Source organism: Haemaphysalis longicornis, unplaced genomic scaffold (assembly GCF_048455015.1).
Source record: "Haemaphysalis longicornis isolate Haplotype H1 unplaced genomic scaffold, Haemaphysalis longicornis Haplotype H1 scaffold_10, whole genome shotgun sequence".
In the NCBI taxonomy this organism is placed as follows: Eukaryota; Metazoa; Arthropoda; class Arachnida; order Ixodida; family Ixodidae; genus Haemaphysalis; species Haemaphysalis longicornis.
This window is the reverse complement of record NW_027526204.1, coordinates 19,873,967-19,994,021: the sequence shown is the minus strand read 5'-3', so window position 1 is coordinate 19,994,021 and position 120,055 is coordinate 19,873,967. Positions and strand designations below refer to the sequence as shown.

Here is a 120,055-nt window from a genome sequence, read left to right as displayed (position 1 = left end):
CTCTAGCGGCCAGATGTCTGTATGTGGTCTCTACATTTTGTTTTCCCGCCCTACAAACCTATCCTTGGGATGTTTTTGCCGTACGAGCACTTAATTACGTCGCGTCCGGGTTACCTAGGAGGTTCTGTTGCACAAGTTCATCAAGCCATGCGAAGGAAGCGCACAATGGACGCGAAGCTGTGCCTAAACAGGCTCAAGACAACCTGTCCCTAAAGCAGACGACGAAGCCGTCTCGCCGACGCGCCCGCCGGCGTGAGCAGGCGCCTGAGCGCGAAGAATGCGGTGTAACAGCGCCCATTAGCGCACCATCTACACTGTGCTCCGTGAGTGAAAACCGCCATCCCTCTGCCCAGCCGCATTCGGAGTTTCTTGTCGCGCACGCCACGAAGGAACCGTTAGCTGGCAGAGGTAGAAAGGTTTGCTTTAAAAACAAGGAAGAAGTGCGAGGCCATTATGCACGTGCGATTGTTAGTTAACTAAAGTGGCAAACAGTTTTTACCGGATAATTCCCGACCTGCTAGCTGCAGCCTTTAAGGACCTAGTAGAGGCGACCAGAAATTGCCAAATGGCATTGAATCGTCTTCACGGTTCATGAAAGTGGGACTTCATAACGAGTGACGGGACGAGTAATTACTTAATCGAAGGGTTGCTTACATCTGCAGCAGTGGTAGAAGTGGGTGTAAAAGAAATTAACAGGCGGCCTGGTCAGTACACAACGCTTCGTATGGTGTTTGTAGCAGCATTCTCAAATGGAAGATGGCGCTAAAAATGGCAGCAATGCAGCTGAAATTACACCTAGGTGGAAAGTGAACCCAGTACTCCATTAATGCCATTCGAGTGAGAATGGCTGATGTAGCTTGGGATCCGTCGAACCCAGAATGACGAAAGGAGGACGAACAATGGCGCAGCAAGTCTTCCACAACATCGGCTACTAATTGGCGACCGCGGTCACTAATAATCATGTGGGGAGCACTATGTCTGAGGGTGACACAGTGAAGCCGGGACAACGAAACATTCACAGCCGTCGAAGCTGCTACAGAAGCCGTTTCTGCGTAGCGCGTGAGATGGTCGGCGAGACGATGACAAAGCGATGGAGGTCGCTGATGTGGACGTGTACCGATTAGATCAATAGTGTTCCTGCGCTGCCCAGGCGGTGCTGCGCAACCGACTTTCAAGCAGTACTTCTGGGTTGTAGAAAGCTGCTGGGTCCCACAGGATCCCATGTCGACAGAAGCAAAATGAGCTCGATACTCCCGATTGTTTTCGACATGGTATCCAGCTCATCCCCAACGCGTTCGATAGCCTTCGACAGCCTCGCCTTCTGGGAGCAATCTTGCGTTTTGAAATTTACGCTAGAGAAAGGCAGGCTCACTGTAAACAGACAAAAGCCCACGTTGCAAATATAAATTCCCACGCCGAGGTCCTAATGAAAACTAAATATGGCAATGTCTAAACCCGCTCGAAGGCGTTGCAAACTCGCGTTCATACCATTCATACATTTTTGACAAGTGGTCGTGAAAAGTAAACATATCAGCCGTGCAGAACACAAGCTACGGCAGTGGTCATTTATCAAATCCAGCCATAACTAAGAAAAACATTGTAGGGGAAATAGGCGCTGCTTAAGGCAAACTGCACATCAGAGTGGCAGATGCTTCAAAAAGCATGTACGGCGAAGCAATCCGATCAGCATCTCACGTAGTCATTCATTTACCAGGCCATGCGAGCAGTACGCGCGGGGAGATCACAAGTGTGCGATGCGTTTCCGTCTCCATTACAAGGTGTTTCCTTGCACACGCAGTCTCGTACATGTCACGTCACAAGTATTTCATATTGAATTTACAGCGCAATTTTCTTTACATCAGTTGCATCGTCCTTGGCGTTAGCTGGCTGCGAACGAGCTGTGGGTCGCGGTACTACCTAAAAGCGGTGGTGTCGCCGGGAAAAAGCAAGTCGCTGATTGCTCGCCCGATTTTTGAGTCTGCAGACCACTATTTTGGGTAATTTGCATCAAATTCACAAGGAGGGGAAGACGCTGGCGACAAATAAAAAAAAAGAAAACACGCGGTCGCATACGCACAGGAAATGTGTTGTAGCACACGACAACCCGACCCGGCGTCCAACAAGTGACGTCATTCGTAGGTGGTGCCACAGTATGTCCTCGAGGCCAATATGGGGCGCGAGTAGAAGAGCGCGGGAAAATTGAATCGATTGAAGCAAACCCCCTCCGCGTTTCTCGCGAGAGGAGCGAGAGGGGAAGGGAAAAGCCTCACAGGTGGGTCCAAGAAGAGACGGTTACGTGGAAGCGGCGGCAGAAGAATATGGTCTCGCGACGACACTTGCAGCAAACTGAGCAGATACGCGGCTTATTCTTTTTTCTGTTAGGGACGTTGGACGACAGTTTTCTCGCTTCGCTAGCCATATAGGACTCTTTCCTCAAAACACAACTATTGCCCTTCTGATTTTCTGCGGATGTTGAAATTAGCAGGTTGCGGAAATCGGGATAATCAAACAAACAATCATTAGCTTGTGATACTACTTTCTCCAGGGTCGTAATTACATACGTTTTAATGCCACGCGTTTTCTGCCTACATTTAGTGTAAAATGTAAACACCACGCCATCCTGATTCGATGTTCTTGTGACATTTTAACAAACAATTATTTGCTTGTGATACTACTTTCGCCAGGGTCGTCACTACATACTCTTCAGTGGCACGCGTTTTTTGCCTACTTTTAGTGTAAAATGTAAGCACCGCGCCATCCTGATTCGATGTGTTTGTGAAATTTTAACAAACAATCATTAGCTTGTAATACTACTTTTGCCAGGGACGTAACTACATACTCTTCAGTGGCACGCGTTTTTTGTCTACTTTTAGTGTAAAATGTACACACCACGCCGTACTGATTCCATGTTTTTGTGACATTCTAACAAGCAAACAATCATTAGCTTGTGATATAACTTTCGCCAGGGTCGTAACTACATACTCCTCAGTGGCAGGCGTTTTTTGCCTAATTTTAGTCTAAAATGTAAGCACCACGCCATCCGCATTCGATGTTTTTGTGCCATTTTACCCCTTCTCTTATGATTGCAACACATTGTTGTTGTGTGTGACTCGTTGTTTCAGCAATACCACCCCTCGTTAGAACCAAATCAAGCATCGCGCCATGCCATTCACGACCTACCACGATATTGGTAGTTTGTGCGAGAACAAGGCACGACTCTGTCCGAATGACGCGAATGCATTCTATGCCAATCGTATTCACACGCAAACCATAGAATATTTTTTTCGCAGATGATTTGGAGGACGCGGTATTAACGAACTTTCTTGGTGACTTTTTGAAAGCGCATTTCTGTTTACTTCAACTATAGATTTGCAACAAACGCTTATGTTGTAACAGTGCTGAACGACACTCCCAATTTACTCTAAAAATGTTCCGATTGTTGGCTCTGGTGGCCGCCTTTCCCGTGTTAGCGGTGTTTTGCGGAAAGGAAATCGTGGGAATAGTAAACATCAGCACGTAGCGGAAAGTAGGAATGTTTTTATTTAAACATAAGCATTGCGTACGGTTAACTACATGTATAACATCCATCATGATAATGGGTCTACAATATCAATACACCTGACAACACGTTCCACGCAGAAGGATCGATATTTGGGTGAGTTGGTATTGGTTGAACACCTTCGAACAGCGGAAAAACACAGACACTAGGGCGAGAAATAGACAGGACGACGCTGTATTCACAACTAATGTTATTGAAACGGCAACTACAACCTTCAACCCACCTGCCCACACATCATGACGCACAGAAAATTATACAAATCTCAAATTGACCGATCCAAAAACAAAAATTCTTTCTTATGCAATGATATCGACGGTTCACTAAAGCACAAATAACCTCTTTTTCTAATGTGAAATTCCTCGATAATTTTCCTAGTTAGCTCATTGCCATGAACCAAAAGGATAGTGGTATCTCGAAACAGCGGAATGCACCCGTGTTCAGAACAATGCCTGGTGATAAGTGATTACGCCTTACGTTTTAGTGAGTTTTTTGTTCTAATAGTGTAATAATAATACAACGGCCGGTCTGACGGACATACAGTTGACAACAGACAAAAGAAATTTGATAGATAACCCCATTTTACACTCGACGAAGGAGGCCTGTGTTTAGCAGTACAGCTTAACTTATAAACTCCAAGGTGACACTGCGCCATTCATCTTTCTACGTGACCACAAATTTTTCAAAATGTTTGTGAAAAAATGCAATTACAAACGGACAATACAACTACCATAGGAGTGGCTTTGGCCTCAAGTTCACACGTGAAGTATCAACTAATAATCAGCTGAATGTTTTAAATGTGGCGCCTAAAGTGACTGCCATGCACGTGTGCTTGAGATTTTGCCCGAGATCACAAAAGCCGATACTAAATTTTATTTCCGCGCACTCATAGGTAGTAAAAAAAGGTGTTGCTTTCTCGTGCTTGCTATCAGCAATAAGTTGTGCTTTCAACAGGTTTCATATAGTTTATTGGACATCTGGCGCGGTTGAGAATGGCAAGCTTTCCTGAGTATGTTCTATGTGCGACAGAGCAGAGGTTTGTTAGACAAATAAAATAATTTGCATCCGAAGGACATATGGATCGTGAGCCTTGCGAAAAGAAAAAGGTACCCGCAATTCCGCATAAGCACACAGTTTCAGGAAGGTAGATTTTGATTTGATTGTGGGGTTTAACGCGCCGACGCAACGCAGGCGATGAGGCGCGCCATAGTGGAGGGCTCCGGATTAATTTTGACCACCTGGGGATGTTTAACGTGCGCCGAAATCTCGTACACACGGGAGTTTTTGCTTTTCGCCTCCATCAGAAAAGCGGCCGCCGCAGCCGGGAATCGAACCCGCGACCTCGTGCTCAGCAGCGCAACGCCTTAGCCACTAAGCCACCACGGTTCACGAAGGTAGCTGGATGTTTTGGAGTAAATGTTGTTCTTTGAGCCACCAATAAGATGGGAAAAATTTGTGGTCACGTTGAAAGAAGATTGGTACAATCTGATCTCGGAGTTAAAAAGAAAAAATTACTCCCACCTCCCCTCGCGGGAACCCCTGTGTAGATGCGACGCATAGGCGGTTCCGTTGTTATTTCCGTTAGGTTGATTCTGCCGTCGCGTGAAACGTGCCGTGAACCCCGTGCAGCGGCTATGACGTAACGTGGCGCGGCTATGACGCAACCCAATCCAACACAATCCACTTTAATCCAATCCAATTCAAATCCAAGCCAGCCAAGCCAAGCCAAGTTAAGCCAAGCAAATCGAATCCAATCCAATGCCCCTCGCGAGAGAGTGTTCGCTATCGGAGAGGAGAGGGGGTGAGCGACGGAGAGCGCAGCTCGCGCGGCGAGGAGAATGGGGGAGGGGTGCGGACGGTAACAACGTCGTATGGAGGGACAAGGCGAGTGAATGAGATGCAGTCGCATCTAAAAGCTGTACTGTTAAGCAAATGTCCCCGTTCGTCGTGTGTAAAATGGGGGTTATCTATTAAATGGCTTTTCACTGTGGTCACGTATATGTCGGTCAGACCGGTCGTTGTATTACTATTACATTATTAGAACAAAAAACTCACTAGAACGTAAAGCCTGTTCACATATCACTTGGCATTGTTATGATAACGGGTGAATTCCGCTGTTTCAAGATACGACCATCCTTTCAGTTCATGACAATAAGCTAGCTAGGGAAATCATCAAGGCATTCCACATCAGAAAGAGGTGATTTGTGCAGTAGTGAACCGCCCATAGCACGGCCTGAGAAAGATTTTGTAGCGTGAGCTACACTGGCCGAGGTTGAGCAGTTTCGCGTGGCTCCTGGAGAGCCGTGCTACGCATGCGCGAGGAGCAGTGACATCACACGGCGCACAGAACGTTGCTCGCTGCCCGGCATGTCTCTCACACACCCCACGCGCCCAGCGTCTTCGCGGACCTTCGTTTCGCACGTGGCGGCCCGGACCTCTTAATGATCCTGCGAGGGGTGGCCGGGTGTGGAACCGATGGCTCGTGCGTCGCAGCAACACCGGCGTGCGCCTGTGGAACCAGCTTAGCTCTGGGGCGATTGGTGACGCTGAGCTGGAGCCGTTGGATGAATATACTTGTGTCACATAATGCATATACCGTGCGTGTGTCATTGAAGCCGCAGTAAGCATGGTAACCAAGCTAATCGTAGACAACCAGGAAAGCTAAGAATAACCACCTGAACCTTCTCTCATGCTACGTATATCCTGCCATAGCCGAGCTAAGCCACTGCTAATATGTTTCTTTTTGAATTGGTCAATTTCAGATATATATATAATCTACTGTGCGTCATGATGTGTGGGCATGTGGGTTTAGTTTGTAGTACTTATGTGGTGTTGCGGTTTCAATGAAATTAGTTGTGAGTACACGTCATCCTGTCTTTTTCTTCCCTTAGTGTCTGTGTTTTTGCGCTATTGTTCGAAGATGTTTAAAACGTTCCACGTATGTGCTGGGCGTATCAGAAGGGCTCTGAGAGAAACACCTAGCTCTAACACCACCCACCGAGTCTAGCTAGAGAACACACGACAGAAGTCTTTACGTGGTGCTTGCTTGAGGCGCGCTTCTGGCCTTAGGTTGCACCTACGACGGGCTCGCCGAGGAGTGTGATGCAGAGGTCGATGGTTCCATTCACGGTGGTCCAGTCCCCCACGTGATACTTTTTGGAGTTCCTTCTCTTTGTTTATGCAGGATTCGGCGTAAGATGAGTCTTGTGTAAACAACACAAAAGTTTCACTTAACAATCAGCCCTCATAATTGGGGCACATAATCTAAGGAGTTTTTCAAAAATGTGTATGGCTTATTGGTGATGTTAGCCCTGCGCCGGAGATGCCAGCCTCTAGCGCCATTGTATAAAACACAGACGAAGGATCCGACAGCAGTGCTGGTACTGTGTCGAACTCTCGGACTCTGCCGTCTTCCAGGACGAGTATCCTGGAGTTGTGAAGAAAAAAAAAACTATTAGAGTGCGCCTAAAAGTTGGAGAAGCTGGCTTGCAGATACAATCTTGCTCTGGCTACAACACAAGTTCTCAACAGCACAAGTACAAGGGTCAACAGCACGACGAGTTTCAAGGCTGGGATGGATCCGTGTTTAGCTGTCTAGGTGACCGATTGTCGTCCTAGTGAGAGAAACATGACCGCCATAATTAGAAAGTTTAGAAAAGTTTAGAAAGCTTTGCCTCCATGAGCGTCTTGTTCGAGCATTCCTTTATTTTGCTGCGTGTCTGCTTGCCGCTTGCTCTCCTGCTGGCTAGGTTACGCCCTTTCCACATCGTCGGGCCCACGTTACCGCATTTCGTCACTGGAAACCCCGACCAAAGACAGGTTCGCTGTTTTAACAAGCGTCAGGGGTTCTCCTGCTCACTCAGCTCAGTTCAGTTCATTTTATTCACTAAAACATCTAGATAGATATACACAGATTCATGTGCGAAAATGTGCTCAAAACAACTTGACTAAGGCCCAGGTGATACACGGCGTGGCCTACATGGCACAGTAAAGAAATACTATGACCAATCTATAGTTTCCGAAGATGTGTAGTATGTAAACAACAACAAATTAAATTGCAGTAGATATCACAAAACAAACTATATAACAAGAAGGATACTGAAGTAACCTAAGTAGCGAACAACACCTGTCGTGCGCAAAAATATAGGAAGTTAAGGAGATATACATAACTTAGTACAATGCAATTGTGACGTATAATTCGTTGAATAAATGAAGGTATAAGCGGAGACAATTCAAACAAAATAGCGGGTTTTAACTGCATCATAACAGACAACTAGAAATACAAACTCAGACACTGTCAAAGAACTGAAACAAGTAAAAACGCCAGAAATAATTCAAATTTCATCAGTTAGTACCAAATCTACAAAATACCGATGGGTTTCCTTAAATGAAAAATGTTGAATTGCTTGAAACCTATTAAGAATATCAGGAAGGTTGTGCTGCGGAGACTGTAGCTTGTAGTTTGTACGAAAGCGGGGTATGTTTAGGTGTCAGTGTTACGCGTGTTTACTACGTTGTTTGCATGTGTTAGCAGTGCTGTAGATGATAAGAAGTTAGTTGACGCTAGAGATGAAACAAAATTCCTTCCTCTATCCTTGTGAACGTTAGTAGGTACGCGTCCTGAGCACTATAGGGGTAGGCAATTGCCAAATCGTTCTTACCGGTCGTAATCAAGCACAGTGTGCAGGCGATGCGCAATTGTGAACAGTGAACACTGCGCGAAGGCTTCCTTGAGGGCCATTTGGATGAGTCTGTCTGTGTCTCCATCCATCTGTGACGTGGCCTCGTCCAGGAGGATGATCTTGCTCTTCCTGAGAAGGGCTCGAGCGAGGCACATCAGCTGCCGCTGGCCCGCACTGCGTTTGGGATGCAATATGTTTTCAAGCAAGCGTCGAGAATATAACATATGGATTTATAAAAATAAGCTATTGCCGCGTTGTCGGATGCCTCGCTATGTTTTAGCTTTGCAGTACATTGCAAATTTTTTTTTCGGTAAAAAAAGAGTGCATGTTGAACCGGTGTGGTTTCATAGTTTTGTCATTTTTGCTATCTCTACAACACCAATAGGGGAACAGCGTTACTGATCTGGATATTCAAAACGGGCCGCAGCTATTATATTGCACAAAATCTTAAGTTTTTATACGATAAAATGTCTACTCGTGAATTTTGTACAAAACGCTTTAGCGATATAGTGTCACAAACTGCAGGCCAGACCCTCCATTTTTTATTTTCGGACGGCCTCCCGGACGGAGTCGGCCATTTTGCGCCGCGCGAGGGAATTCGGGGTACCCCCTTCAGCTTTGTGCGCACCCCCTTTGTTTCGTCCTGCCTGCTACCAGGACAATGCGAGCTGCCGCATTCCAGCGCTGTTGTCCGAGGGTGACGTCACGGTCGCTGGCGTGGACGCGCGTTTGCGATCGTAGCGAAGGAAGCAAGGGCCCCCAGGAGGGGGAAAAGAGGAACAATGGGAATACTTCGAAGTGGGGCTACGGGACGGCCGGCGGAGGTTATTTAAGCGGACGCAAGCGATTGCTTGGGGCAGTCGGCGAAGATTTCAGAACGTGCTACGCGGGGAAAGGCCCGGGGGTGACGCGCTTTAGCAGAAGCACATCGGTAGGCTCGCGACGGACCGGTCCACGCCTCGGCTCAGCGCTCGAGTTCGCCCGTCGCCGCGAGTCCCATGGCCGACCAGCTTCTGCACCCCGGAGCCCCGAAACACGTGAGCTGCTGCCCGGCGAGGCCATCTCCACCTCGTCGTGACTTTCTGCCGTTCAGCCGGCAGGTTCTACTTGCCTCATAGAGACTTTCTCTTCCCGCGCCCCCCCTCCTTCGTAATTGTTCGTCGTATCGGGTTAAAATATCCGCCTTCAGTTTTTTTTTCTAGCGTCACTCGTAACTAGCAATGTTTGTCCCCTAGAGGGTTTTGCGTGTTGTGTAAGTGTTAGTATTTTTTTTGGTAGTTACGTTGTTGAGGGTTAAACAAGTGTTTGCCTCTAGAGTGTTTTGCGTACTTGTTAGTACTTTTGTTGTAGTTGCGTTGTCGGGGTTAAAACCAGTGTTTGCCTCTAGAGTGTGTCGCGTACGGCTGTCTGAGTATGTTTTCGAGGTAGAAGGTTAAGTCGTAGGCCACGGCGGATTAGTTCATACGCGCACAGGCCGATGGCATTGTGAAGGTTTTTTTCTCTTCTTGTGTCGGGCGTTGCCCTGTAGTTGTTTTTTTTTGTTTGTTTGTACAGTAAACCTATATAGTTCAAAACGTAGCCGAGCCTCTCCGTTGTGATTTCCTTCACCCCAGCAATCTCGGCACACGTGAAAACTCACGGGCCGGCCACCCTGCTAAAATATAAATAACTGTTGTCTCGCGCCCCTCCTGTGGTATTTGCAAGCGGACGCAATTACTCGGGGGAGGAGTTTGTGACATATAGCAATACCTTAGAGCGGTCATCTATATGGCTATGCAAAGGAAAAAAAGTTGAGCTTTGTCAATTCATTAGGGCGTGATTTGCGTTAAGGCTACATTCCTTCTGCATGCACTTCATTGAGCAAGCCAGTGCATTACTAGCTCAAAGTGGCTGTCGTTCTCGGAGTTACCATTCCTGTTGAAGTGATACGTGAAGTCTGTAGAAAGATATACAAGGAAGGCGGTACAGCTCCACTTTGAAAGTTGGTTGGGATGTTGAGACATCTCGCACTCTGCCTTGTACAACTGTGTGTATTTTGTGTCTATGTGTTTGATTCCAAGTCGTGAATCTGAGCGCTGTTGTTGTGCACATTTCTCACCACTTCGAATACAGCTCTTTGGTGCAGCTTGGTATTCTTCATCGAGCAGAAACGGAAAGTATATAGTGAGTTCTCGCGTGACAAGAAGCGCTTCTAAGACAACTTTTTATAGCGGCACTTTTCGCATACATTTACAGAATATTATATATACTAATTTTTCAAACGCGGCCTTAGGAAAATGACAGAAGATGACAAGGAAAAGTTGGAATTCTGGAATTCTACATGATGACACTTGGCAGCCGATTATCTGATTATCTCTATTAGCAAGCGAGAAACTTTAGCTTACACACTCTTTTATTTGGGTGATTCTGGGAGAAATAAATATGTTCGTAAGGCGTATGCGAAGGTGCTTTGGAAATGAAGGATGAAAACCTAGTTTGCCTGTTCGCAATCTATGAAGCGAAACCTTAAACATCGGTATTTCTGCGGAAGTATTTCATAGCGTTGAAGTCACGGGTAATCGAACATTTGTGCTGCTCCCCACCATGGGCTGTTGGAGGACTGGAGGCTTATTCCAATTCGCATGACAGTGAGCAGCAATGCCCTAACGGTCCCCCACAATAAGTGAGGGAGAACGCCCTATTTTGCATTATGGCCGGCCCGAACACTCACAAACAGAACCTCGCTAGGACCGGGCGTGTATAATGTTATTATTTAGAAGTGTTGCTGATTACCGTAGCTGGGTTACCTACCCCTTGTGCTGAGCCAGTGTAAAAGGGTTTTATCACGGCCTCTGAGGTCGGTTTTCAGGCGGAGGCAAAACACTGAAAGGAGTGTGCGCCAACACTACCGTGCACGGTAAATGTAGCCAGGTGGTTAAAATTATTCCGGTTCCGTCTATAACGGCGTGCCTTCTAGGTGTCGCTACAGCAGATTCCCCCCAAAATTACAATTATTGTTCTGCACCCGGTGCACTCTACGCTTTTGTAAACAGCCATTATGATTTGTGCTCGAAACAGCGGAATCTAGGATACAATTTTCTATATGAAGACGCTTACCTTTTCCCAGAACGTTTTTGTTCTTGTCAATTTTTTAGGAAGTCATACATGCCTTGATTATGCGAGTGAATGACAGGTAATACCTTAATATTGTCGATTGCGTACTAAACGCCTGTGGTTTGTCGGCGTTCTCTAGCCATAATAAATATGGAGTCTGAGGCAATTTCACACCACGTAGGATAATTCCTGCTTCTCTTATTAGGTGCCCTTTGAAAAAATTCCGGACTGTACATGCCGCCAACTTGCTGCGAATGCTACAAAGGCCTGTGCAAGCCATTTTCCATTCAGTTTTTTTATCGGTGTTTCAGCTCAAAAATGAACATTGTTCTCAAATTTTAGTCGAACATTTCTTTTGGCGAGGAGCGCATAAGAAGCGGCAATGTTGAAAGGTGGTATGAGATTCTTTGGAGACGTAATTCGGACCACCGCTATCCTTTGCTAATGTCTGCGTAGCCGCGAGTTTCAGCTTCCTGGTGAACAAATCGTTCCTACTGGGCGACTTTTTTTGCCAAGAGTGCAAGCGTCGCTTTTTGTGATCTGCTGAGCCAAATTTACGAATGTTTGTAGAACGCTTCAAAGGGCAGGGCGCCGGAAAATAGTCACCGCCTACATAATTTATAGTATATAAGACAGTGCTATATCAAACGGCATTTGTTCCTATGACGGAACGGCAAATACGATAAACATTAACAAGTCATGGTGGCAGATATGAATGATCGGGACACTGCGGTATGCTCCGTGCTAATTATATTTGTACACTAGAGCAGCGCAAGTCTGCGCTAAGTGAAACCGCATAATCAGTTCAGTCAAGCATTCAGTTGGAATGCTACCAGGAAAACCGCGACTACAAACAACCCGTTTGAGGAACTCATTGAGTCAGTCTCCACGGCTGCGCGTACTCGGCGAGGATATCCGGTCGCAAACATCGTTGGATGCAGATATTCTATTTTTTCCTGCTGTGATCAGTGTTGCATGAACGTCTGCGACAATTCGAAAATTTCCGTTGCCGCCGGTAGCAGGGCAGGTTGTCTTATGGGTCGCAATATAGTCGGGAACGTTGCAATGGGTGGCATGAAGAACGCTTGTTCACTCCACGGCCGCCAACGCGGAATGGCGCATGGATACCGCGGTTGCATCAGGTTTACTTATGCGTACAACTGTGCTCGAATACAAGTTAACAGAAGACTTGGCTGATGTTCTACATCACTCCGCTGAAGGAACGGACTCAAGACGTTAATGCGCGCGCGTTTGGAAAGGATATTGTTCTAATGCCTGACATCGTCCACCTTTTCTCACCAATTCTGCCGTCGCTGCGGTAATTTACAAGCAGAACAACTATGAAAAAGTTACAAAAATTACTCGTGCACCTTTAACGTATAAGTAACGCGCTTTTGCTGCCGCGTGGAGCAACAGGCCGTTTCTGTGATGAGGCCTAGGGGATACATCCGTGATCGATTTCAAGTTGTGCACGAGGCACCTATCTTTTGCTCCGCGGGAGGCAGTAGTACTCCGACCATTGCAGGCCGATGCAATCTCTTGTTTTGTGCGGAATTGGTATTCACCTATAACCAATAATTTCTCCACTGTAGATCCTGTCACTTGAGGAAGCCTCTCCTTTTATACAGTTTACAACTTGCTTTCGCAACGAGTGACACGCAAGAGTGTGAAGGGCGCCGCTGATATACGACGGCCTGATGTTAGGTTCTAACATCATGCTCGAGGTGTAGTATTTGTTCAGCTGGTACCCGCAGTTCAACGTGCAATGCAGTTGCTTGCACGCCGCAAGGTTTGCAACTTCAATTTTACGCAAGTTTTATTCTTAGCTTAAGACATTCCGATTGACGTCAAGAATTGAGATCTGGCGTCAACAATCGGCTCCCATTGGGTAACGGTTATAGAAGTACGTGGTATTTTCAACGTTGCTACGAAACATTCGCGCCTACATGCGCGCCACAAACCGTTGCTTTCGAGACCGGAGTGGACGGAAATGTTTGATGAGTACCCTGCAGGTGCCGTGGGTGATAAACGGGGTGAAATCGCAAGTTTTTACCAAAAGTGGAGTGACGGATATGTTTTGCCACATGCACGAAACTGCTACGTTTGCACCAAAATTGCCCCAGATGAACTTGTTTGCATTTACCCTCTGCCACGGCAGTTTTTTGTGCAGAACACGCTGTACTACAATAGAAACTCGTAAAGAAAAGAATTTCTTATTGTGCCACCGAATGATAAGTATGCGGGGTTGAAGCAAATTTTTTGACGTCCGAACGTATGTCACAAGGCTGTGCGCCCTAGCTTACAGATTTTGCCAAGCACTTATTAGGTTCAGCGGCACACAGGTGTAGAAAATGCAGTTTTGTTAGGTTAGGTAAACATTAAGCAAGTTCAGCCACGATAGGGCGTCTTTCAGTTCGTCTTTGAGTATGGAAACTTCCGTCATACCCCCATGCCCCCAGAAAGTCATCAGGTAGAGGTAATAGGCGCTTTCCCGTGCCTAGCTTTCTTTGCTGCACTTGTACATTTTCGTACCTAATGGTGCATCTTAGTGCTCACAATTTTTGTTGCGCACAATTTCTTTCAGGGCGATATTTGCAGTTGCTTCAACGATTATGGGAATAAGTACAGGCGATGTAGTGAGTGCGTGAAACACTACCTAGCTGCCCATGATAACAACGGCAAACACTTTTGGGGGCGCAATGTAACTGAAGCTGCACTGAATACTCCGTCCAAAATGATCTGTTCGAAAACGAATTTGCAAGTTGCATGCCTTCCTCCTTTATACCAAGGTTCAGCAATTTCAGTATCTGCATGTAATAATAATAGTAGAATGTATTCAGCATGCTTCTACTAGTAGAAATGAACTCGTATTTTTAATAAAATAAAAAGGCGGTGTGCAATACTTGTTTGACGCTTTGCTTTCAATAGTTTTCTGCAACCGTGGTAAGACTGCATAGCATAGTAAACGCATTATTACACAAGTACACCAATGGCATTAGCATTAGTACAAGCATTATCACTAGCACGTTAGCACTTTAATGATCTGCACAGACCCTTAACGTGTGTGTGGAGCAAACAGTTTGCTGGCAGTATTACCCATATTGTATGGCTTGCACCAAAGTGATGGCTTGGGCCCTACCACCGAGCGAAGAGTGGTACCGCCAGACAAAGGTAGCTTACCTGAGATTGTCTCCTCCATCATCCGTCTGCATGAGCAACCCTCTGGGATCACTTGACACCAAGCTCACCAGGTTGACTCTCTGGAGACATTCCCAGATCTCCAAATCGGAATGCGAGTTCGTGGCATCCAAGTTCACACGAATGGTACCTCTTATCAAACTAGGGTCCTGCAAAGCAGAAACAAAGGTAACACTGGGGGCAAAAGTGTTTGTGCAAGGTAGTTACCTTCTATGTGGCTTCTGGCAATACCACAGATGTGAAAGCAAATTAGAAAACACCTTCTGTAATTGTTACACAAATTGGCGACTATCTGCTTTGATGTCTTGGCACCACAGTTGCATAAATTTCGTCAAACAGGCAGGAACATGCATAAAGCGTGAAGACAGCCTCCAAATGCATAATGTATTCCTTGAATACATACAACATACACACAAAGCTAAATGCATGCATATACATAGATATTTTCTTACATGCATGCATATCACAAACACACATACACACACATGGAACGTACACGCACGCATGCATGCATAGTGAGATACTGTTGCCTAATCTAGGGCTAATAAAACCTAACTTTTACCCAAGACATGAGAAGTTATGAAAGTCGTAACCAAATCATCGCAGTTAAATTGAAGTTGCTTTCAGATGTTTTGCCATACAAAACAGAGATTGCGTGTTCGAGCCGTAGCGCTCTCAAAACGGAATTTTTTTGAATTTTCACTTGGTTAACTACCTGAGTTTTATCTCTTGTACTATGCCACTTGACAGGACGGTTTGTGTGCAGCCGTCTACCATAGCGTAGTGACCGTATATGCGTAGCGATATAATGATGTGGGAGCACAATTGCATCTCATATTTAGTTGTAAGTGGCAGCTGCCAACAATGTCAACATGTAAAAGGAGCGTTTTAAATCCTTGAAGTACATTTTGAAGGTTTCTGACCTGTCATCTTACGTTAGTAGAACGACTGTATCTTTCTTTTATTACACGTGATCTCTACGCGACATCGATTCACTTATTATGAAAGTGTACTTATTGTCTTATTACTAACAAAAATATTACTAAACGTTTACTTGCCACAAAGCTCTCAATAACTTTGTTGTGTAAGCATTGTGCCAAATGAAAGGTGATGAAACTTGAACTCGGTAAACTAAGGTGACTCTACTACCTATGAAGATACGGTTGTGCTTTGCTGCACAGCAGACATGAAACACGTCGCGTACTGAGCGTACTTTGAGGTGGCTAGAGGTATAAATTATGTGAAACAACGAGCAACGAGGATGTAGAAAAGAGGTAAGCCAGTTTTGGCCACAAAGTGCCCTCTCACTCGATATCTGTCTCTAGTACGTACCTTGCGCAAGTCCAAGACAGAAATATAGGATATGATAAGGCTCTTTTAAGTGCAGAGCACTTTAGGTGCTCGCCTTGTCGTCCTAGCTCGCTCGCTGACATCAAGCATATTGTCACGGCGTTAGGCTGTAGCCTGTTAAGGTCCCTTCGCCATGGCGTAACCCACAGGATTCGAAAGCCAAGCGGTTTATATAGTCATAAGCGATCGAAACGCATGAAACGCTGGCGCTTATCAGTGGCTTAGATCGGCTATGCCACGGTATACGTAGCGTGAGCTAAGGCTCAGCTGGTTATTCTTAGCTTTCCTTGTTGTCTAGGATTAGCTCATTATCATGCTAACTGCTGCTTATCATACAATGCAAATCAAATCCAAATCCAATCCAAAGTAAGCCAACCAAATACAATCCAATCCAATGCAATTCAATCTAATCATCGTGCTTGCGCAAAATGTAGCAGTGCAACGCGGGAACGTGCGGGGAGAAAAACACAAAGTGAACAGGGCTCCCGCTGGGGCAGTTTCAGGCAGGGGGCGCGCGAGCACTGCGAAGGCGGGAAATTTTATTTGCATGGGGTGGTAGCAGTAGGCGGATAACAGCGGTACAGCCCATTAAGGCGAATCACTGCTCTGCACTTCCGACAGATTTCACAATGAGTGGAACGGCTTTAATTTGTTACACACTATTGAAAAAAGAACAGCAATAAAACCAATAAACTCGTCCAAATACCAGTGTAGAGCTTTCACAAAACCATGGTTTCTTTTAAAACGTACCTGTGGAATGACGGTTATGCGGCTTCGGAGGATTTTGAGTGGCACATCTGCAACGTCCAGGCCATCGATGAGGATTCGGCCCTCGGACGGCCTCAGCAACCGCAGCAGGGCGAGAACCAGCGACGACTTGCCCGCTCCAGTGCGTCCCACTATTCCAACCTGAAATACGTCCTTCTCAGTTTGCCGCTCGTCATCAACAGAAATGAGAAAAGCGATAGCGGGCGAACTCCGAGATGCTGAGAAGAAACGTTTGTAGCTTTCTTTTTTCTGAAAGTTCGGGACTCTTTCCGGAGATCTCGAAAAAAACCCACCAAAGTATAAAATCTACGCCTTCAATTACTTTTGTTTATTATTTTAAGGTCGTTATCTCAGCTAGTCCGTTGACGCTGGTACCAGTCATTAGGAGAACTCAGGGTCCTGGCTGTTTAATTTGTGTTTTTTTTATGCGCAGGTCTGTAATTTAACATATTTTTAATGTTTCCTTCAACAAAAGCTTGTTATGGGGAAGCGCTGTTATGTATGCTACTTTTTGTCTTTCCACTAAGCGCACAACTACAGACAAGCATGCATGAGCCCCATCTCACCCAGTCATTCATTCTGAGCCATTGTCCGCTGTATTGCCATATTCTTCGTATTTTGTTTTACTGCAGTAGCCGCCAAAGGCCCTTTCTCACACCTCGGTCAATTTTTTGGCTCAGTTTCCTTGATTTTTATTTTACTTGGTTATTTCTTGGCTCTTGATATTTCTTAAAATTCCTTTCTGAATACAGCTTAATATCCCAAATTTACAATTGTAAGTCACCATCATTAAATAACCGTTGCAGGGACATATCGGAAAGGAACGCTGATTGATTTCATTTATTGTAGATTTTAACGCGCTTACGCAACGCAAGCGATGAGGCGCGGCGTATGGGGGGGGGGGGGGGAGGGGGCTCACGATTAATTTTGACGACCTGAGACCTTTCACGTGCGCCGAAATCTCGCACACACGGGCTTTTTGCTTTTCACATCCATTAGAAAAGCGGCCGCCGTCGCCAGGAATCGAACTCTGTCCTCGCACTCAGCAGCACAATGCCTTAGCCACGGAGCCACCGCGGCGAGTAAAGCTAATTGTCTGGACATTTTAAACTGAAGGAGCTTTTTCTCCTTGTGACTTTCGATGTATTGTTGCAATGAAATCAATAAGGAGAAACGAGCCAATGGCTCTCAGCTTGCGTTGGCATGCGAACTTCCCTGTATGACGAGAACATCCATCACCTCAGTACGCATTTTCATGTTGATATTATATAGGTGGTCAAAATTAGGAGGGAATTTTAGTAACGCCTTGTGGGCGGCTAGTTGATTGAACATTGTTTTTAGGATTGCGCTGCGTAGAGCAGAAAACGGTCAGGAAAGGACCAACATATTTGACGTAAAGATTGCCCTTATGGCGTATGCAGGCCACTAAGCGCTCGTTAAGATGCAGTCAATGGGGAATATTTACGCGAATCCTGCGCGCTGCAAATCTTTAATTGCGAAGTGTTCGCTGACTGCGCTGGGAGTTACGCGGCAACCAACCTTTGTGGACACCAACCAAACTGCACTACAGGTTCCTAGAATTTAGCCGCGGTAAAAGAGCAGCACGTACTAAATGCCGTGCAGAAGTTATCAATAATCTGGCCGCACATCCGCTCCGCCACCGAAAACTCTCCCGCACCACCAGGACATCCATCTAGCGTAGGTCAACGGCAGGCAGGAATTTTGCAGTTTTCCACGTCATCGCATACCTGACGGTTCTTGCTTAATTTTTGCTGCATGAAATTTGAATTCTAGTTTCCAATTTCGGTGAAAATGTTCCTTTCGCATGGTGGCCTCGATCTCTGGTGACTAAGCAGTTTCGTAAGCGCGAAATGGGGCGCCAGACGTGCAGAAATCTCTAATCTTCTCGAACTCATTACCATCCTTTGTCTTTGCACGTTGTTCTTTCTCACTGGCTATGTCCCACATCCTGCGCCAATAGACACTTCGCAAAAAGGCAGGCAACACTGGCGGTTAACGTGACGCCACCGTGATGAAGGGTGCGTTCCAATTTCCTCTTTAGACGGCTTCGTTGCCGTTTTCGCGGACAGTCCGCCATGTCAAACCCCGTTGCAATTCGAACGACACAGTCAACGAAGACCGCTTCGAGGAGACAACATCGATGTCTGCAGCAATAGAGGCGATCTTCTTGTCTAAACTAACAAGTGCCACCAGCGGCACCTTTTTGCGTATTAATGTTCTAACAAAAGCGCTGGTTCATTTATTGAAATATTTAATATAGTTTACTAGTTGTGAAGATGATTTTGTTTATATTTTCAATTATGATTGTTAGAATTATTTATTAGTATTAATAAGGGTAATAATATTTACAAAACCTGCGGCTTGTGTGTTTCAACATGTCTGCTACGAGGTTGTCGTCTGCGTTGGTGTTGCATTCGGCATATAGGCTGCGTTCCAATTCGTGGACAGCTTAGTAGACAGGTTACAAAGCATTCAAATTAGACGTCTAAAGGAAGGAGAATTGGAACGGCGCAGCGGTCACCAGTGCAGACGACAACTTTGTAGCAGACATGTTGAGGGCCGCAAGCCGCCGGTTTGGTAAACAATATTAGCGTTATTATTACCGACATTATGTAATTTCAAAACTAAACAAAAGCACCTTCACCAGTAGAAACTATATTAAATATTTCAGCAAAATAAAAAGTATTTGTCGCAACAATAATGCACAAAAAGGTGGCGCTGGCGTCGCTCAGTAGTCTAGACAAGAAAGTAGTCTGCATCGTTGCTGACTTCGACGCTGTCTCATCCAGAGCTCTTCGATGTAGGCAGTTGCGAAACTCCGCCTCAAAAAACGGCCTGCGCCAGGACCCCCAAAACTTTGAATCATGCGTATGGTGGCGCCACCGCGGCCACCGCACGCACTATCTAAAAATTATAATTATTTAAACCGACAATTTAATTTGATTAAAGGTGCTAATTTTTTATTTTTGTGCTTTCATAGGTTATAATTGCTATCTTAACTCCGGTTTGTATGTTGCGATTGTTTCTGCGTCTGCGGAACCTGCCTCGAACAATTAGCGCTTGAGCGGGCACTCCGGAACAACGTAGGTCCGACCGGAAGTACGGAATTTCCAGTTATCGTTTGGCCTACACCACATTCTATGCCAAAACTAATGCAGTAGCCAATCAAGCGGTTCTAAATAATCCTTTTCAGCTTGCATAAAGTCGTCGAAGCGACTTTTTGTTTATTTTTTTGGCCGCCAGAAGACCGCAGGGGGCACGCAGCAGACGACAGTGCGGAAGCGATGGTTTTTTTACTACTCTTGCCTCGTATGTATATAAAACACTTGCGTAGGTGAACACATTGGGCTCCTTTGCCATAACAAATTTACGAAGCACTCAAATACTATTTTGCGCTTTCGTCGTCGAGCGGCGAAGCAAGTTGTACAGTTTATTTTATCACGAACAGATGGCGCCACTGTAAAACAAGATCCAAAAGAGCGGACCAATCGTAGGGCCACTTTTTGATGCATGCGGCCTATGGGGAGTTTTGCAACTCCTATGTCAAGTAACTCTGGTCTCTTCTAAGCAGTCTTCGTTGACTGCTTCATTCGAATTGGAATGGGGCTTAGCATGGCGGACTGTCCGCGAAGACGGCAACGAAGCCGTCTAAAGAGCAAATTGGAACGCACCCAGACTTTCACACAATAATAACTACAGTTGAAACTGGAGCTAGTGTCAACGCTAACACCGAGGCGGCGCTTACGCTTCGATGGGAATTATGGGTAGTTCTGGAACTGGATTGCGTAGGCTCGAAACGGGCCTATGGCGGCGCAAATTGTGGTTTTGAACAAAAAGCTCCAATTGCCTTGTTCACTGTTTACAAATTACATGGCAAACAAGCAAGTAAGTGACCAAAAACTGGTTTTCTACGTAATAAAAAGGCGCGTTCAAATAAGAAGCAGCCGCAGCCGATGAGGTTTGCGGAGTAGGTTTACCATTTGCCGCCAAATAAAGCACCACGCGGTCTATTTGTAAATTGTATTTGTAAAAACTATTTGTAACTGAAAGTTTCGTGTTCCTAAAAAAAAAGAAACCAATTACCTCTGAAGTTATTCTGGCTATTCATTCCTAGCAATGCTTTTTGCTACTCGTCTAAATTACAGTTCCGCAATTTCCCCATTAAAATTACTGATCTAGTGGATAACTAAGGTCTTTAACACACGAATTCAGTTGAAAGACCAGACCACAACGCATTTACTACGCCCCCTTTTGTTCAAGTAGACAAATCGACCTGTCATGGCGTTAGATACGTGCGTCAATCTTGCACTTCGGAGGCCCTGCTTGTGTTGTTTTTCATCCCGAACCAAACTTCCACAATTTTCTTTTCATCGGAACGAATTCACTTCTGTTGTTTTTTTGTTTTTTTTTTGTGGTCAGGGATAAAGTGGGCCACCAGCATTCTACGGGCTATATTTTTTTAGACCTAACAAGCCAGAAATGGTTTTGGCAAGAATAAGAGCCCACTGCACCTCACGTTTTCAATTGCACGACCGTCTATGCTGCCACCTTCCAGTGCAGCTTAGGAAAACGAGGTAGGAAGCATCGCCCGTATAAACAGTTCACTGTTTACAGTGTGGCTTTATAACTAACCCTGCATGCGCTTTTCATTTCGGTAAAGGCGCTTTGCTCGGCCCTGCTTCTACGCTCCCTCTCGCCACCGTAATGCCGTCTTTCACAAGTTTTATACAACTCTCCACCACCGATGCCTCCTTAACAAGTTTCGCAATCACCGATAACGGCGCAGCATCGTTATCAGCCATTGCAGTTTTAACTCGCTATAAGATGGAGGCGTGTGGTTCGCTCGGAGGACGAAGGGCTGGGATTGAATGAGTGTCAGCGCGTGGAAAATCGCGACCTGGCGCGAAATGAACAGGAAGCCGCGGCTACCGCCGAAAGTGCAGTCGCTGCCCTTGCCCCTCATGTTCCCAGTCGGCGAGTAGCTCCCAATGCCTGCCGGATGAAAAGCAGCTTGTCCGGGTTTGAACTCCTATCTAACCATATCATCGTCATGTCAAAAATGTCGCTGGCATTTTCGCCAGTGTACGTCTCACGTCTGAGCACGAGACCATCATCCGTTTAGGGTTTGTGCGTGCGTGGGTGGGGGAAGGGGGGAGCAGGGGGAACGCAAACGCAACTAGGCTTTAGGCCCTCACTCGTCGTACTCCTCCGAGGTTTAAACGTCGACTTCTCACTGCCCAATGAGACTTGAATACTGCACGGTTTGGGTTCATGTGTTGGGTTGGTCTGTGTGTAACTTGCCTAGCAGGTTTGACGCAAGAGGACTGCCCCTGTTGGTCGGTTAGAGTTAAGCTCGAGTACTTCCAAGTTTCATTCAGTAGAATGGCTAGGCAGAATGCTCGATCGAAGTACAAACAAACGTGCTTTCTTTCCTGCATTCCTTCGACTGCACCCAGCTTCGCTCGTCGTCCATTTTCCCAGAGTAGATGGACACAGAATTTTTAAGTGCAATGCACTTCTTAAGCAAACCTGAACCTGCGTCCACCGGCGATGTCCGCGCACGTGGAGATGGGCGCGCGCAGCCTGGCCGCTGACATAGCACATACCCAAGTGGGGGATTGGCCAGGAATCTCCTCATCTTCCTTGGCAACGGGGGGAGATGGGCGCGCGCTGCCTGGCCGCTTACATGGCACATACCCACGTGGGGGATTGGCCAAGAATCGGGCGTGAGAAGGGCTAATGCACATGCTTAAAGGAGTACTGACACGAAATTTCAAAGCTGAGATCCGCTCTAGCAATCAAGTACAACGACAACACAAATAGGTGTCTGTGAATAAATGCACCTTTCTTTCTTTGTAGTTTTGTGTGTGTGTGTGTGTGATCTCTCTTTCGCGAACATTACCGAACCGCGCAAATTCAACTCGTGCATTCGCACTTTCACATTCTTCCCCTCGGGGAAATGCGGGGAATTTTTTTAACAGAGAAGTTGAAGATCGAGTTGCGCCCGTTAATGGCGTCGATCGAAACTCAGCGCAGCAAACTGGAGAGGAGGAAAATACTAGCGCAACAGGTGATACGGAAAGTGGCGAGGAGGCAAAGGGCCGATAGCAGGTGTGGGGAGTGCGCGCGCGTCGCGGCGCACGTGTTCGCATGCGGAGGCGCGCGTTCGAATGAGTTGACCTTCGTGATGACGTCATCTCTGGCGCGCAGGTGCTCTTCTAGTTGAGAGGGCGGGCGAAATCAGTGCCCGATTTACAGAGAAGATGGGCCCAGCTAAGAAGAATCAACTTCAAGCTAGTAAAGACCACCGGCTGTGCTGTATCCTTAGTCATAGAATCTTAATTCCGAAGGTCGTCCGAAATTTTGTATACCTTCTTCCTGTGTTCAAGCATCTGCAAAGTTGCGGATTCGTGCACTGCTTACCTCTCCTTATGAGCAGGACGAGCTGTTGTTGATTTTTTAGAGCCTATGTTAGCATACATAAAGAAGTCATATTGCGAATTTCTACTCTCTCGTGCTACCATTGTTATAAGCAAGTGGTTCACGCAGTGGTTCCGCCATGCTCAGTATCGTTGGTTATGAATTTCGGTTGTATAAATATCATCTCCTGATCTTGTAAAATTTGTCCCTTGTGTCAGTCAGGTTACAGGACCTTCAGGTTGCCTTATTTAACGCCATTAAGAAGCACTTGATACCGCACTTACCTTTTCCATGGGCTTAACGACAAACGTGATGCCATGGAGAACATTTTCTTCCACACCGGGACGGTAAGACGCCGAGTAGTTGATGAATTCGACTTTTCCTTCACACGGCCACTTATCAAACGACTTGTTTGTCGGCATTATCGAGCACTTGGTTGAAGTTTTGGTGACATCACTCTGCAAAAAGTCCAAATACATAAGACAATTACCTCTTTGCACCCAGTGAAACAGTGGAGCTGTGGTTTTAATACGACAGTTTAAACTGTAACGGCCGGTCGGCCGAGAATGGCAGTCCCGTCGCCTCGCAAATTTTCCGGGTCGTGCAAAAGAATCGGTAGCTAAACGGCTGCCGCCGAAGGCTCCCGCCACTGAGACACCAGTGCACCGTCTATGAACAGGTCGGGGAACTGCCGGTGAGGCGGTTCCCAGAACCACCAGCAGGTTTGATGCACAACCTACATGCGTGACGCAGGACCTACAGCGGACGGACAAAAAGGCTCAACCTTCAACAGCTTCGCTGTTAGAAGCTTTCGGTTGAGATGTTCTAGGTTGTTTTTAGCTTGAAATTGTGGAACTCAATCAAATTGAAAACTGCGGTGCTATTTATGGAAGACCCTACGTGTAAATTTATTTTGGTTTCGGTTACTTCGGGCCATAGAGTTTGTCACTAGAAATTCTATGCTTCGGGCTAATATTTGGCTGAATTGTATTCGCCGAATCTAACCAGATATGGGGATTGCCATTTATAAACTAACAGGCGCAGTAAAAAATGCCTATAGGTAATAATCAAGGCCTATACATTATTCCTGTAATCCAAAACTTGGTAGCAGCTGCAGCAGTCGCGGTACACAACGCCATTAACAAACTTTCTGATGTGTGCTTTAGTCACAATAATTCCTAGCCCTCACCCACGATTGCTCAAAGCGCATTTGAAATCATTGTTCTGGACAGAATCAGGTGGTGTTACTGTGAGTGTTTTTCCACCATGATAGGAGCGGGCACGGTTCACTGGGAGATGCCGTTTTTCTGCCGTACACCTAATAAGCTGGTGCTGCTGCTGATGGTGATGACGATGTTTATGATGAACTTTGGAAAATGGTTTCGTATTACCGCGATAGTTTTTCGGCATTTAAGAATGAACCATAACGCACGTCAGTGGGATGGTTAGTGCAGGCTCACGTCATACCTCTGGCGGCAGTTCCGTGTACTGTACACATCGCTCGAAGGAGACGACCATCTGAAGTGCGCTGAAGAGCATCATGCACAGCGTCAGTAGTGACAGGGGCACCTGCGTGGATGATGCGAAGCAATATCAAAGGTAACGAAGAAAACCGAAAATCGCATTTCGCCGCGCTTTAGATTTATTTCTGAAAAACGCATCTCGCTGGCAAGGAGAGCGCTGGCCAACATTTGATAAAAGGGCGGGAACAACTTTACTCTGGGCGCGGTATGAGATGGAGGGAAAAAGAAGAGGGTGATGACCATATCCGATCTTCTTGGCCTTATAGGCGGCAGCAAGGAGTCCTTGGATCACGGCGGCGTCTTCAGCCATCCGGTCGATTTGGGCTCGCACTTCGGCTTGGGAGATGAGCTGCGCGCTTCTCCACTGCTCCACGGTTTAATGTCTAAAAGAGGGCGTCCTTTCTCCTGTACCTGTTTAGTGTTGAGGTACACGAGCAAACCATGTGCTGAAACCAATTCCAGGAGCGAATTCCATGCCACCGATTTTCACTTAGTTAAAGTTGTGTGTGATGCAAGGTATCTGGCACTTTCAAGACTCTAATGATATAGTATGCCCCGATAAGACACCAGCCTGTCCCGTCCCGAACGGCGAAACAAGTGCTCCTCGACGCGAACTCTAGCTACAAGTCACCAGTTTTCCGAGCATCATGTATGAGTGAATCGCAAGTATCGCACCTAAATAATCGACCTTGCAAAAAGTAGCGTTACAGTCTCAACAGTTGGGTATGCAGCATGAACAGATGAATGGTCCAAGTGGCCTAATGCTATCAACAGAACAGAAGAAAGCGACAGAGTAATTACTCACAGAAATAGCGGAGCTAAGGGCCAGGCCGAGGCCACTGGGGTCAGGTCCACCGGGGCTGGCGAATACTGTGTTGGCGACGAGCGTGTACAGAACCACGACGAAGCCCGCCGCAGCTGTGAGGCTGCGGGTGAAGCGGTACGAGATGCAGTAACTTGCGTATCCGCGGGTGACCTTGTCCGTGAGGCGGCAGAAGTAGCTCCAGAAACTGTGGGCAGCGCCGTACGCGCGGACACAGCTGAGAGCGTCCACGGTTTCTCCAGCATGCTGCAAAAGCTTCGACATGGCCAAGCTCTCGAAGTAGCGGGAGATGTGCGCCGCTTTTACAGCCAAGTTCTGTATGAGACAAAATGTAAGCCACTTTGAAATGCTTGAGAGCAATATATGTAAAAAAATAAGAACTACTCTGTAGGCCTCCAATATTTTGTTACGCTTAAGCTCTCGTGAGGGTTACTGGCTGATAAGGAAGGCTTTATAAAAGGCAGTTCAAATTTTTACGGAAATGACGACTAGAATATCTGCAGGTGACGTTCCTGCATTTAATTGAAGCAGATACAAATGGGCAAGCAGCGCGGACGACTTGGCTAAATCCCGAGGAGTGCTGCTGACCAGACACGCCGTCCCTACAACCTAGATGGTAGAACGACTAAATATGACGGAATCTCGTGGACTAAATATGGGAGGCGAGCTTCGAAAAAGAAAACCTGTTAGAAAAAGATCAGGTTTCTGAATGAAATCAAACCTGGCAAATACGTTGCTTACTGATTTCAATGTTTCAGTGATTTCATGTGGTTTCAATACTACGTATATGTTTTTCTTGATTAAAAATAGCAGCTGGTAGTCAGCGCTTGTGTGTTTCTTTTTTTTGGTGTTGGGATATGAACACACACCAACTCGCCCATTTCGCTCCCTTACTCGAGAAGCTAGCGCACCTGCCCCGTTTCTGGGGCTTCCACTTTATCGGCGGTGCTGTTGAGGAGGCCCCTCCGCTGTTGTCGTAAGCCATGCATCTTGCCGATACGACACTGTCTGAAGGCTGATTACAGATGTTGGTGACTAGGGTGGGGCTGATAATACCTGGATGTCAATCAGAGTTGGGATCTCCGGACAAGCTGTCGGTGCAGGGCATAGCCCCGCATGAAGGCTGGTTTGGGTTAGACTCAAACAATGTCCCGTCTGCCATGGAAATTCAGCGCTAATCGTTTGTGTCTGTCCCCAGGTGGGGGAAGCTGTAGGGTTGGAGTGCGGGCTCAAGGCCAATTTCCGCACCGAGTCTCCAAAAGCAAAAATGTACGAAGATGTCCGAAGCTCAGGTAACATGGCTAGTCGTGATATGCTGGTAGGGCACCGTGGGAGATGGAGCGAGTTAATATCAAGTTGGTTTGCCTGGTTGCAAAAAAGATAGGAAGTGCTAAGTAGCTTTATAATTTTTATTTATTTATTTATTTATTTATTATACCCTCAAGGCCATGGGCATTGAAGAGGGGAGTGGGTATAACAAGATGTGAAAATCATAAAAGCAGTGCATGTGTTCAAATACAAAAACATAGATTATCCTGATTATACAATACTAGCTAATGCTTGATGAAACAGATGATTATCGCGTATGGAAACAATACCGGCGGGAAGGTGGTTCCAGTCTCGGGATGTTTTGGGAATGAAAGACTCAGCAAAATATTTTGTGTTAGATGAAACAACTCCAACTTTATGATTATGGTCAATTCGACGTGATATGTACGGAGGCTGTGAAAGCAGTTCAGCATGGAGAGAAGCATGGTAATAAACTTTATGAAACAAAGTTAGGCGAAAAATGCGACGTCGTGACGCCAAAGATGGGAGGCCAATATTACTTTTCATTGTCGTTACACTTGCAGTCCTGTTATAATTTGATAGAATGAAACGGGCTGAATTATTCTGAACAAGTTCAAGTGCGGTAATTAAATTGTCATGACACGGATCCCATACTGGCGTGGCGTACTCTAGTTTTGATCTGATTAGTGTTTTGTATAGAAGAAGTTTTAAAGAAGACGGGGCTGAGGAAAAGTTCCGCCGCAAATAGCCTAGCATACGGTTTGCCTTGTTAATAATGTATTCGATGTGTTGCGTCCAAGTTAAATTGTTAGTAATATGAACACCTAGGTACTTATAAGAAGAAACGATTTCAAGTGGTATTTTGTTCAGGTAATATACAGGCATACAACTAGTAGTTCTTGAAACACGCATTACTTTACATTTAGTGACATTAAGTTCCATTAACCATTCTTTGCACCAGTTACTGACGCTAGTTAGATCTGATTGGAGACAGTAGGAGTCGTAGTCAGTAGTTATTTCCCGAAAAATAACGCAGTCGTCGGCAAACAAATGAACATTAGAGGATATAAGAGAAGGCAGGTCGTTAATGTAAATAAGGAACAAAAGAGGGCCAAGAACAGACCCTTGGGGGACCCCAGAGGAAACCTGGCTGAGTGAAGAGTTATGATTATTGGCTGAAACAAATTGCGAGCGATTATTGAGGAAAAATTCAATCCACTTCATCATGATGTCCTCAAGTTGCAGTTTGCTTAGTTTGTGCAGTAGCAGTTTGTGGCACACCTTGTCAAAGGCTTTGGAAAAGTCTAGATAAACACAGTCAGCTTTTGATGATTGGTCTAAAATGCGATGTAACTTGTGAGTAAATGATATTAACTGTGTTTCGCATGACAGTGATTTGCGAAAACCGTGCTGCGCTGATGTAAAAAACGAATTTGATTCAAGGAAACTGACTAAATTTGTGAAAATTATATGTTCCAGTAATTTACAGCAGGTACTAGTTAAAGAAATCGGGCGGTAATTGGCGGGTGATGTTTTTTGGCCAGATTTAAAGAGTGGAACCACCTTCCCTATTTTCCATTGTAGAGGTAGCGTAGATGTGTTAAGCGATTGCTGGAATATTTTTGTTAAAATAATAGAACTAAACGAAATTGTATTCTTCAAAAACTTAGAGTCTATTAAATCGTAACCTGGAGAAGAGTGGTATTTAAGTCCAGCAATTAACTTAGCCACACCTGGCGCTTCAATAACAATTGGGGACATTGCAGGAAAATTGTATGTTTGTGCACAAGGAGCATTAATTGTTGAAGCAACAGAAAAGTTTTTCGTGAATGTATCATTCAGCACAGCCGCACAATCACTCGAAGGAATGGAATTACCCGATGCGTCTTCTAAGTAGATACTGTTATCATGTGACGGATTAATTACTTTCCAAAACTTTCTAACGTTAGTATTAAGCATGGATGGCAAGGTTTGCGATACAAATGAAGATTTGGCAGCTTTTAGTGCAGATATGTAAGCGTTCGATGCTAATCTGTAAGCGTACCATCGTGAATCAGTTGGCGATTTCCTGGCAGAACGATAAAGGCGCTTCTTACGGTTAGACAGCCTTTTCAGGTGGGCGTTGTACCACGGGGCGCGTGGATTACACGTGATAGTGCGTTTCGGTATGAATTTTGCTGTTAGATCGTGAACTTTACAAGCAAACATGTCCCAGTTAGTTTGAACAGAACGATCATCGAAGTTTGTCAGAAAAGTATCAAGAAAGGTGGATAACTCGTGATTAATAGCCTGAACGTTCGCCTTTTTGTAGTCACGAAATACTTTTTTGTTGTTTGAAACTTTCTGGAATGATGCGTTAATAGAAAAACTGAGAAGAGAATGATCGCTAATGGCAGGCAAGTATGTTATATTGGAAGTAAGATCGGGCCGTGTAGTTAGAATTAAGTCAAGCGTGTTTGCTGCGTGGGAGGATATTCGAGTTTCTTGATCTACTAATTGCGTTAAAGAGAAGATGGAGCAAAAGGTAAAAAACTCTGAAGCTTGTGTCGAAAAAGGAGAAATGGAAGCTGGTTGTGAAGTCCAATTTATATTCGGAAAGTTAAAGTCGCCGAGCAAAAATAAGGGATGATTGGGAAAACGTGTTACGATGTGGTTCAAAACGTCGTGCAGTTCACTAACAAATGTTGGCGACGACGAAGGGGAACGATAGCATGCGCCTAGGACGATTTTCTGATGGCCAATAGTGAGCAAAGCCCAGATAGTTTCAAGGGTGGTGTTAATGTGTATGCAAGACGAAGATATGTTTTTCGATATCGCTAAGAGAACACCGCCTCCCCGATGCGCAGTTCGATCGCAACGATAAATTGTAAAATGACACGCATCATGAAAAAGTTCCGAGTCCTGGACATGTGCGCGGAGCCATGTTTCGGTCAACACAATTATCTGTGCATCGCAGGTATCTATTGCGGAAGACAATGAATCGTATTTGTTTAGAAGGCTTCTGATGTTAGTGAACAGAACAGAAATTCTTGTATTAGATCTAGGGCCACTACCCCTCGCGCGTTCCTAGGAAGGGACATGTGCCTGGTTGTTGTCATTTTCGAAAACTCGACCGGGCAGTTCGACTTCAATAACCTGCCCAGCGCTAGTGTCAAACATGTAGCATTTTTTGTTAACATATAGCTTATTGTAACGAAGGTTAAATTGTGGGGATTCTGGCAGATTTTTTGCGAAGTCAACAAGCTTTTTTCGGGTGATGCGCGTAGCGGGAGAGAAGTCTTCGCTAACGCCAATGTCTTTTTCTTTAAATTGGGAGCGTGCAGACAATATTTTATCCTTACTTTTGGTGTCACTAAACTTCACAATAATAGGACGGCATCGATTTGGCGAAAATGAGCCTAATCGGTGTGCGCGATGGATAGAGCTTGGTTAAAATGAAGCTATGACGGACTTAATTTCAGTGACCACCTTTGCTTCAGTTTCTTCCCATGTTTCTTTGACATCTGGAAGCCCGTGAAAAATTAAATTGTCACGTCGAGACCTATCTTCAAGCTCGTCCAGGCGGGCTTGTAACAAGCTATTTTGAGCAGTAGTTTCCAATACCAAATCGTGCATGCTTGATAGCTCGCTTTTGAGGTTTTCGGCTATTTGGGATTTGTTTTCTAGTTCCTCTAGTCTTTTTAGTATTCCGGTTACTTTCGTCTCGACATCTTTTTAGAGTGATGCTGGCGTGATGCGGGAGTCTACCACTAATCGGTGTCTCTTGGCGATGCAATAACAATAACACAAGCTGCATCTTCGCATGTACAAGGTGTTCGCTAGGCAAGCCGCTTATAGATGTATACGGCGCACCTCTCTGTGCTCAAAGAAGTGTCCTGAAATTCGCGGGCTCAGTTAGCGGTAGGCGTCATACGCCATGGGAATTCTACGCTAAGTTGTGGACTGACAGTCAGGAGCGTCGGAACTATTTTCTAACAAGGGGAGCGGAAAAATCCTAACATAGACGTCGTCATCATCATCATCTTCATCATACTTTACTTTCCTTGAGGATTCATGAATGCCCAGTGTTCCAGATGAGAAGGCTAAATAAATAAACCATGCCAAATCCAATCAACATCCAATCAAAATTTTATCCAACATCCCAGATGCTGAAGAGCAGTCAAAAAGACCGTTTCTGCTTTGATGGCTTCAACACCATGTACAAGGCGACGGTAGCACGCAAAATGCTATATAGTTTATGTATCGAGGTACAAAAAAGCACTGCACGCTCTCAAAACATATTAAAACAGTAACAGGGAACTTACAGGGGTTGTGGAAAATGCCAGATCATGATTTGATACACCTTTCGACTCGACCGTGTGGGAACAGCTCGTGGCACACCCTCCACGACAAACTGCCGGCTCACCGCTCCGACGTAAGAGTGTTGCTCGGTTTTCCTTCAGGTTGAGCCTGGGGAACTTGAGGCTACTTACTCATTTTGCCGGGCCACGCGTTATCATGGCCCACCGTTCAGTGATTCGCTCGGCCGGGGGGACCACCTCAAATATGTTGTCCGGCTACCCGCGGTAGGCGCGTGCCTACCGAGGGTTAAGCGCAGGTGGTGGACGGGGCGAAGGCCGCGATTTGAAGCGAATTTCGTCTGATCCTTAAGACCTTCTGGAAATAAAGGAACTTTCCCAGAACCGTCTGAGGCTCAGCGAAAGTCTATGGCTGCTCTTTGACTGGGAGAGCCGAGCTCCCCCATTTGTACAATAGGGGGAGCCGTCGCTTCCCCTGCTTTCCTTGTTCCGGCGCCCATGCTGACAGTGCTTGTACTCAGCAGGTGACAACGTAGTTTTGCGGGAGATTTGAGGGCTTGGTTTGATTAGCCTGCATCTAAGAAAGAAACATGGATCTAGCTTGACAGTCACTTCCGGGCAGGTATCCACGATAAAAGAGGATGTGCTAGTTTGTTCATCATAAAGAACCAGCTAGAGTGTTATGCATTATTACCACTATCAGCGTCTAGTGTCCCGACAAGTGTTCTTGTGCAGTGACAGGAGCAGTGTCGCTTCAGCAAAAGTGGCGTGGTGTAACTTTCGCCGTGCCATATTGACGATGAGAGGGAACAGTGGCATGAGAAAGAGCCAGCGCGTTGGAAGGTCGATGACATCGGCTACAAAGAAGGACAATGCCATATTACAAACTGCGCTTCTTCTGTTGTAATTCCTTCTACAGGACTTGACCGTGCGTGAATACCGTGCAGTGGGTTCCGCGTAAACGTCCGGGGACGTTTTACGGATGATACCATGAGAGAGTTCGGGAGCTATAGGGGGAACTGGGACCCAAGAATGTCTTGCCGCAAGTATACTGCACCGAAGATAGAGGGCAGGCGTTTGCAGAAAACAGCGCAAAGCGATCCTTTGTCAAGGGATTAATATTTATTTAGAGCTGATGAGTTCTGTTCCATTGATTGATGGATTTTATGGTTTAGCGCGCCGACGCAACGCAGACGATGAGGAGCGCCGTAGTGGAGGGCTCGCGATTAATTTTGACCACCTGGGGGTCTTTACCGCCCGCCTAAATCTCGTACACACGCGCGTTTTTGCCTTTTGCCTCCATCAGAAAAGCGGCCGCCGCGTCCGGGAATCGAACCCATGACCTCGTGCTCAGCAGCGCAATGCGTTAGCCACTGAGCCACCGCGGCGGCTTGAGTTGTGTTCCAGAAGCTGCAGTTGGCAGGGATTTAAAACTGCTTCTGGGATCGCAGAAGCTTCTGGGCGGAGCTTAAATGATTCCATCCAGTGTATTAAGCGTTCTCGTAAAGGTGTGCCAAACGGCAGTCACGGCGTGTGCAATGACCACTTCCCGAAGAACAGTCGCAATCTTGCGGGCACAGTGGACGCCTGAGCTGGCAGAATGTTTTGCCGGCGACAGGACCTAGGCAACAGATAGGTGCTTGTTTCCTGTGTGAGCCGAAGGATTGAGCCCAGCGGCCAGTACTGTAGCAACTATAACGAAAATGCGAAGACGCCGTCCTTTGTTTCGGTGGCCATTTAATCGCTGCCAACCACGGATACGGCTGCGGGCTGGCTACCTAACGCGCTACGGTCGTACTTAGTTATGTCAGAGCTACTTGGCCAGCTCGTATGTGCCCCAGAACACCCCATAAATACACCTGAGCAACCTTTCATATGGGTATTTGTGAACGCGGGGTAAAAGTAGCCACCACCATGCCTAGGCAGATTTATGGGACTAACGGGGCAGTGACCCTTCGTGACAAGAGAACGCCAACCTGTCTCATTCGGTTACTTCAACGCACTAAGGGGCACTGTGGTGCTCCTCATTATCGAAGCTGCTGCCACAGTCTAAACTACAAAGCTAACTTCAGATGGAAATTATTTTGTTTAGCAGTGAATGAGCATTGGTACATATAAAGGAATTAAAATATTTTAAAAGCCAGAATAAACAATAAAAATGACATCCGACGCTTTCCGGGAACGCGATCAAGCAGTATAGAAAACTTCTTATGTTAAGAAGGCATTCGCCAGCATGTCAATCAGAATTTATTTTACTTCAACAGTAATGGGGGCTTGAAGCCCAAGACGTAGGATGAAGAACCGCACAAACTTCAATTACAATCAAGTCATTGTTTTGTGAAAATACCAGAAACAATTATCAAGCTATCAAGATCACTAGAAAAAAACAGGAAAAACGTTAGACACCAGAAAAATACCGTTTTGAAACACTATTCTTGAGTGTGTGAGGGAAGGTACATTAAGAACAACGAAGACCCGCGCAAATGTTGCCCGGCAAGGAATGTAGATAGATTGCCGGCGTTATCAAGCAGTGTCTATTCTTTTTTGAAGAAATAAACGTGAGAGGAAATTTGCTGCAAAATGACGTTCTGTAGGACAATTTGGGATTCATCTGTGCAGCGCACTATAGCGTGAAGGTACACGATGACTAAGGAAGAGCACAGGACAAGCACTGTCCTACGCGCTTCATTAGTCTTCCTGTAAGTTCATTCTGTAGTGTGTTCTGTGATTTAAAAGCTGGTGCGGAGGGAGCCTTGGGTTGATGAAAGGCGCCAAAGGATGCTCCGTGCAAGGCTTTCGACATTGATATGGGGGGTGAACAATGAATTCGTGTCTATTGTAAAATATGACAAACTGTTCTGCATCTTCTTAGAGAACAAATCGAATATGACGGCGAAGAAAGCGCTGAAGCCATAAAGCAAAATGCTCAAGTCTAACGTTTTTGCAGTTCTTAGCTTGAGGGATTGGATGCACCACGTGGCCGCCGATCAACAAGAACGTGGAGCAGAAAACGGAATCAAAAGAAAATACTGGCTAATGAGACTCAACTCTGCGATTAGTGAATTTGTGGAAAACAAACAACAGGGGGATAAAAACTGAAGCTTGTGTACATGCAAAATAGAAGAACCACCGATCGCTTAAAGGGACAGACAACCGATTTTTGTCGCGTATATGTTCTCTAGCTCATACGAAAGCCAGTGTTTTATATAGCCCGATAACCACAAGCAATTTCGAAACAAACTGGCGGAAATAATTTTAATTTGGCAGCAAACTTCCTGAAATCGGAAGGGTGGCGGTTCGTAGTGTCAAAACTTGACACTACAATATGTGTCCCTGTCACGTGACCTGCAAACCTAGCAACTACTGTAACTGCTGAAACGTTTATTTACGTATTGAAAACCTTTTAACACAAGTATTTGTACGAGGTTCAATTGCGTATGTATTTCTAAACATCATTCTGAAATTTTTAAAGACACGCCGCCCGCCGTCGCTGGGTGCCTCTCAGCATGCCTCTCAGTGTGGCTAACTGAGCCTCCATGCCCAGAATCAACGGCAGCGTTCAGTAAACAGATCCAGCGAAGGAGCTTTGACGATTCTGGCTGAGTCAGGGGCGTTTGTTCTGCCAAAATATTTGATTTCAGTTTCCAAATACGCCAACGGCAGCTTAAAAAAAAAAAAAAAAACATCGCGCCCGGGGAGAATCGAACTTCCCGCCTCCACAACGTGAAGCCAGATTCTACCTATCGTCTATCCCAACAGATGGCGCATTCGTGCAAAATAGACCGTTGCATTATAAAAAACACATAAAGGAACAGGAAAGCCTGCAATTCAAACTTTTTTAGCTGGTAACAAGTTTTTAACTATCGTTTTTTATTTCGCATACAGACAAAAGTATGTTGCTGAGCTACTCTATGTTATGGTTGCCAGCATTAGTTTTGGGAGGGACACATACGGCTCGTAGATCAAAAAAGTCGATTTAAAAAGTTCTAGGGCGTTATCAGCAAAACGGTTTCTCGTCAAGGTGCTTTAAGTGATGCCCTTTCTTTTGGGATAGAGTATATATACTCGACAAAAATCGGTTGTCTGTCCCTTTAAGTTGTTCGCGCAGCGAAGTGTGTTGGGTCTACTCGCGTCTCATTCACATTACATAAAAGGGCTCTTGTGCCACCGTCTGTAGCACTGTAGGAACAAAGAAAGCTCGGCGAGTTCGTAAGGGTGCGCGGTGAAACAAAGCGCGAAGAAACAAGGACGACTAGGAGGAACACATAACACGAGACAGAGCGCTCCTTCCCGTTGTGTGTGTTTCCCTGAGTTGTCGCGGTTTATTCTCGCTTCTTTTCTCCACGTCTACACTGCCTTTCCTGTGAGATCACCTTCCCTGGAGCTCTTTCTAATTCCTGGCCACCTTCTTCGTTCTTCGTGGGAACCTCCGCTGTAACCAACGAGTTTAAAGGGTCTGCCTGATCAAGTAAATTTGGGAGCGAATCCCCGCCCCCTGTTTGTCAGCGTAGGCATCCCTCCTGCCAAGTATACCCTCAATCGAATTTTGTACATGCAGGTATTGCAGCGCATCTAGGTGAAAAAGACGCAGACAGCGTTACCAAAATGACGCGACAAAAACGGAAAAACTTGCACCATAAACAAGCCTCTTGTGTCACATCCAGATTGCCGAATAAGTCTATTTGACAATCTAAGGTTACCATGGTAAATGCACTAGGAGCCGAATTTCGACCTGTTGAGTTGCGTGCGCATTAAATTACGAGGAAAATTTTTTTGGCGTATATATAGAAATTATGGCGCTGAATTTTGCGGAATACTTATCTGAAACATGGCATGTGACGGGCTTACCGTTCCAAAGGCAGCCACTGCAGTCAGAATAGCCCCAAGAGCAAGCACGGCTGGTGATTGTGTCCCGACTACAGCAATCTTCGCAAACGTGATGAGGGCATTTTGGACGCTTTGCTTGACGCTCAGGAATATTCGGGAGTCCATCATCTCCATATCGGCCGAAAAGCGGTTCAGAATGCGGCCGCGGGGCGTTGCGTCAAAGAAAGACACGGGGCTCCGGAGCACACGACACAACATCTCGTTGTGCAGAGTCCTGGAGACTCGCATCGCAGACATAGCCAGGACGATGCTTCCGAGAACACGAAACACAACTGAAACATGAAGAAAGGGCAGGAGTGTAGAGAGGCACATTTACAAACTTTACTTTACCTGGATTTCTTGCGCATAAAAAACACCCAGAATAAGATATGCACAATAGAACCTTGAATTAATATTCAGGGGCAATGGACGCAAGTAGAAATTCTAGGTTTAGGAAAGACTTTCATGGTTTTCTTCAGATAATTACGACTCTGCAAATGTGCAGGTACAAATCGGGAGAACAAGCACTGCCATAGCATAAAACAGCACAATGAATATGATGTGCCGGTATTAGACCGCCCCCTCGCAATGGACACCAGAGGTGAACCATACGCCTTGTTTTTACTGCAACCGCATGAGTGATTGGTGTGTATACAAAAAGTCGACGACCGATTATTGCGACTCCTGAAGGGCTGCTGAAGAGGTTTGCAAAAAATTGTTGGGGCTGTCATTTATAGTTTCTTCACGCTGAATTCGGGAAAGAAGTCTATTTCACGTCTCAATCACCCAAACCGTTTTTTGTTCGACAAAACAAACGGTGCCTGCCCGAGGGTGCGATCCAAGCCCTGGGCTGTCTTTCGCGATTGGCCGGTGGTAGATGACGTAATATTCGGAAGTGCTGGCGCTGCGGTGGCCATTCGGCCTGGATGGCGTATTTTGTTCCCGTGCAGAAAAGGGCCAGACAGTGCTCTGGGGAATGGAAGATGCACACATACTTTCTCTAGGACAGCGGAGCTTGAAGGAGACAAACGCAATGAGTTCGCCCGCGGCTAGCTTTAAAAAGTGTTTCCCCACAACGACTCGCGGCCGACTTCGGCTTATCAGACTCCGTCGCTTACTTTTTACTCACTGGCAGCCAAAGTATGGGGTAGTTTAGAGCGACAAGACCCACAAAACAAAAAAAAAATCAAATACCAAAAACGAAATAATCAGCCGCGCATCGCAAAGCATCCCGTCAAAGCACTGACGCTGCAAAGAGAGCTAGACAAAAAAAGGCGACGTGCCACATGAGCAAAATCAGACACGAGCAAGACCCCCGAAAGAAGTAGCTACAAATGTGGGGAATTTTAGCTCTCCTGATCATATTATGTAAACAGTGGACTTGCTTGAAGTCTGTTTGTTGATATTCTCGGAAAATATTTTTTGGCGATTTATCCACACGCGGACATTCACTAAATTTTTTCCTGATGCCTATTTTTTAGTAAAATTTGGGACACATCTTACTCACATTATTGGGGGCGCAATGAACGTCAAAGAATAAAGCCAAGTTAAACGTTTTGATGTTGCCACCTTTTAGACCAAATCACACCAAATTAAAGCGTTCAGTTTTTTGGTCATTTCGTCACTATGCTTCGAAGATTTATCTTATCTTATTACTTTTGGTTCATTGGACAGGCCAAAGGCTCCCCTATACCACTACTAAAACTTGTGAGTCTTCATGGAGTTAAATTACAGTTATGAGTGTTGGGTGAGATTCCCATTTATGACAATTTTGAAATAAAAATATAAACAAACATAGGACATAGTTTATAAGGCTCTCATGGGAATAAAAAAGTGTGCTTTATGATATAGACCACAAATCAGCGCTGTTTATCTATTTTTCAAAAACTTTCTGTACCACTAGAGCGCGAAATGAGTAGTTCCAAGGCACGCAAGTAGAGAAATCAACCAGTTTTCTTCCATCTAATCTGAAATTACAAAGGTGGAGTAGTGCATGGCGCTGCCTGCACTACTGGTGAACTGAAGTAGCGTAGCGTGGTGAAAGGCTGGAAAAAACTGGCTTTTCTACGTTCTGGTACCTTTTGCTGGGCTATGCTAAATTTTGTTAGGTTTTGTGATGTTCTAGCTAGGCTTGGCTTGGCTAAGTGTTCTTGGATGTGGCCAAGTTTAGGCGGATTTTACTTGGCGTTTTTCATTTTTTGCTGCTGTTATGCGCGGCGACTTCGGTGTGATACTCGGGGTTGGGTCATTGCCATCTTATATTTCTCGCGCAGCGACACTACACAACTCTATGCTATAGGTATGAGCGGGTAAAAGAATTGCAGTTTTTAATCAGAAACTTACCGTCTGCTACACACAAGATCACAAGGAGTTGGGCCCAGGGATGCTGTGACACCACTGAGCCTTCGCTGGCGACTTCATTGGATGCATCAGTCAACTCCTTTATGACTAGTTGGCCGGCCGCGAAGGTGCTCGCAGAAGCCACGAAACAAAGCACTCCAACCATGGCAGGCCATTGAGACAAGCGGAGAATTCTGCGCAGCAGCTGCCAACCAGTCTGGGAAAAAAATTAGGCGTTCATCTTTGAACCCCGTCGTATTATATGCCACAGGAGGCTGCTTAAGGAGCAGTGTAATTATGCATCTGAGTGGGTGCTAATCTGATGAGAGCCGAAACGTCACAACTGCCAATGCCCAAGAAGAAATCAGGGAAGTGAACGCGTGCTAGCTACTGTTTTGTAAGATATAATAAGTTTCAAAACATAGTTTATATGAGTACAACTAAAAAGTCACTGAAAACACTTGGACGAATAGCAAACTCTATGAAGTATTTCTGTGCGAAAATGAGTTTTTTAACCAGGTATGCATAAATGCATCGCTGCCGTTGTTTCAGGTGTGGACATAAACGTAACATTGAGCGTGTGACACTTGCAATAGACTTCTTCTGGTGTCCACTTTGTCCGCAACGCAGTAATTAGAGAGCATGGTGTGGACGCCGAATGATCACAACGCGACTGTTGAAGTTTATAGCGTTAACGGGTGCCCCTAAAATGTTTTGTGTGCACAAGAAACTTTTTCTATTGAGGAGGGCTCCAAGCCCGCCATAGCAAATTGATCGTTTTCTGCATGTCTGGAAAAATCGGGCGGCAGCATAGCCTATCACGTAACAAACACTCGGAATGGCGGTTGACGGGAGGAGGGACGGTAAACAAGGCACGGGCCGCCATCACAACACCAAGTTTTCGGGATGATTCCCCAGCTGGGAAGTTTATTCCGAGAATTTAAAGCAGAGCAGTTCAAGCCTATAGTTCGGCTGTGAAGCATTAGCAGAAAAAGCCCAGATAAACCCACGTGAGCGTCGCCAGAAATACAAAAAGAAAAATACCGCGTGCACGTGATTGGTGTTTCCTGATGAGCGGGCAGCGCCGTCCGGCTGAACCTTTGAAAACCCTCTTTCCAGCGATCATGGCGTCATCTCTCGCGTATTGTTCTCCTCGCCAGTTCACGGGCGTTCGCGTCTGAAGTGAGGGGCACATACGCCGACTTCGCGCTACAGACGCCGAGCTCGCGAAGCCGGTTGCCTCGGTTTCTAACGCGTTATAACGCGGTACACTTTGGGAGGGATGTGAAAGGCTGCGGACAAAACTATGCGGGCTTGCCAGTTATAGGGAAATTTTATAGAGAAATATAGCGAAAATATAGGGAAATTTATAGGGAAAGCTCGGAAATTTATGTGAGATGCAACAGCCGTGCCGCCAACACGGGGATAGGAGGCGCCAGATCTGCTGTTTCTCCAGCCTCGCACCACCACTGCAAGCTGCGCAATTTGGTTTTTGTTTTTGGAAAGACAATCAGAGAACACATTAACAGCAGAGTTGCTTAGTTTTTTGTTGCGTCGTGGAGCATTCCCCGAACACTTAGCCCAGCGCCGAGCACGTGATCCTGCGTGACATGAGGAACGCCCAGTGTCGTCCAGCGTGGCGCGTGGGCTTGTGCCACGTGAGAAGCTCCGAAAACAGTTCACGAAAAAAATTCGTACGGCTGTTGGTTTATTGCCCTCGGTGATACAAAATCTCATAATTGTATCCGTAAAAGAGTCGAACTCGTGGTAGGCGAAGGAACCAGACCTATAAATTCGTACCTTTATCGCTACAATCATATCGTCAAGCATTCGCCAACAAGCCCAGCAAAAGTAGACCGCAGGTATATCACCCTTTGCTCACTTTTTCTGACTGTCCTGTTTCTTCTTCCGTTATTCGCCCAAATGCCTCATTCTCTTCCATTTTCTCGTATTTCGTGCTGCATGAGTGAGGGACAGGTGAAATAATCAGAAAGATCAGAACACACAGACAAATAAGATATCACGGGAAATTAGGAACCTTTAGGTTATATCAGATACGTCTGTAAGCGACGGTATAGGAGAATTGTGACCATAAAATGATACAGATGACCAGAAGTAGCTTTTATAGTTTCACCTTTGTCTCAGGGTGAAATTTAAAAACTGGCGAATTAATATTTCTGCAGTATTGTATAAGTAAACAAAGAAATAAACTACACAATTTGTAATTGATTTGTTTGCCCGCTTTCTGAAGAGCTGGAAGAGTTCAGCGCTCGGTCGCACAAAATAAAATTTCTATCTCAGCCTAAGGATGGTCCCTCAAGCATTTGATAAATTCTTATTGGATGGCCTCATTCCCTGCATTTTGCACTGGCGAGACAGTCTTACCATCAACAAACGTTAGCACTTAAAGGGCGCCCAAAACTGGCGAGCGTTTTCTACTGGGCCACTTCTGCTTCATTCGGATTTATAGGTAATCACATGATGTATATCACGTGATAAGTTTGAGCTGAAATAAAATATCGTGAAAGGAACTCTTCCCTTCACACGTAGAAACGATATTGGTTTAGAACAGAAATCATTTTCATCGTCATGACCAGCCTATTTCTGTCCACTGCAGGACAAACGCGTCTCCGAAAGGTTGGGACGGGTGACCCTTACACTACACCGAGGTGGCCAGAACCTTGTCAGGTAAAATAGTAGCCTGTGCGTCCCTGATATGTTACTTAGTTTAGGTGTACATTTCTAGTGTAGCCTGACTCCGAATCCAATTAAATTGCGTCTATTACACCAGAATCTTTTCAAAAGCTTGGAATATACTGATTGCGGTACCGCTACCAAGAAATTGAGTGATTCTGACCGTTGCATGTTTGCCACAACACGCCTGTTCTGTAGGTCACTTCTGTGTTTTGTTTCTATTTTGTGCGCGATCCTTGCTGTACCAAATGCCCCAGAGCAACAAGGTACTGTTTTTTGCTACGGAATGTCGATATGATATTGCTGTTGTCAGTTTAAAAATTGCAAGTTTACCCAGTTTTATTCAATCTCTTTGAAGATGGTTGGCAAAGGGCTTCTCGGAAGTTCTTTGGTGATTTTGGGTCTTGCAGAAGGGCTTGTAGGGTATCGTAGGTTCTTAGGGTTTTTCCATCCATGACAACTAACTTGTCCATATAGCTCAGGTATTTTGCCTGATTGCAAACCATAATACGGGTCTGAAACAATCGAATAAAATAATCGGATAAGTTCAGGAGTGTTATCAAACGAAACAAATACGACAGCCTTTGCATCGGAGCAACGGTTTGTAACTGCAGGCACAGACGAAAGCTTGGTCATAAGCATCATTGAGGATGCAAAAAGGTGAAGATCTACCCAATCCAATCTAGATAAGGCTTCAAGCAGCATTTAAGCACTTCCCCGACCGTTGTTTACGTTCTCCCGCAGACCGGCCAGTCGTATTAACCTTATGCAACTCATGTTTACGTATTCACTTCTGACTTCTGCGCTCTTGTTGTCTGCTTTTCTTATCAAGAGTTCCCCGTGGCTGAGACAAAGCCAGCACAATTTCTCAAAGTAAAAATACTCTCAGTGGTGATTTGGCACCACTAGAAATTCAACGATGGCTTTTTATTTCCGCAAAGCACCATTTATATGACGGAAATTATTACTGGATTGGGTGCTGTAAGGGCTAGTTTTCGTAACTCTGTACTACACGCTTCCATTCTGTGGGTGAATATAACAGCGGAAAGTTGAAAATATGCTTTACTTTTCGAAAAGAGGGGAATGCCAGGAGCAGTCACTGTGGATTGTAGTTGGAAACTTGCGTTTTGAAATTTAGACTTGCTGGTTCCGGAGTCATTTAAGAATGTCGTGAGAATGAATGCCTGGTTTCGGAACGTCTCTCAGGTGTTGAATAATGAACTAGCAAGAAGACTTTCCTGAATATAACAGCAAGGAGGTTGCCTTAGTATAGGTTATTTTTTCAGCAGAGTTTAGGTATTCTGAGGGCCAATTTTCCCGATAAAACTACATTTGAAACACCTCTAATTGAAGATGGCTGACGCAATAGCTACCGTTGTGACTGACAGAAAGACACATCACAACGAAACAATTGAAACTGCTCACAGGGAGCCAAAATATGAAAAAAATTATAAATGAAGACTGTTCTCCTGTGTGCATAAAAATTCTTGTATTGCAGATTATTTGGTGCGTGCGTGATTATGACACCTGTTTTTTTTTTTAAATTCCGACATTTTATTCAGTCGGCTTCTGCATATTGCCACCGTGGCTTTGGTTTGGGTACGGATATCCGAAGCGACCTTTTAAGGCTAAAAATAATACGCCAACAAACACGACTGTACAGTCGCATTACAATCTTCTGGTCCACGTGATTAGTGTTTGGGTACCCTGACTGTCCTTTAGCAAGGGTAAGTATTGAAGGCGTCATTCGATATACTTTTCAGCAAGGGCTGCCTTTTGTGAATATCGTTCCCTTCAAATGAACCTCCTGAACGTGTGTTCCAAAACTAACACGTATTTAAAACTCCCAGTGATTGCTACCGGCCGTTTAACAGCAATAGTTTTCCAACTATGTGCTCTATCCTTCTACCATAAACAGGCTGGAGGTATCGTGCTACTAATGTCTTCAGTAGTGGCCCGAATTCTCACACTTTATATTGTCACTGGTCGCTGCGGTCAATGCCCATCGTGCCATGGCCCACCATTAATGACACTGACGACGAAGAGGCAGATGTAGGGTGCGCAGCATGCGCGAGCTCTCTAATGGCCGCTACGTAAATAGTGTAAATAGATCACTTCACTCCACCTCAGCGTTCGTCTCATCTTTCTCTTGCCGCCACGTAGCAATATACAAACCCCGTACAAAACTGCGCTTGGGACTGAAGGGTTGTAACGGTCATCGAGCACAGTTTTACCTGATTTTACGGAAAGCTGCCGTTGATAAACGGCAATAGTTAACCCGATATGTGAAACGGGAACACACTTATATTTACCGTAAAGTTCCGAGATTCTGAGAGAACGCCCTCCCCCTAAAAAGTCGGCCATCCCTATTCAGGGGTGAAATGTTCAATGTACTAAAACACCCAAGACATCGCCCACCCCCAAATTCACGCTGGCTTCGACGCCTTCGAAATGCCCGGGAGGTCCCTCCGCGAATACATCCCACAGCCTCGAACACCGCCGAACCCTCGGTTTTGAACAAAAGAGACACAACCTTTATGGCTTGACTGGTAGGAACAGGAGTGAGGGGTAGCGGGTTGGAAGAATAGAAAAGCCAAGAGATACCATCTTGGCGTTCTTTAAGTGGTGCGGCATCTGGACAAGCCTTGACGGTTCTGAAGACGGCGAGTTCAACCAGCACCTCGCCTCTGCGAGCACAGAACTGGCAAGGGGACCCAAAGCACTTCAGCTTGCGTTAGACTCTGACAGTGACGCATTGTTCGATGCCCTTAGCAACGATGAGGGAATAAAATTAACCCGAATCATTAGTTCATGTGTCGATGCGCTCACGTATTTGTCCTTTCTGCACCTGACCCGAAAGTTCACCCGTCTTGTATTTTTTCTTGATATGTAGGCAGTTGTAGTCGGTGGTGCGGCCACTTTCTTGTAGTTTTTCGCACCTGAGCCTACCGTTCCCTCATCCTGCATTTTACGTTTGATATCCCTTTAGTTTAGGTGGGCTTTCTTTCGGAACTTAGCGATAGTTGGTGATTTTTGTATTTTTAGAATAAGATAATCGACATGACCACTAAAAACCTCAAAATGAGTGATTTACGCAGTCACTTAGGTAACAACAAAACACGGGAAGGTCAGAAAGCGGACACATTTTCATGTATAATGGGTGCTGGAGAAGGACACAAACGGTTGCTCACACAATAGGGCACCTAGATTAATAAAGTCGTTGACATTGGTCGAGTAATTCACTAGGAATGAAGACTGATGACAAGCAGCAGGGGTGTGACCAGCTGGGTAAAATGCAACAGTGTGTATTGAATAAACGAAGGTACTGCTTCCAGTGGAGTACTGGGGTTAGCTGTTTTGCTGTTACGTTCTCGTATATTTATGTAAATTAGCCACAAGAGCTTGATGTGGGCGAGTTGGTTAAGCATACTTCAGGCACAATAGCGCAAAGGACGGGACGAAGGAGCACTGCAAACAAACGGGCGCTAACTTCCAACTGAATTTTATTTGAAGAAACAAAGGTTTATAAACACATGGGAAAGGGAATTACACCGCATGCAGTGTGGACATGATTATTTCTCCTATCGCATAAGAAAGGCTACCTCCTTATCTGCAAGTGCCACAGACGGGGTACTAATGCACTTGTCGCCGGCGCTCGTGATATGAAAGGCTTCCAGTATCTCGCTCTCAAGCATTCCACTGGAACGTGCACGAAACTTCGTGTCATTTAGTAGCGGCTTGCACTTGCAGCGCTTGGAATAGTCCACCAAATGCCCCCCCAAAAACATTATTAATAGCCCAATTATGTTCCCGTGCCCTTTCATTGTAGCACCGACCAGTTTGCCCAATATAAGCACGTTTGCAGTCCAGTGGGATTTCATACACCACATTCCTCGTACATTTCGTGTACTGCATCGCGTGTTTTTTAGAGCAAGGGGTTGGCTTCGCGTTGGTCAACATCAGGAATATCTTGGCCAATTTGCAAGGTGCACTGAAAACTACGTTGACATTGTACCTTTGAGCAACCTTCTTAAGGTTGTGCGATACCCTGTGCCAATACGGAATCAGCAGGTTTTTCTATTTTTACGCCAACCTTTCTTAGTTTCTGCAGAAGCGTGTCACAAACTCTGGAAACCAAGTGCGACGGAAAACCTGCTTTGCTGAGCCTTGCTACTTGATTGTTGAAGCTGTTTTGCACTTCGTGATCACAGGACTTGCCTAAATCTTGCACGACAAAGCTACTCCTGTCTTGATTAATTTAGAATGGGCGCTGTCGTACGAAAGTAACTGCTTCCTCAAGCGTGGCCGGTACTTCCAAGTTCCAACGTACATGTGTGTTTGGCAACGTGAGCTTCAAGTCTACGAATTTTATGCTCTATCACTCGGCCGCTCGCAGGGGAATTTGATGGCGTCAGACACGGTTTTAAACGTATCGATGACCTTATCTACGATAGCCTCTATCCTCGACTGCGGCACATCGTTGACAACTACCAAGTAGTCATGGACGTATGTCATCACCGTGACAGCTCCTGTCTCATCCAGACTGCATTGAACACGTTTATCAAAGACACTAAGAAAAATATCTGACAGAACGGTGGCAAGCGCCGACCCAATGCAGATACCCCTACAGATACCCTTTCCCATGTGTTTGTAAACCAAGTTTCTTCAAATAAATTTCAGTTGGAAGTTAGGGCCCGTTTGTTTGCAGTGTTCCTTCGTCCCGTCCTTTGCGCTATTGTGTCTTAAGTAAATTAGCCGTTCGTCAGCGGTAGTTTCGCCTCTGTTATTGAGGACAGTGCAAAGTGCCTATAGCTACGTGCTCGCTATAGCATTTCTTAGAGTCGCGAGCGCATTACAAAAAAATGCCCTCGTATCTGCTCCTTTCGTTGCAAATGTCGACAAAAAGGCGATCGTCCGCTGGCGCCCCCGCCAAGTAAATGCCTTCCTTCTCTTTCCCGCTCAGCTCTCATGTTGTTCTTCTGCCGTCTTGTTCCTCGCAAGATAACATGCTTGAGGTTTGGTGAAGTAAATTTAATTTTACCGCGTTACACTGCTCTAAGTAGAGTGCCTCGACGCCAGCGCTGCCGTATGGCGGAGACGCGCATGAATCGAGGCACCCTACTACGACATTTATGGAACCACGTTTCCTTACTACACGAGCGTTTCCAGCGGAACGTGGAATTTATATAGTGGAACCTTTAGTTGCTGTTGCCGTTTGATTTCTTCAATGCCGCCAGGAGCGCGGGCAACAGCAGGCGACGGTTTCCTGCAGTTGATGTAGTACTTCATTTGCTACCACAAAAAGCAAGCATCCGTATTTTTTTTAATAAAGGAACACTGCGAACATCACTCATGTATTGATTTTCTGCCTTACATTTGCACAAAGTCTTGTTCTTGTTCAACAATGTTGAGAAGTATGAACATTAACACCGGACGTAGATGTTTAAATTTGGCTGTGAGTATTTAAGACTACTCCGTAGCATCTGTTTCACTTTGGCCGGCTGGCTGAATCGAGACACAGACAGACAGAGAGACAGATAGACAGACAAACCAAAATTGCTGTGTGTACGTAGCACAAGAAAGGCTATCATTTTTTAGAAAAATTATAGATGCGTTCGGCGCACGACATTCGCTTGATATATTCGTAGACCCTGTGACAAGGGGCTGCTACAAGTGTCCAGCATAGAACGTATTTTGCAAGCCATGCCCTTTATGGCAAGCAATAATACTCAGTCCGTTTTTAAACGATTCACCTTGTTTCCAAGAAGGCCGTGGTTTCCGATGACGTCTCTGAACACCCGCTCGGCCACTACGGGGTCTAGAGCGCTGAGCGGGTCGTCGAGCAGATAAATGTCGTTCTGACTGTAGGCAGCCCTGGCGAGCGAGATACGTTGCTTCTGGCCGCCACTCAGGTTTGTGCCCTGCGGTGATGTTGCAAAAGGGCGTCGGGGTGAACAGCACACGTAAAATGTAACCAGTAACCCCTTCTTGTTGTTTATTTTGAAGACACAAATCACTACGCACCGACAAAGACTGAAGGGTTGAGAAAGAAAACTAAACATTAATAAGTCATCACAACAACGAGCAAAACAGGCAAAATACCTGGACGATAGAACTGTTGAGCCTGAAAATACTGAGAAGTCATTGATCCAGCAATATTTATCAAACGGGCATGTCAGAGACAATCATGTTGATGTGTTTTCACCTTCTTGCCTCTACGATATCTCTCGTCGCTTTGGTATTACGTTTGTGACCATTTCATCAGTTGATCATGCCTAAACTGGACATTGAATTCTGTATAGCGTTTGTAGTAACGGGCGAGGCAACCAGTAGCTGAGCAAGGAATGACCAACGGATGTTGTATTCAGTCGGTTATATAGCTGCGCGGGCAGCGAGGGGAAGGGAGAGATGGGCAAGAAAGTGAAAACTGCTATCGGCGCACATGCGCGATAGCCCGATCTGATATAAATTACTCCATATGCACCGGTCATTTGCTTAATTAATGGTTGCTAGGGTTCGACCGAAATAGCGAAGTACTTCGCTATTAGAGACCGTATGATTGGCTCTTTAGACATACACGCTCAGACAACCGTGCAGTTCAACATTCCCGAAGGACACTCGGTTAAGAAACCCGTGGAGGCAACAAAAAAAAATTTCACAGCATATCCACGGGGTGAATGATGATGAGTGGGCGAAGCTCCTGAGGGGAAATCATCGGTAAAACCTTGAGTGTTCAGTGAAAGTTCGCCCACTACATCTGTGTCCGAACGTAACGTCTAGAAAGTCTCGCTTAAACCGCGCGTCGGCACCTTGGGGCTGAGCTCGCCTGATGCGTTTTGCAGACGCCTCACGAGCTCTCACTGCATCGGGGTGTGCCTGCCGATACGCGCGCTTTCTCGCCGCTTCCCGTTCTCTGACGTTTTGGAGATCCTCTTCGCGCCGCAGCCGTGCCGCTTCGCGTACGGCAGGGTCCTCGCGCCGTTGCCGTGACGCTTGGGCCTCTCGTTCTCGAACGCTGGGATCTTGGCGTCGTCGTCGCGCAGCCAGACGACACGCTTCGGCCTCCCGCTCTCGTACGGCAGGATCTTGGCGGCGGCGTCGCGCAGCTTCACAGAGCGCTTCTGCCTCGCGGGCTCGCACATCTGCAGCCTTATTCATCGGGCGACTCCGAGCGCGCGCCAACAGCGAACGGATTTTATTACAACGCTCCCCGCCATCTAGTAAACAATCCAATAACTAAACTAGAGGTAGCCACGCCATCTAGTAAACAATCCAAGCGCATCTTTTCATCATATGCAAGTACCGCCATCTAGTAAACAATCCAAGAACTAAACTAGAAGTAGCCACGCCATCTAGTAAACAATCCAAGAACTAAACTAGAGGTGGCTACATACATATGTCGAGGATGGACAGACCCACGCCCTAAGGAGCTTCGCCCCTAAAATATCGTGAATGAAAATGTGCAGCATACGATTTCCCTCAAAAGTTAGATCTGCACTGTATCATCGCGCATTCCAAGCCCGATGTTCCTCACATAGTAGCGTAGCGCAGATCTTATATTTCAGTAAAATATGGCTGTCACTGCAACTCATCGAAATAGCTCGCGCCAGTGGGTTTTCATTTGAGAGACTATCCCACTGAATTCTGATAATCAGACAGTCAGCCTCAAGCCACTCCCTCATGTCGCCGTGTGACTCTGGGCCACCGGAAAGCAGAACCGAAAACCCCCATTTCCACACGTATGAACTAGTCATCAATATGTACCAAGGGCAACACATTTATGAACACCTGCGATTACAGTAGTCGTGGGGCAAGGGAGGAAATGTTGAAAGACATTTTTCCGAATATTCGCGCAACATTGCAGACAAATTTCTTTAGACAGTGGTACAGTCTGCGCAGGAGTACAAAAAGTTAGCGGTCAAAGGTTAATGATACGCCTACCATCCCATGTTTAGGCTTGACATCAAGGAGCCCCCGAGTAAAGCTTTACACGTGCCAAGCAACGTTATTTTCAATGTCGGTCGAGTAATAGGTACCTTTTGACGAGCGTGGCCTTACATTGTGGCGTCACATTGGGCTTGATGTCAGCCATGTCGTTCCAACGTGTGCACCTTTCCTAGGCTGCAGACCAGCCCGAGTGCCAGTGAGTTACAAATTGGAAAACACCGTAGGCTATGAGAATGTGGTATCACAAAACAGGCTTCCTATGCCTAAATCCACGAAATGCCTTTCACAAGGCAAGGTTAACAAACAGGCTTCATGAGTTTCCGGCAAAACTGCCACTGGTTGTGTTGTCGGGATCTCCGAGTGAAAATTCCCCTTTGTGGAAGAAAAATACAAAAAAAGCTTGCATCACAATTGAAGAAATAGAAAATTTGGAGGCTTTTAAATATAAACCATTCGAGCTACGGCAGCGTTTTTGTGTCAAGGTTATGAAAGCAGCTAAATGATTTAACAGAATGCACCTAAATTAATGGGATGTTTTATATGCCACAAGCCTAATTTTTTCGTTATAAAAACCTCCTCACACTAAAATAGTTACAAAAGGCAATGTTTGCAGTATTGGAGCACGCGTGGTTAACTTCCTCTCTTTGATAAAGTAAGCATTTTCAAATATTACCCAGATGCTTCAAACTTACTAGGCTCGCAAAATTAGCAAAAAAAAAAACACAGCCGTGTGCACTCGCCCATTAAAATAGGGGTTCTTTATAAAGAAAGTACAATACCTGTATCTGTAACCGCCACCACAATATATTTTACTGATCATTCCCTTGCCGCTCCTTCTTGGTAACTTCCACCATATCTTTCCATTATTACGAACAATTCCTTCAGTTGGCCGTTATTGCAACAATGCGAGACTGCTTTTCTCCGTGATAGAGGAAAACGCTGTGCAAACTGCATAGGTAATGTATCAACTGGCAAGCCTTGAACTACTAGTTCACTCTCAGGCATTTCAGGGTGACGACGAGGTGTTCAATGACAATTGAATTAGCATTACGCGGAAACCTGCTCGGACAAAAACATGTGTAGTAAAAAAGCTTGTGACTTGCATAAGGTACCACTTGCGCATTGCGTGACCCCATTCCGCTATCTCTAGCAATTGCGCATGTTACTTATTCCCTAGCTAGGAGTGCTTCTGGCCAACCATATGCGGTAATATATGTTACTGGTAAGGTTGAGAAGGTTCGGTGCGACCATAATAGGTAGGTCATCTGGGACAAAAAACGTGCCCCAACAACAACATGATTTGGCCGCCGTGGTGTACCTTTTTGCTGAAACTTGTCGTATCAGGCGTGGACATAATCTTGCAGTGGACATATATAAGCTGCTAAAGCGTTGGATGGATGTATGAACAAACGAACGAACGAACGAATGAATGAATGAACCGAGTCAGGATATTTGCTATAAAAATCCTGAAGCACTTTTTATTTGTATTATATTTTGTTTGGTTTTCTTTCTTCTAAAATAATTCTCATTTACTTGCGCATAACATTTACGTGATTTGCTTCCGCTAATAACATATTACTGTACAAACAGAAGGTTTTATTCATATTTTATGGGGCTAGTCAGTAAAGAATCTTGAGGCAATAAAACTGAAGAATGTTATTGAAGAAAAAATTGAACGCGCATTACGATGGGCGTCTGCAACATCATTGAAACAACCAAATTTAACGGTAATTTTGATGGTAATTCATGTAATGTTTACAGGCAAAAGAGCAGCTTTACTGTTGCGTGCAATTTTCCTTTCTTTATGACGGTTTTCAAATTTTTCATCTCTTTTAATATTTTATCGTTTTATTTGTAACTGGAATATTTATTGTCTTTTTTCTGTTTTGTGTTTTTCTGTTTGGTTGCTTTATTTCATAAGCGTGGCAGGAGGAGGGAACCCTGTAGCCTTAAGCTGTGGGGCTCCTTTAGTACAAGCACATATTCATTTCATATGTGAGCATAATTTACTTTGTGTTACATTTTTGAAATTACATACTTTTCAAACGGGCTGACAAAGCGACCATCGTAAGTCTAAATACGATAGGTTTGATTATAAATGGTCGAGAAACAGGGAAGAACATTCTCCTTTTCAGGAAATCTAAATAGGGAATGAACATCATAATAATAATCACGAAATTAGTGGAAGGGTCAGTACAGCTATTGCTATTAGGACCGGTAGTCGCCAAGAGCATATTTTTGATCGAAATAAGGCGATTATGTTTGTAAGGGGTAAATGAGGCGACCAAGTGGTACCTTCTCTCCAATTTCAGTCGTGTCTCCGGACAGCAGCTTGTTGATGTCGTTCACAAGTTGACAGCTGCGTATCACTTGCTCGTACCTCACCGGATCCATCTGCTTTCCGTATATGATGTTGTCCCTCAGGGTCATGTTGTGAACATTTGGCAGCTGTGGCACGAATGCTATACTACCCTGAAAAGACAACATTTGCAAGTAAGCACCCCTTCCTCCACGCGGCGCACGAAGCGGAAATTATCGTTGCGTACACTCCGCATTTGATATGACGGGTTTCAGGATCAAAACGAATTCACCAGAGATACGTTCAGTTATTGATCTCATGCTGGTGTTTAGCATTTGAGACACGCCATTGAAAGAATTGAAAAGAAGATTGCGGTGCTAGTTACCAGGCAATTGTTATGGACTGTGGGGTTTTATAGAGGGGTAAAAGTAGGTTGTTTTACTTTTCCCTGCGATATCAAAACCGACAACGAGAGACGCTAATCAGACTTCGTCTTCTCGTTTCGGCCAGCTAGCAAGCAATCTCCCACCCCGCGTCTGCGCGCTGTACCGCGCTAGCCGCGGCGGGCCGTGGCTCGTCGGAACAAAGGAAGCGACAAGTGTTTTCACTCATTGACATTTATTACTTCATAATAAACATACAAAGACCATTCAGGCTAGCTGTTTGACGGCGAGGATCTGGTTGCTCGCCCGGGCAATTGAAGGGAATCGAGAGGTTCGACTCACCGCGACAACAGTCATCTCCGGGGCGCCTCAGTGCGCTCTCGTTTCCCTCGCTGGGACGCAGATGGCAGCCTTTGTCGCCCTCCTTTTTGCCCGATCCTCGAAGGAAGGAGGTCACCAGGCCCGTCCTGCCGCCTCGATTCCCGAGCTCCAACTTCCCGCTGATTGCATACCGCGCGCTCTCGCCGGCTAGAAGACACTCCTTCGGCGAGGAGGAAGATCCCCCTCGCCGGCGTCTCGCCAAGCACGTTCCCTTGAGGACCAAGCAGTGCGGCGAAGCCAAACGAAAGGGGACGCGCTAAGGTCGCGTTCCCACATCCTTCCAACCTTAAACTTTTCCGCACGGTGGCAAGTACAAACACAAAACGCGGGACATCTAGACGCAATGTTCGTAACACTAAACAAAACATGAAGGCTCGCCCCGCGTAGTAGCTGTCCTGGCAATCGCCGTCATCAAACAGGCATCGTTAGTCACATGAACAATCTAACGCCTATGCACAATCCAACGCTCAGGTGTCGCAGGTAACAATTCTGAGGTGACGGTGCACACGTTGACTCGAACAGGCATGCCAAGCACAGATGCAGTCTCGTCGTCGACAGTGGCGTCAGGGCTGCTTGCATCTCGTCCCATCGAGGAGGCACAAGCAATACCAATACACCCCGGGATGCAGAGTTCTCGGCCCAGTGTTCGACGTGGCGCAACCCAGGCCAACACGAGCAATCCTTGCTCGCGCTGGGGCTCCTCTCAGTCAGTGGTGATGATCAGCAAGTCCGCTCTGGCCCTGGCCAAAGACAGTAGGCGAGGGTCTCGAAGGGTAGGGCTGAGGCCAGCACGAGCAAGTGTAGCGACTGCGCTGACAGATGACCGCCGTACAGCCGCTGCTCTCATCCCGGATGTGCCGAGGACGTATCAGCAGGCCCAGGGGCCTCCCGATCGCAAATTGCGGCCCACCACCAAAGTGACGCCATCCAAGGCAGCACAGCACAGCGCCGTCCGCACCCACACGCCCTCCATCATGGAGGTAGACAGTAGCTGCAGGGAGCTCCCACGGAGCCGCAGCTAGGCCACCTCCAAGTAGCAGCCCCGCCAGGAGAGCCGCCACTGGTCCCCAGCTCTCGAACTCTCGCAGACCCGGATCAGCATGTGGCAGCACAGACATCGCGTAGGAAGCGAGCCTGAGTGACTCAACTCGCATTGCGTATCACATCAAGCATTCCCGCAAGCCCTGAACTCTAGCAATAAAGAAATGCTATTCCTCAGCATCGGCTGCGTGGCATGACGCTAAACAATTGTGGCTATCAAAACACGGTTTCCGACAACGTACAAAAAACTCACTTTCTTGAGGCGAAAGAGATTTTTTCCACGTGACGTGCAGAACCACTTAAAACAAGCATTCCGACGACACGCACCCCGCCATTAAGTGGAGAAGAGGGGCCATTTGCCGTCCTGTCGGCTGCTGAGCTACGTCCCCCTCGGTCGTGCCCTCTCCCACATGGTGCCGGCTCCAAAAAGCCTTCGGGCAACACGCATCTTTGGCAACGACCGGCTACCCAGAGGCTCGCTCTACTGCCTCGCTCGCATAGCCGTGAAGGAGACATCGGCTTTGTCATCGGCCCTACCCGCTCGCTGCAACACAAACAGCTTAATGAGTGGCGGCGCCCATCGCGTCTTGCAATGTCGGAACGCCCAGTGCCGAGCCGCAATACCAGACAGCGCTTACGGCACCCGTGGCCCCGCCCACACTGCTCTCAGAGCCCCGACTCCCGGAGTCGATAAAAGAGACAGCAGCGAAAGAGATAATCGGGCCAAACAACGCAGCTTCCGTAATCGCTCACTTCAGGCTTGCAATTACAGCGCGGGCCTTATGCCCTAGCGCTTCAAGGGCGCAGGACTTCAGTTTTCCGTACCTCAGCTTGCCGCAGCAGAAACGTCCCGCCTAAACGGCGCACTGAGAAAACTCGGCGCTAACATGTTCTAGCACGATGTAGCAACGTTCACTCCGCTGTGAAGAAAGTACGCCGGCCTCCGCTAGCGATCCTATTCACGCTAGCAGTAACACTTGTCAGGTTCGGAGAAGGAATTTTTCTCATACCGAACAAAGAGTTATATAAGCTCCATGTTCCGAGAGCCAGCCCCACGTTGGGCGCCAAGATGCAGGGTCCCCTTAGTCGCTCAGCCTGGCAAGCGGGCTTCGCCTAGCGGCTCCCGCGCGAGAAAAATGGCGATCCCAACCCGCGGCGCGCTGGACAGCGGCCGAGGCGGGTTCGGGCAAAAACGTAGATCCGGACTCTACCAAACACATTTAATGAATCACTAAAACGTACAAAAACACACTGGCAAGACCGCTAACATAAAAAATAGAAAGGTCGGTCAGGCTCAGGCATACCCGGGCTGGGGATGCTCCAACAAAGAACAAAGGGGCCCTGGTCGACGGAGCGGGGGTGTCCTACTTCTGCCTCCTTGGGTGGTCCGAACCCGAGAGAGCGTCCCCGCAGTTTTTTTGGCGGAAAAACAGAAGGCGACCCCCCCTCCACACTTCCTCCTCTCTCCCGACGGACGGCAGCGCGCCCCCGCATGCTATGCTTCGTGGAGACCCTGGAAGCGGCAGGAGCGGGTTCGAGTTTGAACTCCCGTGGCGCGCTTGTACCGGCCGTTCCAGGACCGGACCGTGTCTGATGCTGACCGCTGGGCCAACGGGGCGTGCCTCCCCCTCCCAGCAGGGACCGAGCTCTGCAAATGCGGGGCGGTGTTGCTCCAAGAGTCTCGCAAGGGGGGAGAACTTCATCTAGGCAGGATGCCGGAGGAGCCACAGCGGGCAGCGGCGGGACGCATCGAAGCGGCCAAACGAATGCTCTTCAGGGCCGAGCGCGAACCTGCCTATGCAGAGTAGCTGCTCTCAGCGGCCGGCAGTCAGGCCGCTGAGGAATCCGAGACTCCGCGCCGCCGAAGCCAGTGACGGTCCACCACCAGGGACGAATCGGGGGTCCCGAAAGGAGTCGCGGCCCGCTGCCGGAGTGGCAGTGCCAAGCAGAAACAAGCCCGGGTCGGCAGAAACTCCAAGACCACCGCTCTGGGCCCGATGCCGCCACCGCCACCACCACCGTTGCCGGCGCCACGCCGCACAACACTGTCCCCTTCGCCGCGGCCACCGTCTGCCAGCTCTCCTGCCCCGCTGGTCACCACTTCCGCCGCCGACGCCCCAGCAGGAACGCTGCTCGTCCAGGGCTCGGCGGACTCAAGCACTGCCGATCCGGAACCGGGGCTCTCCACGCAGCTGTGACGGAGCCGGCCGGGGTCTGTGTGTTGACGACGGGCGCCTCGACCAGCCTCCTCGAAGGTGCGGTGGGTGCTGTCGCCACGGACGCTGCCCTACGCGCCATGGACACCGGTGAGGAGCCACTGATCGTTGTGCTCGTCGATCAAGCGGCAGAGATAGCGGAACCTGTCGGTGCGGTAGTGAACTGTGATAGCAAGGCGCTCGCGCAGGACGTGCACGTTGAGATAGCCTGCTGGGAACTTGTGGGGGAATAGTTTTTTAGGTACTGAGCTGTAAACCCGGTTTATGGGAGGGCGTTAAGGGTGGAGGGGTGTGGGAATGCTCAATTATTTCCGCATTACTCCAAAGCGGTCCCGCTCTCGCGACGGGTGTCGCGGCGTGCATGAGCGGCGGGAGGTGAGACATGGCTGTTTCGTTTTCCCGTGCGCCGCGTAGCACGCGGGGGCGCGCTGCTGTCCGTCGGAAGAGTGGAGGAAGCGGGGGGTTGTGGTCGACTTCTATTTTTCCGCCAAAAAAACCCAGGGGACGCTCTCTCGGGTTCGAACCACCGAAGGAGGCAGAAGTAGGCCACCCCCCCAACCCCCTCCGCCGACCAAGGTCCCTTTGTTCTTTGTTGGAGCACCCCCAGCCCGGGTAAGCATGACCGACTATTCTATTTTTTATGTTAGCGGAATAAGATCTTGCCAGTGCATTTTGGTCCGTTTTAGAGATTCATTAAATGTGTTTGGTAGAGTCCGGGTCTACGTTTTCGCCCGAACCCGCCGTGGCCGCTGTCCAGCGCGCCGCGGGTTGGGATCGCTATCTTTCTCGTGCGGGAGCCGCGAGGCGAAGCCCGCTTGCCAATCTGAGCGAGTAAGGGGACCCCGTAGCACCTGAATGCACTTCGTCTTGCGTATGGAGTGTCTCCAGCCTTTCAGCAGATGTCCGCCGGAAGCGAACGTGTCTTCTCCAGCGCCACGTTCATTCAACAAGGGGGATTTCAAGTTTCACTCTTATCTTGTAGCGTCAAATGCTTCTTTGAAGCGAGGGCATCCCCACCGACGCACGTCCCACAAGTGCCGCGTACAACCCTTTGCATACAAAAATTATTTCGTTCCACAGGCAAAACCAGAGATTCCTAAAGGCCCCAATATTAACACGAGCATGGTTCGAAACCGGCCCGCGGAACAAACATTTGTGTTTTGCTTCTTCGGCTCCCCCTTTCACGGGGATGATCCATAGATGGATGTGGATGGCAATATTTTGGGAAAGTATTCTAGTGATGTGTAACGTTAATTCCAGTAAGCCTCTGTGCGTTGTCAATCACTTTTTCAGCGGATTGAGAAGTAGAGTATTGCCATGGGATGGTGTGGCGTGATCTTTAGCTGTTGCATTCATAATATAGAGGTCACTTCCTTTAGATATATTGTGGCACAACCACTCCCACCCATTTCAACATTTAACAGCCCTCTTCTGTGACCGCTAAAAACGTTCACCAGTGACTATTCAATTAAACTTGTGAAAATAGGACACTTTAACTTTGTACATTGTTCTAAAAATGGTTATAAGTATTTCAAGTAAATAGGCGTTAAACCAGTGAAACGCTTTGGCCCATAAACATTGCAGAGTGGGCAAAAAGATGTGAAATGAATGCTCAGTGAACTTGGAGGCCCATGGTCATTTGATTACTAGCGCTAAATACATTTCTATGGATGCTGTGAAGGGAGATGACATCTGTTGGGAAAAATGTCACTATGACGTCTACGTTATTGAGCGCGAAAAAGCAAATGTGAGACACAATATGCAAGGGTGAGGCAGTCGATGTGGCTTTAAGTAATGGCGATACGTCGGTAATGATGTGTACGAGCAAAACTGTTTTCGCTATGACAAACATTGGCAACCATCACAAGTAAACTTGAAGTTGGCTCACTATGATACTCCGTATGCGCACGACAATGAATTTTAACTTCTACCTTTACCGTTTTTTTTAGATCAGAATGCCTGAATCAGTGAGCAGTGCAGCACCTCTTATCAACGGTCTTGGTGCCATTTCGCATACCGAGCATTCTTGGCTTCCCTTGATCCGGTACATGTCTCCTAGGATTGCAGCAAGGAGCGAAGACTTGCCGCTTCCAATAAACCCCACGACTCCAACCAATGAGCCAGGGGCTATGTCTAGCTCCACGTCAGCCATTTGCACCTCAGTTTTTCCATTGAAGGGTGGCGACCACGCAAACGAGCACGTCTGCATCACGACTGCACCTGTGAACACAGAGATGGAAATGACACCAATGTTTAACGCTCGTATAGTCGCTGCTCCAAACCTGTCTGTTTTGGGGCCGGACATTTAAACTGTGCAACTCGTGCAACTCTGAAAAGCATTTAGCGGCATCTATGCCCACAGGAATAGGGCAGCGACATTGTGCCCTCCGGAGTTGAAGTGGTACATCGGGAACCGTAGGCAAGGCCATTAACCTCTTTTAATTGAGAAGATTCTACGTGGTTTAACTTCCCCGGATACCTATGGCGGCTCAAACAAAAAGCCCACGCAAGAACGGACCCGAACATAGAACATATTAGTGTAAAAGCACCTTAGGCAATGCTGCCGTGTTAGCGACATGTGCGTTGTTTTCTGCGCCATCAGTTTTCGATACGGTAATCACAACGCGGCAGCGGTGAAGCCGCGGCCTTTCCTGATAGGTTAGAAGCGGGTTCAGGGGAACCCTGACTCGTCAGCTGCGGACAGGTTTTGTGCTAAACGCAGCCTTGTATTCTTTGATGTTTTTATCGTGGTTTTCGTCGGTCTTTGGGCTGCCTCTAACCACCTACCAAGATCTGGCAGAACCTGTGACACCACGGAAGGGAAACCAGCGAGAAAGAAAGCAAAACACGAAAGAAAGCAAAACAATAGCATTTTCATTTGTTTGACGCGTACGTGTTGGCGCATGCTTTGACTTGGTTGTTCACAGAGTGTGTCGGTTTCTTCTATTAAATTTCAGTTGCTAGTCCAGAGTTGTGTTGTCTCTTCTCTCCTCGTGTTTGGCGTCATTTTTCGCTGGTTTCCGTTGCGTCGATGTGAACCAACTGGCCCAGCAAACTGCACTTCTGTGACACCACACGCGGTCATACCAAGGCTCACTGGGTGCCGCCTGAAACATCTTAAAAGACGAGAGTTCTGGCAACCCGGCTTAAAAAAACCAGATTGTTATAGCAGTAGCATGGTTTGGCCTCATCTTCCTTTTATTTTATTTTTATATTTATTTCCCTGCTCTAATTTACAGGGTCCTGACACTGGCTGCTGCGTACATCCCGACAAGCTTATTTGGCTTGGTCTGCTCTGTCAGGTACTTTGTAGCTATACGACAAATAAAATCATTTATTATTATTACTATTATTAGATCAAACAGTGCACTCAGTGTAGTATATTTGAACTCAGTGTGTAGTCAAAAGACAAAGAATAAGATTCTACCCGCACGAGATTTCGGCGCACGATAAAGATCCCCAGGTGGTCAAAATTAATCCGGAGCCCTCCACTACGGCGCGCCTCATCGCCTGCTTTGCGTCGGCGCGTTAAAACCCCACAATCAATCAATCAAGATTCTACCCGCTAGGGATCGCCGCTTGACATAGTAATGGCTAGTTTCCGGAACAGTGCGTGTGGTGAAAATTGGGTTAGTTGTTCTGATTGGTTGCAAATAAAAAGTGTCGGGCAACGCCTGTAGGTGCATATAACAACGATAAACGTGGCTGATTCTCTTGACGTAAATGCAGTGTCTTAAGCAGGGGTTACGAGTGCCCGAGCGGTATGTGCCCGAGCGGTAAAGAATAAACTGTTGTAAGTCAGCGCTGTGCATGTCGTCTCCTTCTCGTGTCTGTCAAATTTGCGCTGTTCCCCTTCTTTTAGTTTACTAACCATAAAGCTCAGCGGAAGTTTGAACTCAACGCTGTTTCTTTGCATTTTTATTCTTAGCACCTTGATTTGATTTGTTCTTGTTTATTTCTAAACTTTACAAAACATTCCATCTCTCAGTGTAAAATTAATAAAAAAATGCGTATGCTGTACACCTGGTGCCGAGGTAACGTGACAGCAATTGTTAGTAGTAGGAACCTTACAGTTGAAACTAGTGTTACATATGATCAGGTGTAAAATCAAACCATATTCACCGATGACACGACAGTGACTCAGAAAAGGACAATTCAAAATACTGAGGAAGATTATAAGCGATTTGTGTCCAAATAAACAGCGGCACGTCCAAAATATTAGGGGTAATCTAATGTTTCTGACCCGGACAGATGATTTGGTGATTCGGTACTTTTGGAGTACTTGTTACTAGTTAAAATATAAAGTGCAAGACGTCATTGCGTGACCAAGTGAGGTGCCAAATCAAGGTATGTGGGTAGACAGGAAGCCGCAAGGAATAGAACTGCTGAGCACAACTTCGTAGAACAACCCCTATTTGAAATGCAAATCACGAAAGTATACACGCAAAAGGGTCGCGGAATTATCTGTCATTCGTGTGCTTCTGAGTTTTTATTTATTTTTATTTTTATTTTTTTGTGTGTGTGCAGCCGATAGCGCTGAGAATGTGACGTATGTGGGGCGCCTGGGTATTTAATGTTCTGATTTTTGTAACAATAAACCAGTTGTGAGTCTGCGCTTCTGGTGTCTTCAGTGTGTTCACGTCCTCGTTAATTGGCGCGCAGTTGGATTTTTAAGATACACGCAAAGTATTAATTTGATGTTTTCGGAGGGGCAGCGCGACCGACTTCAACAGCTGTTATGGGGCCATCAAAGGTTTTAGAAAAGTTGAAATAAGAAGAACCATGATATTAAAATAGAATTGTCGGTACTGTGTCTTATCTAACGAGAGAAAGGTAATCATATAATGGTGATTACGCGCTAGCTTTCGAAGATTTTTTCGCCTAAACGCTACAAAGTACACAATCAAACAAAACAAACATAAAAAGAATGATTGCAAAATTTTAAAACCACTTAAACAGGGGTACACCTTGCTCGCCTTTAAAGGTCACCGTAAACATAGGATTCCCTGTTACTACAAGACAGTAATTGGAACTACTGGAGTGCTCGAGAGTGTCTAGCATGACGACAAGAAAGAGCCAAGGACATAATAACGCAGCTGTGTTGCACGACGTGGCGAGGCGAAAATCGTGGGTCGCTACTAGATATTTTTACCGGTATAACAATCCTTGCTAGACTGCACAAAAGCCGTAACTACATAAAGATAATTAGTTTAAAATAAATAGTTGTTATTTTGAGCTTCCGGCAAAAAAGAGTACAGGTAAAAAAAATGATTTTTCGCACTAAGGCTACCTGATTTTCTAACCAACCATGTTCTTCGCTTGTTCCCCTTTGGTGAAGCTTATTCGTACTCTGCAACGGATTCTTCACAACGACAGGAAGAAAGACGACAGACGCACCCCCAAGCCTTGCTGTTTTTTACGTTTTAGGGGTATGTGTATTGGCGTTTTCGCCTCGTTTTGTATCAAAGGCACCAAGAACCCTGGCAGGGTGTAAATTGTGTATGTCTTAAACTTTCATGAATATTACAATGCCTATGTCGGTTAAGGTGATTTTTGCTCATTGCATGTGCTGCAGAGGAGAGTTTAATAAAACATACGGGGCACGTATTTGCTATATACGGGGTATCAATTGATGGGTGAGAGATTTGCAATCCTGGCTTTCTGCATCAAGCTCTACGACGCCTCAAGAGTGCAGATTTTCCTTATGACGTATCTATTCTCCAACTTCGGCCAGTGAAATGTCGGTCATGTTATATTACTCAACCACATATACTAAGAATAGCTTTTTCGCAAACTTCCTGACTAATCCACGCGCCTACAGGTTGTTTTGCGCTCCTTCATACGTGTTCATTACCTGTCTTTGCGGAACGGGTGCTGTCATTTTTAGGCCTTTGAAGCTCCTCCGCGGTGCAGAAGTCAGATATCCTTTTTAGCGCAAGCGCTGCCTGGTGAAAGAACCAAAACAAAAATGAAAATTTCGAAAGCCATATGCAACATAATTTACACCCTATGAGCCGCTGCTGTCATGGTGTGAATATTCGAGTGCATTTTGTGACGGCTCCCGCTGTATAGTTATTTACCATGCGTGCACAGACGGTCAATCGGAAATGAGGTATTGTCGGCACTTATGTGGTGCCAAAGTTTGATAACCCATTTGAACATCCAGCTTACCAGCAGCTGGTGCTCCAGGAGTCATCCCGGAAGTATATCACCATATCGACAACATTGGGGCTCTTGCAGTGCACGCGCTTACCGTCTGGCGGGGCCTCAGCACCAGCCATTTTCCAGATGGATATGGACAACCGGTTCAGGGGCATAAGACACGTGGCGGTATATTTGGACGACATCCTGGTGACCGGCACAGATGACGAGGACCACCTGCAGAACCTGCACACCATCATGGAACGATTGCAGGATGCCGGGCTGAAGCTAGAGCTGGAGAAATGCATTTTCTTGGCCCACAGTGTTGAGCACCTGGGACACGTCATTTCCCAGGCAGGCCTGGCCCCGGCACCCCTCAAAGTTGAGGCTGTGCTCAAGGCGCCGAAGCCCCAGAACAAAAAAGAGCTGCAGTGCTTCCTCGGCCTCATCAACTTCTACACGAGCTACCTGCCGAACCTGTCGTCGCATCTACAGCCGCTACATCTTCTTCTTCGAGATGGACAGAAGTGGGCCTGGAGAAGGGAGAGGACGTGGCCTTCCAGCACAGCAAGGAGCTCATCACCAAGGCTCTGGTGCTGGTGCACTTAGATCCGGCCAAGCCTGTTGTCCTGCCCGTAGATGCGTCGCCGTACGGCGTAGGAGTTGTCCAGGCCCACCGGGAGAAAAATGGCCAGAAAAGCCCTGTATCGTTTCCATCCCGTCGGTTTCATGCTGCAGTGGAGCGGTACAGCCAGGTAGACAAGGAAGGCCTGGCCCTCATGTTCAGGGTCGAGCGCTTTCACCAGTACCTGTGGGCCAGAAGTTCGAGGCGGTCGCGGACCACAAGCCGCTGCTGGGACTGATGGGGCCGGACAAGGCGGTTCTAGTGCAGGCATCACCTCGAGTGGTGCGCTGGGCCTTGAGGCTCGCGGCCTACAGCTACCGGTTAGTCTACCACCCGGGAAAAGACCTGGCATCTGCTGACGCCCTGAGCCGACTGCCCCTGCCAGAGGAGCCTGCTGCGGTTCCTGAGCCTGCCGAAATGCTCATGCTGGAGCACGCTTACCCGGAGGTGCTATCCAGATCAGGAGTGTCGCACGCGACCAGCCGGGACCCATTCCTGTCGTAGGTGGTCAAGGCGGTATCCCTAGGGGAGGAGTTGGCGGAGCGGACGTACAGCCACAAGGCTGCCAAGCTGAGCGTGCAGCAGGACTGCCTGCTGTGGGGTTCAAGGGTGGTGACTCCACAGAGCCTGCGGTCCAGGGTCCTGCAGTTGCTGCACGCGGGTGGTTGAGGCGTGGAGAAGACCAATATGATAGCCCCGTCGCCCGTTTGGTGGCCTGGCCTGGACCAGGACATTCCTCGCATGGTGCACAGCTGCCAAGTCTGCCAGGATAACCAACGATGCTAGCGTCATGTGTAGATCACTCCTTGGCCATTCCTGTAGAGGCCCTCGTCTCGCCCACACGCGGATTTCGGGGGCCTTTCAAGGGCCACTACTTCCTGGTGGTGGTGGACACCTTCTCCAAGTGGGTGAGGTACTGCCAGTCACCAATGCCCCGGCAGGAGGAACCATTGCAGCGCTGGTGCAAGTCTTGACAGCCTAGGGGTTGGCGGACGTCATCGTGTACGACAACGATCCCGCTTTTCTTAGCGCGGAGTCCCTGGAATGACTGACGAAGAACGGAATCCGCCGGATGATGGTTCCGCCGTACCACCACGCGTCAAATGGTGCTGCCGAGTGAGTGGTGCAAACTGCGAAGGACAAGCTCAAGAAGAGCAACGCTGGGGATTTCCGAGCGCAGGTTGTCCGGGTCCTCTTCCAGTACCGGACCACACCTCATGACGTCACGGGCCGTGCCCCTGTGAGCTTCTGTTGAGCCCGATCGTGAAGACACCGTTGGACGTGCGTCCAGGCCTCCGGTCCACAGCGCTCCTGAAGTAGCTGAAGCAGGATCTGACTGCGGAGAGATGGTTGCTGTCCTGTGCCTCTGCCGGAGTCTCCGGTCTTCGCCAGCAACTTCCGGTCTGGTCCACCTTGGTCTGCCTGGCTTGTGGTCTCTCCTGCGAGTGCGTCGTCACTGCTCGTCTGCATGTAGTACGGGACCACGTGGCACCGGCATGCTGACCGTGTGAGGCCTTGCCTGGCAAACTGAGCCGCACCGCCAGGAAGCCAGTAGGCCGAGGAGCGAACACCTACACCGGCCGCTGCCAGCGGAGCACCAAGGGCTGGTGCTTATTGGGCCACTGTGGCGCCGTTTGCAAGTGCGGTGCCACCTGAAATGCCGACCACTTCAGTCCTTTCAGACGGTGCGAGAGTAGCACAGGCAGCACTAGACGCTGCCACGGGCGGATCGACACCTTTACCCAAGAGGAGTGCGCGACCGTGGAGACCGTCGGACCGTCACTCGCCGGGGTAACAGGCGTAGTTTTATTTGTTTGTGTTCGACCAACAAACTTGAGGATAAGGGGTGTGACAAGTACGTGACACCCCCGACCCTAATCTTGATTGGCCGCTAGATTTGGTGGCACCACTAGGCTCAGTGGGCAACATTGTGTTCGGCTGGCAATAACACCGACGACTACAGCAGCTCGCGGTCAGTCACCATCACCACCAGCCGGCTGCAGGTTGTCACTCGGCTGGAGAGTACCGCGACCCTCCCACGTTTACGAATGCGGGCCAAATCGTGACACTAACCATTCGCCGGAAGTAGATATATTCTCTTACTTCTTCTGGCGTTTTGTGGACTAAGCTGAAGAAGCCGAGTATGGTGGGCTGATGCCGCATTACTTTTGATTTGTTCATATTTATTTTTAGCCTCACGGCCGTGCTTTTTGATTTCAGTTCCTTAAGTATTGCTTGTATGTGTTCTGCAGGCTCACTTAGGAAGTCTATGCGGTTCGAAAACCTAAAATGGTTCAAGTATTCCCCATTTACACTTTTTCCTGTTTCCACAGTCAAGCTTTTTAAAAAACCCGTCCAGACATGCTGTGAATAGATTAGTAGAGATGGTATTTATTTTCCTTACTCCTTTTCGGATTGGAACTTTATCACTTTCCTTGTCGACTGTTATCCTACCCATACATTCCTTTTATACGTCTTGTAGAAGTCGTATGTAGGTTTCCTCTATTCCCTTGTCTTTTTGTGCTTTTAAACTGGCTTCGGTGAGTACGGAATCAAACGCTTTCTCGTAATCTATAAATGCCATGTAATCGGGTTCAGTGTACTATGCGGATTTTTGTATCATTTGATCGAGGACATGAATATGATTTTTGGTTGAGTGCCCTCTCCTAAACCCGGCCGACTACAAGGGTTGTTGAAAATATAGGATATCGCCTACGCGACTACCTATAACTTTTATGAGCAGCTTGTCAAGAACTGAGAGTAGGTTGATGGGTCTGTAATCTTGGGGTCCTTGGGATGTTCCTTGTTATGAATGAAAATAATTTTGGCGGTTTTCCCAGCTATGTGCAGTTTTTGAGTCCTCAAGCATTCCAAAAATAGTGCAGCAAAGTTTTAAAACACAATATCTTCTCGCTCCTTCAAAAGATGTACGGTTATTCCGTCGTCTCCTGCACCTTTTTCGATTTCGATGCCTTTGACAGCCTTTCCAACTTTCTCTTTAGTTACGAGAGGGACATCGCAACTTGAATTTGTACTTTCAGTAGTTCCCCCTGGTCTAACGTCGCTGTCATACAGCGTTTTGTAGAATCTTTCTGCTATTTTTTATTATCTCGTCGAAGTTGTGCGTAATCTCTGAGTGCGTACATCCTGTCTTGGCCGATGGCTAGCTTTCTCCTATTGCTTTTAGCCTTCTCTCTATCTGCAGTGTTTCCTCGATCACTGCCATGTTATATGCATAAATGTAGCTTGTTTCACTTCTATTAATCAGTTTCCATAGCTCGGCTAATTGAATTCGATCCGCCGTACTTGACAGCTTTATGTTCCTACGTTCGCCAATGTCCTTCGTTTTCTTAGTTTTCCACTTTGTTCGTTACATGTTACCTCTACCAAAGCTGCTGGAGATTCACTGAGTCCCGATGTTAGGTTATTAATAACAGCTAAGCTGTTTAGCAAATTCTAATAGTTCGTGTCCGCAGTTAAAAATAGCAAGAAATTGCCGAGCGCGCGCACGTATGCACGGGCCTCGCGCCTACCACCGGGAAGTTAACAAAACAAAGAAAATGACTGGCGCACGTGTGTGCGGGCCTCGCGGCAACCGCCAAGCGTGCCCTGCGTAAGTTTGTCAAGCAAAGCATACCCACTAAGGGAGATTGGCCAAGACTGCGGCGACCGCCGTCAGTTACAAAATCCAGAAAATGCCAAGCGCTAGTGCGTGCATGCCTCGCGGTGGCCACGCAGACTCCCCGCCGCACGTTTGTCAAACCGAGCATACCCATTTTGGGGAGATTAGACCAGATTGACAAAAAAACTCCAGGGTTTGCCGTAATCTTAGGGACACTCGCTTAAAACGAGAAAGACATGTCAAAGCCCCTCGAAGGTGATGTCCAAAAATTATCACTTCCAAAAAACCGAAAGCTCACACTTGTAGCAGTAAGGATGAAGTAACAGTCGTTGCAGCCACGATGAATGAAATCGGATGCAATCGTTGCCTTAAACCATTGTGATTGTCGTGAAGGTTGCGCACAGCTTCGCTACCTTCAAATCTTACGCGCGAGTGTAGGCTTCCCTCATTTATAGCCTGTCTGCACTGACCTCGTTCGGCTCGTTTAAAAGTAAGTATCTGTTTCGAAGCGTTATTTTAAACTCCTGCGATTGGGCTCTGACTTACTTCATGCGGGTTTTTTTTCATAAGTTTCCTTTTTTTCACTTCTGGGATTCCCGCTCCCGAAAAAAACGGCGGATTTTTTCTCTGCTTCTATTTTCGCTTATTTATCACTGCATAAAAAAAGACGAAAGTAGCTCACTCGGCACTATAAAATATTTAAAAAATCAGCCGAAAAGAACTGGCACTAAGGACTGCAACCTTGATATGTGTCCTTAACGAGTCCCTCGTCCCGTATCTTTGTTCTGCTACATGCATTACGAGGGCTATGGCTCCACCAGTCCGGAAATGCCAGTAGCTATCCCTGACTTTCGACCACGTCTTCCGTGGCGGCCGCTTGGAAGAGCACGTTCTACGTCTCCCGCGATGTTCGAGGAGCGGCGCAAGTTGACCGGACTCAGAGGAGTTCTAACTATAAACCCCCGTGTTAAAGCAGAGAGAGGAGCTGTCGCGGGATAGCACAATTGGTTAGTGCACCACACGCGCTGTTCGATTCCCGGTCCCGGAAAAAAACGGCGGATTTTTTCTATGCTTGTGTTTTCGCTTATTTATCACTGCATAAAAAATACGAACATACCTTTTTCGGCAGTATAAAATCGTTCAGAAATCATCCGAATAGCACTGGAAATAAGGACTGCAACCTTGATACGTTTCCTTACCCAGTCCCTCGTCCCGTATCTTTCTGTTCTGCAACATACATATATACATACTATAAATAGAGAGAGGAGTATATAGAAGTGGAGAGGAAAAAGAGTATATATATATATATATATATATATATATATATATATATATATATATATATATATATATATATATATATATAAATATATATATATATATATATATATATATATATATATATATATATATATATATATATATATATATATATATATATATTGCCGCGAATCATACATTGGGTTTGTTTATTTGTGTTTTGCTTTTACCGCCCGGCTGCGCAGGTCTGTGTTATCTCTGCGCCAAGGGAAGCGCGTGTTCCATTCTTTCTTTCTGTGCTGCATGTGTTATCTGTTGTGATAGGGAGAGCATTCCGATATAACGTGAACAGCCCAGAATAATCTTCTTGGATCTACTATGTTCTCGATGCGAATCGACGTTTCGAGAACCACGCGCGCCAAAAGATAAAAAGCCTGCAGTGCGGACGCCGGGGCATTCGATTCGACGACACTCGCCTGTGCAAGTCACTTTGCTGACCGCTGCTTCGCCGCCTCTGTATTCTTTTGAGTTGTTAGGGGAGCACAAGTTCGCTCCAATAAACGTGTTTCTCATTCAACACAACTGCATCGCCCTTGTCTTCGTGACATCTGCGAGAGGTGCTGGGTACGCACCCTTCATGCCCACTACAACCTCGAAAAGCCGCCAAGCCAGTCGAACAAGAGGCAGCCCCCGCCTGCAAGATTTACCGCCCGAGTTCGGTTTGATGCCAGAAGGGCCCAAGAAAAGGAACGCTGCAACCAACACCATAGTGCAAGAAACAACGTCGCCAATCGTCCTGCAGCAGCCCCGGGAACCGCCATCGTTCCGGGGAGACCCCGCAGAAGTCCCAGAAGAATGGTTGGAGAAACTGGAGCGCGTCCGGAAATTCAACAGGTGGGACGACGCAGAAACGTTCCGGCACGTTTTCTTTTACTTGGAAGATTCGGCTCGCACTTGGTTCGAGAACCACGAGAGCTCCTTGACAAACTGGGCTCAGTTCAAAAGCGAGTTTACTAAGACCTTCACTACCGTCGTGCGGAAAGAAAGAGCCGCCCTTTTGTTGGAAACGCGCACGCAACACCCCAACGAAGGTGTCGTGATCTTCGTTGAGGAGATGAAACAGCTATTTCGCCGCGCGGACCCCGAAATGACGGAAGAAAAGAAGTTGCGCTTCTTAATGCGCGGAGTGAAGGAGGAACTGTTTGCTGGACTTGCCCGAAATCCGCCCAAAACCGTCGCCGAATTTGTGACCGAAGCCAGCACCATTCAGAAAGCCCTCGAAATGCGTGCGAAGCAGTATGACCGCAACTTTGTTGGCGCGGCCAATGCGAACGACTTTGGCAGCACGCGGATCCCGGCCGACAGCCTACGCGATACTATCCGCGCAATTGTGAGAGAGGAGCTGCGGAAACTTCTCCCAACGCCGCCGCAGCCCCAAGTCGCTTCCCTCACCGACGTGATTAGAGATGAAGTGCAACAAGCGTTGGGAACTTCTACGCCATCCGAGGCACCCCGAGAGCCACAAGCTATGACATACTCCGCGGCTGTTCGTCACCCCCGCCCTGCTCCAACACGCCGTCAAGAGGCCCCGCCGTACCGCCGCCCACTGTCACCCGCCCGACCCCCGGTATCCCGAAACTAGACGCCGAGGAAGACGGACGTATGGCGAACTCCCGATAACCGTCCTCTGTGTTACCACTGCAGAGAGGCCGACCACATTTACCGTCGCTGCCCATACAAGAGATTCGGACTGCGTGGTTTCTCCGTCGACGCACCTCGCCCTCTCCCTGGCCAACGACCACGTGAGATCGACGAGTATCTACCTGAAACCAGCCGTGGCCCAGCGCGTTTCAACCGTTCGCCGTCGCCCTACCCCTACCAATCGCCGAACCGCCGTAGCAACGCTGACTTCACCCGTGGAAGGTCCCCCAGCCCACGCGGGGGAAACTAAAGGCGGCAACTTCTGGAGGTGAAGTTGCTCTACGGCGAAAAACTAGAAACCCTCCAACGACGCAAGGACGCGCTGAAGACAGTGATTCACGACATGCCCTCATCCCGACGACCCGACCTAACCCTGACGAGACTCCCGAACACGACGACAGCTACACAGCGCGACGCGTACCAGACCTGACCGAGACGTCCGTTGAGAAGACGACGACAACGACGATGCACAGTGCCCGACCATCAACACGTACAAGCAGAGATACGACGCCCCGACGAACCCGGAACTCGAGGACGACTACATCTGACGTCAAGGTGTCCATCGACGGCTTTGACGTAGTCGCCCTCGTAGACACGGGAGCTGACTATTCGGTAATGAGCGGACCATTTGCGTCTAAACTGAAGAAAGTTATGACCAGATGGGACGGTCCGCACATACGCACAGCAGGAGGCCACCTCGTGACGCCAAGTGGAACGTGCACATCGCGCGTCACTATAGACGGCACAACGTACCCTGCGGCGTTCGTCGTTCTGCCTAACTGCTCCCGCTACGTGATTCTCGGAATGGACTTTTTGACGGACAACGGCGCAATAATTGATCTGCAGACCAAGTCGATAACATTTTCCTCCAATCACTCCACGACGCCGCAGCCGAACCCCGATCACCGTGCTGCTGTCAGGATCGCCGACGATCACATCACCCTGCCACCCCGCGCAAGCTTGATGATCGCCGTCTACTGTGAGGATGCTGCTTCTGACATCGACGCTATCGTAGAGAGTGATCGAAGGTTGCTTCTCGACCGCGGTGTCTCCGTCGCAAGAGGCATTGCGCACTTTAAGCAACGCCAATCTCACGTTTTGGTCACTAATTTCACCGAAGAGTACCAGCGTTTAAACAAGGGAGCTGCAATTGCGTTCCTCGAAGAAACGCAAGAAGCAAGTGATGTGATCGCAGTCGCCGACTTTGAACGCACACCCGTGGAAACATTCAAGCTCCCGCAGCCATTCGACGTGAATCCGGCGGTACCGCAAGAACAACGGAAAAAATTATTGGCTTTGCTGCGTTGCTATAGCGAATGTTTTTCGTCGAGCGCAAAACTACGTCAGACCCCTCTAGCGAAGCACCGAATAATAACCGAAGATGGAGCCCGACCTACCCGACAGTCACCGTACCGCGTCTCTTCACACGAACGGGAAGCCATCCGGACTCAAGTCGACGACATGCTGAGCGATGACATTATACAGCCATCGAAAAGCCCCTGGGCTGCGCCCGTCGTACTCGTAAAGAAAAAAGACGGCACATTAAGGTTTTGCGTTGACTACCGGCGACTGAAGAAAATCACGAAAAAGGACGTGTACCCCCTCCCCAGAATCGACGACGCACTAGACCACCTCTGCCACGCGAAGTACTTCTCATCGATGGACCTGAAGACCGGCTACTGGCAAATTGAATTGGACGAAAGAGACCGAGAGAAGACTGCATTTATAACCCCAGACGGCCTACACGAGTTCAAGGTGATGCCGTTTGGGCTGTGCACAGCACCAGCGACGTTTCAAAGAGTCATGGACACTGTGCTAGCTGGCCTTAAGTGGCACACTTGCCTCGTATACCTCGACGACGTAGTGGTATTCGCCCGGACTTTCGACGAACACCTTGCAAGGTTGGAGTCTGTACTCGAGGCCATTCGTACGTCGGGGTTGACGCTGAAGCCTGAAAAGTGCCGTTTCGCATACGGGGAACTCAAGTTCTTGGGCCACGTCGTCAACGCCGCGGGAGTCCTACCTGACCCGGCAAAAACTTCAGCCATTGCGCCCTTCTTGTCTTTCGGCCTTCCCAAGGCAAGAAGGGCGTGCGGAGATTTCTCGGGCTGTGCGCATACTACCGGCGCTTCGTCGCAAACTTCGCACGCATTGCAGAGCCACTCACGCTCTTGACGAAAGATAGCACCCCTTTCAGCTGGGAAAACGACCAAGAAAAAGCATTCGGCGAGCTGCAAAAACGCCTGCAAAGCCCGCCCGTGCTCGCTCATTTCGACGGAAATGCCGAAACGGAAATGCATACGGACGCCAGTGATATAGGCTTGGGTGCCGTCCTTGTCCAAAAGCAAAGCGGCTGCGAAAGGGTAATCGCCTATGCTAGCCGTGGTCTGTCGAAGGAGGAGAAAAACTATTCTGCCTCTGAGAAAGAGTGCCTGGCTATTATGTGGGCGATTTCAAAATTTCGCCCATACGTGTATGGAAGGACATTCAAGGTTGTAACAGACCACCATGCGCTGTGTTGGCTCGCCAATTTGAAGGACCCCTCTGGCCGTCTTGGGCGGTGGAGCTTGCGCCTGCAGGAGTTCGACGTTACAGTCGTTTATAAATCTGGCACGAAACACTCCGACGCCGGCTGCCTGTCCCGCGCCCCCGTCGACCCACCACCACAAGACTCTGATGAAGACAGCGCGTTCTTCGGGATCGTGACGGAGAGCGACCTAGCCGCCCAGCAGCGTGCCGACCCCGACTTACGCGTCATAATCGAGTACCTCGAGGGATGCAACGTTGCCGTTCCTAGGACCTTAAAACACAGCTTACCAGCATTCAACCCTGAGAAACTCCGTCCTTGTGAAGAAGAATTTCAGCCCCGGAACAAGAGCGAATTACCTTCTCGTCATCCCCGCGGACCTTCGTGACGAAATTTTGGAAGCGTGCCACGACGACCCGTCTTCCGGACATCTGGGCACAGACCGCACTATTGGAAAAATCAAGGCGAGGTACTACTGGCCCGGCCTTACCTCAGACGTCACCCACTACGTCCGGAGCTGCCGTGACTGCCAGCGACGAAAAACGCCGCCGACAAGACCCGCCGGACTTCTGCAACCGATCGCCGTCCCATCGAGACCATTTCAACAGATTGGAATGGACCTTTTAGGCCCGTTCCCTACGTCACGATCACAGAACAAGTGGATTGTCGTAGCGACAGACTACATGACGCGCTACGCAGAGACCACCGCTCTTCCGAGGGGGACTGCACAAGAAGTGGCGAAGTTCTTTATAAGCCAAGTTGTGCTGCGACATGGAGCCCCGGAAGTCCTAATCACAGACCGCGGAACGGCATTTACTGCGGAGCTGATGCAAGGAGTATTACGCTACAGCAACACGGATCACCGAAGAACGACGGCGTACCACCCCCAACCGAACGGACTAACAGAACGTCTGAACAAGACAATCACAGATATGCTGTCAATGTACGTTGACGTTGAACATAGGACTTGGGACGAAGTGCTCCCGTATGTCACGTTTGCGTACAACACGGCTATCCAGGAGACGACACAGCTGACGCCGTTCGATCTTGTCTACGGTAGAAGGCCGACTTCGATGCTCGACGCCATGCTTCCGCACGTAGAAGACGACGACCTCAACGCCGACGTCCACGGATATCTTCAACGTGCGGAGGAGGCCCGCCAGCTCGCTCGAGTTCGTATAACGGACCAGCAGCTGGTGGATGTGGGCCGCTACAACCTCCGACGCCGAGACGCCGAGTACCAACCAGGGGATCGTGTGTGGGTTTGGACTCCCATCCGACGACGCGGGCTCAGTGAGAAGCTCCTGCGACGGAGCTTCTCTCAAGTCGTCCACGTGGTTCGCTTAAAACCTTTCTACGGACGATGACGAACTTTTATTTTCATTTGTTCGGACTGTCGCTTATGTTAGCATCGGGTCGATGCACTCTTAGAGGGGGGGGGGGTAATGCCGCGAACCATACATTGGGTTTGTTTATTTGTGTTTTGCTTTTACCGCCCGGCTGCGCCGGTCTATGTTATCTCTGCGCCAAGGGAAGCGCGTGTTCCATTCTTTCTTTCTGTGCCGCATGTGTTATCTGTTGTTATAGGGAGAGCATTTCGATCTAACGTGAACAGCCCAGAATAATCTTCTTTGATCTACTATGTTCTCGATGCGAATCGGCGTTTCGAGAACCACGCGCGCCAAAAGATAAAAAGCCTGCAGTGCGGACGCCGGGGCATTCGATTCGACGACACTCGCCTGTGCAAGTCACTTTGTTGACCGCTGCTTCGCCGCCTCTGTATTCTTTTGAGTTGTTAGGGGAGCACAAGTTCGCTCCAATAAACGTGTTTCTCATTCAACACAACTGCATCGTCCTTGTCTTCGTGACAATATATATATATATATCAGCAACAAACTGCTCCGCGTTTGCCTATCGAACGCAAAGAATTAAGAGTTTAACGCAGCCAAGCTACTCCTGAGTTTCGCGACACGCTGTGGAGGAAGGCTCAGCCTAAATGTTTACCATGCGGGAATCTTCAACGCGGGCAAACTATTATCTCGGCTACAAGAAGAAGGAAGCTCACGGCACAGCCTCTGGAGAAGAAGAAAACCGCGCTGCACGGGCTCTCTCCTTTCCGACATCGTAAACATGGTGTAAATACATCGCTCTCATCTTCAATAGTTCATTTCCTGTGTCCTGCCACCACGTAACAATATCTTAACATGGCCAAATTTGCTTTTTTGCCTCTATCTGAAAAACGACACCCGCGGCGGGTAACGAACCCGCGTTGCTGGGCGGAGACGCAAGAACCCTTAGCCCCATTAAGCCACTGCGGCGTAATCTTTTGCCTTTGAGGACAACATTCTGTCGGCGTAGAGTGCTTGAAAATTCTGAAGATATAGAATTTTCGCTTCATTATTTTGCCACTGTTTAATTCTTCTGGGCTTGGCTCTGCAGATGCCTAAGAAGTAACGTCGTTAGCCCGATCAGAGTTACATCGCTCCTTGCTTGTGTGTGCTGTGGTTTGGGAGTCATTGGGCGTGTCTGAGCCTTTGGGAAGACGTGCGAGATTTGGGTACAAAAAGAAATGAAGGGGATATGAATTGTATATTAGTGTACCCAACATAATACCTCGGCTATCGACATAAACCTTTTGGATGAGACAAGCGGGAAAAGCCATCGAACGGGAGAACAATAAAAATCGGTTTCTCCTGTGGTGGCGTTCACCGCACACAAACACCTTTTTTTTCTCAGCCGTTTCGAAACCCCAATACAGGTTTTTAAATTCGTTTTCATCTTTTCTCCTGCTCGTCACAGTGTAGCACGGCATGTAGGAAGGTTCATAAAGCTGCCAAGATGCTGTCGATTTTCCTTCTCGCCGCGTGTAGTGATGTTGTTGCCTTACACAAAAGGCAGGCTCCAACAAAGTAAATACACCATTTCTGCTCGTTTAGTCTACCCAGCTGTAAAGAATCGTCAAGATGAAGCATGGGTAAACATCTAGATGAATGACTTTTCTGCGTCTATAACGGGTCGGTTTCGGGGATGGCACCGGGGTGTGAAAAAATCACTCACCTGTCTAAAATTTCGGATTGCTTGCCCACAGCCGTTCATGGACAGGTCCGTCGTACTGAGTAAGGACACGCAGGAGAACGACAGCGCCGGAGTTAGCAGGATACGAGGCTCCAGCAGTGGGAGAGTTGAGAACAAGATGACTGTCAGCTGAAAGAGATCACCGGGCAGAGGTGAGACACAAACAAGCTCGGCACACTGAAACTGGGAATGTAGTTCTGCGTTATATATCTGTGCAGCAATTTCCTCTACAAACTTTCCACAGATGTCGCATAAGCAGGAGAGTCAACAAGACAGCGAAAGGATATCGTGATTGTCTGCACAGGGCGTGTTCTGGATGGCTGACAGTGAGCGCCCGAAGTAATCATTCCTGGACAGTCGGCGTCACCGCTGATACTTGCTACGGTATTTTTTTGTCGCAAGTATTTTTTTGCACTTCTTTAAAGGCAAGGGGAGACTCTTACAAGCACAACAGAAGCCGGCCGAAAAAGATGCCAAACCACCCTTCGCTTTAACAGCTCTTCAAAGCATGATTGCAGCAAAACGTTGTGGCCGCCACAGGTTTGCGATGTCCAACATAATGACTGCACAGTTATCATCGATAATAAGTCAATCTCATACGCAAACCTATTGAGACATTACTACGCGCAAAGTGTCAGCGAGAGAAGCTTACCTGTAGTTATAGAGGGGCTCCTGGACGTTAACTGGGATATCGTAGGGATAAGCGAAATTATAACTGACAAACCATCATGGAGTTCAGTAGCGGGCATATTCTGGGATCAAAAGCCGAGAGATCGCAAGGAATGTGGAGGAGATCTTAAGTAATAATGAAAGAGCCCCAGCCTTTGTGATCAAGCTAAATAAGATACACATATGCTACCCGTGTTGAAGCTCTCAAATCAGGCTTTCCGGGTTATTAATTTTGCTCATTTTCGGTCTCATTCCATGCCCCTGTACTCTAACCTTAATATGCTTCCGGTAGACAAATTATTTTTAAGAAATCTGGCTGCATTTCTGTATCGCTTTGTTCATAATCACATACTCATTGAAGGATTGGGGAGCATCTCATTAACACAAATAGCACCCGATTCTCTGCCCGAAACAATTTCTTGACGCCAAAAGTGCTGCGAACTACCGCAAACAGACCGCAAAGTCTGCTGGCGTGTCGACATGGAACAATATACCGGCAGAATAAAGTCAAGCTACACATTACACTTTTTTCGTAAATTGTTTAAATTATATCTGCTCAGAGAACTACATGTGTACTAAACCGTTCGTGTTGTTGCTTTGTATAATTGCTTTTGCTGATTTTTGGTGTGTATATTCTTAATGAAGCGTTATTGCATGGTTCCTGTTCGATGTATTGTTTTTGCTTGTCTTAAGTATGTTTTAGGATGGTCTAAAACCTGCTCAACTGCTTGCTGCCTGTTCTATTACAACGACGCTATATGACGAGGTCACTTGACAGTTCACAACTTCGGGACTTCTGTTTTGTGTACTCGCTTATGTTGTCCAAAAATTGAAATAAACCTCAAACCAGGAACCTGAAACCTGAAACAAGGTATGGTACCAGCCTCTACACCAACCGCTAGCTAGGATGATAGGGCCGCGGACACTTTCTACGAGGGCGCCGAATCGGTAATGTATTAGGAAGTAGCGCAGTGCGCGATTGGGATGGGAGACTATCGCAAAAGCAGGCGAGAAGGGAGCAGTATAAAGGTCAGTATGAAAGGTCAGTACAAATACGCGGCCTGGCGACGCGTAGCTGCTTTTGTTTATAACTACGCGGCCTGGTGACGCGTAGCTGCTTCGTTCCGCTTGGTCCGTTCAAGTTGTTTGAGGGGACGCGGTGGGGGCTGCTAACAATGCATGCCCGACGCGCAGCAAAGGCGCTCTTTTCCGGTCTTCAGCCGTTTCAACAGTCTGTTGAAACTGCTGAAAGAGACGCGGAAGCGTCTCTTTGTAGCTAATTTTAAATACGATAGTCTTTCTTTGGCTACTCGAGTGGGACAATTTTGGCCTTTCTGTCTGCCTGTCTGTCTGTCTGTCATAAAGATAATTTATTATTGCGCATTATATCACGCCCTCTGCATACATGGGAGCTTCCTGCCCCGTACGTTTTTCGTGCAGTACTTGCAGCGGTAGGTCACGTTGAAAAAATCCTTGCTAGGGCCGATGTAATCATAGGGTCCTTCAAACTGTCTGGCATACTAAAACCTTGCGCTATCACTAGGTCGTCCGCTGAGTGCATGCTGCAGGCAGCTATAGCTGGGCTGACAAACACTCGTCAGACCAACACCTTTTCACTGACCTCCATGAACATGTCCCGGATAAATCGAATTTCGGGCTTTTTTTACCCTGATGACAGGTTTTCCTTTTTTATTCCGACTCCTTCTCAGGAAATTTCTTTTGTCTCCTAATTCCATGCAAAAAACACTAAATAAAACACAAGACCACGTTAATAGTACAATAATCACTTATCGCTTGTCGGCTTCAATAATGTCATTGAATGCAGTGGTCATGATCTACAGGGTGTCAGTGGATTAATTTTGGAGTCGCAAAAAGAGTGCTAACCAATCAGTCACTCGGAAGGACCACTTGCCTATAGCAGGTGTTGCGAAGAGCTACAGAGGATGACGCGGCATTGCATGATACAAAATTGCGTCAGCTGTACCACTTCGCATGATGCGACATTTCGTTAACCGTAACTGATGCTATTGGGTGGATGTAGCCGATACGGCTCTACGGAAGATCGGGTCTTACTACATTTATTCCCTACAGCGTACATCCAGGCTTGCGTTTACCTCGCAAGACAGATGAAAAGTTATTATCCTCACTAAGAAAGGAAGTTTCTACACGATATTGAAATTAAACCCAAAAAATGACAGTCGGAGAATGAAACACATGCTGACGATACATCAGCGACACGATGTGCCTCGACAGCGCTAAAATATTTGGCAACTTTGGTTCCCTGTTCAAGGCTACCGTTGTCCAAATAAGCATTGGTGGAGTTTATTTGCACTGCACAAAACGGTAACGATGATATTTGTGATTATGATATTTAACGATGATAACGATGATACCTGTGTGACGATAATATTTACTACCTTGCATAATTAGAAGCTAGCACCAATTTATATAATGTACTCGGAGGCGCCATGCGAACGTAGCACATAAATGGAGGAGCGAATACGTGTTCCCCCTCTAAACTCTTCCCCCATACCCGTCACTCGTACTTCCCACTCCAGACTGCCAGGTTAAGTATATCCGGCACCTTGCCCCCGCCACGTTTTCAGTGAGTTGCTGTTGTCACACCTTATCAGACATCGTGAACTGATAGCAGATGAGAGTAGTAAAAGCACAGTAACGGCGGCGCGTGGCCCGGGGCCCCGTTTCATCTGGTGGGCTGTTACGTGCATGTGATTGCACTCTACACATGCGCTGGCACTAAAATTACGTAGCTACAGGTGTACTGCGTACACACGAGGGCAACAGTACGAGCTAAGTGAGTGAGAGAGCACGCGCGCGCGAGAGAATCAACTTTAATCGAGCCCATTAAGTGGTTAGTGCACGCAGGCACCAGCTGGGGTGGAACGTTCTTAGCGGTTCCCATATGCATCTAGCAGCTCCTGGCCTCTGACTGCCAGCGCGAGTTGGGTCGTCAGGTCGGGGCAGGACAACATGGTCTTCCAGCGCTCTCGGGGATTGGGCTTGGGGAGAGAGAGAAATTTTAATCACAGTTGAATTAAGCATATTACTGGTCGGGGTCTTCAGTCCAAGACTCCGTTAGTAGGGCCGGTTGTCTTCGCCCTTGAAGTACATAATAAAGAATACGCCGACCACCAGAGAAAATAAAACAATGAAGTTTCGGCACCCCGAACGGGAGCCTTGTTCAGACTAAAAGCAGAGACAGAAAGCTAAGAGTTTAAGTAGTATGAATTGCAATGAAGTATGAACTGCAATAAACTGCATTGAAGATTCAATTCAGTTCACAGTGGAAAACGAAAACAACGGAGAATTGCCATGCCTGGACGTTCTAATCAAACGGGGTGGTACTAAACTATCTTTCGCTGTTTTTAGAAAAAGCCACACACGGGACGTTACTTGAACATCAAGTCGGTGCACCCTGCAGCGCACAAGAGGTACGTCGTGTCTTCTTTAATGCAACGTTCCCGCACTATATGCTCCACGGCTGCCGACCACTCGGCTGATGTCCAACGTGTACGTCGCGACCTGTCTGCAAGCGGCTACCCGGATTCCTTCGTGACTTCGGTGGAAAAGAAGTTGGATCGCACCTCTGCAGCCTCACAGAGATGCTCAAAAAGATGCAGCATTCCGTATGTGCCGGGAGTGAGTGAGACTTTGGCCCGAGTCCTGCGCACGTATGACGTGCACGTTGCCCACGTTCCTACCCAGAAGATAAAGGACGCTCTTGTGAAAGTGAAAGATAAATTACCAAAAGAACGATTTCCCGGTGTTGTATATGAAGTGCCATGCGCGAACTGTGATAGATTATACATAGGGGAATCTGGAAATTTCGAAAGACGGTTAAAAGAGCATTGTAATGACGCAAAGAAAGGAAAAGTGTCCACTAACTCCCTCGCGGAACATGCACAATCGTCTAACCATGAGATAGACTGGGACAAGGCACGTGTTGTCGCCACCGAGAAGGACTTTGCCTCTAGGCTGTATCTTGAATCCATAATAATACAGACGAACGAAAACACTCTGAACCGAACTGACGGCAATCTTCCCCCGCTTACGCGAGGTGTTTAGGTCACGTGCTTCATACTACTTAAACTCTTAGCTTTCTGTCTCTGCTTTTAGTGTGAACAAGGCTCCCGGTCGGGGGGCCAAGACGTCATTTCTCTGGTGGTCGGCCTATTCTTTGTTATGTACTTCAGTGTCATCACCGACCAGACGGGCGTCCGTCGAAGCCTCGATTACATTTGTCTTCGCCCTTTCCACCAGCAAAAGCTGCGTTTCAGAACAAGAGCAGGCGAGCGTACTCTTCCACTGCTCGTGTGAGGGGTTGGGGATGGGGATAAAATCTGGGTTCAGTTGACATGCCCAGACAATATGGTACAGCGTGCCTGGTGCTTGGCAGTGAGTTCATAGGGGATCGTAAAGAGTAGGGTGGATGGCGTGTAGTCGTATTGGGTGGGGATAGGTATTAGTCTGTAGTTGTCTCAGGATGACTTCCTGTTCTTTCGTGGCCTGATCGGTGGCTGGTGGATAGACTTGCCTGGCTAGTCGATAATGCTGGGTGATGTAGGCGTATGTGAGGAGTGGTTGCCAGGTTGGGTGAGACTCTTCTTGCGGTGCCTGGTGGGCGAGTTCTCGGGCCAGGACGTGTGCCGTCTGGTTGCCGCGAAAAGCAGAGTGGGCCGGGGTCCAAATAATTGTGAACTGCTTCTGTGGTGGCCGTTAAAGGAGAACCCGAAGCGCTTGTCTTGAAACCCTACATGCTCGGTATGCTCGGCAGGCGGCTTGGCTGTCCGTATAATTACTTTGGCCTTTGTCTGGGAGAGGGCAAGGGTGATAGCCGTCTCTTCAGCCTGCTGGGTGTTCAACGACGGAAGCGTCAGACTGGAAATTATGTGGGTTGTTGAGGTAACGGCCGCTGATCTTACCCCGTACCTCACGTATTCCGCCGCGTGAGTATATACGACGTGGTCTTGGCCTCCGCACTGCTTTTCTAGCGCAGTTGCTCTTGCTATGCGTCTTCCCTCACGATGTTGATGGGACATGTTCCGGGGTATTGGACGGACAAGAATTCTGGTCCTTAGTTCAGGCGGGATGTCCACTGAGGTTTCCGTGATGTGCGGTGCCGTGTAACAAAGCGTAGCTAGCATTGCTCCGAGTCTTACTTTCTGCTTCGTTAGGTGGGACTTTAGGAGCTCTTCGATGGTGTTGTGCAGTCCCAAAGCCATGAGTCATTTCAGACAACCTCAAAATTTGGCTCGACGGCATACTCATCAAACCGAAACCCTCAATCAAGGTATTAGGATGACGTACCAGGAAAACTGCAAAAACACCCTGCTTCTCAACAGGCTTCAAGAAAACACGGCTCAAATTGTTCGGATGCTGCGTAGGGTAGCAAACAGAAGCCAAGGACTAAAAGAAAACGACATGGTCCGTTTTGTGCAGGCCTTCGTCGTCTACAGAATCGTTTACGTGGCTTCTTATGCAGTTTGGGGACATCGGAGCGCGAAAAGCTCGACGTCCTTCTTAGAAAGGCATATAAACAAGCCCTGGCACTTCTTTGAAGCACCTCTACGGTACGACTCACGGCTTTGGGACTGCACAACACCATCAAAGAGGGGAAGGGGTGGTGGGGGATTCTGAAGGTGAGTGCACTCGGCTATGACGTGTGCCAGGGTGCCTTCCTTGCTCTTGCAGAACGGGCACTTGACATCGTGCTCCTCCGGGTACATTTTGTGTAAGAGGACGGGATGCGCCAGCGACCCCGCCTGTACTCTGCGTACGATCGTCTGTTTGTTCCTGTTGAAGTGCCGAAGAGATCCGGGGAACGTACACCTGCCTTCCCGGTATAGCTGGGTGATGTCCCTGTAGCTCGTTACGGGGCGCGGTCGCCCCGGCTTGTCCTCGGGCCGGTTGGTCAGTTCTGAGGCGTAGTGGTCGGCGTGTTCGTTGCCTTCCACCTGCGAGTGAGCTGGCACCCACACGAGCTCTATGGCTCGTCCCGGTGGCCTGCGTCTGGACGGAAGCGCTAGTGCACCAGGAGAGACCCTTCCCTTGCGGTAGCTTGCGTAGGCCATCTTGGAGTCCGAGACCACGGTCTTCGCTCCCGGCTATCCGAGGGCGAGGGCCACGGCCAGTTCTTCGGCTTCGGACGGGTTCGCCGTTCTGATCGACGCGCTGGTGACCAGTCTGTCGATGGTGGTGACGACCGCCGTCGCTCTGGCTCCATGTTTGGGGCGCGAGGCGTCCGCGTATAGAATCTTCGGGTCCTCTTCCAGCTGCCGGGCTAGTGTTCTGGCCCTCGCGGAGCGTCTCTCGTCGTTTCTCCCCGGCTGCATGTTCCGGGGGAGCGGTTTAGTCTTTATTGCATCCCTCCAATCTTGGGGTAGCGTTTCCATCGTCGGTTGCGGTTGGATCTTCCATCCAACCTTGCGCAGAACGGCCCAGCCGTGCTCAGTTCAGCTCAGCCATATTTTTTGGTTGGAAAGGTGGGCTTCCGCAAGTTCTTTCACCGTGTTGTGCTTGCCCATGCCCAGCAACGTCTGCGTGGACGAGTGGACGGGCAAGCCCATGGCGAGCGTCGCCGCTTTCCTGATGGTCGTGTTCAGCGTTTCTCGGTCCGCCTTCGTTATCTGGAGGTACGGGGCGGTGCACGTGATGCGCCACACGATGAACGCCTGGACCAGGCGCAGGGTGTCGTCTTCTTTTTTGCCTCAATTCTTGTTGGTGACTCTGCAGATCATGCTCAGGATTTGCTCGAACGTTGTCTTGATCTTGTTGACAGCCGAGTATGCCTTTCCGTCGTCCCTCAGCAGGAGTCCTAGAATCCGGATCTGCTGCGTGGGCTTGATTTCTATTTCTTCGGTGGTGACTACTACGTTCGGCGGCGGCTATTTCTTCGGTCTTCCGGGTTGCACCATGAGTAGCTCCGACTTATGCGGGGCGCTGCTCAGGCCACATGTTTTTGCGTACTCGTGGATGGTCATTGCCGCTCTCTGCAAGGCTTCCTCCACCCAGGCATCGAACCCCGCGCGGTTCGTCCACACCGTTATGTTGTCGGCGTAGAACGCGTGGTCGACGCCTTTGATTTCGTTTAGTAACTGGGGCAGGGGCAGGAGAGCCAGATTGAAGAGCAGAGGCGACAAGAACGATCCCTGAGGGGTGCCCCTATCTGCGAGCTCTATTGGCTCCGACTCTACCTCTCCTATCCGGATGGTCACCGTTCTCTTTGTCAGAAAGTCTTTGACGTAACTATACGTTCTGCAGCCGCAGCCCGTCTTGCGCAAATTGTCAAGCACGCTGGGGTGTGACACGTTGTCGAAGGCCCCTTAGAGGTACAGTGCCAGTATACCTCGTGGTACGTGTCTGGATGCCTCCTTTATCACCAGCTCGTGCAGCTGGACGAGGACGTCTTGCGTGCTGAGGTGCTGACGGAACCCGTACATGGTCGCCGGCATCTGGCCTGTCTCGTCCAGGAATCCTTCGAGTCGTCTGAGGACCATGCGCTCCATGACCTTGCCCGCGCAGGGCGTTAGCGAGATTGGTCGCATGTTCTCGATCGTCAGAGGCTTGCCCGGTTTGGGTATGAACCTCAACTCGGCTTCTTTCCACTCTGCGGGCAGCTCCGAGCGTTCCCTGTTTCTGTTGATGTTCCTTAGGGTCTCGTGAGCCGCTGCATCGCTCATGTTCAGTGATTTGTAGGTTATGGCGTCCGTGCCGGGCGCGCTGTTCTTGTTGCTTTCGTAAATTGCCGCTAGCAGCTCCCTGATGATGAAGGGCTCGTCCATATCCGCATTTTCCGGTCCCCCATACTCCTCAGGTATCGGGAACTGTCCCTTTTCTGTCTTCAGATACTTTGCTTTGGGGTCCGCGATGAGTCTCTGACCGTCTCCTCCGTAGACGTTAAACACCTTGGTGAGGTTGCGATTGGTTGCAGACTTGCTGCTTAGCGGGTCGATCAAGGGTCTGAGCAGGCACCAGGTCCTTCGGGCCGGCAGCTTGCCCTGGCGTCCGTCGCAGGTGCTCATCCAATTTTCGCGGTACAGCTTGGCGGCGTATTCGGAGATTTACTTGTTGAGCAGCGCTATGCGTTTGACCAGCTTCTTGTTGCGTCTCTGGCGTTTCCACCTCCGCGTGAGGGAGTGTCGCGCCGCCTACATGTGGGCGAGCGTGGCATCGACGAACGGTGTCGGTGGCGTTGTGGTCATTTCCTGCGTGAACTTATCGAGCGCAGCTTTTTGCTCTTTCACCGACTCCGTGTGCGTCCTTTGGCTGGCGTCCTCCGCTTCTTCCTCGGGAGTCTCCTCCGCTTTTTCCGTCCACTTGCGCATGCGGTCCCAGTCGGTGATTCCGGCCTTAACGAGGGCCACCCGGATACTGGGTCCGTTGATTGTTACGCTCAGGATGTTGTGATTTGATCCGAGGTCGATTTCCTCATTGCGCTAGGTAGCGTCTAAGGACCCCGCCAGCCATGACAGATCCGGTACGGTGTCGCGGCTCGCGCTGTTACCCCTTCAAGTCGCAACGCCCGGCTCGTTGAGGAGTGCCATTTCCTGGTATTCCATCGCCTTCGCGAGGGCCTTTCCGCGTTTGGACTGAAATTTGTAGCCCCATGTGGTGTGCGGGGTGTTGAAGTCGCCGAGGATAAGGAGCGGCCTGATCCGCGCCAACTACTTCGCCTGGCTCACCATCTTGTCAAAGTCGTACTTCCTGCGTGACGGTCGTCAGTACGCGCTCATCACGAACAGGTTTCCGCTGCTTCCGATGTTTCTCGTGTGGATCTCGACCAGGGTGTGCTCGCAGCCCTCTTGCGCCGTGAGGTGCTGGGTTGCTGCCACATTGTTGCGCACCAGGATCGCCGTGCCCCCTTCCGTCGGGTCCGTGTAGGACACGTATCCCGGTAGTCTGGGGCTGCCGTGCGTCTCCTGTAACGCAATCACGTCCGGCTTCTGGTCAATGCCGTCAATGTGTAGTTGAAGTTAGGCAGCCTTGTTGCGGATGCCCCTGCAGTTCCATTGGTGAAGTAACGTGGTCTCCTTCCCACCGCAGGAACTCTTCTTACGGTATGGGCTCATCTTCGTCCGAAGTCGGTACGCGGCCACGTCTGCTCGCAGCCGTCTCCTTGATTTTATTGGCGCGACCATTTATCAAGGCCGCAAATCGGCTCTTCGATGTCATTTCCGCCATCTACGCGGCTTGCCGCTCATGCTTGATTGACATGCCTTCACCTGGGTTTCCATAGCTTGCAGTTCGGCTCGAATGACACCGTACTGTTTCGTAATTTGATTGATGGCCGCTAGGATCGCTGCCATGTCGCCCCCTTGCGGCGGTTGCTGTTTCTGACTAGACTGTGGCGTCACCGTGTCCTGGCGCCTCGAGGTTTCGGCGTCCATCTCCTCTTCGGTCGGCTGCGCCGACATGGACAGGCTCGCCTCTCTTCGCGCGATACTAGACAAGGGTGGGTCCCTTCGTTGCACTTTGCGCTTTGCGTTAGCGTCCCCGGACGCTTCGTTTGGTTTGACTGCCCGAGCCGCGGCCCTTCCGCTAGCTAGCGCATCAATTTTCTCCATCAGTGCCCTGATTTGCATGTTCTGCAATTGGATCTGAATGGTTTGCTTTTCTATGAGCTTTTTGAGTTTTGCCCACTCACCGCACTCTTTTCGAGTCTCGGTGTTTTGATTCATGGTTGCGGGGGGAGCGGAGCCCTATCAGAAAACCCAGCGGCGCTGGAGGTCCACTTCCAGCGAATGCCTGATTATGGGACTACCTAACGCTGAAATACGCCGGACGCGGAAACGCTGGAGCGCACCGGACCCTGGGCGGTGGAACACGCCGGACGCGGAAACGCGTGGATCCGGCGCGCGGCTGGCACGTGACGCAGGAACACGCCGGAGACCACGCCGTCTCCAGCGTCAATAATAGCCGTGTAATTACAAACCCGCATGGCTGTTAACAAGAAATACAGAATTCCTTCCTTCGGGGAAACCTAAGTAGCGCTACAAAATTTAGCTAGACTCATTTCGGCACTTTTCAGCTGATTTCGCCCTGCTGAATGCATTATTTCATCATCGCGTTCCGTCAGTAGCGCTCAATCTGTTCATAAAAGCAAATTTATTCTCCCGGATAAAAAAAAATATTTAACGAGCATCGACAGTAACCGTTCGAAAATTCGTTCCTTATATTTTTTTAAGGCCATTAAAACACAAGTAAACACATATTTCTTGAACCTCTTTTATTTTAACAGCAAAACGTGAGAATTAAAATAGAAAGTCAATCCTTAGCTGGATTCCTTGCCTTGGTGAACCTTGATCCGTTGACAATGCATTCGTACAGGAAGGCCTGGCAGGGTATCCTGTGACGAAAAGCGCACGTCTCCGGGGTGCAGAAGTTCACGAAGAGTACGCGCGCACGATACCTGCCCAAGTCATGCAGGGGTCTTTGCAATTTCAGTCGATCGTCGAAGCACATCGCACGTATTCCAAATCACGCTGCCTTCGAGAGTCGTCGTATCCACTCGCATCAAAGTGCCAATAATCCCAAGCACCACGGTGTGTCGTCGCTAGTGGAGTCGTCACTTCGAGATGCTTGGAATCCGGACCACTGTTCTTGCTTCTACCACAGCTTTCGTAGCTTCACATGTTGCTGCTGACACTCCCGGGAGACATAAGATGCACGTTTTTACAAAAAAGTTACGCGTAACTTCAACTAGGCACAGAGCCGATATGAAATGTGGACGGGCCACTCAGCCACGCAGCCACCTACGAATTTTGACCGAAAGACGAAAAGCAGGGAGGAACGAAGTGCTCCCCGGCCGATCACGAGAGCTGGTTCCGCGCCGTGACCCCTCCGCACCCCTGTCGATTCTCCGTAGTGTGGGCTCCCCCGCCCCGCGAGTGCTGTCGCGCGACAGGTTTTCGTCAGTGACGGTGCATCCCCGGACTTTCTTCCGAGCGGCCCTGCGGGAGCGAAGGCGGGCGTTTTCTTTCTTTCTACATTTCTTCTTTTTTAACACATCTTGATATTGTAATGGGTTCACTGGCACCATTTCTTTTTTTTAACACCGGTAGCGGCGACTGGTTAGCTGGTTTTAAAATCCTGTTTTCACTATTTAAGCTTGATTGGACACATGGTTCGCGTTAAAATAAACAGGTTGCTCGCTAAAAAAAATAATACAACAGCACGCAGATGGAGACAATGGGACTCTAAAAGGCCCAAAAATACATGTCACAATGTGAACTGCAATAATTACACCACGTCCTCAAAAAGCAAGTCTAGCTTGCGCTTTATGCGTCCGTTTTGCCAACGGGCTACCCTTATTGCCTGATTCTTTCATCAAAGGTTGTCCAAGGTACAATATATGCAATTGCGACTCACTCAAACAACCCCAGGAATTTGTGAAAGGCTTTATTTATCCATTAGTTTGGTTAGCGGGCTACGCTTAGATGTTCCAACATTACCCTGATCTGCGATAAGTTGAACTATTAACTGTAAATTTGTAGCAAAGGTTTTTTCAAACACGACCGGAATGCTAATGGCAGCAATACAACAAACTTTCATTATGACAGACGCTTGCAATGCAATTGAACGACATGATCGTCGCTCGTACGGAGCATTGTTTCCGCGAAGCGCAGGCTAAAAAAGTGGGATTTTGTGGCACCGCACGGGCCGCAAACGCCAAGTTTCGGAGCACCTGCGTCGATCGCGGCGCTGGATTACAACCAGTCGACCACGTAACCGGCGCGAGGCATTGCTGTGTCCAGCCAAGCGGTGGCGCCGTGAGAACGTACTGACCCGTTCGCCCTATCTGAATCCCAGTCTCCAATTGCAACGTCCCCGTGTTATTCGATGCTTTCCAGCAACCTCCCCGCGTTGATGTCTTCCAGCGCGGCGTTTTCCAGCGCTTTCCGTTCTTTCCGGCGTATTCCATCGCTCTACTAACGCTGGAAAATGCGGTCCCCGCGTTGCTGTCGTCCGGCTCGGCGTTTTCCAGTGTATTCCGTTATTTCCGGCGTATTCCATCGCTCTCGTAATGCTGGAAAACGCGGGGTTTTCCGACAGGGAGGGGGGGGGGGGGGCTTGAAAGGAGGAAACTCCCTCTCGTTAGCGAGAGCGACGGGAGACCTGTCGGTCCAGCCCAAATTTTTCACGGCGTTCCTCCGTCGACTTGACCCGCCCCGGGCTCTCGACCTGGACCTGGATCTCGAACGGGACTCTTGCCGTCACCCGCTCCTGCTCCGGCTGCCTCCTCTCGCCACCGTCTCCCAGCGGCGGCACCGGGAGCCGGCCAATGGCGTCCGGCCAGCCCCTTTGGGGAGTCCCGGACCGGGACCGTTTTCGGCTCTGGTGTTCGCCCTTGCGAGTTGGTGTTCTCGAGCGGCTCCGCGAAGAGCTGCTACGTTGGGGTCACCCTGTAGGACCTCTGTTTCTTGGGTTCTCTTCGTCTTCCGCCCGGCGGCGCTCCCAGCGCCAGCGTCCTATAACGTACGGTGTCTTGAACCGTGCCTTGCAGGCTCGGTCGGCGGTGAGGTGCTTGGCGCCGCACAGGTCGCACGTGGGGATGCAGGTGTGCTCTGTGTCCGGGTTGGCGATACCGCATCCCCGGCAGATGCGGTTTTGGAGACTGGGGCACACGTCCATGCGATGACCGACGCGGCCGCACTGGCAGCAGACGTCTATCTGCTTGCGGATAACGAGCACTCCATCAGCAGGTTCCCGTAGCGGACGTAGTTTGGGACTTTGGGCCCCGTGAAGGCGACGACGACGGACTTGGTCTTGCCAATCCGGCTCGCCTGAACTGCCGTCGGGTTGTGCTCGTGGACCACCAGCTCTTGTATTTCTTGGGTGGTGTCCGTTAGCGGGATGCCCCCTATGAATCCCTTGACTGTACCGTGGGGCGCCGATTCGTGCTCAATTCGTGGACCGTCCCGTTGATGACGATGCGCTCCACCTGGGCGTACTTGTCGGCATTCTCCTTCTTCGGTGTGCTTACGACAAGGATGTTCTTGTGACGATTTTTGCAAACGACGTCGTTCTTGGCCTCGGCCCTGTCGACTTGCGCCGCCAAGGCAATGGCTCGGCTGATCTCCACTCGGGACACTTGTCCTACTTGGAGGCCGCCCCAGGGTCTCATCACAATCTTGATGTCTTCTTTTGAAAGGTTCTGCATGCGGGCGGCCCGCAGCAACTTCTCCTTGTTTACACTCCCCGTCTTCCGGTGACGTGGGCTGTCGCCGGTGGCGCCCCCGAGGCCTCCGCCACGTCAGCTGTCGCCATTGGTGGCTTCGGCACCATCTTGGCCTGCCTGCTAGCTTGGCGATAGGCTTAGCTTTTCTTCGCCTTTTTGCCTGAGTTTCTCGCCGGCGACTTTCCACCCCAGTGCTTTGGATATTTCGTCTGGCGATATTTATTCGCCGTCGTCTTCGATTCTCATAACGGTCGACATTTTAGGACAGTGTCCGCTCTTCCAATTAGCGACAGGGTCGTTAATAGCTATAATTTGTCAAGCGAGACTCCGTGGAGCGCGGTCTTAGGCGTATCGCCTAACACGGCCGAGGCCGGATGTTCGTTAGGCTTAGTGACGAGTGCTCGTCACGGGCCACAAAATCGGCTCTGTTTGTCGAAAAAATAATGCCCTACTTCGAATTTGGTATTCCTATGGTCCACGTAACTTCACACACACGGTCGATGCACTCTCATTAAAATCGAAGTTGATTAACCGGCGCAATTAGCGAAAAAGGACAGAGCGCTCGTGGAACACGTCCGTACTGCTCAGCTGCTAAGTGGCGCCCCCGAGAGCCCGCGATATCACACAGGCCATTGATAATGCATTTATTGAAGGATTCTTAAAGTTTTTTCTAAGGAGGTGGCGTTTCGTGCCTCAAAAACGTTTCCACGGGCTAAAAGCATCCCTGCTTGCATAACTCAATATTATCGATGTCCCTGACAATTATGCTTTTTCGCGTAAGAAATGGTTAATTCGCGAAAATTTTGCCGCACATGTTCCTCTAAAGCATCATTTCTCGCATCAAGCACATCGTCATGCTTGGCATGCAAACTTAGGTGGCTAGCAAAGCGCAGTCCTTTTGCAACCTGGTCACTTTGAAGACTACGGCAGACATCCGTTTTGAGCAGAGGATCTTATTGACAGTTACCTAGATGTCCGTAGCCCATGCAAAAAGAAACACGCACATAAACGCGCAAAGTTTTATTTTTACAACACGGATTTCGAAAAAGGCGCTTCTTCGAAACTAATCCACTCTGAATGCGTATCGGAGTGAAAAGGCTTGTGTAAGCTCCAAGTTTGTTTTGTTCTTGCAAACGGTGCCATCGCTAACCAATCTACTCAAGATACGTATCCATGTGGTGAGGCCTATAAGGTTTAGGTTAAAATCATGTTTTGTACGCCATCTATTTTTGGCGGTGACTGTGCGCCAGTACCACACACACCGGAACGTTTGTTTTTAATGTCTCAGGCTACAGAATTCTGCATGCTTTGAAGACACGTGGAACACCGGGAGCCCTTATTTCAAGACATGAAATATACACGGAACCGTAGCCGCACAAGCATGGCGTAACGTCGCGCGCTTTCAGATGCTACTGGCGTCGACTGTGCATTATTTATATGGACAGAGGAGCGCGCAGAGATTGAAACGTGACCCGCACTTTCGAGATATTACGGTAACCGTACGTCATAAAAGTAAGAATAAAAAAAAATGCCAGAGCAATTTTTTCCCCTCTTCGCTGCGCCGCCTCGCTGGCGTGTTGGCACCGGGAGCGCCAGCGTGAAAGCATAAAGAAAGCGTAGGGAAAATGACGGCATGAGGCGGCGAAAAATCCGCTTTTTTGTTTGTTTTGCTGTGGTTACCCCACGCCATCGACCAATGAGAGTCATCCCATCGCCTGTTGCCCTCAGCTCATTACCTAGAACAGTGATAGCATCCCTGGCAAAATTGATGGAGGGAAAGGAAGAAGCGGTGCCATCCTGATGCCTTTCCAGGCGCCCCGTTATGAACACGGCAAGAAGAGGTGAACATCAGGAAAGAGGAACTTGTCGCGGTTGCCCGGTGAAACTTGAAACCTGGCGCTGCGTAGCGCGAGCTAGCTTGCAGTGTCGCCCCTTCCGTTTTCGTAATAAAACAACCTAAGTGTGACAGAAAGACCGGCGCGATAAGAAAGCCGCCCAAGTTGTGAACGTAAAGTCATAGCTGAGCTGATACACACATTGCATTTCAACACCTTGCATTTGCAATCAGCGCGTGACGAGTTGCAAGCTTAGTTATAACTAAGCAGGTGAGTACAGATTGAGTAGAAGTGAGTACTGTCAGTAAGCTCCGTTCATTCGGAGAATTTCAGCGCACCGAGAAACGAAAACGGACGAGAAAAGCTGCTGCCAGAAGACACGCAAAAAACCGCAATTTACGGCCACGGCAGCGCCGAGAAGCCCCGATTCCAACGAGAGCATGACGCGCCCCAGACTCCTGTGCTTTATTCCTGCGAACACGAGGAGACGCCAGACGCAACGCGAGTGCTTACGTTCTGTTTCGCTCTCTGCCGTGAACGCGCCTTCGCGCAGTGCGTCGCCCTACGACAGTACACCGTGTAAGACGTTTTCTTCACGTGCTCCTCTGTCCTGATGTATATGTAACCTCAGTATGTCTAATTAGTTAAACATTTTAAATTTTTCTTGTTTAGCCTTTCATTCGAGCCACGACCTAGCTAATATGGGGCAGTCGAAAGTCGGCAGTGGACAACGCTAACATGGGGCAGTCGCCAGGATCAGGATTTCAGGCCACGTGGGGACGAACGGACGAACAGACGCCACGACTACGAGAGTGCGGCACGCAGACGTGGGGCACCTGCGGACTCTCCGTCACTGGTGGTCGACCCACTGCTGGCTTCAACGGAACGCTAGGTCCCATGTTCAACGAAGAAAGAGCAGTTCGTGAGCGCACTACGATTACGAGGGTTGCCCTGCTGTGGCCGTAAGGACGACATCGTCTCGCGTCTTCTAGTCTACAACGAGCAACGTCGTCAGCTCTCCAAACGAACGAATGTGCCAACAATACTTCAGGCTGCCTACGACCACTTACGGCAGAGGAACTTGCGAGCGGTGCTGTGTGTGGGGACGAGGCTGCGTGAAGAGCGAGAAAGTTTTCTGAGACAACTGGCGAGAGTCGTCCATACGTTTCCCACGGTGCCTGATCTGCACGAGATCGAGCACAGGCAGCATGCACGACGGCACGCACACGAACGACACGACGCATGCAAAACTGTCAGTGCCCGATCACCGGACCTCTCCCAGGTAATCGCCACGATTACGAAAACGCAGGCTAAGCTCAGTGCATTTCTGGAGGGCACGAACACGCACTGCTCTGACACGGGGCTAATCGACGAGCTACATCGCCCGCGCGCAGTTCATTCCATAAACGAGCAACGAGGTGCGCAACGTAGGCAGCGCGGACGAGCCAGAAAGCACCACGTGCCTGGCACCCGCTCTTCCGGTCAAGGCGTACAGGAACGAAACACAGAGAGCTGGGAACGCAACGCAGCCAGTACGTACATTTTCTGCACGTGCATTCCCGGGCCCGGTCCCCGCAACCAACGACATCGCATCAGGATTGGTGGATATGGCCACGACGAGCAAGATGCACGGCGCACGAAACTGAGAATACGTGTTGAACGACAGCACAACAATGTTACGGGAGTTTCCCAGGAAACATGAGCCGCACAGTACACGAAACGCACCAGAGGTGACGAACGACGTCCTACTTGGACCGGTGGAGCTGACCACGGCGAAGGAAATGCACAGCGCACGGAACGCGACCAAGCCAGCACACACGCAGGAAACCGCTATTTGCGACATCCTCCGCTCCCGCTGTTGCTATCCGGACTTGTCCAGCGAATGTCACAACCGCAGAAACCAACCTTGCCAGAAGTAACAAACGACCCAGGGCACGTGGTTCAACCCTACCGGAATGTACGAGCTCTCCGGCCCCCGCTGCTCCAACCCGAGTCCAGCGGACGAACAACATTACACTCGTGCAGGTTGGTCCGTCAACGAGCAACGACACGGCGAGCGCTTGCGGAACGTCCCAGTCGGAACGTACAAGATCCCCGACACCCGTTGCTCCGATCGATACTCACATGACAAACTCCATTTCGTACAAGAGGACGGCACCGCGACCAAGCGGACTGGGGCGAACGGAACGCTTTCGAGCCTGCTTGCACGGGAGAGAGAGCGATTTCAGCATTCTCTAAACAACGGACAAAAGACGAGGGCTTGGCGACGACACGGACACGGCAAAAACGGCAACGAATGAGCCCGATCCAGACGAAGGCATCGAACGCCCAGAACGAAGGCATCGATGAAGTGACGCTTACGACGCCAAGGAATCTGGGCCGAACGGACGAGAAGAATTACGCCCGCTTCCCCAGCACAACGTTTTCACTTCCGAAGCAACCACGGAGAAAGCAAGCACGGAGCCGCAACAATTTTGACCGATCCGCCCCGCCACCCTACGACGACCCCACGCCGCCACACGCCAGACGAAAAGCCAACCGGCTCCCGCAACATACGCAACGCACACCTCAATCGAAGCAACGTCCTCAACGAGCCGAACTATGCCATTCCTGCACACCGCAGCTCGCCAACGGACAAAAGGGACGTCTACGCTCCCGCATGCATCAAGCACGCAGCGAGCTAAAGGAACACAATCACCGAAGGAAGCGACGCGACTAACGCAACGCCGTAAACGCTGCCAAGGTCAAGTCCGACGAAGTGAATATTACTGCGCACACAAAAGAAACAAGCCGATTTGATATTCACCGAACCTCATTGAAACTAATGCCCTGTGTAACGAAGTTTCTAGCATCCGGAACAACAAAAAACAAACGCCAGCATCGAGCAACTGCGAATAAGCGGACAGTGATCTGGATACGAACGGACGTTTTTCTACGCGGACACTTAAGTGTGCCTGGGGGTAATGTGTATTGAGTTGAGTATTCATGAGTAATACAAATTGAGTACTCATGAATGCAGACTGAATATTCATGAGTACTTATGAGTACAGATTGAGTACTCGTGAGTACAGATTGAGTACTAATGAGTACATATTGAGTATGAATACTCGTGAGCACAAATGAGTTTGAGTACAAGTGAGTAAGATTACAAATGAGTATGTGATGAGTGATTTTGAGAACAGACGAGCTTTTTGAGTCTGAGTTTGATTGAGTACAGCGTGAAGAAAAAAATATTGTGATTGAGTTTGAGTGAGTTCTTTATGTTTTGCCGACCTAACGTCACAACAACCGAGGCGATGCACCGGGTTGGATTAGCGGAGAGGAATGACTTGAGGCGAATGAACACATTCTTCTGCAAACAAAGGATTAGGAAGTGGGGATGAGAAAGACCCAATGGTGAAACAAAAAACAAAATTGTCTTAATTTTAGGTGACAATCCAGCTAATGTGCACTACGCGGAGGTGCTAGGCAATATTCGTAGCGGCTATCATAGCATGGTTAGGTGCAAAATAAGGGTCAATCCTAAAGAGCAAAAATGGCAGCTAGCGGAAACTAGGATACCCAACATGAATCTATATAGAGCCAGGACGCAGGAGTTTAAAAAAACCTTCACAACATATTCCAGGTTTTAACAGGTGAAAATGACGACTATATGTGCATGCTGACAACGTAGGAACAGCAATAAGAGGATCAGCACCAGTTGTAGCACAAGCAGCATGCAGGAAATAAACTGGCAATCTAACACTGAAAACGAAAGAACTTATTGCGAACTCTAAGAACGTAAAAATTGAGGTATGGTTCCACCAACAGCTCTACATACTTAATACTTGAGCATTGTTTCTTTACCAAATTCTTTGGTTACGTTGAGCTCGTGCAGTGCGTGTTATATGTCGGTGGAAGTATTACTTTTAACGATCAGGGTTCTACTAATTTCTAGTGTTATTTATTATGTTCTTGCATTTAAGAATGGGCACCCCACTAAGTGTTACTATTCTTTATGTCAACACCGGAAGCAGTAGATTTCGACGCATGCCCGGAAGCGTAGCATGGCAAAAAATGAACCCCGTGCAAGCAAACCAAAAATAAAGCACACCAGGTGCTCGTGTTCAACTCCATTAGGAAAATCGGTGAATAAAGGTTAACGGCAATATTTCTTACACAAAGAGGGGGAATTCATAATGGCCAACGCAACGCAATCGGTTATGTCAAAATTAAACTTATTACTGCAGCATAACACCCACCACGGAGCGCTGCAATTAACTTCTGCCGGACGCTACTTTTCCCATCATGCCGTCCACAAGTGCGGCCGCCGAGAAGCGCGTATCCGCGCTCTTTCCAAAATGGTCCAAATACAGCCGCAATAAACCGACTACGGCGATGATGGAAAGCATTACGACAAGCTATCTTCTGCCCTTTTGAGCGTCCACCTTCGAGGCAACAATATAACCGTCATCATAACCCCCATGACTGATGTCGCGCAGCCAATGAAGTCACCGTGGCGCTTAAAGCCATCTATTCCGGACTTTCAGGCGGGAATGCGACCGGCCCCATTATATTTCGCGCATTAAGCATTCTGGATTCGTCTCCCACTCCTCACAACCACCGCATCACCTGGACGCCAAGGCATGCGTCTCTCGATTCAAGTGAGGTGGCTAATGCCGACCTCGACTGCGCTTTTCCACCGGGAACACCACATCGAAGCATATCCCCTACCACCCGAACCGGGCTATCTATTTCCCGATGTACTAGGACGTCCTTCAGCACAGTCGGCTCCCGCGGTGTACCATTGAAGGGCCTCACGACAAACTGACAAATGAAGAAGCTATCAGGTATCGCCGCATAAAAACTACCGCATGCGTTCACAGCACAGTGATTAAGAGATTTTCACTTCCCTTCCCAGCCCAACGAGTGGAACACCTGCCCGCAAATTTGCACCCCCTAGCTCATAATTGGGGCTGCTCCCTTAGCATCCTCCTAAATCTCTTCCTGGCCACAGCGTAAGAATAGCGGGAAGGCAGGCTGGCCAGCTCCGTTCCCAAATGCCACTTCAAGCTGCAAAGAGAGCTCGGCGGTCGAAGGCCGTCCAGGGACTTGTGTACGGATAAGACACCCTCCCCCCCCCCCCCCCCCCCGGCAGCTCAATGTTGCGTAACACACAGTTTTTTCCTCATTCATACAGCGGTGCTAACAAATTATTTGTTCATTCCGCAGAGCGTAAACGTTTTTCAGGGCACCTTCCCATCAACGTTTGCAAAAATGTTCCGGCGTTATGGGTGGGTATAGAAAAACTTCATTGACTGCGGATGACATTAGGTTTCCAAGGGAGAAATTTTTTTCCGTGTTTGTTAGGGCCTGCGAAGATTGGATGAGAGGACGAGGAACGGCAAACACATCTTTATATTGTATGGTTTTGTAAATGTAACTATTAAAACACTAAAACCGAAACCTTAACATTGTATTCGGCCGCCTGGTATTGCGTAAAATAAGCAAACATTAGAAAAATCATGGAATCCTGCAATCTGCCTCGTTCTGAAACATGCACGCTCATAAGTGGTTCTCTTTCTGGAGTCGGATGATGCTTATGGCAAAAACTTGTGGAGCTCCTGTTATCACTCCGGTTTGTTACGTCAATTGCAATTTATATAAAAAATTGATATCGGCTTTTCAAACCATCGAACCAACACTGCATCTGGGTGAAACGCGCATTACTCCAATTTATTATTTCAACTGTAAGTTATATACAGTTGATATGGCCTTAAAATGGAACAAATTAGCATTGCATGTGTATGAGAGGCGTGAGGCAAAGAACACCGACGTTATATGCAATAAAATGCAGCTGCACTTGAAGCTTGTGGGCAAGAAAATACTACAAACCATAGCTAAAGGGCGTCTAGTATCACAAAGCCTACATATGAGCTTAAGAAAGACGCACAAAGGCGGTTTGTGAGCTCTGGATTGCTGGTAGAAGCCACGGAGGTCGGAATAAAGATCTTGGGCGTTGGAGAAGGATCCACTACGATTTCTCTGTCCACATAACTCACCACTGAGCTGGTAGAGCTGTAGACGGCGTCAAGAACCGCGTCCAGGAGGTTGATTCTGAGCAGCCAGTGCAGTTCTTTCTCTCGTGCACGCACCACGTTTTCTTGCATTGCGTCTTCCCAGGCGTACATCTTTACCACGCGGATCGTGGAGAGCAAATCTGTAGTGATTTTGAGGCGCTCGTCCCTGGCACTGGTGGCTTTGGCCTTAGTAAAGGGAGAGACAAGAGTGGTGTTACAACCGAGATCTAGCTCCGGAACATAACCTAAGTACTTTGCAAGCACAGAAATATGTGAGAAACACGGCCAACGCCCCATTTTCGGAATTTTAAACAATTGAGTGACCCTTCAAGCATCTTTTACCCATTACATTCGTGGAAGGGCGAGCCAAGAGGGGTGATACAACGGAGAGCTAGCTCTGGAACATAACATAGGTACTCTGCAAGCACAGAAATATGTGAGAAATAGAATAACACGACAACGCCCCATTTTCGGAATTTTAAATAGTTGAATGACCCTTCAAGCATCATTTGCGATTTGAAAATTGACAACGACGACTCAAAATTAATAAAACACGTTGATTGTATGAAAAGAGGGAAGACTTTTATGACTCAGGTTGCTACTGCATAAGCTAAGAAAATATGAAAGTAGTCTGAAACACGAGAGCACCCAAAGACGCCCTCGAACATTTTCCGTGCACTTAAGCCTGCTTACGTGCTGTGGAGCGAGAACGTGACGGTACGTAGTTATTAGGGCCTTCTTCGTATCAGGGCACTGAAGAATTTCGCCTAAAAAGTTATCTTTGGAGGATAGGGTGAGAGAAGGCATGTTTACACAGCTTTCATTTAGGCGCGAGATTTTGGCAGCTTCAATTATTTGGAGATTTTTTTTTCTTTTTTCACTTCAAAAATAGCTTCGGAAAAAAAAATTGGCCGCATATTTGCTCCTTTCGTTGCAAATGTCGACAAAAGACGATAGTCCTTATCACCTTTTGCCAAGTGAATGCCTCTCTTCACTTTCCCGCTCATCTGTAATGTTGTTCCTATTGCGTCGCGCTTCTTGCAAGGTACAGACGCCGAAGGTTTGCTTAAATCATTTTAAATTTACCGCATTCTACTGCTTCAGGCCGGGTGTCTCGATGCCAACGCTGCCGTACGGCGAAGACGCGCGTGAATCGAGGCGCCCTACTTCAACGTTTATAGAACAGCGTTTCCATACTCCACGTGCGTTGCAAGCAGAACGTGGAACCTATGTAATGGAACCTTTCGTAACTGTTGCCGGTTGATTTCTTAAAATGCCGCCAGAAGCTATACTGGCGCGGGCGACAGAAGGCGCTGGCGGAGTTAATTTCTTTTCTGCAGTTGAAGCATTTAATTTCGCAAAATTCAAGCATGTATTATTTTTTTTATAAAGGAACACTGCAAATATCATTTCTGTAATAATTTGTTGTCTTATATTTCCGTAATGTGTTGTTCTTCTTCAACACTGTTGACAATTATGGACATTACACCGGACGTGGACGGGTAGATTTAGCTGTGACTATGTAAGACTATTGCGCAGGCATTGTTTTATTTTGGCCGGGTGGCTGAATCGGGTCACAGACAGACAGACAGACAGAAGGAGAGTGAAAAGTATGGCTGTGAAGCCTGCAATGAAGTCCTTTTTTTTTAAACTACACAGTGAAACCCTTCCCGTAGATAGTTGGTTAGCAGAAAGAGGTATTTTTGTGCCGTGGACAACCGACTGCAGACTGTGCAAAAAGCCGGAAACTAGTAATCGCGTCTTCATCGACAGTTTGGACCCAGTGTTCCACTGGGACGTCCTGCAACGTACGTTAAAGAAAGACTTACCCCTAACACTGCGTGGAATTCGGTTCCTACCCGATAAAAATGAGGGCAGTGTGCCATACGATTTGATCATGCTCCTCAGCCTTCATAGTATATGGAGCACGAGAATGGCGGAGAGGAATGCGGATATAAATACCCGGCCTGTCAGGGAAAATTTCATTGAAAGCGTACAATATATACGGGAAGTGTTTCGTGCTGAGGATGATCGCCCTGAGTGGTTGGCTGTGTTTGACGATTTAGTGTGTGTTCGAAAGTTTTAAAGCCACGTAGCCAGCCAAGTAGGGTTGACGGATCATTACAATATGACATGATGCGGGATGTACTGTAGAAATGTCAAAGCAGGTCTAAAAAAAGACAGACATACAGACAGGCTAAAGTTTCTGGGTTTAGGTAGCCCAAGAAACACTGTCGTCTTTATTAGGAGCACAGCCACCATCCCCAGAATAAAGGTCTGGGTGGCTACTAATCTACTCGCATACGTTATAATGGGGCTACTTTAATCTCTCCTTTGAACACCATCCTGTTTGCTAACATATTTGTTTCGAAGAAACCCTGCCCTTGACCCAGCTTACAATTCGATTTGTGTGCAATACTGCTGCGATATTATTGTTTTTTACTCTGGAACAAAAGGCCTACCATTTATTAGGCGCGGAAAACCGAACTTTCACGTTAACGTGTTTTCCTTTGTTGCTCATGTAGAAAATTTCCCATGCATCAAATATTGTAGATCGCAAATGTGCATTTCCTGCACAGTTATTTACACGCGAATTCCTAAATGAGAGTGAGTTCTTTATGCACAGTGGTGAAGTTCGCTCACCCAGAGGCGCTTTTGGATGAAAGAGCTCCCGTAGGGCAGGCTGAGGACCAGTACGAGCCACGAAGCACAACACACAGACGGTCCAATGCCTGCGCGGGAAGCGAGCATCCAGAAGATCAAAGGAAGGAATGCTAAGCTGAACACCGGCGTTGGAATGGTGATAGCCGAGGTGCATAGCACCGAGCAGTCTACGCCAAGGATAGACGTGATGTAGCCAGCTGGGAAGCAGGACTTCAGCCCAATGGACATTGCGGTCACCTGGAACGCAGTACAGCTGTTAACGCACTCAGATGAGGAGCATGCTATACCAACAGTGGACGTGCAAGCCGTTAGTAATTCATGGTGTTAAACTTGCCACGACAGAGATTAATACCGCGACGAGAAATGAACGTCATTGAATGAATGACGTGGTTCTTCATGAGTTTGGCACGTCTTTTTTTCGGCCATCAGATTATGGGATGGCCTTTCACGGGTGAGGATGCTTAATAATGAAGTGAAAGCGCTGTGCCGGTGCTAATTTGAGGACCACGAAAGAACAACTGTGCCTTCCTGTTTATGTCAAGCGTTTTGCTTTGGTGTATGAAGATACCCCCGCACGCATACTCAGTAAAGATTGATGTCAGGCTAGTTGCTGTAACATGGTATTGAAGGTACGTTGCGCTGGCTGTGAACACGGAGACGCACACGGGAAAAAAAGTAGACTTTCACGAGAAGACGGCCCAGTAACAGCTGATTTATTAGGAACAAAACAACAACACCTATAGAAAACGCAGAATGCAACAACCAATTCCGGATAAATTGGGGGGGGGGGGGGGGTCAGACGGGTGAAATATACTGATAAAAAGAGATAAAAAGATAGCGGTGGTCGAAGCGGTCCACGTGCAGTCATTAGAAAAATGATTCTAAAAACTTAATCTCACGCTGGGTGAGCGCAATCGAAGGGGTGCTCAGGCATTCACCCTCGCGTCCTGAAATCATTGAAAACGCTTCGTAAATCTCCCAGGACATTTTATCTTTAGCGCGGAACAAAATGGTGGTTTCGTCAAATGCGACCTCACACTTGCACCTCGCACGGTGTGCCGCAAGATTTCCCACTGTGATGACTTGTTGGCAGGGGCATTTATGCTCACAAAGTCTTTCGTTGATACATCGGCCTGATTGTCCGATCTAGAATAAGCTGATTGAACGCAACTGCTTCGCGTGTGACCCGCCCGAAGAGACAGCGCATCACCTTGATAATGGCATGCATGGAAGGAGCAGCAACAGCAAGATTGTTGTTATTGTTGTTCCTTTTTGTTTGTGGCGCATACCCACTTGGGGGATTGGCCAGGATCGGGAGATATATTGGGGCTAATGTGCCCGATTTAGGAGACTAAATTTTGGAGAAAAAAAAATTGTTGATCAGAATATTTGCACAACAAATACAAGAATTTGTAAAATGAAAGTGTGCACTATGCAGGAATTTGCAAGAAAAGGCTATGCAGGATTTTGCAATAGGCTCTTATTTCGTCTGTGTACAAGAAGAGCGGCTAACAGGGTAGGCGCCTAGTCTCTGAGACGTAGGTGTGGACGGCCGTAACCAAATTCCTGTGGGGAAACCTAAGCGAAATGGCACCGAACGACAGTAAGACCGGCATTGAAAAGGTAAGTCCAAAGTGGTGAATTGGCTCCACGAGGTATTTTCTTCTCATTGAAGAGAAGCCGCGGTAATGTAAGAAAAAATGCTCTAGGGTTTCGGGTTCATCACAAAGAGCACAATGACGAGAGGAGGTGAGCCCAGCGCGGTGCATGTACAAGTTGAGCTGCGGAACTCTACAACGTAAGCTAGTTAAATTAACCTCGCATTGGCGAGATTCGCAACATCGGGAGTCCCACGCATATGCCAAAAGGGCGTAATCATCGAGGGAGGTGATAGCATCCTCCTGCCTCCTCGCCAGATGCTGATGCCGTCGGATCCGTGTAAGATTTGCGGGTCGCGTGTGCAGATAAGGCACAAAGTCGGTCGCGATTTCTTCTTTCTTTCTTTTGTTTATTTCATTCTGGCTAACGCAAACGCAACCTGTTCGAGGGCGTTGCTTTACGATGCGCGGGGAGGCGCCGTCACGTGGTATTTTTCATATTTCGCGGGGTTTTTTTTCATTCAGAATAAATGTGTACGCAATTAGTTCGTCGCTGAAAATACCGCAGTTAGATGCCCCTCGTGGGTACCTACAAATGCATCATTGACACTTCAATGATTAGGACATTAATTCTAGAGTTAGATAATCAAGTACAAGTAATTAGTTAAGTTTCATTAACGAAAAAATTACTGTCCGCTTCTTCTCAGTAGTGCAAACAGTATGCACTAGGTTTTATTCGATTTACGCCATTGCTCTTTTTTTAAATCTTGGTGCATGATAGCTGGGACACCCTGTGTGTGTATATGAGCCCCTCATTTCCCATTGCGATATATATATATATATATATATATATATATATAAATATATATATATATATATATATATATATATATATATATATATATATATATATATATATATATATATATATATATATATATATATATATATATATATATATATCGGCGCCGTCAAGAAAACCTCGGAAAGCAAAGGGGAGGATGTGGTAGTTAATTGAAACAGATAAAGAATTTGGAAAGAAAGAAAGAAAGTGGAGAAAAAATGCCCGCCAGCTGGGATCCGAACCCCTGACCTCCAGTTTTTTTTCCACTTTTTCTTCGGCTTCGGCCGAAGAATGCGCCGTAAATGAAACCAAATCCCAGTGTGACTTGTTCCGCGGCTCGCTGGCCGCGTAGCAAAGCTTGGCTGAACCACTCGGTTTCGTCGAAGCGGCGCCAAGACGAGAGCTGCTGTAGGTTTAACCAGTAGTAAAACAAAACCGAAAATGGGACAGAAAAGTCCGAGTATAGCGCGGGGACCATGCGTCGACTGGGCGGGCCGTGCATGCATGCGGCCTTGGAGTTCGACCGAATCGAAGATCCATGCCTGTGCCGCCATCTTATGTCCGTCTCCGTTCATCCCCCCCCTTTTTCTTTTTTTTTACCCCTTTTCTCTTCCCGCTGACTACTTTTACACCATTTGCGGAGCGCGCAGGACTCAATCTTGTTTTTGATCTTGTGTTTGCTTGTGTGCCTCTTGTTACGTGTTTTCGTGCTGCCTTTTCGTGCGTGTTCTTTCCCCTTCCCTCACCTTCCACCTTTCTAGCCAATAGGAATGTCTCACTTGCTCAAACTGTTTGAAACACCCCTCACCCGCGACCTCTCCTGCAGGGTTCAGGGAAGTAACCCTCCCTCAAAGAAGTTTTTGTATGAAGACGCAATGTGAGAAATGAAAATACAGCCCTGAAGAAGGAGTTTCTAACTCCGAAACTGTTGGCAACAAAAACGGAAACGTGTCAGTCGACTTCTTTCACTATTTTTATACTGGCCCATCGAACCTCATGATATCTATATATATATATATATATATATATATATATATTGTAGCGTTGATTGTGGACGCGATTGATGTAATCATCATAGGCGCTCGTGCAAGGACAAATTCCCCGTTGGGGATATTCGGCTTGGTGCACGCCCGACGACGAGAAGGCAGAAGTATCGCTTGGCGCACGGGCCGATCGAGTATCGCGTCGGACGCAGCTTGCTTGGCACGAAGAACCTCGGCTTCTCCGCAGGACTAACTGCTCGTTAGTGGTCCAATAAACCACGCTTCAGTTTGGTGGAGTGTGCGGGTTCGTTCCCATCGTGACTCTACCTTCGCATCGCAAGACTCCGATACCACATCCTGGAGTTACGAAGCAGGCGGCTACAGCCCGTGATGCAGCTGAACACCGACCGGGACATGGCACCGCAGCCCATCATGTGTTCGGGTGTGCTTCGCCAGCGCGACCCCCCTAACTTCGATGGAACGGATGACAACGACGTGGAGGAGTGGCTGTCGCAGTACGAACGAGTAAGCGCGCACAACAGATGGGACGATCGCATGAAGCTTAATGACGTTGTGTTTCATTTGGACCACCTAGCCAAGAAGTGGTTCCACAACAACGCCGCCACATGGCTACCTGGGCTGAGTTCAAAAATCGTATTGTCGAGGTCTTCGGCCGTCCCGCCGTGCGGAAGCTTCTTCCTGAGCAGCGTCTCCGCACACGAGCACAGCGTGCTGGAGAGACCTTCACAAGCTATATCGAGGATATTGTGGACCTCTGCAACCGTGTTGATTCAGCTATGGCGGAAGCAGAGAAAATTAAGCACCTGATGAAAGGAATCGATGATGATGCTTTCCAGATGCTGTTAGCGAAAGATCTGCGAACCGTTGCTGACATCATCACCCACTGCCGAAGCTACGAAGAACTCCGCAGACAGAGGGTGCTTACCAGGAACTCTTCTGCCCAGGGAGAGCCGCTGTCGAGCTTGACAGAGCCGGGGGCCGATGCATCCTTGATGCGGCAGCTTCAACAGTTTGTTCGCGAAGAAGTCGCTCGGCAAGTGTCCCTTCTTACCGTGGACCCTGGATCAACGATGCCACCGTCTGTTCCTGGCCCATCTCCACGATACGGAGTGCCTCCGCAGCCTACCGAAGTGACTCCTTCCGTTGTCTCGCCGACGCTTCCAGCGCTTCGCCACATGACCAAGGAACAGGTGGCTGAGGCACTGCCACCCACTCTATATTATGCACCCCTCACGTATGCCGACGCTATGGGGAGACCGGTACAGCCAGCTGGGACGCCTTTTCGGGCCATGCCACCAACCCCGCCACGCTCTGCGGTACACAGGAATCCGCCACCGGTGAATCCGTGGCGCACGGCTGATAATCGCCCCATCTGTTTCGCCTGCCGACTTCCAGGCCATGTGGCCCGTTACTGCCGCCGCCGCGTGCCCGCGATGAATGATGACGTTGGAAACCACACTTTTGGCTTTTGCTCTCCACACGGGTCTCCGCAGCTAATGACAGACGTGTCACCCAGGTCGCCGTTACCTGCCTCCGGTTACAACGATTTTAGCCGTCGTGACGCCGATAGCCGCCGTTGAAGCGCCCCACGTCGCCGCTCACTATCGCCGATGCGACGTCGTTCAAGCCCAACTGAACAGGAAAACTAGCCGCCGTAGTTCCGGAGGCAAGAGCTGCGCGACTTTCGAACTGCGAAAGGCCTACAAATGTCATGGACGTATCTGTTGAGGGTGTATGTACAGTCGCACTAGTCGATACAGGCGCAGCCGTCGCCGTCATGACCGCCGATATTTTCCGCTCGCTTAGAAAAGTTACGACGCCGCTGCCGCAATTTTCGTTATGTACCGCAACTGCGCAACCTGTAAAACCTTTGGCAGCCTGCACGGCGCGTGTCACGATCCAGGACGTCGTGTACCCCGTTGAGTTCCTCGTGCTGCCATCCTGCTCCCATGACGTCATTTTAGGCTGGGACTTTTTATCTCGCCATCGCGCAATAATCGACTGTGCGCGTGCGCAAGTAGAATTTGATTCTCCCTTGGACCCGCCTTACGACGACCTTCAGTCCGCTGCCCCAGCAAAGCTCACCGTGGCTCACGACACGGGCATCCCTCCCCGCTCGGCTGCTCTCGTACCGCTCTGCTGCTGTTCCATTCCCGACGCACCTGTTCTTTTTACGCCGTCGCCCTTATTTCTCCATCGAAAATCGCTGTCCCTGCCATTCGCCCTGCTGACAGTTCATGCTGGCACGAGCGCCATAGTAGTCACCAACGAGTCCTTGGAGCACCTTCGTCTCCTGCACGGTGAGGTCCTTGGCTGCGTCGAAGTTGATCGGCCACAGCTTGTCACCGCCGTACCAGACGACTTTCCGTCATGGGTTCCAGTGGCTGGACTGAGTCCTGCCCCGTCAACACCAGACCTGTCGCCTCCGGACATTGGCGCTTCGATCGATCCTACACTCAGATCAGACCAACGAGTGAGGTTCCTCGCTCTGCTATATCTGTTCCGCTCTTCTTTTGACGGCGCAAAGGCACCGCTGGGCCGAACATCTGCAGTTGCCCACTCCATCGACACCGGCTCGCATGCACCCCTGCGCCAACGACCGTACCGTGTGTCGCCGAAGGAGCGCAGCACTATTGACGAACAGGTGAACGATATGGTCAAGCGGGGAGTAATTCGGCCCTCCAACAGTCCCTGGGCGTCTCCCGTGGTGCTTGTCACAAAAAAGGACGGCTCCATCCGCTTTTGCGTAGATTATCGCCGTCTGAACAGCATAACGCGGAAGGATGTCTATCCTTTACCACGGATCGACGATGCCCTTGACAGTTTACAAGGCGCCGAGTTTTTTTCTTCCCTTGATCTGCGGTCTGGATATTGGCAGGTACCCATGGCGGAGGCCGATCGCGCGAAAACGGCGTTCATCACTCCTGACGGCCTGTATGAATTTAACGTCATTCCGTTTGGCCTGTGCAACGCTCCTGCCACGTTCGAGAGGATGATGGACACTATTTTGTGCGGCCTGAAGTGGAAAACGTGTCTTTGTAATCTAGATGACATAGTCGTTTTTTGTCCCGACTTCGACACTCATTTGAGGCGCCTGGAGCAGGTTTTGACTTGCCTTGCCAATGCCAAATTGCAACACAACATGAAGAAATGCCACTTTGCGGCGCGAAAGTTGACCATACTGGGCCACGTTGTGTCGAAGGAGGGAATTTTTCCCGACGCCACCAAACTTCGTGCGGTCGCCGAGTTCCCTAAACCGACCACCATGAAGGCTCTAAGGAGCTTTATTGGTCTATGTTCTTATTTCCGCCGCTTCATTCGCAATTTTGCCGCCATAATTGCGCCCTTGACGGCGCTTCTCGGCAAGGAAAGCGGTATTGGCGCTTGGACGAGGGATTGCGATGAAGCCTTCGCGAAGTTACGGCGACTCCTTACTTCCCCGCCTATTCTGCGATACTTTGACCCTACCGCGCCAACACAAATCCACACGGATGCCAGCGGCGCCGGAATCGGTGCAGTGCTTGCCCAACGCAAAGCTGGTTTTGACGATTATGTCGTCGCTTATGCCAGTCGTACGCTCACCAAAGCTGAGTTAAATTATTCGGTCACGGAAAAGGAGTGCTTGGCCATCGTATGGGCGCTTACAAAATTTCGGCCATATTTGTACGGTCGTCCTTTTGACGTTGTGACGGACCACCACGCATTGTGTTGGTTGTCGTCGCTCAAGGACCCGTCTGGCCGCCTTGGTCGCTGGGCTCTGCGCCTTCAAGAGCATGACATCCGTGTGCTGTACCGCTCCGGCCGGAAGCATTCAGACGCTGACGCTCTGTCCCGCTCCCCCCTACCGGCGGAAGACTCGTGTTTCGTTTCTGTTGATGCCGGCCTGTCGTCCCTCGACATCACGGACATGCCAGCCGAGCAGCGCAAGGACCCCTGGATTGCCTCGCTTATTGCCTTCCTCTCAGGCGTGCTCTCTCCCCAAGAGTCGCGTGCGCTGCGCCGACAAGCTGCCCACTTTGCACTCCGCGACGATATGCTCTTCAGGCGCAACTACCAATCGGGAGGTCGCAAATGGTTACTGGTGATACCACGCCATTTGCGCATGGCCATATGCGCATCCTTCCACGCTGACCCCAGCTGCGCGCACGCCGGTGTGTTATAAACGTATGAGCGGCTTCGCCTACGGTATTACTGGCGGGGAATGTACACGTTCGTCCGCAAGTACATCCGGTCATGCATCAACTGTCAGCGGCGCAAATCCCCTCCTACTCCTGCGGCGGGCCCGCTGCAGCCATTGCCGTGCCCCCAAAGACCGTTTGACCGCATTGGGATAGACCTTTACGGTCCCCTACCCTGCACAGCCGCTGGCAACCGTTGGGTCATTGTGGCAGTGGATCACCTAACGCGCTATGCAGAAACCGCTGCTCTAGCAACCGCCACGGCACGTGACGTCGCGTTCTTCTTGTTACGCCGCTTCATACTTCGCCATGGTGCTCCTCGAGAGCTGCTCAGTGACCGAGGTCGCGTCTTCCTCTCGGAAGTCATCGAAGCCCTCCTGCGGGAATGTCGAATTATTCACCGAACTACGTCGCCTTACCACCCGCAAACCAATGGACTCAAAGAACGGTTTAACCGCACTTTGAGTGATATGCTTTCGATGTACGTGGCGTCGGACCATTCTGACTGGGACGTGATACTTCCTTTTGTCACGTACGCCTACAACACGGCCACGCAGATGACGACGGGATCCTCACCTTTTTTCCTGCTCTACGGACGGGAGCCGGCATGCACTCTTGACACAATTTTGCACTATCGCCCAGATCAGACCGAGTTCGCACCCATTTCGGAAATAGTCAAGCATGCCGAAGAGTGCCGTCAGCTCGCCCGCTCGCTCACATCTGAACACCAGCAACACCAGAAGCATAATCTCGACGCCTCCACCGCGGTTCCAACCTATAGGCCTGATTCACTTGTCTGGCTTTGGGTCCCATGCCCTACACCTGGTCTCTCACCGAAGCTTGTTGCAAAATATCGTGGACCCTACAGAGTCGTCAAGCAAACTTCACCAGTGAACTACCTCGTCGAACCGGTTGCTCCCGCACCCGACCGTCGACACCGTGGACGCGAGATAGTTCACGCCAACCGGCTGAAAGAGTATTACGATGCTGTGGTCTCCTCGTCACCTTGAGTCGCCAGGATGGCTCCTTTTCCACCGGGGGCGAATATTGTAGCGTTGATTGTGGACGCGATTGATGTAATCATCATAGGCGCTCGTGCAAGGACAATTCCCCGTTGGGGATATTCGGCTTGGTGCACGCCCGACGACGAGAAGGCAGAAGTATCGCTTGGCGCACGGGCCGATCGAGTATCGCGTCGGACGCAGCTTGCTTGGCACGAAGAACCTCGGCTTCTCCGCAGGACTAACTGCTGGTTAGTGGTCCAATAAACCACGCTTCAATATATATATATATATATATATATATATATATATATATATATATGTAGCGAATCGGAATAGGAAATGAGGGGCTCGTTGGAAATAACACAGAAATAAGGGTTGGCAGTCGAGAAAACCTCGGAAAGCAAAGGGGAGGATGTGGTAGATCATTGAAACAGATTAAGAATTTGGAAAGAAAGAAAGTGAAGAAAAAATTCCCGCCAGGTGGGATCCGAACCCACGAACCCAAGTGAATGGGAAAATCGCCCCGCCGGTAGCGTAGTGGTTATCGCGCCAGACCGGTATTCTGGAGGTCATGGGTTCGGATCCCACCTGGCGGGCATTTTTTCTTCACTTTCTTTCTTTCCAAATTCTTAATCTGTTTCAATGATCTACCACATCCTCCCCTTTGCTTTCCGAGGTTTTCTCGACTGCCAACCCTTATTTCTATATATATATATATACAGAAAGATAGGTCGGCAGTCCACAATGCCAAAGGAGGCATAGGGGTGTGGTTAGGCTCTTTTCTTTTCTTTTTTTTTCACTACGGTTAATTAAGTATTTTTTTTAATATACAGAAGAAAGAAAGAAAGAAAAACACGCGCCCAGAATGGGGACCGAACCCACGCCTTTCGATTACATGTCGAATGCCTTACCAATTCGGCTATCTGGGCGACTGTGTTCTGCTTCACTTTCTGGGCTTTTTATATTTACTAGAAGTGTATCTGACGCTTGAGGGTGGTAGCCAGCTCTGGGCGCGTGTTTTTCTTTCTTTCTTTCTTCTGTATATTAAAAAAAAATGTTTACTTAATTACCCGTAGTGAAAAAAAAAAGAAAAGAGCCTAACCACACCCCTATGCCTCCTTTGGCATTGTAGACTGCCGACCTATCTTTCTGTATTTCCTCAACGATCCCCTCATTTCCTTACTATATATATATATATATATATATATATATATATATATATATATATATATATATATATAGAAGCACATTCAGCAGTCCAGAGCACCGAGAAAATCATAGACGAGAAGTTTCACTGATATATTCAAGGTCCGCGCATTTTTCTGTATACGCCTCGAGATTCGCGATCGCTGCGCCGCCTGCCTCCGCTTCTTTGCGGCGTTTGCGGGATTATCGCTGCGTAACTGATAGGTGGACATGCAGCGTTTTGGTTCTCTTTCGCTTCTCTTTGCCTTTCGGCGCCCTAAACAACTTCTTATGGTGACGTCTGTAAGCACACTGCACGTTTAAGGCACTTAAAAAAACAGCTGCGTCTTGGTAGAGCGCTCGAACGCCAACGAGAGCTACCCGGGGAGGCGGTTCTGCGCGCTTCTTGGCCGCTCTCGCGGGCGTCGGCGACGGCAGCAGCATATCACCACTGTCACCTTCGAACACGCCAGCACAAGTGAATTCTATTTATTGTCGCCTCGTTTAGACCTCATATTGGCACTGTAAGAGGTTGGTGCGTTTTGCAGAGCAGACAACAAATGCGGCTTTGCTTCGAATATGTACGTCGTAGAAAAATATGTTTCGGGGATGTGATAGCCCAATAGCTGACAATAACTTGTGCCTTTTATGGGAATATAAGCCACGCGAAAATGATAAGTACACTCAAAGGGTGTGCGTTGTCAAATATGTGCCAAATCAAGCTTTATAGCAAGCACCAAGGTAAAAGTTAATGAAACCAAGGGAAAATGAATGGTCGGCAAGTCAGGAATAAATATAATAGTCGTACGGGAATGAAAAAAAAACCCAGTGCAGCTTCTGAAATGCTAAAGATGTTCGTTTAAGCAAGGTAGTATTCAGACCAACAAGATGCGAAATGCACTGATATTTCGCAGGACATTGTGTGTGCGTGGGGGGGGGGGTAGGAAGGAGGGGGACGCTAACCATCGTTGTTTACGAATGCGGAGCGAAATCAACGAACGAACGTTTTAGTAATCACAGACACACACACACAGGCTGCGTGTTCACTTTTCGTTTTTTTTCGCTTTCAAAGTTCAACGAACGGCTGATCACTCGGCGGACGCATTTTTTTGAATACTGGGTGAAAGTTCACAAGCTATACGAGGTGTCATTGGAAGAGTTGATTGATTAATTGTAGGTTTTAACGCGCCGACGCAACGGAGGCGATGAGGCGCGCCGTAGGGCTGGGCTCCGGATTAATTTTGACCACCTGGATATCCTTAACGTTCACCGAAATCTTATACACACGGGCTCGTTGAAGAGTGTGGTATCTGATAAGGCTCTCTGATTTCGGTTTATGCTATATTCTGCAGTCTCCCCGTGTCATATAAGGATGTTTCGAAGTCGTGGAAGCGGATTACTCTATAAGCCCATCTCCGCGCTTCTCGTGGGGGATAAGTGTAACAGATTTATCTTTGCGAGCCTCACCTCGGGACAAGGCGACCCAGCATTAAAATTTGTCGTCGTGTGCTGACTCCCGAGTATAATTTTGCATTATCCATCGTACTTCTTTCGTAAAATGTTTGTGAAATTTATGCCACATTCGCTTGTTCAGGGTACTGATCAATATAAGCGTAACTTGCGTGCTGTCAGGTATGAGTGCTCCGCTAGATTATACAAGCGCACAAAGTCGATTTACATCATAGTGTGTATGGCCGCAACATGGCCATCGGAGGAAACACGGCTTACGGAGACACTGCCACTAAATTTCAGGGCAGCGGAATTGCTATCAGCTGCATGCATATGCCGGCTTCGGGACGCCGGCCTGTGACACACAACTGGCGCTCATACAGACCGAATTTACCACAGATCGCGTCCAAAACGTTTATACTCTCGTAAACACACCACGCTTGCAGAGTGCCTGATCCACATTATTCCATATTTCGAACGCGCAAAAACGGTAAATCGCAGTCTTTAACGAGCCGCAAAAGCAACGGCGAGAGGGGGGAGCGTGCCGGAGACTCCCGCGGCTGCTTTCTAAACGGGCCGGTAGGGGGATTTCAGTGGCGCCCCTACAGGCCGAGCTCGAGGCGTATAGGTAGGACGTACAGTGAAGAAAAGAACGCTCCTGGGGTTAGTAGCGAATCAAGGATTTCAGCAACGTTGTCCGTGTCTTTATGGAGTAGTTATGTTCACTCAACCTGCCTACCTAAGAGGGTTGTAGCCAATGGCTGTGGCATTTCACGGTAAAGGCATTGTTCATATCTCGCGGGCCATGAACCGAGCATCCAAAACATGGAAAGCCGAGCCGACAGACGAGAAGTGCACTTATGCTGTCTTCGGCCCCGAAGCTCCCAAAGCATTGACCTAATATGGTTGGGAGTGAAGGGGTCGTTGAATTAATACACACCTCCAAACCCTATTCACCCCTAAGCGAGCTTTGCACCCGTATTCTTCAAATTCGGCTTTACTAGTAAACGAAAAATGCAGCGCCGGGAGGAAATGTCATCAGGGACCACAATGGTAGTGTGACATCAAAGTATGATGGCACAAGTACGGTCGAATAAGTATCTCAATAAAGTCCATCAGCATCACTGCGATCCGAGCCGCTTCTGAATAGTTTTCATTGTGTCTTTGCCGAAAAGCATTGATAGGAATAAATCTTGAGAAGGAATAGAAGCAGTCTGATAGCAAAGCATGAAGGTTCCATTGCTTTTTAGTTAACATTGTTCGCATGCGGCACAACTGCGATCCTTGACGCGCTGCACACAGAGGCGCACGTTTCCTGGTTGATCCCACATTAAAAGTAAGCTTTTGAAATTCACATAGCAGCGAATATCTGACTCACAACACTCCTCTGACTTTAGATTTTTACAGTAAATGTGGGTTCGGCGTACCTTTTGAAAGATGAAACCTAGAAGCACTGAACGAACTCGGCAGCCAAATATGTGCGCAGGTTCTAGCTCCGAGCAGGAGACCAAAAACTCCATTGTGGTTGTAGCCGTAAAAAGCAACACAGCGGTCGTCATGCCTGCACCATTGCTACTGTTAATCAGCAACCTTAAAACAGAGTAATCAAAGGGGATAATGTGAGTATTGGTACATTGGTGTAAAATCGAGAGAAAAGCAAGCAACTGTGCAATTTATTTGTAAAGAGATATATTAGGTTAAAATATTTGAAACAAGAAGCGCAAATGGTTAATTGAAAATAGGACCACTCTACTAATCAAAGTAATGTGTCCTGGATACCAAGGAGGTCACGAGACTAGCAACCAGACCAGTTTAGGCATTGGCAAAACTATCCGCAGTATCCACCTTGCCTTCGATCCCTTCAGATTTTAAACACTCCAAAACTATGTCGTGGGGGACTTTGAGAAGTTGGCTTCACTCAGTATCCACATACGGGGAACGAGCCCACTCGTCACCGGAAAACTCGTCACAGGCCAACTCGTCACACCGGCCTTTTGGTACAGTGCCATCTCGAGATAGGAACTCTCGTGCAAGGCGCCTTTTCGTCGCATGTATTTCGTTGCACCGCGGTCGTGTGAACAAAAGCCTGGAAGCCCTGACCGGAAATTGGCGTCGGAAGCCGGTCTGAGGCTGGTTTCTACAATGGTAAATTTGTTACGGCTGTTTAGGAGGGCGTGGGGAAGCCTATGCGACCAGCAAGTGTGCATGAAGGGCTGTTTTTTTTTCTTTGGGGGTAACGGGAGAAGGAGGAGGGGAGAGGTCAGCACGACCTGCACTTCTTCAAGTGCTGATGGTCAGGCGTATTGAGGTGGGGTACTTTCGTATTTTCGCGCGTATAACCTGCCCTTGCATACAACCTGCACCCACACTTTCAGTCTGCGAATAAAAAAACTAAAAAAATGGCGAAGTTTGCAGTAACTCCCGCAAAGCTTGAACCATAGCCAAGCTGGATGATTTTTTTTCTATGTAAACACTGAAGCACACACCACCACGCATTTCATTAGGTTTGAACTTGTTTATTTGATGATTTGATTGATTTGGAGTGTTTAACGCGCCGACTCTACGCAGGCGATGAGGGGCGCCGTAGTGGACGGCTCCGAATTAATTTTGATCATCTGGGGATTTTCAATATGCGTGCGCCGAAATGTCGAAGGCACGGGCGTTTTCACCTCCATCAGAAAAAAGCGGCTGCCGTAATCGAACCTGCCTCCTTGGGCTCAACAGCAAAACGTCGTATCCACAGAACTTTGTTTACTTCTTATGCGTGCTATGAAATACAAATTTGCATGCTATTATGATGTTAATATAATGAACTCGGCATGACGGCATATTTACTTAACTTCCTTCTTCAAAAACTTCGAAAGAACACTCGCTCGCCCACATAATTTTTAAATGGGCGACGAATAGCAGGCGGGAACATCGCTTTCACGTTCCAAAACAAGCTCGTAATGCGAGTTTTTTGTGTGACGAATATTCCGGTGATACGGGAATTCCTCGTACCAAATGCCCTGTGACGAGTTGGCATTCCTGACCAGTTTACCTGTGACGAGTTGGCCTATGACGAGTGGACTTCAAAGAGGACACACTGGTCACAACAGAGAGGCGAGGAATGCAGACACTGCTCATAAGATAAATAGCTTCCCCGACCACTATGAGTTGTGCGTGCCTTCAATCAGTCAATGTATACTAGGTAGAAATTTTAAACCAAACTAGCATCAGGTTCCACTCAGTGTACTAGTGGAGAGAGGAGACCGCGAGGCCAAGAATCTGTGGCGGGCGAGGAGAGTCAACCGCCACTGCGAGGCGATTTTTCGCCATTCACTCAATGAGACTCCACCGCCTAACGAGTTTCGACGGGACAAACCAGCATGCATTGCTTTTCATCAAAAGAATAGCAGTAACCGCACAGTGAATCTGCTGTGCTATTCCCAAGTGGGGGGCGCTCATCTGGCAACACTGCCCAGGAAAAGCCTCCCACTGACGTTCACAGCAGTCTGGATGTCCAGGTTCACTGGCCTGTGAATAGCCGGTTTCTGTAAATCAATTTTTCCTTACGGTATAGAAGGCAACTCTCAAGGAGGTCCTCTCCTTGAGCCGGAGATTGATCTCCACTGGGGTTGCTATAGCTGCGGCCCACATCTTCCACCGATTAGATTTTTTTAGCTGTCATGAATCAACCCTCTTCTCCGTGCCGAGATTTTACATGGGTTGGCTTCGTTCCTCTGATTCATATCAACGCCGACGCTACCGGCAGCCACAAATTAAGCTCTTGGCGTACCTACAGCCCATAAACCTGATAGGTGACCCGTGGAGACGTAATGCACTTGGCACGGCAACCGATGCCACGATCCATGGCGGCCTCTGCTATCATTTAGAAGCGCCCTAAGTTCGGAAAGGAATTTGGCATGGCATTCAGGTTCCCTTTGCGAGCCACGCGTGATAAAAGCAGCGGAATAAATTACGTAACATGCAAGTGGAAGATGAGCTCGTCAGCATGTGTCAAAGGTAACAACCGCCGCGATGAGGGCCTTACTCGAGTGCAGGAATCCTTGCCAAGATACAGGCTTGGTAGGCAGTGGTGCAAAGACCGATACGCAGAATATCCACCCAGAGCAATCGGAGCAACTCCTCCAGAAACTCCCTCCGCCTTCGGAGGCCACAGGGCCTGCGTAGAAAATCAGAGGAACCGAAATTAAGAATTATAACTGCTCAACAGCGGGTTTATCGGCTAATACACGTGAGCGGTGGCGAAAGCACTCTCCAAAGAGACGTGCACCGTGTTTGGAGCGACCAAACGCCTAATTGACACAAATGGACAGTAAGGCGTAAATTTAACAAAGCCTTGAGTTTAGGCTAGTTGGCTCTACATTACGTGAAAAAAAAACAGCGCAATACTGGAAACTAATGGAAGCTTTTCACGTAAGGCTAATAGACCTTCCGGTTTTGTTATGTTGCGGCGGAGCGCTACGTTATCAGTTATATCTTATTTTTGACGTGATGGCAGTGTTTGCAAGGTTCCAAAACTGGCGTATTCTGAAAAATTAAAAGCCTGAACAAACGTCACAAAAGCGGAATAAAAAGTGTAGGTCGGGTTTCGTGCATTTTATTTCGAAAACATTTAAACAGTTGCCGTCATTGAGACTCAGTATAGGCTTGAACACAATAAGCGGCTGCTTTATTGCAGATTGAGAAACATTTGGCAACAAAATATCAAAAAAAAGGCTGGAAGCACATGGGCATTTTCGCTTCGAATACAATTCTAAGGAAATAATTTTTCAAGTAAGCACTTCGTCAAGCCATGACTGCCTTTTTGACATCTGGTAAACAATGCTGAAAGGTCAAAAACGGCATGCACAAGGGGCAGAAGTCATGACAAGGCCCACACGTGACCTCGCGCCCCTGAGCACTTTAGTGAGGATGGATGCGAACTCACCTACGTTTCAGCCGTGCTGTGATTCGTTGGACAAGTCTGACACAGCGCATTCCTCGCTGTAGCAAAGGAAGCGTTGGGGCCGCTGATATCCTCTTTGGCAGGGCTTCTTTCAGTACACTGCGATCACATGGTTGCAGTTACATCGTCATTACAATCACCAGCCTATCTAAGCCCACTGCGAAAAAAGGCCTCTCCAATTAATCTCCAATTACCCCGGTCCTCTACTAACTGCGACTAATTTATCGCCGCAAACTTCTTGATCACATCTGCCCAACTAACTTTCTGCCGCCCTCTGCCACTGCTTCCTTCTCTAGGGATCCACTCTGTTAACCTTAATGACTAACGGTTATCTTGCCTTCGCATTACATGCCCTGCCGACGTCCATTTCTTCTTAATTTCTACTGATATGTCCTTAACACGCGTTTGTTTCCTGATCCACTCCGCTCTCTTATTGTCCCTTAATGTTACACCTATCACCTTCCATTCCATTGCTCGCGAAGTCGTCCTCAATTTAAGTTGAACCCTCTTAGTTAGCCTCCAAGTTTCTGCCCCGTAGGTGAGTGCCGGTAAGATGCAGCTGTCATACACTTTCCCTTTCAGGGACAATGGTAGGCTGCCATTCTTTATCTGAGAAGGCCTGCCGAATGCACTGCACTCCTTTCTTATCCTTCTGATTATATCTGCCGCATGGTTGAAATCCGGGGTAAAAATTTGGCCAAATAGATATATTCGCTTACCACTTCCACTGCCTCACTACCTATCGCAAATGGCTGTGCTGTCCCAAGGTTATTGATCATTACTTTGTTTCTGCATATTAATTTTCAGACCCACGGTTCTACTGTGCTTGTCCAGTGAGGTAAGCATGCTTTGCAATTCGTCCACCGAGTCTCTTATCAATTCAACGTCATCAGTAAATCTGAGGTTAGTGAGCTACTCTCTATTAACCGCTACTCCCACCTGTTCCCAATGCAATGCTCTGAATACTTCTTGTAAACATGCTGTGAATAACACTGGAGAGATTATGTCTCCTTGTGTGATGCCCTTCCATAATTATAGGTATTTTACTGCTCTCCGTATGGAGGATGATGGTAGCTGTGGACCCATTGTAAATATTCTGTAGTATTTTTACGTAATGCTTGTCTACACCGTGGTTCCGTAATGCCTGAATGACCGCTGAGGTTCCGATCGAGTCAAATGCTTACTCAGAATCACGTAGTTGCCAGATATTACTACAAAATACCTGCAGGGAAGGCTTTCTTTGACATAAAAATACACGAAGAATTATTCTCCAAGATAACAACTCCTTAATGAGGACGGAACAGCAAAAATACCCGATGGTTTCTTAATTTTTTGCGCATTACCGAAGCGCTGTGCTTCGTCTCCTGATTTATATTTACCAGGAAAGTTCAGGATTATACGTAACACAAAACACATTTACCTGGAAAACCTCAAGAATATAATGCAGAATTCTTTAGTTAAAGCCAATGTACAAGAAACCAAGGTGAAAACCCGCGAACAAACCATACTGTCCCCATTTTACAACTTCAGCTTACTCCACTGTAATATTGGAGAATAAAGATTTCTCACTACATTCTTCCTTGCGTGCATACTCAAGAAAAAGCAGCATAAAACAATCACATACGGAAACAGAGCGATGCAGGCTTGGTTGTCAAGCACGGATAACGTGTCTTCGTTTCTGTATGTCTGTAATCGGAAGAAAATAATTCAGTGTACAAAATATTTGCACAAATTTATAGAATTTTTTCTAAAAAATAACAAGTACTCACAAAACATTCATACAACCAGCTAAAAATGAGAAACCAAAACAACGTGTGCGGTTGATGTGGGGAATGAGGAAGGTGTGTTTGGGGGAAGGTTTAATATTAGGTAGGTGATGGGAAAGGAATGGTAGCAGAAAAGCTTCAGCGCCTGCAACACCCACTGTTCAGAAGCCCCTCTCCCCCATTTTCCCATAAAAAGCGTTGAAATAAAGTGATCCGGATGGTCCCGGAGCTAGGAGTCTTCAAAAAAACCTCACTGAGTGGCTGGGAAAGGAAGCAATGAGTCGTCAGTGGTCGGAGCCTTTGCAACCCCGGTATTTTTAGCAAAGAAACTGCGGAAAATACAAAAAGGGGTGCTGAATAGGATAATATTTTAATTGTAATTGTAGAAAACTGAAAAATACATTAGGGTTTTAAAAGTGCAGCAGTATTGGGTAAAAAGCATACTAAGAATAAAAATGGCAATAAAAGAAACCAGGGTCCCCGTGCCTACATGACAACGAGGCGCTTACAGCTCCTATTTCTTCTTCCCGACCGCGGCGGCCGCTTTTCTGGTGGGACGAGAAGCCAAAGCGCCCGTGTGGTCGACATTTAGGCGCACTTTAAAACATCCCCCGTAGTCAAAATTAATAAGACGCCTCATCACCTGCGTAGCGTCGGCGCGTTAAACTCTACAATCAATCAATCAATCAATCAATCAATCAATCAATCAATCAATCAATCAATCAACAATCAATCAATCAATCAATCAATCAATCAATCAACCAAAAAATTATTTATTAAGTAATAATTCATCCCTATTTATTCAGTTTGTCCATTCGCGTCTGACCCCGGTCTTTCTGAGTGGCTACCTGGAGCAAGCAGGCAACACGACAACGTACGATTGGGCTCCATCTTCGACGCAGCTGCGCCACCTTTTCCGGATTCAGAAGTGGTACGACAGGCATTTCGTGCTATAGCGGAGGCGAACGAGGGCAGCTTCACGAAGTGCTCGCCTCAGGCGATGAACGTCAATATCGCATATATTCCAAACCACCTAAATGTGCGTGGTTGCAAGGCGATGCAGCAGATCTGTAGCGCTCGACTGATGGCATCGCCATATGTCGACATTGCCAGACATAATCGGACGAGTGGCTACGTGTGCACGCGCTGTGTGAAGGCCATTTGACTCCCGGTGCCGACATGGGAACCGAGCACTTACAGATCCTATTCCTTCAGGTTGCTCTTTATATCGTTTTAAACGTACAAGCGTATTCCCAAAGTCGCTAAGGGTGGCCAATGGACCACTTAAGACGTTTTTTTTTTTGTTTTTTGCGTGTCTGAGTGATTTGCTGTGCTCGTTGTATTGGAATCGCAGTTGTTACTGCCCTGTGATTTTGAGAAAAACTCCTGCCCGCTATCAAAAGCATCGAACAGGAACTCCTTCAGATGCTCCGCTGCTTGCCGAAGATGTTGGAACGTCAAGAAGTACTAACAGAGGACTCCGACACGCTAAAAACACAGAATAAAATACTAACGAAGAAACCTACGCAGCTTGAATCGAAAATTCGTAAACTTGTAGGATCATCCCCTTCAGCGACACATGTTGGAAGTGACGAAATACGCCCCCAGAGCAGCAACTTGCAGATGCTAAGCAAAATGTTTCGGAACACTGGATGACATTGAAAATTGCTTCCACAGAAATAACCTTCTGGTTGCTGGTGTGGAAGGTTAGGAACAAGGGACATGGGATTGATCGGAGGCCAGGGTTATTTTGCTTTGCGGTGAAACATTACACGTTGCAATGAACCCGCCTTTAATTGAATGGGCTCACAGAATGGGCAAGCCTGGATATGGTGTTCTAGTATGCGATACTATACAGATTATTCCGGTCCGTGGGCTGACTCTTCTTCCGAATCTGGTATAGTGTATAGTACTAATTCCGGCCGGACAGAATATTGTTGTAGGTTCCTTTCATCGCCCCACTGTCCATGTCAGCACAGCGCCCCTTTTTAGTTTATCGTGATCACTTTCCGTCCTTTCGTCGGATGTTGTTCTGCATGGTGATTTTAACATAGGTGAAGTTACCTGGAACCGGAAGTTACTTGCAAGATTTGTTGCTGGTAACTTCAAATTTTCTATAAGAAGCTGTCATCCGGGATCGCTTATGGTGGAAAACATTATGGCCGCGAAGAAAAGTTTGGAAACTCAAGCTTCTCTATAACATTAAGACAGGACTACCTCGAATTGATGAAGATACTTACTAAAAACCCCCAATTACGTGTCGGCACGAAGAGTCAAGAAAGAAAAATCATACCGCGCCAGTGCCGCATTAATGTATTCTTTTTATTGCGCCATTTTGCCACAGGGCATAGGTAACAGGAAAACAATCGACAAAACAGAACAGGGGTACGACAAAGAACGAAAGCAAAAAAAAGAAAGAAAGAAAGAAAGAAAGAAAGAAAGAAAGAAAGAAAGAAAGAAAGAAAGAAAGAAAGAAAGAAAGAAAGAAAGAAAGAAAGACACAATGTGAGGCGGGCGCACTACAGAAAACTATAGAGTCCAGTTTCGGAAATGGATTCCAACAGCTTCTTGTAAAGTGGACCGTGCGCCCACCGATGAATATCAGGAGGTCGGCCTGGGCGATGTCCTGTGGGCCCCATGTGTCGAACTCGGGTTGATTGAAGCCCTGGACATGTCCCTAGCAAGTGTTTTTAGCATACCATCTTTCCCAATACAATTAGGATTGGAACACGCTCTCAAATAAAATTCTGCGCTCACCGTATGTTTCTACTGCTATTGAAGGTGTTTTGTGAGTTTTAAGGTTTTGTTTTGTTGCTGTTCGCCGCGCCTTGTTTTGAACTGTTAAAAGACAAACCCATCGTCTCCTTCTCTAACTTTTTTGTATGATTACTTGTTGTTATTGTGGTTAAAGAACCGAGGCGAGTTCCGCGGGACGTGAGCGAATCTTTAATGGCGGATGGATCATTACAATGGCGGTGATAGTCGGAGGCAGCTGCCAAGCTACCTCTTCTTCCTCTAATATTTTTAACATCCTCCTGGCCGCGGAATAAATGTTGGAAGATGTTTGACATAACGCCTAAAGTTCACTTGTCAGCAGTCATCCATTGCTTCTGCCTTTGGAATAGACAACAGCAAAGCCTTTTAGTCCAAGTTCATGTGAGTGGTTCATTGTGACCCCGATGGATGTCATGCCCGTATTAGCCGCATCAGAGTATTTTATACTTATGCTTCCAACGATGCTTGGAGCGTCTGTGGAACCAGCGCATTGATGAATCCGACCAGAATTGGTTGCTCGTCTGGACCGTCTTCCGTCCTTGATAACGACTTTGTACTGTTCGTCCAAACTTCGTGTGACATGAGCTTGGGGTTGCCTGTCGTGGCTTAGAAGAATTGAGGTGTAGGCTGGGTCTTTTGATGTGTTTACCGATTTTTCTATGTAAGGCTTGTCCTTTCTTTCTTGACTTTCGGATCAATCGGCAGGTTATTAGAGAGTTTTAGCTGACCGTCCTCG

At 48.1% G+C, this 120,055-nt stretch overlaps 1 protein-coding gene across 1 annotated transcript; it reads right to left on the bottom strand.

The window, feature by feature from the left end:
• Positions 1–5,767: 5,767 nt before the first annotated feature.
• LOC144158267 (ATP-binding cassette sub-family C member 3-like) lies at positions 5,768–98,793 on the bottom strand. The gene is made up of 18 exons (XM_077689036.1): positions 98,545–98,793; positions 95,884–96,087; positions 74,123–74,269; positions 61,044–61,134; positions 57,207–57,409; positions 51,165–51,341; positions 46,676–46,843; positions 41,256–41,437; positions 40,111–40,186; positions 38,232–38,445; positions 35,871–36,181; positions 25,417–25,749; positions 24,556–24,657; positions 23,373–23,546; positions 16,630–16,788; positions 14,512–14,678; positions 8,218–8,412; positions 5,768–6,983 (listed from the first exon to the last, which is right to left on the bottom strand). Exons 1-18 carry the CDS (start codon positions 98,791–98,793, stop codon positions 6,833–6,835), a joined length of 3,303 nt encoding a protein of 1,100 aa, XP_077545162.1. The 3' UTR covers positions 5,768–6,832.
• Between the last annotated feature and the right edge of the window lie 21,262 nt (positions 98,794–120,055).

Coding starts and splice junctions, on each gene's coding strand:
- LOC144158267 (XM_077689036.1), bottom strand. CDS start 98,793: ATGTCCATTGGGCTGAAGTCCTGCTTCCCAGCTGGCTACATCACGTCT. Junction 96,088..98,544: donor TCATCCAAAAGCGCCTCTGG/GTGAGCGAACTT, acceptor CCCTTTACTAAG/GCCAAAGCCACCAGTGCCAG. Junction 14,679..16,629: donor GCATAACCGTCATTCCACAG/GTACGTTTTAAA, acceptor TCTGCTTTGCAG/GACCCTAGTTTGATAAGAGG.